The sequence below is a fragment of the Helicoverpa armigera genome, chromosome 4, assembly GCF_030705265.1.
Source record: "Helicoverpa armigera isolate CAAS_96S chromosome 4, ASM3070526v1, whole genome shotgun sequence".
Lineage (NCBI taxonomy): Eukaryota > Metazoa > Arthropoda > Insecta > Lepidoptera > Noctuidae > Helicoverpa > Helicoverpa armigera.
In genome coordinates this window covers 9,332,417-9,461,844 of record NC_087123.1, presented here as the reverse complement: position 1 = coordinate 9,461,844, position 129,428 = coordinate 9,332,417, and the positions used below count along the sequence as shown (strand labels likewise).

The window sequence follows — 129,428 nt, the reverse complement described above, 5'->3', positions numbered from 1 at the left end:
AGAAATCGCAACGTTCTGTGACATTCACACGGCGCTTTCACGGTTTATGTACCTGGAGTGTTCCAGTGTCGGCTGAATGCGCCCGTAATTATAAAACCCTTTCATATAAGAGATAGGGGAGCTTCCATGTGTACTTATGTACATTTATTTATACGTAGTCAAACGTTTTTCTATGTATCTATGTAGTAGAGAAAATGTGTATATTTCTCCAGGTAAATGTTGATTCCGGATTGTAAATAAATTGCTGATCAAGCTTTGAGATAGTTCTAGAATGTTTGCAGTGCTTACTTGAGATTAGAGAGAGATTATTTATTCAGATTTATTGAAGTATTGAATTGTGATAATGTTTAAGCATTTTCAAAGCTACTGACATATTTTTGTAAATTATATAAGTCATAATACAAAATCCATAGAAAGTAAGGAACAACAAAAAAGTTGCTAACAGCCAGTTTCTTCATCAAAAGTTAAAGCCAAAGTAAAAGTCAAAGTAATGTCTAAAGTAAAAGTAACGGTCAAATTCAATTTTTCTATTAGTTTTGCTGTCACTTTAGCCTTGAAAAAACGAATTTGACCGTTACTTTTACTTTAGACATTACTTTAACTTTTGCTTTTGATGAAGAAACTGGCCGTAAAACAGCTATATATACCTAACAGCTAAAATGTCAGCGCAGTAACAAGAACTAGAATGTTACCTCCAGGTTTCATAACAGACAATGTTTACGAACTCCTTAAGAAACGGAATGAGAGCTCTCCTCGGATTTCCTGTCGCTAAGCTTTCGACAAAAAGGTTATACGCCATGAAAAATACACATAATATTTTTTGATTACCCTACCTATTCGTATGATGGTTCCCTCCTCGTGTAGATGCACCATTAGTCTTGATTTTCTGGGATTTTGTCCGCATTTTGGTGTGTCTCTTTGCATTGAAGACCAGGATGAATGTGACCACGAGAGTTTGCTACAATTTCTATTTGTTTTGTGTAATAGTTTGGTTGCCGTTTTCCGTAACGAATTGAGGAAACGTATTCTGCAATACACAATACTTAAACGGTTTGTGCTGAAATGTTACATACTATAAATTCAGATCTATTTTTTTTTCTCTAATGTTATTCTATTCATAGTCTGATGGAAATTGGTATTGCAGTAGGTCAACTTGTTATGAATAAATAATGCAATTCCAAATATTTTTCTAATATAAATATGTACTTACATTTTTCCGAACACACTAAACGCATTTTCAAAATTGTCCTAAGAGCTGCACCTGGCGACCCTATAAGAAGTAAGTACACTAGATAGGCGTACGAATCGCTCCCTGCCATCGTATCTGGCGCTCGCGATTTTTCCCCGTCGTGTGCGTAATAAGCGACGACTTTTCCGCGTCTCTCATTAGGCCGGAGATCGATCTCGCTGAATGTAATCTTACTGGAAAGGTTTATAAGAACTTTTCTGTAGAAATTTTAGAGTCTTAATAAGAGTTTTCTGAACTATTTTATTTTACGTTAATTTTTTAAGCGTTGCAAGTATTTATTTCAGTATCAGTTAAAATTAAATCACATGATTTTTATTTATGGATAGGTACAATAAATATACAAAAATACTCAGACAAAATGTTTCTGAAATATCCATAAATATAATAAAATGAAATAGCAAAATCTAAACACTTGTAAAGTGACATCACCCCATTAGACGCTTTTAGCATTCAGTCACTTCATTTTATAATTATCTTATCTCTCACTGAACACTATCAAAAGTTACTCAAGCCACCAATTTGCTCAAACATCTGTCCGTGAGATGCAAGTGCATCGAAGTTCACCACAAACCCTTTCAGGGCACAGCCAGTAATTACAAGTTAACTTTGTTATAGTTTTGATGCAACATTAACTAGTTTAAATGCCTGTCTGCTTGAGACTTGAGCTTGAAATACCCAGCTGATGTAAGTTGTTCAGATTTCAGTCTATTACGGTTCGCATTGATGCTAATGGTATTAAAGTCTGGAGAAACATTCGGAATTTACTGTGAAAGCTTATTGCGGTTGCTTTCAGGTAGTTTTCGTATTGAAGGATTTAGACACATTCGTAGTAATACATTTTCAATTTCAAATATTTGAGGCGTTACATGGAAAACACATTTAATAAAACATCATCTGCCTAGCCTTTTCCGAACTATGTTGGGGTCGGCTTCCAGTGTAACCAGATGCAGCTGAGTTCCAGTGTTTTACATAGATCGAACCCAGTTACCTGGGCAACCCATACATAATACGATTACGTTGCATGAATCGTTCACCTCATTTCTCTAAACAAAAAAAGTGATAAACAGACAAAACGCTTATCATGAAAGGAGCATAAAAAAGTATATAACAACAGTATGTATGTCATGCGGGTTGGTAACGGCACTGTCACGTGGCGTGACACCAAACCCGGCTAGCCAAACCTGTCAGTTCCGTGCTTCGTCCTACCTATGCTATGTATACCGAAATGTGTGTGTGGTGTGAGTGAAGAGATGATGCGAGTATGTTGTAGTAAGAAAATTTGAGGTAGTGGTTAGTAATGAGGTATCGCATTGTCTTCTTTGAAATTATTCACCATTTTCATATTAGTTCGCTGTAGGACCTTAAATAAGTAAGTAGTGATGGCGTAACATCTGCCTTTTGGATTGGATCAAAGAGTTTCTAGTAGTTGTATAAAATATTATCGAATAGATGGAATGAATGGTCGTTCTTGAAATCAAAGAAGTAACTCCTGACAATTTTTTTTTTACATAAATAAAAACCTTTAAGTAAATTGTTTTTTAATTATGGATGATTGAATTTCCCTCACAATGGCAGCCATTATTGCTCCTATTTTAGGTAAAAATAAATAAAGTATGTATCCTACAACTTGTACCACACAAGTGTCGCTATTTCACCTGAGAGGTTTTCATACAATATAGATGGGTCAAATATCGCTAGCCACTCGGCACGTATACCTACGTTTCCTGGATACCTGGTTCTTATTTTAGTTTTGGATTCTTGTATTTGTGGTTTGTGTTTTCTTCCACTCGTGGATATGGATCGTGAGTTTGTAAATATTGAAGCTATGAAAATTTAAAGATTTTTAACCTTATATTTCTTTTATTCTATCTGTGTTGAGTTTCGGCTACAGTCCTGAACGGATTCACATCCAGTTTTTTGGATGGTAAGATAAATTATTTTGATTAATTTGACTCTACATAGGCCTAAATTTTGTGGTTTGGTGCAGGCCAAACAGTAATTTAAATAGAAACCATAACGCCATAAAGCAGTGCCAGCTTTTTATATTTTTCATTGCCCGTCTCCCGTCAGCCGCCCGAGAAAAATAAACATAAAGTTTTCTTTTCAGAGGTCCCTTGCCTCTATCCCTTTGCCCAGGAAGGGATACGCCACAATTCTGATATAAAAAGCAATTTATCATAGTACAGTTAATGTTTTTCGTTTCTAGCTTTTCGTTTTTCGCAAAATGAACGAATAAACGAAAAGCTTGAGACACTGCAGCAACTTCCATAGCTTACAAATTATTAGGTACTGATTACTCTTATTCAAGATTGGCTTCTCTGATGACTCATAGAGATCTAATTAAAGGTTTTCCTCCTAAGCAGTTAATATTTCCACATAGCCACGTAATCAAGAGCTCCGGTCAATTCCCCAGTGTAGATAAGATACCTAATACAATATCCGATAACGCGCTCCTAAGCATTTGGTAGGCAATATTACTGGCTGTGGCCGACTGCCACCATCCCCTTAATCTTTGATCATACAACCTGTCGACCCTTCAGTCTCGTTCTTTGAAGCTGATCTTCTAAATATAGCAACACTTAGAAGAACTTCAAGTAAGACAGCAAGACCCAAGTATTTTGCTTTGTAATTATTTTTCGAGCCAGTGGGTAGGAAGGTTCTCTTTTGTTATAAAAATAGTTGTAAAGTATGCGCCATTGATCTAAGATCTCCCTTCACTGACGTTAAGTTTTGTTTTACAGAATTTAAACGAAAACTAGAAGTTTAATAAAATGTAGGTATTTATTAATAGAGGATACCTTTATAAATAAACACGTTTCATGTATGATTTCTATAGTTGAAAACTGACAACCCGAACTAGCTGTTTCAATTAAGGTAATCTTTCAGTGTGCTAAATACACAGTATTCAAATTCCAGTTTCACTAATCCGCTCGTTTCATATACATAAATATATTTCATGAAATCCGCGTACATTTTATAAGTACACTTCTCGTGTCAGCGTCCTAGCATCCAATCAGCGTTGGCTCAAGAGTCGAGTCGCAACATCCAAACTTAATCACTGATTAAACGTAAACAACCGAATGTTTTTCTGGAATTATTGCGACGCAACAAAGCCTATCTCATGATTAAAACAAAAGTTCCATAACAAAAATATTCAATGAAATTCGTCGTACATTTTTGGAGAGTACTCAGCCGTCAGGGCTGGCACGCAATCAGTGTTGGTTGGAGTGGCCGCTCGATCCGGCCGCACTTAATCTCTGATCAAACGTAAACAACCCCACACCCCTACATGTTGGGCTCGACACACGCGACAGGATTCAATTAAGCCTCAAATATTTTTTTCGGGAAAGATACAACAGTTATCGGTTAACGGTTTGTGATTGGAATTTGATGGAAATAACAGAGTAAAAGTTTTAGCGGGTAATGTTTTATTAAAAGCACTAGGTTGAATAGCCTAAAAACCTTAGTAGGTATAGGTCATAAGCAATAACACCTTTTGTAGAATGACAATACAATTGATATAACAATATAATATGTATGTGTAGTATGAACAATGAACGTACCTATAACATTCTCAAGAAAATAAGAACGTTTGAAGTAAGCTTGAAAGCAGAAAGCCACCCTCCATTCACTTGGTTTATCAAAAGATGTCCTTAGCACAGTCCACTGTCCACATCCACGTCATAAAATCTAAGAAGAAATCTGTATCGCGCATTTATAGTCTCTTAGAATTTATGAACCATCATTATTTTATGAGCCATAATCCTCCCTGAAGTTTCATTAAGAAAACTTTTGCACATAAAAATATGATATCACTAAATCGACGATTGATTTGAACTTTATCACCTCGTAATAAGGATTTGGTTGCTACTGAAAAATAATCACTTTTCTGTACGAGGAAAATGAGATATTAATATAATCTGAAAAACGTTTACCGTTAAACTCCATAGATGCCTATCATTATATTCCATTATGAAATGTGAATCGAATATTTTTCGCTTCATTTTCCTTCGCCATTTTCGTTCATGCTGTTAATCAGAAAAGGTTCTATACATAACTTCAAACTTCATGTAGGTTCGAAAAAATGCTCTCTTATTTTCCGTCAAAAAATACTTACGGCAAGAACACTTGTTCTTTCAGAATTATATCACTTACGTTACTTTCAGAGGTACAAGAGTGTTCGAGGCGGGCTGGCTGCTCACTTAAACCTCGAGCCGGTTTCTGACAGTAATTTAGCACTAATTACGAACCAACTTGGGCCCGCGTTAAGCACATTTCCAGCTCAATTAGTAGAGGTTCGGTGTAGAGTTACCTGCTTCTGTTACATTCACTTACTTTTGAGATGCTGGAGCGCAAATCCACTTAATATTTGAAAGGTTTTAATCGACGTACCGTTTCTGAGCAATTTTTCATTTGACCTGTAGCTGTAATCGGTGTGTTTTTGAGTGTAAATGCTATATTTCAAGGAAGTAATGTTCCCATCTGGGCTGAGACTACCATGGGCAGAACGATTCATGGACAACTATAGGTCCTTTCTAACTTACATTTCATTACATAGAAGCTCCTGCACTTTTGTCTAAGGGCTCGAATAGATATTAAAGAAGCCTTTTCTATGTGTATGGAAATGTCTTTTTTCACTCTTCTACACGACATTACGACGCGTAGTTGAAACTAAAATGAAACGTAGGTCGTTGCGGTTATCCACTTCTGTGTATTGACCACCAATGCACCGGCATCAAGTAGCTGATTACGTTAGATAAAATATATTTACTATAAAAGTTGTTATTCCATCAGTTTTTCCTCCGTACATAAATGATAAGCATATAGCTAGATTATTACAGTACTACAGAAATATTTTATTATACTAAGTAATGGTATAGGCAATCGGCCCACAACAGCGAATAATACGTGAAATTAAGTGGTAATCCATTAGGGATAGGTAATCCTATGAAACGCGATTATGTACATGAATAAATTATTATGTATCTAAATACGATTTTCCTTATCTTGTGTTGGTAGCAGGTGTAGGTATTAAAACGCTGTGAAATGTCTTGGGCTTGAAATAAACGAATTTGATTCTAATAAATTGTCGGCTACTTATGAGCAATTAATAGAGGAATTATTTATGTCTAATTGATTAAATAAATACCGTCTATAACTTTCCCTATTTTTATGAATATTATCTTCTAATGATGATCGGCATTTTCTCCATAATCCATGTACTTCTGAGTAATACTTTTTTGATATATGGTCAATTATCAGGCAGGTATAACTGTCACCATAGTGAATTACGATAGCTTTTGATCATTATTATGATTCAACTGTTTTTTCAATTTTATCTGGATCTAATAATAATTGTATTATGATATAATATTAATCATTGGAAGATTATCATCGATTGTTGTAAATTCATGTCAGATAATAAAGATTACAATATTCTCATAAATTCCATCTGTATAGTCAACTGTTTTTGTTTGGTTTTTGTTCAGTGTTAAGTATTGTTCGGAAAATATGTTACTGATATACTCCCATGGTCTACGCGGAACAGAGAAAGCGAATCGTTGTAGTTGTACATAGTACATACTTAAGTGTAAACAATCTTAATAAACAATAGCAATTAGCTCAACTATCAGCTCATTTATTTATTGTCTGATTCAGGTGTCATTACAGATATTAGATTAATCTGTGAGAGGGTAATCGCTTCTATCACAAAATGAAGACTGTAATTTATGCGTATTTCAGTATCATGCTGAAATAACACTTTTGGTTACAAGCCCATCTCATAAAGTTATAAACGAGCTATATAACTAAGATAACAATTTTATTCTTACATTATAGATATTTAATAAAACGAGCAAAATATTTTTTAAGATCTATTTTAATGGCATATAAAATAATGACTATAAAGTGCTTCAAAAATTCACAATATTGATAGATAAATATTACCTATTTCTGACATGATGATGCACTTATTCTAACACTAAGTTGTATTTTGTCACGCAATTCTTTGCCTCGAAACCTCCACAACTTTCTAGTATTTGCGTTTCCCAGTACCCAAAATACCACGGAAATTGCGCAATGATACATAGAGATTATATTACTAAATGTTAATGCATGACTTATCACAGTCTGTTTATGTGTAATTTTGAAAAAAGCTATCTTACACATATCGAAAACCATCTGTTGAAAACAAAATGTGAAAATTAACGTAAGCATGACTACAACTATTTTAGTATTATTTTCAGGATTCATATTATTTTTAAGAACAGATCTAAGTGCTTTGATTAATAATACTGCATTTGAAATCAGTATCGGCCACTTGACTAAAAAAATATAAATTAAGAGATACGTAATGCTTGTGTCGTAGCCTGCGTAAAATAGTATATTTAGTAAGGAGGCAACGACAGCAGGTCCCAGCCACGCACACAGAGAAACTTTCCAAATGTTGTCATTTTCCGTGGTGAACACTTTGACTAAGCCGAAGTATATCTGTCGACTGAACACAAACATCCAGGCGATGAGCACCAACTCCGAATAAATTATGACCAGAATTTCCACGAAGAGTAAGCGTTCAGAAATTAGACACGTATGGAACGCATTAATGTCGCGGAAGAATCTCACGGACGTGTACAAAAATCTGGCCAGCATGAATTGTATGAGCTGTTGATTTTTGTAATTTCGTCTCCATTCTCCAAACAGTACTGCCGTTAATACGAGCAGGGTCAAAGCAGCTGCAGACAATGCTATGCCGATCGTGCTCCATGTCAAAGTGAAAATAGTCCAGAACGACGTCTCATTCTTCGCCGAGTGAATTATGCTTCCTTGTTCTAACTCTAAGAAACTCAACTTAAATTGAAAGTTTGTACTGTTCAATTCATTAATTTCTTTTATTGGGCATAAGCTGTAATCGTCCATATTTAGGATTATTTAGTCACTTCAGCACATCACACTCCAATTTATCTGGCGATAAAACACTATCGCCTGTTTGCGGTTTTTGATAATTATGTTCATATTGCACGATTCACAAGTATTTTTAACTGCATTTTGTTACACTTTTTGTTTTGTTAATTGCAAATTAACAAGTACTTATCAAGGTTTTCACCGAACAACTAAAATATTGTTTTTATAAACACTTAGCGATCAAACGCGTCCACTGTTTGACAATCATTTATGGATTATGTACAAGCTCTTACATGATAACACTTTTTTATCTACCATGGATTAGATTGGATATTTTTGTATCAAACAGAGTACTTATAGATACGTAATTAACATATCAATATGTGAACCTGAGGGATCATAATATTTACAAGTCAATTATCACGTGTCATTCACAGTTGTTTCATAGAATTGCTGATTAATGGGGTCCATCGACTGAACTTTTCAAGTACATTTAAGGGTTGACATGGACTAAAAAGGTCAGTTGAAATAAAAGGTTTTATTTTTGGGTAAATAAAAACACATTATAAGAAACACAGAGGATATATTTTCAGATATAATGCCACGACAGGTCAAAAATAAAACTCACGTACGTGAGGAATAAGAAACGATAAATATATAAAACTCTATACAAATAGTTAACAAGGTGACAGTGTCTAACGATCAGTTTTTCAACTTATTGCAATCAAACTGAACTTTACACTTGAGGACAAAATTATACGACTTTGATGACTATACACACTCCAGCTTTAGACTTATAACCGCATTGTTTACGAATACGGATTCCACAAATATCGTGAATCACTGCCTCTTTTATTTTGTCCTCAAGTGTAAACAGCTATCGAATTTCCCTTCAAAACACTTTTAGCTTGTTTGTGACAGATTGATTTAAGAAGCGAAGTGCCGAGCTTTGTTTGTTCGGATATATTCATTGAATTGTATTCAGAAGAGGATTCAGTTGCCTATTCGACTACAAGTAAGTGCATCTACTTATGAAATATTATTGCATTGTCTAATTTATACATACAAGTAACGTCTATTACCAACATTTAAAATTTTAGAAATTCTACACAATAAAATTTACCCTACTTATAGCATTACTCGCTGCATCAATCAAATTTTAATTAAATAGCTATGATCGATATTTGTTTAAAGTAATTTACTACTACTAAAACTGACTGAAATTACAAAATTCATTATGTACTTATAATTACGAATTGAAACGTCGAAGAAAACAATAGTTGAGAAAATTCGAACAAGTTAAAACAGTCGTTTGGATAAAAGTTTACGGTAGGTGCAAAAGCTTACTTGGTACAAACGTTTTTTTTACTTTTTGGAATTTGATATTTATTGTATACAAAGTTGTCAATGAAAAACCTTACTCTCCTCGTTAGCTCTTACTTGTAATATGGATAACGTGTCATAAATATTTCATTAGTTTAATTTCACGATGTTGCAAATAAAATATTTAAAAAGTTATTCATAAAACACTTCAATAGATAGATTGTATCTAACAGACGATAATATTACACTAATTATTCATAAGGATAACTCTTTGTAGTTTGAAAACTATGTGTACTTATATAGAAGTCTTTATTAGGGATCACAGTTGGAAAACACTAGTTCGATACACAAATCGGGGAAATTACAGTCTAGATCTAACTAAACTACTAATCTATTATTTCATTAACAACTATTTTCACTTATCGTTATTACTTATTCATATTAACAACAAAATAATTGATTAAAATATCAGTTTGAAACATTATCAGTTTAAACACTGAGATATTTAACAGAATAGGTATTCAACAATTATAATTTAAATAACTAGAATATGCGAAAGATTTAGGAAAAAGGAAAAATAAAGCTTAAAAAAAACATGAAGGACTACACTTTAACATTTATTAAAATTAAAATATTGTACTGATTAAGGTAACTCAACTTTGGTAAAACAATAAAACTAAACAATAAATATTTTTGCATTTTAGAATATCTTAAATAACAGCGAATTCGTACTTAACACCAAAAGAGGTGTTTACTAATAGACGCTAAATATTTTAAAGCTCATAAAAATCAGTGATACGTAAAAATCTTCTAATAGCATTAAACTGAAGCTCCGAAGGTAATATAGTTACTACTTATTTATTACTCTTAAGTTGTACCTAAGTAAGTACTTAACACGTGCTGAAATATTAGCGTGAATCAAAGTACAGTCGAACTACCGAGGACCAGTTTCCAATAATATCGATCAATATTGTTATTATTTATTCAGATTTTTTAGATATTGATAAGTGTATATTTTAAAAGAGGACGCGTATTGTGTTTGTTCTGCAATATAAAGTGTTTACTAAAATATTATTTTTGTTAAGAAACTGGCCCCAAAAGGAAGCTAATAGTAATAAGTCTAGAAGATCACAATGCGTACACGTAAATTATTTCATAGCTTCCTACAACAGTATTATCAGCAATTTTTTAAATATTGACTTATTTCGTAATTTTTGTTATAAACCTAAAGTCTAATTTTCATTAAACTTAGTTCGTATTTTCATTAATTTTGTTAACACTTAAAAATGACCTAAAGTGTCCTTGATAATAAATTAATTGCTCTATTTGAGACTGCTGAATTATGTAACAAAGTAATAGAAAAGGAAGATCTTGTGATGAACGGCGAATTAAGAAAGGAATTAGGGACAGAACAGGAAACAATATTATTTCCACTAAAACTAATTATATTATATTATGAATAAACAATCTACAAATTAAGAAGAAACGAGACCAGCTCATAATGCAGAATTTTTAATAAATAAGTTAAAATTAATTAATTGATATTGTTTAAAACTAAGCATCCTTACTCGACCATGTGTTCTGTGAAAGAAAAAATAATTTATTTATATGAGTACGTATGTAAGCACGTCTAAAATTCTATCATTGATTGTAATATAACTTCTAACACGAAAACCTTCAAACAAATGGAAAGATCGATCAATATCGTATTTTAGATAAGGCATTAATGGAAATTACAAAGTTTATTCGAACTTTCTCTGTCTCATTATATCTTTGATGTTACGGAATGGAAGATACGCATTGTTGTTAGAATTGGTTCTGCAAGAAGAATCGATAAAAAGGAATATATTGATAAAGCCTTATTTAAAACCCATAATATGAAATTGCAGAATTTGTTTTAATTAGACATATAAAACCTCCATTTTTATATGTCTAATAAAAACAAATTTTAGGAAGATTGTTTTATACAATTTTATTTAGTTCAGAATATTTTGACAAAGTAAACGAAAAGGATTTATACCCTATATAGAAACAAAAATAAAGTCGTAAGATAATAAAGTAACAAGTTACCTTGTTCCTCAACGGGCGTATGCTCTTCGTCCGAAGAATCGAATCGACTCTCGATTAATGAACTCTGTTTCTGCAGTGACTGGAACCAAAGATGCAATTATCGATACTAATAATTGACGTAGGTACAATGTTTTATAAATTCGCATTTTTTTTTTGCTTTGTGAATGAAGCAAGATTTTTATATAAAAATAATGATTGTGTATATGAAACATGATATTCCTGTTGCAGAATCGTATTTTTGCGCAAGTAAATTGTTGATATCAAATATCTGAAACGTTCTTTAAATTGCAATTATTACGGTAAAGATGGAGAAAAAACATCAATAGCTAGTCTATATGTAACTTCGATTGCCTACATATGTAACTTATACTTTGTGATAACAATGTTAGCCGTACCTTATTGGAGCGTCGTCTCGGCGGCGATATCTTGTTCCATAAAGCTTCAAGCTGATCGAAGTGCTGAGATTGCGCTATTGCCGCCTCTTCGGGTCCTAAGCTCACCTGCAGTTGACGTTTTATGTCAATTTTAAAATTTATCCAAGTTATGAAAATGTTACTGACAGTAGAAATAGTTTAGGTTTAGATTTTACCTGTGAACCTAAGTCTTTGTTCTTTGCTTCTTGTATTTTTGAGATCTCTTCCATTGATGCGGATACAGAAAACCTTAAAGAAAACATATCAGTAAATTTTTTTGTCCTTGAAGTTTAATTTTTTCGGTATGTTAGTTTTCTTACCTTCTCTTCAAACGTTCATCTACTTGAGCCATCATAGCTGCCGAAGTAAGATGTCCATATTTCTTCTGCCAGGTATACGTATCCAAAGAAACTTCTTTCTTGAGTAATCTTCTCATCGGCCGCTTCGGAGCCAACGGCCGCAACTCTGGACAAATAAATATCGCTTGTTGTTGTTTTTCTTATATTCGCGTCTGATATTGAATTACTGTTTCCTTTTTCCATTAAGTAATGAATGTAGCTTGTATAGTGTAGGTAAGTTATTGAAAGGTCAAAAGGTTCCATTACAGTTATTAAACGTAAATCTTGTTGAAATTTGTATGATGATGTCGTCTAAATAGAAAAGTACATTAACTTTCTGTAACTTAATGAGTTGAGTGAATGTATTGGACTTACTTGACTTACCATCAACATCTTTAGTAGGTGCAGCGTACGTTGGTATTTTAACATACGTGGCTGGTGTATTATGCAGACAAATCATCGGAAGGCAACCTGGTGGAAACCATACAGTGAATCGATATTTTTCATAATAATGATAATATTATCATATTGAAATAATATTTGTTTTTTGTTTAAACAAACCAATAACTGGAGAAATTATTTAATCAAAATTGTCAAAAACTTCATCATAGAGGAAAATATTTAATGTAGCTACAATTCAATTCATATCTTCAAGCATCACACACGAATCATCATATCTCTCATTATCAGCCATTAACATACCTCCTCTCTTATCATAATAATTTATTAGTCTCGAATTCATTGATAAGTATTAATATAACATTGCTAGGACAAAGGGTGTCACCTCGATCCAACAGATGAACAGCGATTCGTGCGCAATCGCTAGTGATCTGGAACCCGAGTAGTGGCACGTGCAACGCTAAGGATGTCAACGCTAGACCCCTCTTAGTTTCCCAGATAATAAGTGTTTTATCTTCCGCACCTGGTTAAGCAAAACAGATTTTGTAAGTGTACTTGGCAATCAATTGAGTACAGGTACCTAGATTTGGAAATGCTAAATATATAATCAGATGGAATTTAGACTGGAATTAATTTGGACGAAGAGATAATGCTGGCGCTTAATGCGATAAGTAGTCTGCGTAAATGAAATGTAATTATGTTATGTTGATAAGCGTTTCTAGAAATTGGGGTCTGAATTCAATAAATTTAAGAAAATAATATAATCTATTCAAGGAAAGCATTCTTGTGAAATGTATCCGAAATTGGAAAAAATAGGTATCTACTTCTTCAAAACTATAGTTTTTAGCTTCAGATATTTATACTTACTAGACACAGCGATAGTTCCGTCTCCAGTGACTTTGACGCAGGTAACTTTTCCCAGATGTCCAGATAGCAAATGAAGGTCGGATCCAGTATTGATGTCCCACACTATGAGATTACAGTCCCAAGACCCTGATACTATCTGAGTCTTATTTGTTATAGACACTGCTACGCAGGTGACTATGTCTGAGTGACCGACCAGTACCTGTAGGATATATTTTCCTTTTAAAATGGTTTTACATTTTTCTAGTTCGCTCTTCAAAAGGTCATGTCAATATCGAGATTGTTGTTGTAAGACCATAATGCGATTATGCTAAAACTTTAAGTCTTAACCCTTAAGTTTTTTTTGTTGATTCTTCTGAAGGGTTGACTGATGGCTTATTTTTAATAGAAAAAAGGTTTTGTATGAAATTACACACATCCTTTATATTATTTAAAAGAGCCACCACTTTAGCAGGGTTCTGTATATCAGTGAAGTCCTGACAAATGACAAAAAACTACTACTCACCTGAGACAATTTCCCTCCATCCAACTTCCAGACCTTGAGCGACATATCCATGGAACCAGTGACAACATGTTGCGAGTCGGCTGTCAAAGCGAAACATGTGATCCTTTCTGCGTGAGATACGTTCCGTTTTTCTTCTCCACTGTCACCGCCGGCTAGTGTCCAAATACGAACTGAGTTATCACCGTCGGATAGTACCTGTAGGGTATAAATTAAGTTAATGAGAATTTTAAACCGCTCAAATATCAAACAAATTGATGGGCCAGTTTTAATATAAAAAAAAAACATTAAATTACAAGACTGATACTAGGTATGGGTTTAATACATCCTGTGACTATATCAATGACTTCTACTTTGGCCCAAATTCCAACAAGTCACGAGCACTCTCCAAGTTTGTAAATCCTGAAATCTATTAGACTTTAGGCTAACATAGTGCACGTCTAAGTTGATAAAGTTGTAGGAAACTTGGCTACTATCGTAACGGTTTGTCATTGCATGACTTATCGATTTTTTGTTTCTGTTACATCGTGTCTGTAGACTGTATTGATGATCTAGAGGGAGGTGGTGTTAAAGATTTGCCTTATCGACATGTCTAGTAATAATGTTACGGCAGACAGAAAAAGAAGAAAGAGAAAAATGCTAAAGAGACCTAAAATAACAATGAGGGGATGATGATTCATGATTTCTGTAGTAAGTACTTACAGCGAACTTCATATTAAGCGTGACATCAAGGCTGGCAGTAGGCGCGGCAGTGGAGTGCAGCACGATGCCCGAGTCTACCAGCCACACGTGCACTGTGCGAGCGCGGTCGCCTGACATTGCGCGACGACCATCCGACATCATGAGAAGTGTTTGTAGGGCGGCTGAGTGACCCTGTTTTTTCAAATGTGTTTTATGAGAACTTGTTTGTTTGATACAATTTGATAGTAACTTAAGAAATGAGAGACAGAACTGAGACTTTATGTATCGTATGGCACAAGGCAATGGGTGCCTAAATAAAATTGTGAGATAAATTAAAGTAAAATGAATACGTAAAGGTTAAAGATAAAATGTTTGTTGATAAGACAAGTTTCTTAATTACATGTTTAAAACAGAAGTTAAAACTTTCACGCGAACGACCTTCATACATACTCAAGGAACTGAAGTCTTGAATATATCGTCAAGACATAATAAGTGGGAATACTACCTACATTTGTACATAAAAAATAAGCCACTATATAAACATACCTTATACGTCAACGAAGGAGAATTATCAGCCAGCTGCCAGACCACAATAGTTCTGTCCTCAGACCCACTGAGTACCAACAAATTGTTAGGAGAGAAGGTAACACAAGTGACATGTCCTAGGTGGCCGTTCAGCGTTGTTTGAAGACGATGGGTGGAGAGATGCCATACTCGAACTAAGCCGCGGGCACAACCGCTAGCGGCCAGTTGGCCGTCACGGGAGATTTCTAGGCAACTGATTGGGATCAGCTCGCTTTGTTCCGCCTGTTGGAAAAGTTTAAGTTTTATTAATAAGTTTTGTATTAAGTGATAGTGAGTGAAGCAAATCGGAATAAAAAATGTGTGCTTATTATTAATGTCAAGAATAATCAACAAAATGTAGGGTAGCCGCATGTAACTAAAATATCAAGACAACCTACACCTTAGTGTGTCCAGGACCATGGATGCTGTAAAGGATCCGAAACGTCGGGATTAAATAATATTAATATAACCGCGGTGAAATCCGTAAAAGTAGTTTTATTTAAATGTCTACCTAATATTCGCGTAAGTGTCAGAAATCAAAATGTTTGCTTCTTCTTTTCGGTTTAAAAATGAAAATAGATAAAAATAAATCAGGGTATGGATATTCCAAAGTTACCTGTAACATTGTGACATTCGTCATAGATTTTGTTTGGCGTCGCTTCGTCTGCTTAGTTGGTCGGAAATTGGTCAAGTTATCTTCTGTGTGGAATGAATAAATCGTTACTCTGTTGCCGCCTGAAAATAATGCAAGGTTAGCAAAGATATCTCGTAAAAAGAAACTGTGTTTGACGGGCTGTTCTTCATGTTGCATGAGAGAAAATTCTTCTTACTTACCTGCAGCTAACAAGAAATGATCTTTATCCGCAACAGCAAGGGCAGCCAGATCATGAGCTACTGCTAATGTTCTTAAAAGCGTTGCGCTGTGTAGACTATATAGGTAAATGCGTTGGTCTGCACACCCTACTGCCGCACGAGATGAGTCGTGAGCCACGCAGAAGCATTTCACCTAAACGTGAACAAGAATATATTATAAACAAATTATATTTCAATCATTTTTCAATGAAACTGAGCATGTATATATGTGTTGGTCCGTAGTAGGCCTAATGGTTGACTGATCGTTTATTTTGAAGGTAATTGTGAATTCAATCAAATGTTTTGCAAAACTTTGGTCCACGAAACTATTCTTAACTTGAAATAGTCTGCACTTTAAGAAACTTTTTCAAGACAGCAGAACCTTCTTTCCTGGAGAATTAATTAAAGAATCAATTAGTACCTGTCCGAGTCTAAGTTTTCGATTCAATTTCCTATTAATTGATAGTTCGTTGATATCGAGAAGTGAACATCGAAAATAATTTAACTTTGTCCTTTGTTCATCTTAATGTTCAGACTAATATAAGACTGGTTCATAAATTATAGCAATTATTATGTAAATTACTGAACTAAATCATATTTACTAATATCTTAGTAGGTTCATGTACGAAATTTTTTTTAGAATAATTCTTATGCTTATATTTCACAGATTATATTTCTATTATTCATATACTGCAGTAATTATGGTTTTCTGATTAATGAAAGCTGTAACTATCTTGTCAGGAACATTAATTACAACAGTATTGTGTGGTTAGAGAATCAATGTTGTCATCACAGATATTGATAATCAATCACTTTGATAGTCTGCACGATACTATTCAGTGAGCAAATAATTAAAAGAATATTTGTCTCGTATTAAACACTAGCTTTCTCGTAAAAAGGCCTTCCTCAATAGATCAGCTATCAAACACTGTTTTTTTTTCTAAATCGGACCACTAATTCCTGCGAAAGCTCTTTTTAGTAAATAAACAAATTCTTCAATGTTATTACATTACAATGAAAATATAACAAAAGTTTATATAGGAACAAAAATAAAATGTTCCCGAACCCACAATATCGATGGTACCATAATAGCATCGCTTAGCGTGCCGTATCTACCAAATGTAATAAGAAACGGGTCCAAGAGCACTTAAAAGAAATCGGTGGTAATCTATTTTCTCTAACGAATAAAGAGCTTAACCAATTTAGTGATCCCCAATTACGTAGGTTGAATGTGCTATATGTCAAGCCTGTATTGGTCTGAATATTTTGGGGACAACAATTTGGTCACGGGTTTCGCAAGTTTGAATTTATCGGGAATTAGTTGTAGGAATCTCAAGTTGGTCGGGGTGGCCGTTGACAAGCAAAGGAATGTTTTGTTCTTTGAAAGGGTTTATTTTATAAAGTTGTTGGAGAAATTTTTATTTCAGTGTCAATTTCATAATGGCACCTAGAAGTAATATAACTCCATATATGCTCTATGTACTGTACATTTCCGTTTTTATGGACACTACATACAAATTCCGAAATAAGTTATACGTATAAGTATCTAGGTATCGTTAAGAAAAAAAATACGTTTTAGTATATAAGTATATTTTATACGTATAAGTATATACGTATAGGTATATAACTATCGTCCTAAGTTTTTAAACGATATAGTAGAAGGCAATGCCCTTAAACATAAATCTCGACAAAAATAGCGGCTTAAGATGATAAATTTAAATTGAGGCCGCAGAAAAAATACCTTTACTTTTATAATAACTACAAGTTAATTCCCTTAACAAAATGTTTTCTCATCGAGGCAACTTTTAAACTTTGTCTATTTAATTTTAACAAAATCCTCGTACCGTGGCGTGAGATTAACGTTGTTCCCAGATAATAGGAAGGTATTGCTGAACAAAGTTTTAAGATAAAGTTATGTTGGGACGCAACAGGGGTCCTCTTTGAATAAAGTTTTTCTTTCTCTCCGGCCGTATAAAATGAAGTAGATAAAAGAAAAGTGATAGTGATTCTACTAAGAGGAAATTGAATTTATGGTATAAATCGGATTAATTTGCAGGGATTGCGCGAAGCAGAGAGCCAGGACTGACCTAGTCGCGAGGTTGTAATAATTGCTTCATCTTTTATGCTTCACTCCGCCATATTAGATTATGAACTGTACAAACGCCAGTCCTGTTGGCTGGGATGCTATTCTCTATTATAATACCTACGGGATCTACAGCGGATTGTACAACAAAAGCTTCCTTGTCTTTAACTTAAACAATGAGTCCGTTGTTTCCATTCAAAGTTAATTAGACTGGCATTTGTTTTATTTTTGTAAAATAGCTACAACCTTTTGTCGTGATTAGTTTAATTAGAATTTATGAAATGTTGAACTTCTGAAAAATAATGAAATCGTTCCTACTCTACGCAAAGAATGCCTATTGCTTAAAAATAGAATTACGGACATTATGAAATATATTTTTAGTCGAGGACAAATCGAAAATAACACGAAGATATAAAGTTTTCAACACATTTCATACTATCCTTGCAACGTGACACTGTAACAAAATTGTTACCTGTCACTTCCACCCTACTATACACTAAAACATTCTCTCAAAGCTTACCTTAGCCTTGTGTCTCTTCAGTACATGCAGATGTGTCCCCGTAATGAACGTTCGGACATGCAGTTCATTTTCTCCTTGCAACGTGACAAGAAACACATTGTCGTCTGTCACTTCCATAGTGTTTATTGGCACGCCAGCGTTCACGGTACTGAGCAGTGTGAAGTTGTCTACGTTCCACGTGCAAACTGTCCCGTCTTGGGAACATGTGACAAGGATCTCGCCATCTTGGATTACTTTGACAGCTGTCACTGGGCCGCGGTGGTGGTCTAGTTTTGTTACCTGGAGTGAAATATACTTTCTTAGTTTTGATTGATAAATGCAAAACATGTAAAGAAATAGCAAGAAGAAAGCAAGTAAGAAGAAATTTTATGTCTTTAAGAAAGTTATAAGGTCCTCAAAAAGCAGTTTGAAGACAAAATTAATATAGTTTTATTTTTTATTAATATACTTTTATGAAAAACAAAATTGTAGCCTTCAAAAATAGTTTCCAGTCTAGTGAGTTTCTAGTAATAAAATAAAGTGAAATTAAAATATATAATAAAATAATATTGAACTTACTAATGCCCCATCTACGAGTGACGTGACAATAACCGCCGAGTCCTCCCCCCCGCTGATCACTAACGACCGGTTCACGATGGCTGCCACGCACAGCACCGGCGCTATGTGTTCTCTGACAAACAATATGTTATTGTAACAGGATTGATATTGGTAGCTAGATGTTGTTGCTATAGGAACGGGTAGTAACAAGAAGATAGGCATAATCTTAGGAGAGCTGAGCAAAGGAAAATGTTTTATTGCATAAAAGGACAACGAGGCGTAAGAATGTTCTAATATATACTGTCAAATATAAGTTTATCAGTGGTTGAAAATATTGAAAAGTAATGAAATAAGAATTATTATGATTATTATGATTTTATTCATCTATCATACCAAATTAGACATTACGGTTGCTAGGTGCTATGGCTAAAAAGATATTGAGGAAGTGCTGACAAACTTTAGATATGAAATTAAAATTGTGATCTTAAAATCTTTTCTTTACATTCTATTTTCTTTGGAAAAATCTGAACTTTTATACAAGTTCAAATGACGCATGTAACTTTATAGTTCAATATAATGACTTCAACACCTTCAAATTGAACTTCTTATATCATTCTTTGTTGTAAGAGATAATGGACTGGAATTAATGTCGTTAGTACAATAGAACACGACATTAATTAGGTAATTGATTACAATGAACAGAATTGATATTGTATTTTGTCAACCAATGTACCTCCTATCTAGAAATTACTTGGATCACTAGTTCCAGCTGTGTTGCTTCATTGAAATATTTTCTTCACAAACCTAACCAACTAATAAGAAGAAATAATGATGTCATTTGTAATATGAACACAAAAAAGAAAGGTTAATGTTCTAACGTTTCCAAGATGATGTCTCCGAAATCCTTCAGTAGTTTTTGTCTAAGGGTAAGTATGTTCCTACTTATATTACAAACAACAAAAACGTCCTATCTTTAATAGGTAAATAAAATAATTAAGCTACTACTTACAGTATTTTAGTCTTGACTGCTAATGTGTGGAGATCCCAAACAATGACGCTGGTGTCTTCTGACCCAGTCAGAAGGTATTGTGATTCTCTTGTCACGCACATGCATAGGATTCTTCCTGAATGACCTGGTGACAAAATAAATGCCTTTTATGATAAAACGAATAAAAATACAACATGCTAATGATTAAAACGTAGATTCAAATAATTTCGTTTATCCTACATAAATAGGTATAATAGGTAGGATAATCGGGCAGGTTTCCTTACGTAATATACCTATTGCAAAGTTCTTCGTTCGCTTTCAACTCGTACCCATAACATAAAAACAGTTTCGAAACTTTTCACACATTTGCTCTTGTTACTCCAATAGTTAGAACAGTCTTTATGTACATGAGTGCGGTTTGTAAAGTAATGTACACACTAATGTTTGTACATCCAAAAGCGCAAAGTAAGGGTTGTTTTCGGGTTCAATCTGCAAATAAATTATGACGGCAACTCTCGGGTTGGATGTGTGGATATTTCCCAATATAGATTAGATCTATAGTGCACGGTAACCATTTCCAATGTATTACCCGAAAGCTAGAGCCAGCAGGAAATATTGACATGGACATCCGCAAACTTCGGCCGTAGTTGCTTGTATTAAGTGCTTGTTTATACTGCACAGAACTTGATGATTTTGCATTTCGGTGAGTATGATATGAGCAATCGGTAGGGCTGGATTTTGTTTTGATCACTTAATAGAACGGTGAAACCAGGGAGGAGGCTCCGGATTTTTTGAATACCTACCTATCGTTTTCTTTAAAAGACGGTTTATTATTGATATTAAAGTATAAATAATCGAAATGATCCACGCGTATCCACACGTATCCAAACCTCATTGTTATTATGTGTAAACCACCAATTTCCATACGAACAATGATTTTATTTACCTACTTTGGCTTTAAGTTTAAACCATTCATGTTAACCGCATTAGCCATTTCAATTCACAACTTTTGCTAAACAAAACACAAAACCATTCATTAGAATCATTCGATTATAAATTCGGAAGTTCCGATTAATGCACAACAATTTCGTCGATATGCAGGGATACACTCGGTTGGTAAAACAATGATATTATGTAAATAACTAGCAATCTCGATGATTGCAAGTGTAACATGATGTTGATTTTGTTAGTCATGCGTGAAAGGTTGGATTGCGGATGACTGGGTAATTGAATGTTCACACTGATATAATAATTAAAAGCCTATTCGCACAATAGTGTCCTTTCGTATCTCGAGCAGCACATTAAACAGTCGGTCTTATCGGGAACCGACAGTGTTGGTACATTCGCAATTCATTTAGAGTAGCCGAAAAATATTTATAATTCAGCCTTCTCCGTATATTTGATAAAAATATCCAGAGTCTTTACTGAGGTCACGTTCGGCAGAAATAGCTCTAAAAGTAGGCACATTCAGGTAGATAACAATCACCCGCATCTATTAGGACTCCAAGCAGACCTTAGCCTAGTTTGTGTACCTATAAATATATCCTTCACAGTGTGAACGAACTTTCGCAAAATTTTCCGCGAAGAAAATGATTCTTATATCCATCATATATGAGGTAGAAATTGGTTTTGCAAGAAGGAAATCTAATCTTTTAGATTGATCTTGGACATCGTCTGAGCGTGGAAATAGATGGAAGTAGATTATTGCAATAAAATTGGTGCGCTCGCGTGTTACTAGTGGGGCGGGTTCTTGCAATTTTTAACACGAAGACTCTTTAAATGTATGGGATTTGAGTTCGATTATTTCAAGGTTTTTGTTTTTTAGATTATTTTAAATTAGGTCAGTTTGATTACCTACTTTAGATTACGTAGCTTACTTGACGTACAGTCTTGTTCCGATTTTAATTTTTGACCTCCGATTTTTTTTCTAATTCATGATCAAAAATCATTCCAGTATGTTTCTCTTCTTTAGACCAAATTCCAGCAAAGTATAAAAATACTATGTTTACCTACAACATAACAAACGAATTGTTAGTGTTCGAGTTAGCTCACGATGCCCAGGAGTAAGCGAAGCGTATTGTGAAACATTACATTGTGCAAGTCCTCAATAGAGTTTGTTCCTTGTTTGTGAACAACAATCCTGAATTTTAATGTCGTCCACCAAGTTTTCTACGCTAGCCCTGAAGTAACTTTTTTCGACTCACAAAACATTTAGAACAGGTAGGCACTGAGATTTAAATTACTTTCGCAAATAACTAATTAAAAGAGAACAATTTTGTTAACCTGTCAAAAGAGCAAGAAAGAATTTCTGGCAGTGATGGTACTGATGTTAGAACAGGGTAGGTTTTAGCGTTGTATAGACAAACTCAGCATTTTCAAAAAGAAAAACAAAACAAATTAAAACGAGGCACACTTGATTTATTATTTGAGTTAATTTCAAGTTGAGCGCTGACCGGTTTAATTGCTGCAAAGTTTTTAATTAAACGCTATCACAAGTGGAACTGTGGAGTAAAGTATTGCTGTTTATCTTTAAGAGTGATGTGGTGTTTACTGCTCGTTTTGTTTTAAAGACTAAAAATTGTCTTTCTCCGAATTTGGGCGTTTTTACTCGACTGTGAATAAGGTTAAAAGAAAGACTATTACAGTCAAACTTTATGCAGGTTTTTCTTTGTCATTTTTATGAGTATAAAAATTGTTTCTCTTTTTTTCAATACAATTTTATAATTAAAAAAAAAAAAAAACTGCAGCACTAATATGTAGGTATTAATCAAGTTTTTTATGTACCGTATAGCTGAAAAGCAAATATGCCGTTTGAAATATATTACACTATTATATCTCACCTTTAAATGTATGAACTCTGGAGTTAGACATGACATGCCACAGTTGAGGGTCTCCCGCTGAGGGTGCGAGCACTAGATGTTGTCCCGAAGGTGCCAGTTGCAGGAGTCGCGCACCAGCGCCAGGAGTTGATCCTCCCACTGAGAGGACGCGAACTGTTGATGCTATTGGTGGTTGTAACCTAGGACAAAACATAGTGAGGTGAATTTTTTGACTGCAGTAGTAAATGGCGCTGAATACGAAATATTCAAAGTTCAAAAATTTTCTTGAAATCGATCACTCAAACAGATAACATTTTTTCAACAAGACTTGATTGTCAAGTTAGCTGGTTTAACGGAAAGCTCTCTTAAATTATTGTTTTTTTTTGTCACACAAAAACCCGAAGCTCCAGAAAAGTTTTTTCCTAAAAACATCGGCATCAAACAAGCAAGTTTTCCGACCATGACGTGACATGTCATTCTATTTACATAAGCTACTCCAAAAGGGCATTTGATAACAGTAAAGTGCGAAATAGTGTTCCTTTTCAATAACGAGACATGAAATAAAGATAAACATACTGAAGTAACAATGCAAAGGGAAGAAAAACATACAATATTATACGAAAAGAAAGAAAACAAAGGCAATGTTTTTCCCTTATCTATCCCAATTATTTTCCCTGGATTTCTCATTAAGAATAATCGTCTACTCTTGTCCCCGGGAACATAAATTACGAAAAACTTAATGGGGAAGATAGGGAGTGCGATTATCAAGTTAATGAACAATAAAATGTTACTTCTGGGACATTAATGAGAATTTTACAACATTTTTTAAAGGTAAAAAACAATTTGTATTAAAAGAGGCACGTGATGGAGAACTTAACAAATGTATTTTGACATGTTTTCCTTCTAATAGATGCCACTTCAGCTAAGCTCTTAAATGTTGAACTTGTTACTGCTTACTACAATGAGGAACTGAAGAACATAGTATTTCAACTATAAATTGCTAAGAATAAATTTACCAAAATAAGATAGTTCGCTAGTTTATTATTCTAGTACCTGTCCAAAGATCCGTAAAAACCCTTTTGGAAGGTTGACATTTACAGATTGAGCAGAAAGGTTTCTATGTGTGTTTAACTTTTCTCGGACATTTTGATGAAGGAATAACCATTTTTTTAACCGATAGTCAGATTAATGTACCTCCCTACGTTTGTACCTAAGTATTGTACGAAGTACCTACCTACTCGTAATCATTTTTATATTTTAGATTAGATTTATATTAGTTTCTGCAAAAATATGACAGCTTTTACATAAATGAAAAGTCGCATAGTGTTTTATCTTCCTACTAAAACATGTCTACAAAGTGAACCCAATGCTAACTGCGATAAAGCCAATTGTTTAGTTGTACGTTTTCGTGCGCTCAGGTGTTTCCTAGACTCCAATTCCAGTGAGTGGTTACTATGTAATTGCAGTACACTAGTATCACCCGTAACGACCAGTTTTCGAACACTATAAGCCAAATTGATCACTTCTAACGTTCGCTTCGTCTAATTAATGACTATTCTCGAATGTTCTGGAACACTGGATTTCCTCCAAGCACTGTTTGTAAATGATCGGAATTTATATCAGTTCTCGTATCTGTAATGTCTAAAGATCTGACATCGTGTGTACGAATGGAGCAATTAATATGGAAGTTTGGTTTACTTGAGCCGTAATGTAAGGAAACTTTGGCTTTATAGAGTTATCTGTATCGTAAATACTATTGCTTTAGTGCTGTAGATATTGATTGGTTCTGTTCGAGGTTTGTTTATTGGGAACTTTGTGTAAGTGGGACATTGTTAGTATTAGTCATACATACGTTGAAATAATTTAAAAAGAGGTAATGATTTCAGTACCCGAGAATTTATGTAAAAATTGAGGTTTTTGGGTTTACCAATTTACATTTTAGTGTACCTACTCTATGTTTAGATTTTTTTCTAACAATTTCGTAAACGTGATAGTTTACACCCCAAAACTTGTTTGTTGTTTGTAACAAATATTGTAACAAACCATTTACAACAGTTTTAGTATTTAACGACCAATAAAGGTTATTTATGATATTAGTTGGCGTTTTGATTGGATGATAAGTAAGCGTTTACATTTGTTCGACGGGGCACGCGATGTTCAAGGAATTGAACTTGTCTGATATTGTTCGGCAAGTTTCATGACAAAGTTTGTAATAGAACAAGTCAAGCGATGCACTAACTTAACTTGGAAACTAGTAATTTTACTTTGTACACTTATTCGATAAAAAATAAAATGAGAAGAAAATATACAAAATGTAAAGTAATTGGAAGCGCTTATCATCGTTGTGATGCAATAAAGGTACAATATACATAATTGATGCAATTTAAGTACACGTAATTTTGCGTAAATAAATCTTCAGTCATTAAAATGAAAGAGAAATCTCGGCTCGACGAAAACCGGTCACAACTTACGAATAAATGTTGCCAAAATAAATATAAAAGTGCGTCATTTCGGATGGTATATTTTGTGTTCCAGAGGCATTTATAATGGAGATTCCGAATCAAATGGGGTTTCCTCAATCTCCGGATTCAGAGATAGCTGACCCAAATCCAATTGCTTATCTTATCGGAGATCAATCCAATATACAATTTGTTTGGTTTACTTTAAATTATTCATGATCCATTCGATTGGTACAATTGAACAATGATTTGATGGCTATGAGTTTTGAATAATATATGTGTAGTTGGAAAGGATGTTAAGAATTTCGGAATAAGCATGAAGATATTGAATAAACAGTTAATTCCGAGTATGATTTGAAGGTCATAAGAGTTTTACATTATAATCAAACTCCTTTGCATATTATTCCTTTGCATTTATATCCTACTTAGAAACTAGCAGACATGTTACCAAAAACTTTCCATTCGTATCACCATATTCATATAAAGTGTCACACCTACTGCATACATCTAAATAATACTGCAAAGACGGAGAGAGCATCTTCAATATACAAACTAAAAATGAACAATATCTTACCATCCATTGAGAGGCACAAGTAGTGGCTTGTCGTAGCCGTCACACCACGCCATGGCGGCGGTCACTAGAGTAGCCAGCACCCCACGACGCGCCACCGCCGGTCGGAGCCATGCTATTATCTAGGAGAGAAAAACAATAAATTGTAAAGGCGTATTTGGGCTATAAAGAAAATATGGGAATGGGACATATGAAGCAAGGACATTATAAAAATCTGTGGAAGTAGGTAATACCTAGGTGCCACTCTTTTACTAAACTGTTCCTTGCTGAAGTTAATTTTAAACTATAGACGGTAAAATTGATTGGTAGTACCCCCTTCTTTAAGTATTGCAAATTCTTCAGGAAGTAGGTAGTACCTAGGTGCCACTCTTTTACTAAACTGTTCCTTGCTGAAGTTAATTTCAAACTATAGACAGTTAAATTGATTGGTGTAGTCACCCCTTCTATGAGTTTTCAGTACCATACAAATTCTTCATTTTACAAAATTAATTCCAGAATCAAATTCTAACTATCAATACTTTCAACATTTGCTTCAAAGTTAGAGTCAATTACTTGACTAGTAAATCCAGGCACTATACTCGATTGTAAGTCAATGAAGGCTTCACTTAGGAAAGTTTAGCTCACTAGTTCAGCGGCGAATAAACCGCATCAACCAACTGCCTTCCGCACTTTACTATCTGCAGTTCACGTCAGATAACTTTACATACTACGAGTTTGTATAAAGTGTAAATTAACTAGGATTGAGCATTTATTTACATACTTTTCGCAAAGGTTCGTTCTTGCCCATATAACAAAGTAGGAGTTATTTTTGCCATATTGACAAAAATATGGTTAAGCAGGGTCTAATGACGAGTTTTGGCGTGTCAATAATTATTATGCTTCACCTAAAAGCAGGTGTTGTGTTCTGGACCATGATAAGATTGATCAGTTAGTCTAGTTTGAAATAGTAAAAAAAAACTGTTGTGTCGTGAAAACAAAAATACCGGCCGAATTGAAACCCTCCTCGTTTTTGGGAAGTTGGTTAAAACAATATTCATTTGATAAAAAAAGCAACGCAACAACCCCATAACTATCTTAAAAAAACAAATGCTCCATTACGACCGGACCCCTAACCCTTAACTTAGAACATTTTTTATACTCACCCGCAATAAAGTGGGCACACTCGAAGCCTCATGTCTTTATAGCTATCTATTGAATTTGTGACTGTACGTAAACCAATTTCCAAAGTTACTGGGGAACAAAGGCTTATGGAAACTCGTTAAAGGGCTTTGTGGCCCTGCTGACATCGAGGGCACTTTATTGATTGATACTTGATCCGCGATCAGATTCTATCTAACGTCCCTCCATATATTTCGGCGAGATGTTTTTTTACAGCTTTTTTGAACGATTTGTATTACGTGATGAGGTTAAAATATTAGGTACTTTAGGTGTAATGTATGTATTTTCAATAAAGGTGAGTGTAAAATAATGTGTCTGATCAAAATTCTTCATCCATTTTTAATGCAAATGTTTTTTTCGTGATTTCATAAAATCATGAGGCTAAAGGTTAAGAATTTTACCGCCAATCCACATAACAGAATATTTTTAACCCCTGGGGTATACTTAAAATCTCACACAAACTATACCATCATTCAACGTTCGACCAAACAATTGACACTACGTTCTTTCTAAAATAAGTATGAATCTAATTACCTGAGCTCCCAACTGCATAGGATCCCTGGTGAGGATATCGCTGGACTTCCTGACCGCTCCGTAGACCAGCTCCACGTCGCGATCCAGGATGTAACATCGCACGTGCTCCAAGATGCAGCGGAGGTACGATATCGTTACTGTTTGAACCTGTACCACAAATATTATGTACCAGTTAGGAGATAACACCAAAAATGGAACACAGTTTGTAAAACAACTAATCGAATCTTGCTATTCAAAAATCTCGTCTCAGTAGTATTACTGTACTGCGATTCTATAAAACTCGATCAACAACTCGCATTTCACTTCGATTCGTAATGTCAGTTCATACTTTAGGGGAGGTAGGGGAGGGATGGGCACTTTTTCACATTTATTGCATAAAAAATCAGATTTTACAGATAATCAACTTTTATTGCCATTTCTTATGTTTGGCTAGATAAAATCAAAGAGCTATCCTAAAAATTACAATCAGTTTCAACATTACGAGATATTTAAACGGTTTAAATAAAACCGTCGACACGTCAAAATTTTGTTTAGTCTGACATGCTTTAGTTGGTACTTACGTAGTGTTTAAAGTTATTTTTTGCTTTTTATAGGGTTTATCGTTTATAACATTTTGTCATAATAATTGCGTACTTTTTTGGGTCGGGGTTTTTAAATTTATAATTTTATTTTATTTCATGGTTTTTAAAGGAGCTCCTTAATTTTTCCTTCTTTTATGATGGGTTCGCTATATGCGATCTCAGCCAAAGGAAGCTGTTTAACAATCCTCATGACAAACTGGCTCTGGGAGAATTGCACAGATTGAGAAACAATAAAGATGGACCTTTGTTGATCCAGGGTTATATATCATTCTAGGGTTTCATCCGCCACATCCCATTTCCAGCATTAGGTTCTCGTCAATTAGAAACATGAAGAAAACTAGTCAAGACAAATTAAACGAGCCCAAACTCGATGGGTTTACTAAAAGGCAGTTCAGGGTTACGTCTCCTATCTTCGTGTCCTAACAGCAGACCAGCTCAGTGGTTCCAGAAGACATTAGTATTTCAAATTTTAGATCCCACATATGCTTGCAAGTAAACTGAGCGTGTAACATTCCTATCACACCTAACAAACGAGCTGATGACCTTGAAGACCTGAACCGATTTCCACCAAACATAGCTAAGAACACTCCCGAATGACATTCCTTTTAAACAAAAACCGCATTACAATCGGATCATCCGTTTGGGAGCTACGATGCCACATACACACACACACACACAGACACGTCAACTTATAACACCCCGTCGTTTTGCGTCGGGGTTAAAAAGAATGGTTTGCGACGGGAAATTCTTAAAGATTTAATATAACGAGCAATACAAGAGGTATCAAAAGGTTAAAAATAAAATTAACAGCTGATAAATATGGAGTCCCTAGATCAAGTTGGCAACGGTACCTGAAACAAGATTCTATAAAGGATTTTTAGCGCAGATTTATAACCTCACAAATTTTCACTGAAGAAGAAGAACAAAAATTTACAAATTATACATTACATGGTATGTCCAAGCCTCCCTACCATAGGGAGCATTGGACACTTTGACTTAGTTTAAAAAAAATCGGTAAAAAAACTTAACTAAAACGGTTTTATCTTATGTGCACTGAAAACTAGAAAATAAAAAATAGTTACTTACCTGTCAACCTACGGTGGTCCCGGTCATATTAGACTAAAATAAAAACGTGGGGCCCATAAACTATTGCTGTAGTACCTCTTCTAGAGGTATAATAGGTGTGGATTGCATCGACTTACTATAATCGTAACTGGAGATTTTGACAATCAATCATTAATAATAGAAAATACACATACCTTTCATTAGTTTTCTCTTTATAACGATCCGAAACCGCAACAAAATATTTAAGTACTTTTACGAGTGTTTGTTCTTGACAACTCACAGAAATGACAGAAAGTCTATGGATGAACACCGTTACCAGTCGGTAACGTAAACTACCCAATAAAAACTATGATCAAATCAGAATAAAAGGACCCCCTTTATTCTGATTTCATCATGTCTCCCAACTGCCCATCTCTCCCCTACCCTATAGATAGACAGATTTTGGCAGATCTGTCAAAATCTCGACTTTAATTTAGTTCAACTTGTCAACACGCTCGATAGTGAAGCGCTAGTGTAGTTTGACAATGTCAATCACGAAACTTTAAGGTAGAATTCCGTGGGTCGCGATTGTCGCAGCCGCGCGCGACAAAAGTCAACCTATGAAAATGTATGGCACCGCTGCCGAGGGCCGCGACAGTCGCGCGCGGACGACGAATTTCGTGAGCCGCTCGCGGCCGTACGCTTCTCAACATGGTCTAGCGCTTAATAACATCTATAGAATTTTAGTAAAACCAGAATTAAATTGTTGACAATGCCGCGAGCAGCTTACGAAATTCGTCGGCCGCGCGCGACTGTCACGGGCCTCGGCAACGGTGCCATACATTTTCATAGGTTGACTATTGTCGCGTCCACGGAATTCCACCTTTAGATCGAAGTCGAAGTGAGAGTGATGTCGAAGTGAGTTGTGATATTTTATAGAATCGACATGCTGAGCGGAGAAATACTGTTGGTTGTTTAATTATTTCTCCGCTACGGTACGCTTTGATGTAGTTTAGGCTTTTGTGTGTAAATATAAGGGTTTATTGCAAGTAGTTTTGAAGTTCTTTATATACGAAATTTTTCAGACACTAACTCCAATTGCAAGGTCAAAATATCCATATGCGCTATTTATGTGTCAACAATTGTGTCTGACCCACTCGGAGGTGGTTACGACTACAATAAGCTACTCGTCCTTGAATGTGGTTTGATACTCCCAGGGGAATTATGAATTCACGGATAAATAATCCTTTAAAAAATCTCATTAAATGACAAAAAAACACATAAACCCAGCAGAACAAACACAAACAAGAAACACCGTCGTTGTTTCCCGATCGTTAAAACTTGGTCATTTAATAGGGGAATTAACATTTATTAGGTGTACAGTGTTACGTAAACTTCGAAGTTCACTCGCTTCCATTAAGTTGGAACTTTGAAAACTATCAGTTGCCTACCTTTAGTGGTAAGTAGTTTGTACTTTTGAAATATATTAGAGGTATGTTGGACCAAGCGGTTTGTAATTCTTAGCGACCTGGTTCAATCAGTGGGATTGTAATGATATAAATCGTTTTTGTAATGATTAGAATAAAGTATTTGAAGAGCCTTCATTGTTTTGGTCAAGTTATGTAAATACAATTTCCCGGCTCCTTTATACAAAATTAATTATAATTACTAGAAAGGACTCTTGCGATAACAGATTTTGGCATAATTCTGTCTGATTTTAACCAAAGAAACCGACGGCTCCTAAGTATACTGAGTCAACTATACTTTTAGTAACTTTACAGGAGGGCGATAAGAAGATCAAATGGTTATATTTAAATTGTTAATACAACCATGAAAAAAAAAACTAATCGTAGTGAATTAAATATAATAAAGCCTCTCATCTGTACACAATAAATTTCATATTATTTTATTAATTTATGAGATATTGTAGATATACTAGTATACGGCGATTATTTGTCTCTTAAAAATGGATCAAGTACCACTTATATTTTTATACGTCGCATTATTGAATCTACATTATAAACAAAAATTACTTTACAAGTGTGGCAAAAAATATTTTTATTTACTTATTGGATTTTTTATATATTATATTGTCTGTCGTGAATTTATTTTTTGTTAAAATATAATAAGTTGACTCACTGTACATGGGCATAATTTCAAAAGTGAACCATACTTAAATTGAGTCAAGTGTGGTACAAAATAGTTAATTTATCAAAAACGCCTTTCATGTTTAATATTTTAATCAAAGAAAAATTCAAAACGGTATTGGCAACATAAGCACAACTTTAGGATATCTATAAAATTAAGAAAAAATTACAAAAATCAACAATAATCCTTAATCAATAATCCTTATCCTTAGTATTTATTGCTGAGAATAAAATCAGTCTCAAAAATTAACTTATGAGCTAAGTACTTAATAATTGATTATTTTATTATTCTTAATTATTTGCGTTTTTTCTTTGCCTAGATTGTTTTTTTTTTCCTAGATAATTATTAAGAACTTATCTCATAAGTTATTTTTTTAAACTGATTTTATTCTCAGCAATAAATACTAAGAATAAGGATAATTATGTGCAGTCATGCATGTAAAGCGAGGGGAAATTGTGGAATCTGAGGGACAGTACAACTCTCAGATTCATATAAATACGTGGGTATGGCGGAGGGTTTAGGCATCAATGTGGCTGTCATGAAACAGTCATTACAGGAGCGTTTCTTTGGCCGCCTGAATAAGGTTCTAAAAAGTTCCTTATCGGGCGGCAACAAGCTTTGCGCCTTTAATGGTTGGGTCATGCCAGTCCTGATGTACTCCTTCGGAATACTCAAATGGACCCAAACTGAATTGGATGCACGATCGTCGGTGATGAGACTGTACATCCCACGGAAATGTGGAGGACGAGGCTTTTTAAATGCAAAGACTCCACAACCGTGAGGTGTGCAGTCTTAGAGAATATTTTCTCAAAAACGACGTGGGTATGCACCGTGATATGGTAGCAGTGGACAGAGAACTCACCCCACTATCGTTGGCAAAAGAGAACTGGCGCAAACCTGTCGTACTAACTAACTACCCATGATCGCAAGGAGGTATGGCAGAGCAAACAGCTACACGGACGCTTCTTCGGGGCTCTTCATGGCCCCGATGTAGACTTCAAAGCATCCGTATCTTGGCTACGCTTCGGTGACCTTTTTGGAGAAACTAAAGGGTTTGTATGTGCAATTATGGACGAAGTTATCCTGACGAATAACTACCGGAGATATATCATGAAAGACGGGACGGTTGACATATTTCGGGCATGTCACCATCCGGGTGAGTCTATCAGACATATTATATCTGGTTGTTCTCGTTTGGCTAACGGTGAATATTTGCACAGACATAACCAAGTGGCCAAGATTATCCACCAGCAGCTTGCTCTGCAATACAACCTTGTAGGTACCGTACTACAAGTATGCGCCCGACCTAGTTCTCGAAAAGGACCATATCACGTTGTACTGGGATCGATCTATCATCACTGACAGGACTGTTGTAGCCAATAAGCCTGATATAGTGGTGATAGATCGCTTAGCGCGCCGCGCGATGATAATTGATGTCGCCGCATGACGAGAACCTCGTGAAAGCTGAGAAAGAGAAACAAATAAAGTACTGGAGGTTGTCGCCATGTGGAATGTCGACACGGCTGTTATCGTGCCGATTGTCGTTACGGCCAATGGTCTACTAGCCAAGAGCCTCGACCAACACCTCATGAGGCTCTCGTTAGGCGGCTGGATCAAGGGACTGATTCAGAAGGCAGTACTCCTTGATACGGCGCGTATTGTGAGGAGGTTTCTGTCTCTGGGACCCTAACCACCGGTACCTTGGACCCTGTGCTCGGGCACATCGGTGGCAACCTATTTTTAAATGTTTTTTATTTTTTAATTAATATTTATAAAATGTAACTTATATGTTTAAAAATAAATAAATGAAGGATAGTTAGTATTAATAATTATGATTTTCTTTAAAAAAGATTAATGAACATTATCACAAGCTTCAGAAATATTTTCTTTATTAACGTCAGAATTAGGTATCATATTGTTCATTCACTAAATTAATGATTTTTCGAGACCTAGTACTCATGACCCCTTTCTATAAAATTATGAACCTAAATTTAAATAAGAATAACACAGAAAAGCAACTATTTCTTGATAACAAAAAGCACTTAATAACGTCCGCACACCCCGCTGTTTCGCCGTATACTGAGTCAGCTTGAACTTGCACCAAAGCGAGCGCATTCGCGTCCCGCGTATATTGGTAGCAAACACTTGACTCAGTTTACTAAGTGCAAAATAAATAAATTACTATACTTGATCGAGTATACGCTATTTTTTCTTAGTTATTTATAAAGATAGAATTTTTTTTATTTTACAGGTACATAGAAAATGATTTAATTATTGTTAATACACAAAAAAGTGCAATTCGCAAAATTTGTTAGTTGACTCAGTATACTTAGGAGCCGTCGATTAACAATATTTTTACCCAAATTAAGTAAAATTTTGACTTAATAAAAAAACAAAGCAAAAACGCCAAATCTAAAAGAGTTACGAAAGGAGAGGAAATTAAATATATAAAAAAATAATTGCGTAGAAGAATTTTAGGGGCGTCGACAATTTTTCGTCTAAGAATAGAATGATTTACGGCTGGGAATGGTAATAGAATTACGGTATAATGTTAAGGTACTTTGTCCATTAAAGGCGTGCCTAGCTTTAGGCGACATCAAAGGAGATACGAACCCTGGGCGATGTGAAAGAAAATGAAAAATATGTTTTCATAATTGTTGCTTTTTTTCTTTTCAAAAGATTATTTTCGGCCATCTTTGGTCTGTGTTTTTTGCTGACCTGATAGTGGTTTATTGAAAACAGAGTTCGGTTTTGATTTTCCTGTTTACTTCTATGGAATATAACCCATTTACTCCTTTTGTTTATTACGCGGCCAAAAATTTGTATTAACTTGTCTGTAACCCATTCAGTGTTCGCATTATAGCCACAATCCTTGTTGAACAATCGACATATACCACGAAGTACTAATTAGAATCAGTGGTTTATAAAACCACATAGTTTATAGTTTCATTTTAAATACGTACCTACCACGAAGTAGTAACTAGAATCAGTAGTTTACTTAGGTAGTTTTAATTAACTATAGGAAAGTTTTGTTACATAATTAAAAAGAGATAATTAGTAAAATATTTCTAAATAACAGAGAAGTTATAATAAAACCGAAAATAATGTTTTTTTGCTTTTTGTTAAATTACCAACATGGCGAACAATTACGTGTGATATTTAACAAATAACAAAATATTAAGTGACTTACCGACGCAAGCAAAAAGTCGAAGTTACAGACAGTAAGGTCCTTCAGTTTTGAGAAGTCTCCAGCTAACAGTAGATGGAGCCAGGACTCTTCAACGTGCCGCTGCGTGAACGCTGCAGCCGTCCTACTGGCGGAGTGGAAGGGAGTCGAGTCCAGGAGAGCATCGTCGTCATTGTCCACGCAACCTATGAGCACACGAACTGTCATGTGGTTTAGATGGGAACTTTTTTTCTCTAAATATATAGTTTGGTATATAATCTAGGTATTATAATTTAAACCAATTCGCAACTTAAACGTACATAGGGATTATATTGGATTCAAAAAAATACTCATCTCATTCTATATTTAGGTTCAAGAACAAATTATGAAATTAGGTATGCATTGTTGACCTATAAGTAAGTACAATGTTGCGGGTACTAATAGGATAACAATGCAGGTATTTTTAGTATCTGTGTAGGTACTGGAATGGAGTGTTATCGAGGTCAACGACCGTCACGCTACAGGTACATAAAAATGCCTGACGTAAAGTAATCCATCAACATAATCCCCAGCGGCTTTGTGTTCAAAATCCATTACATTACCTACCTATGTTAAAGTTGGACATTTTCAAAGAAAACGTAAACAATATAGCGTTATACCGTCCTGGAAACAATTCACCGGGCTCGAATACACTTCGGATGGAAAGGTTTGGTTTCATCATCTCGGATATCTAAAGGAGTTTTCTTTGTGTGAAGGCGCAATACTAGATGTGCGGAATTCAATCAAAACGAATTGAAAGGGGTCCTACATCTGGTGTGTTTGCGACAAGTTTGCTTTCAAAATGATATGGTGTTGCACCTCATTTTTGTTGAAATTCCGATAGATTCTCAAACCTTGTTTATATTCACAATTTATGGGAGAGAAATATGAAATATTCGACGATCAAGAATTGGAATTTAATATGAAATTATTGGCGTATTAGCGCGCGTCGTTGACGGTGTCAACAAGATTATTAAAACGAGCTTACGTGGTTCATTTGCTTAGGCGCTGATCCCAAGGAATTTTGTACGCATTATTGGGGACGACACGCGATGGATATCCATGTCAGCAGGATTGATGAGACTTTGAGTATGGAATAAATTATTGTTTGCCATGGCTGTTATGAATTTTTATGAAACGATTAATGTAAAGCCAAGTGGTTGAATTATAATGAAGATAAATACTGTTTTGCTAGATATTTAGGTTCACGCACCTGTTCACCTACTGATTAAGTTCACTTAGAACTTTCAAATGCAAAGTTTCACATTGCACTGCAGTGTGCTCGTCATCTTGAGACAAGTCACTTCTCAGTGAACTCCAAACTTTAGCTTTGGAAGTTCAGAAGTTTCAAGCTCAAAAACCAATTCCAATTCGTTAGAAAATTCCTTAATTTTCTTATTACATGGAGTATTAGCAAGTTTAATTTCTTAACAAGACGTAATGTACCAGATTTCTCAAATCGAATAGTCTCCGCGTGGAATAATAACAACAATTAACTCTAAGGTAGTAATCGGATCAAATAAGTCTCATTCATAAGAATCGGGCGTCAAAGTACTTCCTAACTAGGTTTGACACCATACCACCAAGGTCCCACTCTTCGAGCTACTATTATTGGTAGGTACTATCTCTGTATCATCTAGCAACTCACCAGGTTCTTGAGCCTTAGAAGTGTCAGTATCATCAGCATCGTGTAGGAAGTTGGCGAAGTGTAACGCGGCGAGGTCTGAGTGAGCGTCTCTGAGCGCTGCTTGAGAGCGCACTACTCGCTCGGGGCTACTATTACTGGTACTATCTCCTTACTATCTATCAACTCACCAGGTTCCTGAGCTTCACAAGTGTCAGTATCATCAGCATCGTGTAGGAAGTTGGCGAAGTGTAATGCAGCAAGGTCTGAGTGAGCATCTCTGAGCGCCGCCTGAGAGCGCACTACTCGCTTGAGCTATTGTTGGTACTATCTCCTTTTTATCTAGCAACTCACCAGGTTCCTGAGCTTCAGAAGTATCAGTATCATCGGCGTCGTGTAGGAAGTTAGCGAATAGTAGCGCGGCTAGGTCTGAGTGAGCGTCTCTGAGTGCCGCCTGAGAGCGCATGTAGCGGCACCTCGGCATCTCTTGCTACTATCAGTGGTACTAACTCCTTTCTATCTATCAACTCACCAGGTTCCTGAGCTTCAGAAGTGTCAGTATCATCAGCATCATGTAAGAAGTTTGCGAAGTGTAGCGCGGCGAGGTCTGAATGAGCATCTCTGAGCGCCGCTTGGGAGCGCACGTAGCGGCGTCGAGCGCGCGAGCTGGCCGCCGCGGCCCGCCACCGCCACGTACAACGCCCTGATACTACGTTCTCCGATATTAGGTTTTCTGGTAGGAAGAAAAATATAGGCTTAGAAATATATTTTTACACAGTAAAGGGCTTACAAAAATGTAAAATCTCATTAGAATATTATGACCTTACTACAAAAACGTTCAACAGAAGTTTCACAGTGCTTAGAGAAAATTAATATTTTTCAATCATGACAAACGTCTATTTAAATTATTTTTCGTAACACAATAAGTGATTTATAATATAGAAAATGACGTCATACGTGGATACGTTTATGTCCCAGTGCATTGACTATGAAACATAATCTGGGATATGCCATCAGATGAGAACATTCACAACTGTCCAAAATTCGTTAGCACTATCTACGCCAAGACTCCCACCCAGAACAGTTTGCGGGCAACACAGTTGATTAATGTTCATAACCGACATAGTAATAAACAAGCGGTTAAGCTAGCAATGAGCAAACATAAAAACCGTATCGTCTAAGATAATAAGCTGGCTTTATAACATTATCATATGGACATGAAAACGCAACAAACTCCAATGAAGACAATAAAGAGTAACAACCAATTTATATTTATGTTTATCGAATCGACATTGTTCAGTAAGCCGACAGCTTTGTAGATAAAATATAACAATGAAACATTATTATTAAAGCGAGCGATATAGAACGCTCTGTTAAATAATATGAAGCAAAAAGTACGTGGATTGTAATTGAATTACATGACAATAAAATTGGATCAGGTGCCACAGAGATATTGTTTTCTATCGAAACTCCATTTCTATATTCGTTTCTGGACACAAAAATGTGAATGTCCGAGGGAATGGCGTACAAGTCGATTGAAACCGTTTGATCAAATGCAGATTGCATCTGAATAGCAGAATTTTGCGGGATTTTCTATTGTGTCATGCTTTCTTCTTATTCTTTTAGAAAGTGATGGCAATTATTATCAAAACAAAAAATATGTTGGATTTATAGTGTTTTAGAATACGCAATAAGTATTTGTGTGTACAAATATTTATTCATGAAAAGTGCCGCTACGAAAATTAAGCTCTTTAGATACTTTCACACTAAAATTTCAATATAAATTGTTATTTATTATGGGTATGAAAACAAAATTGGTTCAATCAGAAGATTAAATTTCACCAGGCTCGTGATATTGGAGCGATTTAATATTAATATTTTTGGCAAAACAATGAGGGCATTATCGATATAGCCCCAACACTACTAGTCCGATTATTAAAGTTGTGGTTAGTGAAATTTATGAAGCTGTAATACGAAATAGTTGTGAATAATTTAGAGATTAATTTGATATTATTTCGCTCGAATGCTAAAATGATCTGTTTAATTTTTAAATTATTTGAGCCTGTTTGTGCTACATAGAATTAAAAAATGAGAGCTTGATATTATATTAATGAGCTTGAATAAGTATGTTGAATTCAAATGTAGCGGAGATTTGCATTTTTTTTTGTGAATTCGATTGTTAGTTTGTTGTTGTTTTCTCCGAATAAACCTAGGAATAAGTTATAGTTTCGATGTGGAATTATAAAGACAGACTCATTAAGTCTTAATCTATTTACTTACATAAACAAATAAGCAATAAATAATAACACTTACTCATCATATTCTTAGCGACACATATGGTAGAGAAGTTGAAGTTGGCTTCCTTCAGCGTGATGACCGCGTCACTGTTGCTGGTCGGCATCAGCAGTTCCAAGAGTTCTAGCTCCGTTAGACCGAACTCTGAACATGTTATGTAACCTGGTGATAATGGGGTATAGTTAGTAAATGTAAGGGATTTGGGTTTAAAAAGTTACAAAAATATATCTTGAGGAGATAAAGTTATTTAAATTATATATTTTTTTAATGTACCACAATTGTATTGTACATACCTATTCAACGCTTAGGCAACTTTGGCTTTTATTGGTACCAAAAGTTAGTAGGTAAACTGATTCAATTAAAATTCTTACAAAATGAATGTAGGTACTTGGTACTCACTTGCTAATTTACTAAACGCTTTAGAACCGAAGACGACTTCTAAGTTATCGAAGGCACCATCAATATAGTCTCCGTAGCTATTATTCTCGGGAGTCTCGTCGATCGCGTCCAACAAATAGTAACAGTTCTGAACTTTGAACTTTTCTTTCTGCGCTGGCGTCAGCTGCAGTTGCTCCAAAGATACGGCACTAGTACACACAAGAAACACATTTCTTGGCAACGACATCGGCAGCCAAGATAATCCCGTCACTATATCACATTCCAACGGATTCACTCTATGAACATTATCGATAAATATTAACAAAATCTCATTTTCCATCTCCTCGCATTTCCTAAGCAGACTTTGGAACCAATTGTTAATATAAAGAGGATCGAAACTCGCGTCTTTCGGCAAGTAACCTTCGGGAATGTTTAAAATTATCGATATCTGTTGACACATCACTCGCAGCAGCTCCAAGTTATAGGCCGATCGCGGTGTCGAAGCGGAAAATCTTACTATCCTCAACACTGGCTTTGGAAAAATTTCTTCGCACTTGAAGTAAAGATGTGTCAATAAGGTGCTTTTTCCTGAAGCATCGGGCCCATATATTAAGGCCGGTGGATGCCGTGTGCGATTTTCGTAATTTTCCTTAGCGTTATTTAAAATACTTTTGGCTGCTTCTTCAACTTGCTTAACGTTAACTTTATACAAACGATTATGTTCTATGCATATCCTAAGATGAGTGATGTGTTCCAGAAAAACTTCCTGAAAGTTGAAATGGGAATCAATAAATTATTCGTGCGCGAAAAGTTGTCACTTTAGACATTTCACTTGGTTCAATATTTCAGACTTTAAAGTTTGAAGTCTATTATTTCTAGGATTTATACGAACATTTGCTCTAGGACAAATTTCAATTTTTGACATACAGGGGCTTTGTTATTTGAAATGTATACCTGTACAGTCTTTTTTCTTCCCTTCCCCTGATCGGGCTCGGTGCTAAGGCTCTCGTCGACGAGTGAACTGACTACTACTTGTACCTTCTCCCTGAAGGGAGCTAGTTTCTCTTCGTTGTCAGACGCTCCGTCTGTTCTCGATGAATCTGCTGATAATGACCTGTTTGGAAACAAACAATTTTATATCTAGATCCTCTAATTTCTATATTATCTATTTAACTCAATTATCGGTAGCCGTTAACTCGTGGACTGTTTATGAATTATTGTTTGAAAACATTAACAGGTGTGTTGCATGCTCATAAAAGTACTTAGGTAAATTGGGTATTTTAATTAGATTCAAGGACTAGGTCATCTCTATCACCTTTACATCATAAAAGCTTTTGCTCAGACTAAAATTGATGGTAATAAATTTATAATTTGAAAGCTCCGAACTTCATTATTTCATTAACTTTTGCATTCATGAGAAAGGTTGAAAGTTCGGAGACTCCAAGTATTTAATATTAGGCAATATTTTATACTTAGCGACGATGCCGATGTATGAAAATTGCTCGAGTTTGATTAAAATGTTCGGCGCTATCTACGCCTAATGAATTTTAAATTCATTTCATGATTGATTGCCAAACTTTGAGAATAGCTTCTTAATCGTTCATTGATAATTCCTCAAATATTATTATTGGAACCAGTATTGAATATCAATATAAAAGTAATAAAACACCTACAATATTTTCCTTTTTTAGTGGCTTATAAAAGACGTATAAAAACTATTAATCTAGCGGGTATTTCTTAAGGAGATTGTTATTTTCCTTCCTCATAACATCTTTGACATAACTTGACTCGTAATATGAAGGTAGAAAATAGGATCGTATACCGACAATAGAAAAGTCAGATTAATATTTTTTTCATGACATACTGTCACAACGTCGAAGCGACTTTTCATATGTCAATAAAACTAAATCGTCTCTCCTCTACTTTAGGTATATTTGATATTTTTAACACACTATAAGGAAAATATCTTTCTTTTAGAACGTGCATTTTCCATTCTTTAATTTGTGTATTAAGTTCATACAAAATTTCCCGCGCCGGTTTATGACTGACCTACTTAGTTCATTATTTTGCCTTGGTTGTCACAAGCTTACATTTTTATATGATTATAAGAAACCCTACATAATACATATGTACTTACTCCAATGTAATAATATGTGTATCAGGTAAGGCGTCTTCCATTTTTCTTCTCAATTCTTTTAACCTGCTATGCGCCAACACGGTTATTTTGGAATCATCCGGCTCCAAGTCTGGCGTATCCCTTATAACGGCTATCATCCCTTTAGGATGATTGCCACTTGATAGGAGATCTGAAAAGAGATACTTTTTAGCTTCTGAAACGTGGTTTCGATTACCGTAAAGTTACTCTACTATAAACTGTCTCCTTCATACAAGTCGGAAGCATAAATTACAAACTATAGTGGTATAACTATAGGTACACTTGTATGGGTCACATATTCCAAAATTTTATTCCATGGAAAAATAAATAACAGATTTGAGGATACCAAAACTAAAAACAATAGAATCATAAAAACAAGATTAAACTTTATCGCCATCCACAGCAACATTTACATTCCGTGCAAAAAAATACCAGCATTGTTTCAGAAAAAACTAATGCTGAACTAAAAGTTATACCTATATAAAACCTGCACGGAGTGAGGTACAATTCTTTACGGCCGTAATACCTAGTATTGGTAGCAAATAAAACACGACGGTATTTTGAACCGGGCCGCTGTTTCCGAGTAATTGGATCGGAGGATCGTACAATGGTTATGCTTTCGGTTTTTTCTCTTCAGATTTGATATGCTTCTAGTGTGCAAGGACGGGTTTTTTTGTTTTAATTTTGCATGTTCCTTGATGAAGTGTGTTTTTGTGGGAAGCTGCGGTTTTTCAATCAATGTGTTTTCTTTGGGCTCTGCAATTCCACTAACGGGAAAATGTTCATAGTCAAGATTTACAACACGAAATAATGAATATCATGTTTGATCTCATTAATTAGCAAAATCAAACAAACCACTTGAAATAAACAGAAGCGTGGATCATGTTCAATAAAATATCCAATATCACTGATTCTAAACTTGCTTAGAACTCCATAGCAGACGTAATTAATTATTTTCTAATATTCAGCCATGGCAATTAATTTGTCCGAGCATTAATTGTTCGTCTCCATTGTTGACAAAGCTGTCTTGTTTTGTGTTGTTCACTTTTAATTAGTGTAATTGAAGTCTGTTTGATATAAGAGATCTTTTATTAATTAAAAATGTAATGAAAACTTACCTAAGGCTAATTCACATTGTAATTCGACGGGGCTACGGAGCAAGTCGGATACTTCTAGACCGTTGGCCGAAGCTTCAAGGGCTGTCGCATTAAATGCTTTTTGCACCTCGAAAAGACGACTCCTCTGTTCTTCGCGATCCATTAAATCACTGAACCTGTGAAACAGAAAAAGGTTTTATTTATCATACTTGTGAATAATATCTAACCCTTTTATTCTACCTAGTTTTTCAAAATCCTTTCTTCACGTACATGTACCAACATAAACGTAAAATATTGCGAAAAGTTTTGGTTAAAAGAAATTATTTTCTAAGTTTGTGACAAGCCTCTAGGGAGTCCTTATAGAGCTCGATACTTTTACAAAAACTTAGGTTCGCAGATGTAATATAAACTTGTCTTTGTGCCAAATACATGTTGAGAGTTGAGAAACAATAGCGTCTGATATTATTATTGTTATGTAAATGTCACTCGCTTATTGTAACTTAGGAATATTTATGAAATATTTCATAGTTATGCTTCAATGATTCAGCATATTTGTGCCTAATCAATATTCCTACTAAACTCTAACGAGTCAGAGACATCACGAACAATTATTTCGATTATAATATTATTATTTAATAACAACCTAGGTATATACCGACAATAAGCCGGCTTCTTAATGCATACTTATTTTATTTTCATTTTTTCGCCGTGTATGTAATTGTGTAGATAACAAACCATTGTGGCTACGTATAATAGGTACGCTTAATCTCGACTCAATATAAAAACAAAGAAAAATAAATGGCGGTCTCATTGTGGCCAAAATAGCTCTTTTTACCACATTTATCCTCTATTCTTCTATTAAAGTAGCGGTTGTTCATAATGGTCCATTTCCTCGGCGTATATTGCTTCTTTATATCCTTATATTTTGGGTTCCCTCGTCGCCATAATAAAACATAACCTGTGGGACCTACTTGAAGGTGTAGCAATATTTATGTGGACAATACCCACTGAGTCTGGCAATAAATTATATATTTTTACGATTCCACAGAGTAATGAGACCTCGTGCTAAGGAACCGCTCGTAAATTCTAACGACTTGAAAGATGAAATGCGATAAGGATGATTCAAACTTCCCTTAATAATTGAATGGGAGTCACCGAACAATTATACAGAACCATCCAAAGTTTTTGATTAAGGACTACTTATAATAGAAGTTAGTTAAGGAGGTATAAATGCAATCTTACGAAATATCTCTTAACAATGCTTGGCTTATTTCAAGTCTTCAAATATAATTGTAATTTTTTTGCCGATACTCAAACTTATAGAATAGTATTGAGTCGCAAATAACATAGTTATAATAAGAAAGTAGTCGAGATGTTGCGATAAAATTAAAGAATACAAAATGTCCTGATTTCAGTAATGAGCAGTCAGTGGTTAAAAGGTTTTTTGATGAGATTCACTTGAACAATTAACCGAATTAAAATTGAGTTTACATCTGATGTAATTGTATCGTTACATAAAAGCCAATGCCAGTGTGTTAATTGGATAGCTTAATTTATTTAACTTTCACATTATACAGTAGTAAATAACCAGTCACTTATTACCTCTTCTCTTTCCTAGAACAACATATTTTTATACCTAGCCTTATTCTTTCTAATAGTCTGATTGGGCAAATGAATTTGTTTGTTAAGCCTGAATAACAAAGAATCCAAACTTACGAATGCCCCTTTTTGCCAGTAAGGGCCTATGCACACCACGTTTTTTAAACGCGCCGTCGACGCGCGTTTGTAGCGATACAGACGCGCCGGTGCCGCGCGTTTGTACATACAAACGACACCAAACTGCTCTGCAGGATAAAAACGCGGTTTAAAAAACCTTTCGTTTCATTGCACACATTGGCGCAGCTTGGCAGATGGCACAATAGAAACGTTTACCTATATTATTACCTATTTGAAAAAATGCTCAAACCGCGGGGAACAGTTAGTCCAACTAAAAATAACTTACCACTTATCTTCTCCCTCCAAGTGGTAGCTACCATCTCCATTCAGCCGGTAGCAAGCCCGAACAAGAGCCGCCTGTGCCGAATCTGACTTGACCAGCTCCTCGAAGGTAGCTTCTGGGATCTTGAAGGGGAGTACCGGCTGGTATGATGATGCATCGCCACCGATGAGGCACTAGGTAAAAGAAAAAAAAAACATACATAAGGAGATACGAGTCATTTTATGAAAATGGAAATGTTTAGGTAGGTATTGAAAATTTTTATGTATTTAAGCACACACCACGAATTTAATTTTAATATTGGCAATACTTAAATAAATTACATTGGCCGCTCCATTTCTAATAGGTACAAAAATTTCACGTTTAACAGGATTCGTTCGAGGGATATTAAAAATTTAAACTCTTTTAACCATTTTATCAAGAAAAGTTAATAATAGCTTGAAGAACTTTTCTTTTTAAAACGATTTTTCACTTTTTATTTTAAGTTTTTAATTGTTCGCACGCTTAGTAATTTAAAAAGCATTCTGTGAAAGTTCTAAGTAAATGGAGCACTAAGTTCAAATTACCTATTCCAATTAAAAATAATTACTGGGGAGAACCATCAACTTTGTGTGGGTGGGTTTAATGATTGGTAGAGATTTTTAAAACGTCTATAAAAGAAAAGGCTTTGAATAATTATTGTCTGTACCTACGTTTGTGCGTGTGTTGCATAAAAATCGACTTTTACTTTTTTATGTTAGACTATAAAACTTAAATACTAGGTACATATTTTTTTCACATAAAATACCACTATTTTGCCTTTACCTTACAAATTAACGAACAAACTGTTATTAATTCTTTTTCACAAAACCAAATACGAATTTACTTTCGAGATTAAAATTCCCTCCAATAAAACAAATGAAAAAGAAAAACAAAATTCATAATTTGCTGACGTAATCGACCACAGGTAATAAAATATTGCAACAGGAATAATATTTTTTTGTACGCAAAGGAATTACGGCTTTCTGCCTGTTGACAATATTTAATTTTCTCAAAACACTATCCAAATTGTCATCTATTAAAAAAAATATATATGGAACTAGTTTAAATTCAAATATTGTGTTCTAAATTCAAAAAATAATAGTAATATGAATGGTACAGCAACCTTTATAAAAAAAAAAAATAGTTCTTTGTCTATCTAATAATGGTCATATTTAAGTTTGACGACGCTTAAAAGATAAGAAAATATTGTAAGCTTACCAGAAAATAACCGGCTTTCGATGTTTGGTTGCAGCATCGTATTTCTTCGAGATAATGTTGAAGTAATGCTGGATTAGCTTCGTCTCCACCGTCGGTTCCATAGTGCATGTCCACGAACTCGATCTATGGAAATATCAAAAAGGTTTTACATGTAAAACAAACCTAAAGTTACAATATTTTATCAACTGCAACTGCCTTTTTTTATTTGTTCAACGTTCTCGGGTGAGTGCTATGAATTTGTTTGAAATGGTACGGGCAAATCGTCGTTTATTTATATCCGATTCGTTTTCCATTTTCATACGTATGCAATTTCAGAGTAAAAATATTTTATAAAAAAGTTTGAAATGCTTTGCAACTGGCCGTAATTGCGCCAGTTAAATAAAAATAAATTTAAAAAGTATCGGTTTGACTGCCAAAGATCAAATTAGTGTCAATCTGATTTGAAAATGAAATGATAATTTTTGAATGTGCATGAATTTGTGTGACTGTTATTTTTATTGAACCTATTATAGCAATAGAAGCATCAAGCTTTTAATTTGAATGTGAGTGAGATTTTATTATTCGATTCATTTCTACAATTAATATTAAAGCTTTTACTAAATAAACCACCTAAACACTACCTCTTACACTAAGCCACAATTTTCCGTCACTTAATACCACAAAGCCAAAATGGCAGTTAACAAACCTCTTTTGATGAAACAACTTAACACCCAACTACATTTAATCCACTCTTAAGTCTAGAATGTTCGCTGCACATTTCTAGAAAGCCTTTAAACCGAGGCGATGCGAAGTTTCTTTGGTACGAGTATTAACCGCATCCTACATAAGTTTGTACTTAACTTACTTTATTGAGCCGTTACGTGGCGTTTAAGTTTTATTGATTTAGTTTGATTGCGTTTTAGATACTTTTGCGGAGAATACTTTATTTTTAATGCGGTTGTTATGTTTTCATGTGGTTCAATCAACAGGACTATTTTCTTGAACTGGGTTTGGATTTGAAATTGATCTCTCTCTTTGTGCAATATGCAGAAGTGCGAAGGTTTGGTCAGTCAGACCTTGATAACTACTAAATGGCCAAGCTACCTGTAGCGTATAAGCGAACAATACCATATTTTAGCAAATCTCAACACGAAAAGAGCATTTATTGTAATTGAAATGTCACATGGTGCATATTTACATAACATTATGATGAATCTAAAATATGACTAGTTAGTAATAGTACCTAACACTAGTTAATAATACTAGTATTGCCGCGCATCCGGCCGTGCTCTCGCTGTGGCGGCATATTGGGCTGACATAGTGTAGTCTCAATATATGACATGTCATCGACTCGAAAGAAGAAGAATTGCCGTCATACTCTATCTCAATTTCTATATTCAAACCCGAACCATTAACGACACCATGAAACTCCACATCCGTAAATCGGTAAACTAAATTATACGTCTGACTGCGATCTACACTGTTTCAATAATGCGAGCTACATTCTCTTCCACCAAAGTTTCAGATGCAGTCGAATACACATTAATGGAGACCAGAGCTTAGTACTAAGTATACTCTATTTGAGTTGGATGTAATTAACGTACATTAAGGGAATGTTATCTACATTTTAAGGGAATTTGGTACTTATCTATTAAAATTATTATGTGATCGTGGGGCTTTCGGGTTGTTAGGCTGGCTGCTGAATATAATTTCATCTGATGATGTATTGGTATTACATATACATTATGACAGTAGATATTTTACGGTAATAAACAAAATTGTAACTACGAACCCGATATCGGGGATCAGCTTGTATTATAGAGGTTCCTAATTTTGATAATTGGGTTTAAATTACTCCATGATTATATTGTTCTCAAATATTTGGGACAGAATAATTCAATAAGGTGAAGCATCGCGCACATTATTATCTAATATTCGAATATCTATAACATGATTAAACATTAATCGATGGTCGGTAAACCTGACCAGAATGCGGGGCCGAGAAGGTTAATATGGGACCGCTAATTCTACCTGGTTAATTAATTCAGATCGCATAATCGAATAAAACCGCAATTAAGATGGTCGTGAAACGCACCTGGGCGGCCATTTTGGATTTTCTTTTTGCTTTTAAATAATGGCTGTGGCTTTATGCTAGGTGCTGTACCTTCTTGATATTCTACTATACCCTTCAGGTTTATAAAATTAATACTTAATAGATTTTAAAATGAACTTTCCATGACCTCGCTTTGACTCTTTTGTGACATTGACATTCAGGACTCGGCAAAATATGTAAAGATAATTATATTATATAATTATAAGAATATTTCTTATTCATTTTGGAAGATTGTATGAACAGATGGTTAGCGTCTACCTTTAATATTGCCCCCGAAATATTGTACCGTGTGAAAGTACGAGTGATATTGAATATTTTATGATAACAACCTTTGGGTCTTGGTTTACTTTTTATCTACTGTTTATCCACGTGTGAAAGGTTTTCACGGTGTTTTGTATTTTTAACTGAAGGGAGGTGCACTTAGGGGTTTTGTCGCCTGAGTGGAAAAAAGGTAAATCAAGAGAGGACAAGCATGAGGAAAACTCAGGAAGGTGTTAACACATTTTGCTGGTTTAAGAATGAATATTTAATGCTTTGTTTATCAGAAATAGATCAAGCTCGTGTCGTTTGATGAAATCTGTTTAAGTTGGAACAACTTTAACATATTGATTTGAATGTAGAAAAAAATACAGGTGTTTCATTCTGTAAGAATAGGTAATTTATGGCGAGCACAGCCGATAAAGAATAGGTTTAAATGTCCCCAGGGATAGGGTGATTCACAGTTCTGTAGTTTCAAAGCCAATCAATGCAAACAAAAAATCTCATCTTCCCTCTTTAATATTAAATTAGATCTTATTTCAGGGCGGCTACCAACCACCGATCATTATTTATTTATTTGTACCTTTCATAGCTTTTATCTAATAAAGGTCTATGATGTAAATAATAGGTATACAAAGCAACAAAGACCGCGATCTTGTGAGAAGGTCTTACCGGTAATCCCAAATGAAATTATTATTTCTTTCATCTTTTCCCTTTATTTGACATTCATATTTTACGGGCTTCAGTTTACATTGTGAGTCGGATTACAAGAACTGTTTTATCTATCTTGACAAAATGTCTTGCTATATTAAAGTCTGTAAAATAGTGATATAACTTAGCTACTATTTCATCTACTTTTATATTAATTATGTTTATGACCAACTACAAGTCCATTTATGATCAACTACAAAGAAAGATGTTAGTCAGGTAATAAAAGAAATCAAAAATCGTTACGAATTAAATTTTAATTTAAGGTCGAAGGAGACAAAACTTTATGTTCAGTAAAACAGTTTGACAGTCAAAATGTTCTAAGCTAAAAGTTCCCAAATAACGACTTATTTTTGGGTACGCCTAGTTTGTGATTCATAATAAGCTTACCAAATGTTACATCTAAAATTATCCGACATTACACGAAGCTACCACATGGGCCGAGAGTTGCTAACTATAAGTTAATTTTCATTTTGGTCACTAATATGCTTCACATTTCAGGTAGCTGGTCCAAAAGTTTGTTTGGACCGTGTTCGCACATTTTGTGGCGATGTAGTTTAATGGAAACTTTGTGTAGGAAACTTTGTCAGTCGTAATGTGATATGTAGGAACGTTCGAGTAGCTGTGACCTGTCTGTGTGGGTTTGGAAAACTTTATTGAACAGGTGCTAGGGTTCACACAAATGAGTGAGAAGTTTATGTCTCTTTATAGGTGCTCTATAAAAAGTAGGTGTGGTTTCTTTGATTTATAACGAAGCATCAGGTATCTACTTCTTGTAACAACTTTTATGTTCGAACATAATGATATTCCGGAGATAATGATTTGTAACACGTAGGACAGACAATTTTTCTTAAATAGTGTGTATTATTAGCTACATATTTACCTCAATGTATCGATCGTCGTACGTGGACTGCAACTCTGGTCCGACCATCTCCAGGATTTGTCGCCTCTCCTCGCGGAATTCTGGGAAAGAGGTTTCTGTTAGTAATGTTATCATCAAAGTCAAACATCAAGTGAAACATCAAAGTCAAAGTCAAATCATTTATTTCATTTAAGCCTTTAAAAGCACTTATGAACGTCAAAAATATAACTAAGTTTGCTAATTGCCCATTCCAAAATTAGCTTCCTGTGGAGAAGAATGGGCAAGAAACTCCATGGTTACTCTTTTTGAAAATTGAGTGGTATTACAGGTATTACATTGCCATCATATTGAATTGTCATTTCGTCAAGTTAGAAATACTGTTGTAAAATATTTTTAGAATAATTTCAAGCATCCCATCTCTCAAATAAACCCAGAAATAAAATATGAACATAATATGAATGACATTTCACAGTAACGAGGCAGAGATGGGAGCCTCTTGTCTGCTCTGCGGATACTGGGTACTTCAGCCGAGCACCTACGGTACACTGATACAATTTGGAGTATTCTCTAAAGAAGGATTTTCGCTTTACAAGGAAATACAAAAGATGAAAATATTCATGACTTGAACAGTTCTTGTGAATGTGTTGTGAGCCTCTTCAATGACTGAGATACTGGGGTGCTTCATTTATTTTGTGAGTAGAAAATATACAACATGTAACTTAATTAACGCACATCCTGAAATTAGTTTGTTCAGAATCGTTTACTGAATCGATTTATATCATTTTTAATATAGGTAATTTTTTATCCCAAAAATAGTTAAAACTACGGAAATTATTGTCATATTAACCCTGTACAGTCAAAACAAATTCAAATAGACCGTAACTCAAAGTAGTTCCGTAGTTTCGTTATGTTGTGTCGAGTCGAACGGCGCGCGGCGCGCGGCGCGATATTTGCGTGCGTAGTAGTATGACCAAAAAGTTCTCCAAGAATTGGTATAACTAATTTATTGAATAACAATGCATATACATGTTAAATTAAAAAATCAGTGTATGTATTATGATTATAACATAATATTCTAATTAGGGTGTTTGAGGGTGTGCGTTAATTACGTTACATGTTGTATAATTGCTAAAATATATTTTGAGGGAAACATAGGAAACTTTACTTGGGAACTCTTGTATTTTACAGTCGTCATGTACCTAATGCTGATCGAAAAGACCCGTCAATACTTTATTTATCTAGTTTTACAATCTAACTTTTTTAATTTTTCAAATCTGATTATTCCTTTACAACAATGAAACTTTATGTAAACCGAACTTGTCGCAATGTTGCGCATTGTCCTTGTTTCAAATAGAAGCACAATAACTCCAAAAGTTTTCTTGTTTAAGAGTCCATAATGCGGGCGAAACCAAAGGCAAACGTAGAAATGATGGCGGCTATGTAGCAGTTTAATGACTTTCAGTTGTTTGTTAAGTAATATCTGATCCTTAGGTAGGTGCTTGATCCTAGGTGCTTTATAAAATGGTAATTCACGTTACATCACACAAAAGACAGTAAATAAATTGACTTTAAATCACTTATCTGTCTGTCTTGAGCTGAAATGAGGCGTCCCATCGATTCATTTACCCATTGTTTATGTGCATAAATACTAAATAGGTAGTATGGCGCGTTATAGAAAAGTATACTGTATTAGGTACACCAATTTTTACATTTTTGATCTTAACACTAATTATGTAGGTGATATAGGTAACGGGTGGTCTTATCGCTAATTTATTTCGGCATAGTATAGTGCTATAGGTATAGGTACTCCAGATATAAAATCTCAAGATTTATCACAGAACATTTTGAACTTACCATTGTAAACGGAGGCGACGTAGATCTTAACAGCACGTGGTCCGGGCCACTTGTCGCTGGTTTCCGTGAAGCCCTTCAGTGCGCTGAGCACCGACGGCTCGGGAGCGCTCATGGCGCCCCGCCCTTCACCTCACCCCGCGCCACTCGTCTCACACCACCACATTCTGGAGACAAAGAAAGTTGAGCATTTAGAGGAGTTTTATTTTGGAAATTCTGTGCGTTTTTGTTTAAATAGTAAAAAAACATGTGTAATCGTGCTATTTTTAGCTTAAGTATATTTAGGACCATATTATGTACTCGGGCTGCAGAATTGTTTAAAAGTGGTACTGCGGCCATGGCACATAAAGGGCTTAAGAAGGAACAGTAAGAGTCTGACACTCTCTTACGCTCCTAACCGTTTATTTAATGATTTTCCATAAAAAAGTCCATATTATGTACTTATAATGCACATATTGAACGTTTACCGAAAGCATTCTATACACGTACAAAAGAAAAGTTTTTTCATTTCCAAAAAATAAGAATCCTTCTGCTCGAGTTTCAGTAACGCGTCCCTTCAGATCGTAAATCATGAATGTCAAAAACAAGCCTTGCCTACGAAAACTTATTTTTATCAAACAAATAACAAATGATGGCTATTTGTAGATGTTTGTCTCGATACGAATGTTTGAGATGTTTCAGATCAAAAGCAGCCCCTGTACTTAACTGCCCAATAACTGACAATTACTGTTTGACTTTCGATAGCGACTTTGTTATTTTGTAATGGCCATTCCAAATACTATCTACTACAATCTATCAGTGGTTTTGTTTTTCTAGAGATAAGAATTTATCAAAATCAAAATAAAAATCCATTTATTCAAACTTGGCTGCAAGACCACTTTTTGAATGTCAGGAATTTACAAAAGACAGCCCCCCAAAACGCCCACAACTTTTTGCTGGGAAGAAGTTGCAGAACAAATTCTCCAGCAACGCATGTCTGTCTGTAGGTTAGAAGAACCTTAAACATTGTTTGATATATAAATTTGTATACAATGTAATTTGTATATATTACAGTTTCATTGCTTGTATGTGTCTAATGTCAAAATTCTATCTCTAATAAGCAAATCAATCGATAGACCGAATGTTGGGACGGCCGTTATTAATATGTTTACCTTATCTCCACCTACATTCTGACTTTTGTTTTCAAGTATTTACAGTAAATTCTCAAAGTCAAAACTGGAATTTGCAATTACAACTTGCAGTAAAATGTATTGCATGCTGTGTAACGAGCCTGAATTCACGAACCATCATTACTTTATTTTACGTGAGAAGCCTTTACGCTTGACTTGGTCCATATAATGCGATTTAATCCAAAGACCCAGCTGCTTCGACAGCAAAATTGGTAAAGGAGAAATTCGAAGTCGCCTGAATAATAGTGAATAATCTTAGGTCATGTGATTTGGAGTGGAAAATAAAAAATCTTAGCTTATGTTACCACCATTGCTTTGTTTACTGCAAGACATACTTGCATTGTTTCTAGATAAAACGGAGTTTGTGAATTACAATTCAGGTACAGCTAAGCGAATAAAACAGGTACTTTTAACTGTGCTCCTAATTCTTTTTAAAAGCATTTCCAAAGAGCTCTATTTTGTAGCTACCACTTAAAAGTAATTTAATTTGGCGCAGAAAATGCGACTGAAACAATACCAGTTGTTTTAGTTTGAAAAACTAAACTTGAAAAAACTGTATAAATGTTCCCAAACACAAAGCATCCCGAAGTTTATTATTTTTCTACACTTATTTTTAAGCTACCCTTTTATAATATATAGCAGTTATTTTAGATTCCTTAGCACCTCTAGCATGAGGGTCCATTATTAAAGTTCATATAATAGAGGGACGGGTCTCGACTCAGATTGAGCGGAACACAAAAGGGCTCTAATCAAAAGCTGCTCGCTTGAAAACCTTTTTATAGCCTTCCTATAATAAAGGTAGGACGGAGAAATTGAAAGTATGTGTAGCTCAATATCAATTGGTAGGTAAAATAGTTTTACAATAAGCCCATGTTTTGTACCTAGAAATTTTATGATATAATGGTAATTTCATTTTCAGAAAAGTGGTGTTAATTTTTGATATAGCCAACCGGTCATTGGTAGTTAAAGTGATTTATTTTGGTGGAATATATAACTGTTTTAGCCAGTCAAACTATAATTTGTACTTTATTGAACTCACCTCAATATCTCAAGCGAGTCTCATCCTTCAAACATACTACCAAATTAACTTCACGACATTCAAAATTGCATTTATGAGCTCATCCAGATCAAACACAGATACGAAACATCGTAGTCGTATCCAGTAAATAGATTACGTGTCATCAATGGCAGCTCATTCAGTGATACGCGAGCCCAATTAGCAGAATGTGTCGAACTCAAGAGTGCAAATGTCATTAGCTTGAATTCCAGATCCAAGTGGGAATGTCGTTAGGGAGAATTACTGATGTTTCATTTCTGTATTCAATCTACCTATAGTCTATATGTATGTTTGTTTTTGATTGAAACATGTTCCTGTTGGGTATGTATCGTTTCGTTTATTTGGTGATAAAAGTTAAAAGCCTTACTACAAAACCTTTTATACGTTCTGTTGAACACTTGTCTAAAAAAATGACAAATTATAACGTTGAAATAAGGTCCGTTTTGACAAGTGTTTTTCACACATTTTTTTGACAAGCGTTCAACAGATGTTTAAGTTTGTGTAGTAAAGGGGGTAAAAGTCTATACTATATAACATACTTACAACTTACAGTACTAAACTGTCCGAACAGTTTTCCACTGAAAATATAGCTACTGTTATAAGTATCTAGTTTTACCCTAAGCCTTTTTATTTCCATATATGTTTAGATTTAAAATAAAATTATTATTACCTATCGCGTAATAATTCCAATACCCTTACAATACAATTAAGTGCATACCTACCACAAAACTATCTAACGCAGACCCAATTCACTTTGGACAATACGGCTACATTAATTCAGTGCTCCAATATTACACACACATTGTATTTCCCCAACACAAACTGATTTGCATTTTGTTAAATAATGAATGTAGATACCCCGTCAGCCGCTGTACGCCGAGATTATGCTGAATTTAGCGCTGTAATTGCTATTTGCACAATGTATTTTGTTGACATCGAGAACTGACGTAGTATTGAATTTGTGGAAGTTATTGGTACCAATGTGTTTAAGATTTCTATGGTTATATCTGTTTGAAAGGATGAAATCTGCTTCTCTTGACTGAACATAGGATTTGTTAAATTGAGCTTAATAGCTTATTTGGAAGAATAAAAATAAACTAATCACGATACCTTAAGTGAAGTGTCTGATAGAACTTACGACTATATGTATATTATTGAGACGGTCTGTCCGTTAAATCAATGAAAAGATACAAATACTTTAATTTGTAATAAACCTTTACAATTTATTTCAACTTTTATGAAACTAAAAGCTTAAAAGCGGCTTAATGAAGTACCAACTCCATCAGAATTAAATTGTTTGGAATCCAATTTAAATTTGTTCTTTTGCGACTGTAGTAAATTGGATGTGTAAATTATCATTTTTGTAATAACTATTTAATGCACTAATTATTGCTTGTTAACCATTGAACTGTATCTCGATTAATCATAGCCACTATTTATGCTATTACAAAAGTTGTGTAACTGAAATTTTGCCTCGAAGGCTCATGGCGCACACGAAGTTTTTTTATGTGATACAAGTTTCAATACTTCTTAGCAAATGTCTTTAAAATTGTTTGAAATATCTTGTGATATATTTCCACGCTTGAAAACCCAGATAGAAGATATACACGCTCTATTTGATTTAAAGTACGTAACGTTCGAATCATATTTCTAGCAGTAATACAATATTCTTGTTCGCATACTTTGACTTCGTTCAAGACACAAAGATGGAAAGTTAAATAATATTGTGTTCCAGATCGTACGGAGAGTTTTATTTCTTTGTACTGAACAAAGAGACACATAAGATCATTAAAACAGATTTGCTTCGTAGAATTCCTTTACAGGATTTAATATGTACAAAAACAATTATTTTGGAAACATTTAAATTGAAATCAGCCCCAAAAGATTTTACCGTGAAATAAATCTTTCTGAAGTATCTGACTCTATATCCGAGAAAAAAAACTATCTGTCTGTTGCGTCAAATGGTCAAATCTTGAGTCTGAAAACAGATAGAGGCTTTTTTATCCAGGTGCAGGAAGAAAATTCCACGCCTAGCTATAAGGTTTGAAAGAATTTCTGGAATAGGTCCAGTAGCAACATAGATTATCACCTACCTTGAACATTTGCACACTTAAAATATTAGCGTAGATAGCAAATACTTTTCCGCATTTTTGTTCATCTGGCACAGGAAAAATGCAAGTTGCATTTTATGGAACTTACGTGTAACCACAAATATTTTTCCTACAATTTTTACTTCTGTTAAACTTCTCTGGATCCTATCTTCTAAAGTTAAAAAAAACGTGAAGTTCATAGGTTTGTTGTTTGTATTGTGTTCGTTACTCTTTCAAGCAAAAACTTCTGGAAGGATTTTGATGAATCCAAACAGTTAAATGAAAATAACATACAAGCTACTTTTTTATGAAATGCGCTGAAGATAGTCTCGGGATGCCGGTGAAATCTCTAGCAGATGGTAGTTATAAATGAACCTACGAGTATAAATAGACTTCTTTATTTTCCATAAAAAAATGCGTCTGCTTCGTTCTGTTTATTAATTCACTGAAGTCCATGATGAAAATAATGCCTCATTTCAATTGAATTAATATTCAATGAGAATAAACTCTCAAGTTAAAAGTGTCAGACGTTTCTTATCATAGTAATAATTGATACTTACCTAGTTTATTTTGTATTCGGTTATTTATAATAGTATTTTACAATGCCATTTAATAAGTAAAGAGCTTTCAAAGTAATAAATATACTCACTCTCTTAACATAAGAAATAGTGCCGAATAAATGAAAGAATTGAACGCCAAAAGTTCGAAGAAAGCAATATTTTACTTGACGTACAATGCATCATCAAGAGAAATAAATAGTTTATTTATTATCATATTAAGAATGCGCCAAAGGCAAAATAAGCGAAACAAAATCTACATCATCATCAGCCTATAGCAGTCCACTGCTGGACATAGGCCTCTCCAAGTGCACGCCACTGAGATCGATTTTCGGCTTCTCGCATCCAGCTCCTAAATCTACATCTCCAGACACTTTACCTTGGAAAACAAGTGAGGTACTTATACTAGGCATTCTAATACATAGTAACTCTAGCATAATTACCTTACTCACAGTTAATTTTCTCAGCACGACTAATGTATGTACTTACGCATTCTTAGGCCGTATTACCGCTAAGTGTGTCTTTACTTAATGCTAAGCACACAGAAACCTGTTGGGCTCAAATATCACGGTATACTCATTAAACAAAGTTATTACGCTTAAGTACATGCTTCATAATTATTTACTGTATAATATATGAGGAGTTGACTGAGTATTTGCTGCCGGAAACTTCTTGTATGTAGGTACTGTATTTATAAGAAAACGAATATTACCTATATTGACTAGAAAGTCAAGTCATTTAAACGAAGTAGTGTATTTTTTTGTGCACTATCTTCATCGTCATCAAATTTATTGCATGGATTGTTTCTCCAACGAACGGTCACTTTTCTGTGATTAAATCCTGAAGCCTCAAAAATTTGTTTTTTCTTTATATAATACTGTATTTATGACTACATTTTGTCACAAAAGCATCGATCATCATACGCGTGTGACGACACCCAATTTCCTCCTTTATATTAATAATCCCGCAATGTTTTTCTTTCATTGGGAAGATCAAGATCTTAGTACCCATAAAATATGGCGATTCGGTATAATCCAGAGTGGATACTGTGAATAGAATTGAATATAATGCGTATCATCCGGAGTGAATTATTCATTGGAAGAATAAACTCTTGTATTCGTATTCATAGCCTTTTATGTAACTCTGAAATGGGAGTGGAATGATATTTAGTCACGGAGAATGAAGGAATGGAGTACTGGTATAAACTTGAGAATTAAAGCTTCTTCGTGACGTTGTTATTTTATAAATCTTTGTTTATGAGATACGTATTAAGCATAACTGCGTTATGCGACTGCGTCTTATAAATCATATACCTACTAAAAGTTTTTTTATTTTTTATTATGTATCTAATCCACCAGGAATGCTCTATTTTACAGGTGTATAAGTTGGTCATAGTATTTTTTCCTCATAATTAAAATACTATGACCATCTTAGTATCGGTGCGTTTTTGATTGCAGATAAGCCTTCCATTTATTCCCGCTCCTTGCCATTCATAAAATGAGATGGAACATAACAACGTGTCGGTATTTATGTCGTCATTATATTCCTTTATCCAAGTGCGGTGGAGACGAATGGAGTTATCTTTTATTTCCTTTCATATTGTACTGGTGCTTGCTTCTAGTAAACATGGCCATTATTCTCTGGGAATGCTTATTTCCTGGCTATAGAATACCCTTTCCTTGATATATGGGTACCTGACTGGAGGGTGCTAATAACAGTATGGATATAATGCGGATCACACACTGCCGCGATTTGACGCATCCGTAACCACGCGTGTTGAAGGCCGTCAGTGGGTTTCATTCTGTGTTTAGAAGAGAATAACTAACGTAAAATAAATAGGATCAATAGTGATCTTTTTCCGTTTTTCCTAGCTGTTTGTACCTAATTTGTAATTTAAGTTCTTGCAAGCCTTGTGGTAGGATAAAATCTATATAAATAAAAATGAATTGTTGTTCGTTAGTCTGATTAAAACTCGAGAACGGCTGGGCCGATTGAGCTGATTTTGGTTTTGAAATGTTTGTTGTAGTCCAGGGTAGGTCTAAACGGTGAGCTAATAAGGAAAAATTGCGAGTAAGATTTTATTAGGCGGTACATTCGCAAAAATAAATTAGTTTGAATTTGAAAAAAAAAACAATCACAGCGTTATGTTGTATTTAGTGTGCACGCAAAAGGCAGATCTTAAAAATTTGTTTTTCATAAGATTTAGAAGTTCTATATATATTCGAAACAGGCATGAACAGCCACATACGTACATCTACCTATATCTTACCAGCATAAGTTTAGCTAAATATCTCAAAAGGGTATTCCAAAGCCGAACAAGACATATTTTATCAACGTTTCCATTCGCCACGGGCCGACACAGAGGAAATTGTATTTGAAAGTCTGTTTCATAATAACTGGTACACTATTGTGGGACAGAAGATCGCCGCAGGCTAACTATTACTCTGTTAATACAGCTTTACGAGTGTATTATTTTGTTTTCTACTTTCATTGTTGGCTTTGTCTTTGAATAAGACTATTCTGTATGCAAAATAAGGTTTTTTAGAATAGTAATCATAAATAGTACAATAGTTATTATAATCGGTATGTACCTAACACATAGCTCATCGTTATGAGATAGTCTGATCTGTTAAATTAAGACTCGGGAAAATATGTCCCAAGAAAACTTTCATAGAGAAGCTTTGACACAAGGTTTTTTTCCTAAACTAATATTATCTATACCTACAGAATACAGCGATAGTCGTTTTCCACGTAAAAGGAGAGGATGGTGAATTCTATTTTCGCAGACCTCTACTACCTCACCATAATATTATAACTTATAGCTGCTATCAAAATATTTCTCTTCGACCCCACGCTACACGCCTTCCCAACCCTTTTTCTGTTTACCGAAGAAGCTTTATTTTATTCAGCCAGCGTTATTTCTATGATTGCTTAGCTGGCTATGAAATATTCACGTATCTTTTATAGTATTAATATTTTCAGTTTGCAACGAAAACAGCATTTTATATTGTGGCACGTGTCGGTACTGAATGTTTAAAATATCAGCGAGCAATTTCATATGGAGTGCGATGTTGACTGCTCAATTTTATCTATTGCAATGAGTCTCAATTAATATTTTTTACACATAGGTACTACCAGTTGGGGACCACTAATCTATTAAAATGGATTTATCCTAGTCTTCAGGCCGAATACATGTATATCACTATAGGTCAAATATTGCTCTTAAGACTCATTTTTCTAATCCACAATCATAAAATGATAGGATAAAAGGTCACATTAATTTTTAATAATAAATTGAATGCCTCTTTACCTATGTTACGCATACAAACTGTTTCACATTCTAGTAGTCCACGAAATAGTTCTACAAACTATATTATTTATCGAAAGCCTCTTGTTAATTAAAGGTTGACCATAGGTGTCTGTATAGTTAGAGGCTCCAGTTGGAATGTAATTAGAAACCTATAGTGGGGTGGTTGAATTGTTTCACGATTCCCACTTACTAAGGACTTGAGATTAAGTACAATTCGTTCATCAATTGTTACTAACTGGGATGATTTTACAGAATTACTAGAAATTATTGTAAAAATATGTAAATCTCGTACATAAGGTGCATTTCAGATAGAAGGCAATTTGCGTACCTACTTATTTACATTTATTTGAAGCCTTATCGATCTAATAATATAAATATCCAACATAAAGTTTCGTATCTCATTCAGTAATGTAAAATGTCCTTAAAAACATCAGCGAGCAATAAGAAATACCAAGAATATTCCAGAACTTTCCACGTAATCGTTAGACGAAGGCGAAGACTTGAAACCATCTTCATACGATCCAAAATCAATTACAGTTCCCTTTTTGAGGCCAAACCCAAAACAAGGAGCGACTTGCGAACGCACCTGTGGCTTTGCACATATCGATCTCAATATTGTGTTAGAGAACAGTTCTCACGCTATTTACGAACTAACTTTGTTTAGCTACATTTTGGGAGCAATCTTGTTAGAGATCCTTGTTAGAGAAATGGAAAAGTGATGTAAAAGTGAAATAGGTTTTCAAGGTTGGGGTGTTGATCGGTGGACCTTATTTAGGGAAGTAAGATGCTGTGTCAAAAATATCGACAAAGATTTTAGGGACCTCGAAATCTGTCCGTCGAATTTAATAATAGCATTTTTTTAAGGCAATTTAAGAATCTTGTTTACTATAATTATTTACGGAGTGAAAATTAGGTGACTTCTATCTATTAGCAATGTAAGTGTGTCTTTAAAATTTCATTTAAGGGAATTGTGTAAAGCTTACTCAGTTTTCAAATGGCTGTAAATGTCTTGTAATTTATTTTAATGGGTAATGTTTTAAGGCCACCAGTGTGTCGGTTCACGATATTTGGGCTGTTAGCACCTTGTCAACTCCTCGGAATGGGCCATTAACAGTTGTTTATGAAGCAATTGATGTACTGTATTGCTCCTTTTCTTTGTAAGTCCTACTGTAGCTGGATTTGTGACATTAGGTATTCTAGTCAATGAAAATATCAGTTTTAAAATGACTCTAGTTATGTTATATACTGGTGCATATCAACACAGCATATTATAGTCAATTGATATGCAACTATTTGTTTCATACCATTGACCGAACCCGCATGTCTGTATTGCTATGTGGATACAATGTTATATCTATCGAAATATAGTGTTGAGGATAAATCTGTTTCTTTTTTTCATACACTACTAAAAAATTTTGCACCTACACAAAAAAAGCCTTTGCAGGTCAGGATTTAGTGTCCCACGTAATTTTCTTCTTAATAATTAAAACCTGAGCTACCAACAGCTACAATTTACCCCTTTAAAGACAAACCTACGTAAGTACATACCTCACGTCCGTTTAGATTCGAGCTAACAAAGCTAATTCGTGGCTCCGTCGTTAAACCCTCCCCCGGGTACGCCTGCACTTACAACGAGACCGCAATGTGCCTAATTACTGCGGTAATATACGTTTTAGTAGAAATTTCTGCGGATTAGTAGCACTACTACATTGTGTCTTATCTATCTTTTCTGTTATCTGTTTGGATGGCTGCGTTTTGTTTGTAAAGTGGGGTTATGAAGTGGTTCTAATGGGGTTTTAATTTTTTGGGTTTATATTTTCCTGTACCTAAACTGTTACGGTATGTTCTACATGAGGGATCTGGAAGTAAGCGCAAAGCGGCTCAGTGTGATACGAAAACAACAAATAGTTTTGAATCCGTAGCAGTTCGCTTCACATTCGCTTCACGTTGATTCGACACTCAGGACTCTTACGGATAAATAACATAAAGATGGAGGTACAGTATAGGTGATTTCATTTGTATTGAGAGATGGAAAAGCAAGGTAAACACCCCATTACAAAAATAACCAATTACCAAACTATTTATAAAAGTGTTCATGTTTCATAAGTTACGCGTAATGGTTAGATTCATTCCTGTAACAGAACAACAATATTCCAATACAATGCGCCATTGCTCCACAAACAAGCCGGTTCCATAGACAAGCGGAGCCTGTTGCACATCTGGCGACATGGCAATTTATGGTCGCAATTACGCAGATTGAAATAGCCACAGTCGTGCCTACTCTGTGGTCGTATCATCCCCAAACCTCAATGTGTGAATGCATTTATTTCTACGTTTGAAGGGGATGTTGACAAAAAAAGATATAAAAGCAATTATTCCATTTTACAATTAAAAATGGTTTCTTTTTTTTCAATAAATTAATGCTACCGCAGATATAACGCATTTTCCTTATAACGATATTAATAATGATTGACTAAAATGTGTAGGTATCCTTACGAAAAATTGCTCCTGCTGAAGGTTTTGGTGTTTACCTGAAACAAATAAAATGTCCATTTAAATAAACTGCACTTAGTATTAAAAAAATGCTACGATTTTTATTTGTTAATAGCTGTATCAATTGTCGCAATGATCCCTAAATTAAAATGATGATGGAAAACTTAAAAATTAGAACCATATAATAATAATACATATCTATGCTGGAATATGGAGGGAGCCATATAATAACATCTATAACTCGGTGTAAAACACAGACAATACAGATTCCCAGTACGTGACAAAAGATAAAATGTACCAGGCTATCAGAAACAGTCAGGATGAGTTAGCCGTTCCTATGAATTGTAACGCAGAAGTGTCGCGCTCGTGGCTGTTGCTTTCAAATGGCTTAACAAGCGACGTGCAACCTGCCAATTCTAGAGGCAGAAGTTGAACATTTTATTGGTTCTTATTTTCTACGTAGTTTTTATATTTATTCAACAACATATTTGTAACAAAATAATGCATAACTGATTCATTTATAGACACGATATTATACATATACGTGTTACCTGAAATTAAATACCTGGTTAGTAAGATAGAGCTTGAAGTTGTCATGAGATCATGGTTTGAAAACTCAAAAAAACAGTCAACTTACTGACAGTGTTAACTTGATTGGATTTATTTAGCAGTTTTAATATTTGTTATTTAGCTAAGTTACACAATTGAAACAATACCTAACTTAACATAAAATAAGATTAACCACTAGCTTACTAAAAAACCGTACATACAACATATACAACAAATTACGGTAGACGGTGTCAAAAACCTTAATCTGCGGCTTCTCTCGCATTTCAGCGATCATGGTGACTAGATTTAATTAAATTTTGTACACATTCATGACGTCAGCATGCGATATGACGTCATTTAAGCAACAAAACCTTTTTCAGTATCGCGGCTAATCCCGTTTAATTCTGTTCTGTAATATGTAGGTATATGAACTTTGAAGGATTACAATTATTATTTGATGTGGTTTGTCTGTACCTACAGTGGTAGATGAAGATAAAAAAAAACCAAGATTGTTAAAGATATCGCGTCTTATTCTCTTTTATTTATTTATTACTAGCTTTCCGCCCGCGGCTTCGCCCGCGTGGAATTCGGTTCACCCCTCCCGCTGTGGGTTAGCAGCGGTGAGGGAGTGTCAGACTCTTACTGACTAAAATCGTCGTGTTCCGTCCTAGGCCTTTTATATACCAGGGCCGCGGTACCTCTTTCGAACAACCCGCAGCCGCGGCTGGCCCTGGCGCTTCTGGGCCCCACTGATTTCAAAACACCTTAAGACTAATTCGCGGCGAACCTTAACACCGCGATACAGAAAAGCACAACGCCATTTATCGAGCTATCGGGAAGCTCGCGATTGAACAATGAGCTACAGGGTTAAAGCGCGAGATATCATTGCACTTCTTAAGTATCTTAAAAAAAAAACAACGTCACCACGTTTTAAAAAGCTATCATTCCACTTCTTACGTATTTTAAAAACACCCAGCGCCATCTATCGCATACCTCAAGAACTAAATAACTTAACTAATACTTATAACAATTAGTAATTCGTTGAATTATAGTTATTTCAGGATAAGTAGATGTAAAAAAAAACAGTTAAGACGATAAAACAAATTGTAAGTCATCCCTCGGGAATTCCTCATTTTCGAGGATTCATTATCGTATCATTTAGCTTCTAAATTTATATGTTCATATTCGTTTGCAATATATAAGTAAATGTAAAAAAAAAACAGTTTAGACGATTAAACAAATTGTACATCATCCCTCGGGAATTCCTCATTTTCGGGGATTCATTATCGTATCATTTAGCTTCTAAAACATGTTTACATTCGTTTGCAATATATTACCTTGTTTTAAACGACACACAGCGCCATCTACAATCCATCCATAAAGCAAACAATATTTTTGTTTTCCCTCGGGAATATCTATTTTTTTCGGGATAAAAAGTACCCTATTATTTAATCCAGACTTCTAACTTTACGTCTGCAAAATTTCAAAGCAATCGGTTCAGTAGTTCCGGCGTGAAAGCGGAACAAACAAACAAACAAACAAACAAACTCACTTTCCGATTTATAATATTATAGTAAGGATTTTTATTTTTTTTTTTATTTATCCTACTTAGGACTTGCAGCTTCATTTCATTAAAGGTTCTTTTAACTTTTTTATACCTACCTATGATTATTTCTAGAAAAATATAGCGTTTAATTCTATTAGATGTTCTTTATAAAACAAGTTCCAATTTCCTAAACCTTTCTACCATAATTGAAACTTCCATGAACTACCACTCCCGAAATTGGAAGTCCTATATCAAACATTGTTACTAAAAGCCTTCTATTTGCTTTGTATCTATTTCACCCTTCGGATGTCATTCACCCCGATTAACTCAATTGATTCGACTTATTAACTTCATTCAACATGGTAGGTATCAAATTCAATGTAAATATATGTAACAAGACATAATTTTGGAGTGCTTAAAAAATAAATGATATATTTATAGAACGTTCAAAGTTAAATCTAACACGATACCTGTGAAACAAAAGCCTTTTACAACTCTCTAGGGAAGAGACTTTGTTCCATTCAGCCTGAAACCTCAACCTCTTGGGTGCATTTGTACTAAAAACAAACTATTCGAATTGCCTCCAAAAGTTTCCCATTTAGCCAGGACCCTAGTCCCTAGAGCGAAATAAATTTACGTCACCCATAAACTATCAAGGAGTTGGCTAAAACATTTCCCGAGCATAAAGTACTAGCGAACCAACCTAAAATCGCGATAAAAGCCTGGCTTTTATTTATCTTTTTTTGCAAACACGAAAAATAATTCTTTCTGCACGTTATTGCCGGATCGCGTGCTCAAAGGTACTGAGTCATGGTCGTAATAACCGTGGCGTAGGAGCCGTGACGGTTGCGAACCGGCGTTGTACCGGCGGAGTTTAATCACAGTCCTGCCCTAAATACGGGGTATTAAAATGCTAGCTATGAATGTATCGCGGGCTTTATAATAACACCAAACAATAGACTCATGCTCATATTAATCCTTGTGTTATTTTAAAATGTTTGTAAGGCGCGGTTTACACGGAATGGAACGTAGAATAGCGTAGCGTTGACATGACGTGAACTTTAAGTGACGTGATCTATTTTATTTTATTCAATTGAATTGTGGACGTTTACGAGAATAGAATCTTGATGGAATTCTTAAAGAATCACGCTACTATGAACCACTTTAATGGAAACCCGATGGGTTGTTTAGACCCATACCTACGTCACAATGAATTTAACTATCTTACTGAAGGGCTGTAACGTCTTCCGACGGCAACTACATCTTGGATAGCAATGCTTAATGAAGGTCCTTCACTATTCACATTTCAGCTGATATAATTATGATCAAAACTCCATAGAAGCCATCCTCCTTCAATTATGCCTAAGTTGGGACGCGTCCGGATCAAATTATGTCTGGCAGTATCAATGTCTTATCTACACGTCCATATCTTGTCCGACCCATGTGACTTATGCCTTAGACTAGTTACGTCCTTAATATTAATGGAGTTAGTTAGGTATGTTAAATGGTTGAAATGTAACACCCTTTGGTGTAGAAATACCCATCCAGTAACACTATGAAGTCTTCGAGTTCAATACTAGGTACCTAAGCTTAAGCTCTATGACACATAAATCGATTATTTTTGCGACCTGTGTTTTAAAGAAATGTGTTTATCTAAGAATTATGTAGGATAAAATTGTCTATATTATCGTCTGGTTTTTTTAAGGTTTTGTGTTTATCTTCAGCGGATTAATCGGGACGTTTCTAAGCCGGGTCGAATATATCGGTGCAAAATAAGTTTTGTGGCAAACTAACAAGCCAAGGTTTTCTATTAAGTAATAACATTCTGTATGTGTGGCTCATACAATAATAAGACTGCCTCGTGGTAAGTGGCGAGTGGGCCGGTGATGCTGGACCCACAGGGAGCGCGTGATCTGCGTTTAAAGTCCGCCGAGGTATCCTCACTCTTCTCAGCCGCTCATGTCCCTGTTGCCCTCTTGTTGCTTTTCAGTGACTGATTCCCGGGGGCCCAGTAAGTGAGTTGGCGAGTCTCCACCTGCCATTTTAACATGTATTTAATACATTGTCATCGGCAGGTGCCATAGTTCCCGTAGTTTCCCCATTCCTAGTCCATTAGCATCCCATCACAATAGCCCAAGTAGTTTTCATCCATAGTTAGCAATAGTTAAGCACAGAACCGGGGATTGTCCTTGGGTACATTTCTATAGTGTATAAAGGGGTAATCGTCGGTTTTGTGTCACCATTTCATTAAAGTTGTCTCAAAAGGGCTTCAGCGTGTTGGCTTCGGCCCCACGTTCGCCTTCCAAAAATCCGGGACTCTGTAGTCCCGAGGTCTGGAAGAGACTGTTTTTCTTTAATTAATGAAACCACCGACTATTTGCTGGCCACCTAAGTCCTGTCACAATGTTATTATTATTTAAGAAATCGTATTGCGTGGCTGGCTTCATTAAATATCGTCACGTTTGTTGTTTTTTCAGCTTATTAATGTCTGTCTACATTCTGTGTACCTATATTGGCTTCGGGTAGGTCAAAATAATAAACAAAAAAGGATTAGGTAGGTATGTAATAAAAAAATACGTCTTAATAAAATGGAAGACGTACTTAATCTGCATCTCAAAGAAGGTACGTGGTGCTAGAAAAAAAATGATCACAGAACTCTTAACGGCGCCTTCTCACTATTGGATTTTCCACACCATTTTCTTACGCGCAACACATTCCGCGCGGAAAAATACTAATCCAAGATACGATACTTGTAATGTGTTGAAATCAGCTAGTGTGAAAGCGCTGTAAACGTGACAATATTTTTGAGCAAATTCGTGAAAATATATACCTACCTAAAAACGAAAAAGGTGAACAGCGCAAATACTTGAGTATGATGAAATGGTTGATTGAGCAAACGCGTTAAGATTTTGACGGCCAATGAGCTGAGATGATTGATTTGAAGCCAAGGAGGATGTGACATAAATACCTATGAATATGTAACTCTCCACATTTACATGATTATGGAAATTCAAATCGACGTATCATATTTTTATTTCTTCGTTTCTGGGCAGGAATGTGTACCTGTAGAATCCATCGATAGAAGATTACTTTGTAAACTCATTGTTGCTATCTCTCAGAGTAGAACTTCTAAAGACAGGTATCAGTATTGATGGTATCATTGTCAATTCAAAAGCAAAAAGTAACTTATGAAAATACTGGCCGGTCCACGCGGTTTCACTCGTGTCCTAAGAGACTTAACGCAACCAGACAAAAGTAACGTTTGTCCTTTCTCAAACTATCTAGTGAGTAAGTATGTATTTTATCTCTGGAACACCTGTGTACAAAATTTCATTTCACGTGGTTTAGATAGACAATTTCTTTTGCATTTATAAATTAGTAATGATAAGACAATGAATGACAATTATTAATGATGATGAATGATAAGACTGTGAACTAAAATGATTCCAAATCTGCACGTATGCCTTGCGAAACAAAAGTTATTTTGGGCTCCTTAAAATACCTCTTCCTTTATTATCAATTTCAAAGAAGTATTTAAAGCGGAAGATCTCATAATCCGCCATGTAATACCTACGATGGAATCCGGAACGCCAAGCTAAAGCCTAGAGAGATAATGAGATAGAAACTTTTTGACGCGTAACCTTCTTTTATGAATTAATATTAAACTCTGTGCAATGGATGAGAATACTGTTTTAATATTGCTGTTGTTTACAAATTGTGGGGAAAAATCGTATGGGAAAAGATCAACCAAAACTCGTTTGTTTTATCATGCCCTTTAACCTTTTCTACAAATCTTATGTAAGATATAATATCTAAGGGTTTTTTGTAAAGTTGTCGAAGCTAACATAAAATGCGAAAAAATCCATAAGTAAAGTAAAATGGTATACAAATAGATTCTACCCTTGCGGTAATTAATAGCTTCTTATTTAGATGGTAAGTCCGTACTTCTTGCAAAGCTACTAGCTACGCTTATCGGTGATATAACATTGTCACATAGTTCCTAAAAATTGTGCTGACAGCTAACTCGCCAACACATAAAACACCTACCAAAGAAACAAAAGCTCACGCAAAAAACTTACTCAACTTAAGCAAAGAAGACATCTAACAAGCAATCAAGCCTTTATCAGCTACACGTCGCGGTAAAAGGGAAATTAGGAATTATTAATGCGACCCCCTAATTCGTGGGCGGGGCGAGATCGCGTGACGCCATGGACGATTTACCGTGAAATATAACTGTTAATGGACCGGATTTACTGTTTTGTTACTTAATGGACCCTTACAGATGGATTTATGGAGCGTTAGTTACCTAGAACATGTTAGGATTCGTAACTGAATAGGCTGTTTTTCTTTGGGTGTAAATTATTGCTTAATTATAAAAACGTTCCAACACCAAATTACATAAAAGAAAATGTCGAATGTCGATGGTTGTTACCAAAGCCAGGGTATGGATAAAAAAAACGAATAGTTTAAAACACTAAAAACACGCTAGTCATGTATTGTCATCGGTACCTACCTACTCAGAGCGTGATCAAAATTTCATCCTAATCGAAGACCGGGAAGTAGGTCAAATTAAGATGCCAAGATTTTCTTACATAGGTACATAGTTACGAGTAAATCTAATATATGCGTGTTAAAAATAGGATAGCTGTCAATGTATTATACTGACTTAAGATTAATCAATTCATTGAAATCCATATTCAAGACTGAGCACAACATTATACAGTCTAAACGTTAGTGGGAACCTAAATAAACATTAGACTATCGGATACAACACACCACTATTAGCTTTACCACCTTCACGCATACGCAATTTGCCCAAACGACCTACCAAAGTCATTGTACTCGTATTCGTTACAATACGTTACAATACGCCTTTTTATCGTCCCACTGCTGGGCACAGGCCTCCTCTCACATGGAGAAGGATTGAGCGTTAATCAACACGCTTGCTCAATGCGGGTTGGTGATTTCAGACTTAATAGTCCAGATTCCCTCAAGATGTTTTCTTTCACCTTTTTATCGGCCATTAGTGTCCAAGATATACATAGTATTAAATATATATACCTACATACACGTATTTGCAATATAAAAATACTTTCATTATAAGAGTGCGCATACACGAGGCCATTAAAGCCATCCCCTGGTACCTGTTGCCGCATAAATATCGATCCGCCGTCTAGCCGCAAACCGACGTTTTTAATAACGTGACCAAATATTGCAATATTTGTCAAAGGATTTTTTGGAAAGGAAAATATCCTACAGGTATGATATCACGAGCTTTCCACGAAGGCCTAGGCCGATATTTTCATTATCTTTGACACATCCTCCTGTATATTTTTTCCTCTACCTGAATCATGTAACAATAGGTACGCAAGCGTGCGCAGGTAAGCCACACACACACAACTTCTGTAGGTAAAAATTTTACTGTGTTCAGATATTGTGAAGCTCCCGTCCCAATTACACTAACGAATCTAATCTAAACATCATGAACTTTCAACAGCCATATAGCTATAGGTTTGCAATCATTTGACCAATGAGGAAGTCAAACAGAGCAGAGTAATTGAATAAATATTAATTGATGTTCGCGAGAGCCTCGCCCCGCACTTAACGCATCGAAGAATTATTATTGAAAATAGAACAATAATATCGATTCAGAGATAGGTATAAAAAAATTTACGTTAAGAAAATGGAGAGTTTTTAAAGTTATGTCTGGCGCTACTGGTATCTTAATCTATGCGTGTCGCAGTAGGATAAAGCTTAGCTGAGCTGCTATTCTATTTAACCATTCGTGAAACATAATTATATTACCTATATGTATCAATTATTTAACTATGAATACACAGTAAACACAAGACTCGTGACACCACATCAAACATAACAAAGCTATCTCAAAAATCCCAAACACCAATCTATTTGAGACAAACAACAACGAACAGAATTGGGACTTTCACACAGGAATTTAATTAGGCCAATGTGGCAACTTCTTACCTGTACAAGGAAACATAAACACCCCGATAACATGATATTACAGGGTTCTTACGTAATTCGGGGGGTTGTTTACAAAAGTGCGTGTGTTGCGTACGACGGTCCCTAGGCACACCTGTTGCTACCATTAATATCGATCCGTTCCGATCCTTGCCACTGCCATCTCAACGCGTCCCTTTTTGCAAAACTTTTCGACGACTAAGTTTTGATTTTTTTGCTCTTTTATGATTCTTTGTACTTTGTAGTGGTTAATGAATTGGGAAATATTGGTTTTAATACTTGGGGTTTTGTTTTGATGTTGTAAGTTTTTGAGCAATTTCTTTAATCATTGACTTGACCATCGAACGAAACACACATTTACAAGGTTTTTAAATTAATTTTATTTTGAATAAGCATAACAAAAGTATGAAGAACATGAAATAAAAACATTAGTAGACATCATTAAAATAGTCTGTCTACGTCTGATATGTACGTTTTGTCTGATATTAAAATTCACGTGATTTGAAAAGCTTTTAGTCATATTAAAATCGAAGCATTAACCTGAAAACAAAGTTTACATAATTGATGCAGAGTATTGATGTTTTTTAATGTAAGTACATAGTTATATTTCTTGTTCTGTTATAATATTTTTCACCGTAGAACTTCGAATTGCTAGGGAATTTGTTGCGCCAGTTCTTCTTCAGCAAAAATACACAGGAAGTGGTGAAAGGTGGGCGTTTTGGGCACTGTCTTTTGTTTTTGACGTTTTCGAAAAGTGCCGATTTATCATTATAACATGTTTGAGTTTAATATATATAAATATACTATATATTTATATAATAATAATTAGGTAGTAGAACACCTGAGCTATCCAAATACACGATTTATCCTTGCCTCATAAATCTAAAGGTTGTCTGTAAAAGCTAGATAAAACCACCCAATGCCTAAACCAACTTCAGTGGCTTAATTTTCCAATGACATTTTATTTGAAATAGATCGGTATTATCGTATTCGAATCCAATTAGAATAGGTATTTACTACATTTTCCAAAAAGTGGTGACTATTTTAATAATAATTTACAATATATTAATATACGATATAAGTATAAAATTTAATAATACATTTAATTTAATACATTAAGACGACATTTACATACTGAATAGTGTATTTTTGGCTTCGTGAATCAATAATGTTACCCAAAATTAGTTCCAAGAACCATACTACCTACGTAGATAACAAAATATCATTCGTTTTCCTCAAAGGTGAAACAAGAATAAGAAATATAAACTTACACTGACCTATATTTTGCCATTTATGATTCAAGTCCCATGAGGTAGGGTCAACGACATTTATTTTTTGCAAGGCAAGCCAAAAATCAAAATAATTGTATTGATTGTATTGTTTCGCTCGCGTGCCGAGGGAACTGCCTCCTATGATAACAAATACATAATGAAATACAAGATTCCGGCGAAAGAGTAGGTACTTCTTCTTTTTGGCAAGTCAAGTCGGTAAAACAGAGTCAAGATTTTTCTATAACTTCTACATTTTTGACTAACAGTTAGTGTACGAAAAACTTTTGAATTTTAGTAGTTTCTGATTTTATCATATTTTCAATTCTCATCATAAAAATGGATTACTAATACGTAATTATTGTCTCATTTACCCTTTAAACCGTATTTCAAACAATTCCTGGTCTACCGTAATAATAGCTTCAACTTGTTCTAATTAACGTAATTTAATGCAATGATTAGTTACCATTATGTAATAACTATCCAAGTTCTGCTTTTACAAATTAAAGTATGGAACTCGATTTATCTAAGCGCGGTTTTCACTAAATTACGTAGAATTTCGCTTTTGGTTCAGTAAATTGGAACAGTTTTAGTGAAATTATTGTAACGATACATTCAGCTGTAATTACGTCTTTGCTTTGTAGTGGATATTTATGTGTGTGTATGGTGTGCATGTGTATGATGTGTGTGTATGATGTGTGCATGTTAGGGGGAAGTAATTTGGTCCCTTTAGTTTTCTATTAGGAATAACGCGGTTTTATCATATACAGCCTGTTACTGGGAATAGTGTAGCTATGTAACATTGAAAGAATTTTCAAACGGTTCAGTCGTTTCGGCGCTTTTAGGGTACAAAAATGTTTCATCTTTATTGTATTAGTACCTATACATTTTACAAAAATGAAACAACGGGTTATATTTTTTAATTCATTTTATTCAATTAGCAGACAGACGAGTTTTATACTAATGTGGCCCAAAGGACGAACTTATTCACGCTACAGGTTGCCCTTTGGGAAACCTTTTGCGAAATGCTTTATGGGACTTTCACTGAATGGGTTGTTGTTTTCAGGAATTCTGAATAACTACTAATGTTGGGTGTATTTTGTTGCCTCATAAAATGACTCAAAATTACATATTGCGACTTCAAAATTTAGGTATGTTTTACAACTAAAATGACATATACTTAACTATGTAAAAAATCTGTTGACAATATCTTCAATTGAAATGGTATTTTTTCATTACTTTTTAAAATGTGAAAATTCAGTCAGACAGCCATCTATCTGTCACCATGTTAATATGTAAAACTAATACGAAAAAAATATAGAATAAAGGTACCTACTTTCCGAAACTCAACCAGTCAAAAAAGAAGGCGGATTAAAGATACCTCATGAATTTCACGAACTTTACGGGGACATAAAATAAACACGAAGCCATAAAAGTTTCCCCTGCCGTGAACATAAATTACTTCGCTTAAAACCTGTGAAAACATCGAGAGAACCATGGGAACACCATAATGTGGGGCTAGTAAAATTTTATTCGGAAACTTTCCGAAACTAAACTTATGGTCCTATTGGTCTTTTTGGTGTTTTGTTGATCATCAACAACAATCAAATACTGCTCCACTTTCAGCCCTTATTTAATCCATACTAGAAAGCTTAAAGTTAAGAAGTTATCCACTTTTTGAAAAATATGTTTTTTTTTGTTTGTTAGTACAAAGGCCCCGAAACTACTGAACCGATCTGAAAAATTCTTTCACGGTTGGGAAGCTCAACCGGTGACGTTGGCTGTATTTTATCCGAGTACCTACGGAAAGAAGTCCCCTCGGGACGTCGGTAAAACGGTACATAAAAATAAAATGATACTTGGTAGACCATTAAGCGCTTATCAATTATGTAACAAACCATTATAATGATACGTACAGAATAATATTCTATTTCTGTTCTCCTAATACGTACTGAAATATCATATTCATTGAAGGATCAGCGTGTCTATTTGTAACATAAGTCTGTATCTAAACATGGCTACCACATATTGTTTAGTGTATGATTACGTCGGCAGATGCGGTATTAATGTTTATCTTCTCTAAGTATAATAAATTGTTTGTTTATAACAAAGACGCTGTGTGGATAAATTATGGAGTTATCCATAATGTAAATGTGATAAGTAAGACGTTTACCTAATCTGCTAAGTCATGATTAGACAAGTGTACCTACCGTTTTAATTTCGATAGATTGATAATATAATAGGTACCTACACTAAACTCAGACCAATCACATCATCAACTTTCGAAGATAGGTAGCGAAACTGTGAGTTTAAATTATATAGGTACCAGCATAATATCTTGCATACTTACTTAATTGTACACTTTATATCATATTAAAGCTTAAAATATATTGAATACAAATGATTCAACCAACCCCCAACCTATTTAAAACAAAACCATTTTCAACATCAAAATAATACAATAGAAATAATTCTATCATTCCAAATACCATTCCCATTTCTTTCGCAGTTACGAAGCCATTAATCAAGCACAATCGTTAGAACATTATCACGTAGGGGCCCATAAATTAATCAGTATTCATACATTTTCTAGTGCGTCGTTATTCCACTTCATTTCGTTCAGAGGGCACTATAAATTACCGGCGACGAGTCATCGTGTCCACTGAAAATCCCATTACAATACCGAATATCGCATAAGTTATTCTGATATTCATGAACTAAAAGTTGTATACAAAATGGCCAACAATATGCGAATGTTCAGAATTGCAGATTGTATTGAATAAATGATTGTTTGATCTGAAACAGTTATGGACGTAATACATGTGAAAAGTCAAATGAAAAATTGTTGGATTGACGATATATTGAAGTACATAATATATTACGAGTTTCGGGATTACTAAATTAAGTATGATAATTTATTTTTCAAAAGCAAAATAGAATCATGCCATTTCAGTTTTGCATTTTAAATAACTAAGAAATTGCCTTTTATCTATTCGCTCGAAGCTATCAAACAACTTATTGGATTTCGTGTGATTTGCAGCGTTATTTGAAAAATCTTGAAAGTCGGTGCGCACGTTAAGCTTTTTCAATTCTTCTAGTCTTTAATTCTGAAGAGTTTAAATTCTGAAGGTTATACTAATACTAAGAAAAATACTTTTTTTCTTAGAGAAAATGTATACATTTAATTTAATGTACGTACGTATAAAAAAAAACAATACCACATTTAAAAATAGAATCATTACGATTTGAATAGTTCGAAACAAAATAAAGAAAATTACCGTCTACGTCACAAATACTTGGTGTATTTTTCCTCGTATTTCAAAAAACTCATTTAGAACCGAATTAAATCGAAATATAAATCTGTGTCAATATTGACAGCTACGCTACTTGTATTGCCGTCATTAATCTTACTGTGCAATTTATTTAAAGCTTGTCTTTTTAATTTTCTCTTAGTGTAATAAATGAGAAAGTCCACGTTTTTCTGCCAACCAAACGATTTATCATGAAGTTTGCCGCGAGATAAGGAGAGTAGAATTATTTTATTTTGGCATAATTATGCTCGTTGGAAATTGTTTTTATTTCGGAGATACCAAAATATGTTTTTAATTGGCACAGTTAAATGCACCATAGTTTCTTAAGCAAAGACAAGATTCATAAATGCTTGTCTCTTGATTGACTTCAGACTTTGAAGGATCAGAAATGCTTGTTCTGCTAACTGTTTAAGCTCCCAATTAAAGAATGAATCTGAAGGGCATAATCCAAGTAGGTGAGTCAAGCAGCTTGCAACAGTAAAATACACTTTCTTGAAAAAAATGCGGTGCCCCAATTGAAGAACGAATCTGCAAGCCATACATAACCTACGTAAGTTAACCAGCTTGCAACAAAGTAATGTACACTATCTGGAAAAAAATGCGGGCCAAGTCACAAACTAATCTAGTATCACAGGATTTTTACAATGATTTATTTAAGAGGGAACATCAGCTGATATTTATTGCGTAGGGGCGAAGACAGCTGACGCCCCATAAATATAAGGGACGCTCACCGGCTTTAAGGAGAACGTTAATTATTTCATTATTAAATAACTGTAGTTTTTTGTTGGTATTTTGTAGTGTGAGAGATAAGGGCTTCTGAACAGGTTGAAACATTTCAATTGTCTAAGCCTATATAGGCAGAGAATATAGGCTTAGACACTACACAATATTTAGTTAGTTAGTTACAGCCTATTTATCGTCCCACTGCTGGGCACAGGCCTCCTCTCACACGGAGAAGGATTGAGCATTAATCACAATATTTATTCATTTAAAATTATATTAGATCCTTTATAAAGAAACAAATGCCATCAATCATGAAGTTATACTGGAAGTAGGAGTTACTTGCAAAATAATAAATGCTGTGTATTAACGCAATCACTGTTGTTAAGTAGCTACCTGTTTGGATTTTATGGTATTTCTATGATTACATATCTTATTAATACTTGCATGAATTCAAATCAAATCAATCGTTTGTATTTTGTACATAATTTTACAATATTTTGCTTAATTCTAAAATAATAGTTTAAAAAAACTAAAAAACACGCTTTTTATAGAAAAACGAACTAAAAAATAGGAAATAAATTTTAATGAATTTAAATTAAGAAATCAGTGTTAAAAATTTCAATGAATATAAATTAATAATAGTGTGAATACAAAAAAAAAAATATTTAAAAAAGCGTAGTGCATGGTGTCAATAGTTATAAATATTTTATTGACAGATATGAGTACAGTGATTTTCATTTCGATAATATCTTAAAAAGCACCCCACGCTTTTTTAAATATTTTTTTTTTGTATTCACACTATTATTAATTTATATTCATTGAAATTTTTAACACTGATTTCTTAATTTAAATTAATTAAAATTTATTTCCTATTTTTTAGTTCGTTTTTCTATAAAAAGCGTGTTTTTTAGTTTTTTTAAACTATTATTTATTTTCTACTTTTTAGTTTGTTTTCAAACTATTATTTGTTTTGTAGAATTAAAATTCTCTTTAGTATACAAAAATTTGTCAATATTAGAGAAAACGGCTAAAGATAATTATTGGAAATAAAAATTAACATCGAGTCCTGCCTTATCGACTGTAGAGAAAAATTCTAGAAAATTTTAATTAATTTTCTTACCTTATCGACTATAGATGAAAATTATATAAATTAACAAAGATCGTATTTTGCAAATTGAAAAGCCTAGAAGTCGGTGTCTAATGGATGTTACTAAGTTAATTTTGCCACCGACTTCAAGGCCGATGCACCTAAAATTAGTTTTTTTTTGCTTTTTAGTGTTTTGGGAACTCGGTTTAATTTTTTGTAAAAGGTTATTTATTTAAAGCTTTTCAGTGATACGAATAGTTGTCACTATCCATACAAGTGGGAAGTTCTCATCAATACAAAGAATATAAGTCCAAACGAGGTATTTTACATATTCAGTTGTCGAGTTCCCTTGACTTTCTCTGGTCTCCATCATCAGGTCAGCTCCAAACCTTCACTGTTGCATAGGTCTTGTCAATATGAATAATTTAAGCCCAAACACGAGGTAGTTTACATATTCAGTTGTCGAGTTCCCTCCATTTTCTCTGGTCTCCATCATCAGGTCAGCTCCAAACCTTCACTGTTGCAAAGGTCTTGTCAATACAAATAATTTAAGCCCAAACACGAGGTAGTTTACATATTCAGTTGTCGAGTTCTCTCGACCCTCTCTGGTCTCCATCATCAGGTCAGCTCCAAATCTTCACAGTTGAATAGTGCTTTTAGGCGTACACCTAAGTGTCAAGTTTTTACCCTATGTATGCCTACAAGTTTTGAAGGTTGCCCTCGATTTCTCAGGGTTCCCATCATCAGATCCTGACCTGATGAATATGGGACCAACTGGCAGCTATTCCAAGTCGAACAAAAAAAGAATCACGTAAATCGGTCTATAAACCTCGGAGTAATCGATGTGTATGTGTAACCTCCTCCTTTTTGGGAAGTCGGTTAAAATGGAATAATTTTATCAAATTAGTGTATTGTCATCGGTCCTCAATAAATCTACAAAGTTTGAACGAAATCTGGCCGTTTAAAGTGGGTCAAAATCGCGCCCAAAGAAGTCGGTTACAAACAAACATACAAACATACAGGTGAAGCTAATAAAAAGCGTGTAAAAAGTGCTGATGTAAGAATTGCATGTTGATGAAAATATAACTAAATTCTTTATAATTATAAATAATAATAATTAATTATTAATAAGTAAAATGAGATATTTATTCTACCTACCTACCAAATAATGTTAAGCTAATCTTCATTATATATAATTACCATACTTAGGGCTCGTCACAGTAAAAATATAATTAAAATATTTATAAGATTAATATGTATAGACAAAATAAATAAGCATAGACATAGATTAATTTAATGACTTAAAAATGATCTCATTACACAATAAAAAATATTAAGCAAATTTTAAGATAACGTTTTTATAAAAATGTAATTATTGTATGTATTTTGGTTCTAAATGTCTCCTATATAAATCCTAAGTGTATCTTTTATTGTAAAATTCAGTTCTTCAAATGTATTTCTTTTCACTACTGTACTAGGTATGTTATTTTTAAACTATGTTGCTGTGCCCTAACAGGGTCCATAATTGTTCTGTAGCTTTAAGCCTTGTATACCACCTATAACAAACATTATGGAATGCAAATAAATGAATATGAATATGAATAATATAATTGGTTGTAATTGAAGATAAAACCTTGCATATATTATTTTTGTCAGTCGTGACGGTGAAGGCTGTGCCGCTATAACACAGGGGTTGTGATATGGGTATTTATGATCATATAATATGAAAATACTTTAGATTGTTTGGAAAAATAAGAGAGGTTTAATTTTCAGTCGATTCAATATTGAAATAGGTAAGTATCAAAACTCTATGAACAATTTGTGAAAGGTATACGTATTTGAACAATTTGAAACTAAACACTAGCGCCCGCCTATTCGGTTAAATAACTATTGGTAAACTATAAAAATATTCACCGTACAGAATTCAATGCTCTGTCGCAAACGATTATATAATTGGTTGATTCCATTTTTTACAATTCAATGCAAAACAACGCACAATTTGAGCTTAAAAATCGGCAAACGTGTTGGTTTGAATAAAATAGACATGATATGGTGACGATGGAAGAAAATCTTTATTTCAATACGAGTCGTTTTCACGCGGTTTCACCTTCGTCCAGTGGAAATTTCATTTACATTCCGAACCAGGATAACATTTTTCTTTGTTATTCTGAATGCGTGTAGCTTTCCAACACTCAAATAATTTTTCAAATCGGTTCGGTTATTTCAGAGCCTTTGCAAACAAACAAAAAACATGTTTCCTCTGTATTACAAAAGATTAATTTATATTGTACGTAGGTATTTATTCATTATTTAAAATAATATCAAGTTACGTAATTGACCAATGAAATATTTCTCTACAACTTGAAACAGATATCCTCTTAAGTATCCCGAAATATAAGAACCACAAACAAATTCGATTTATTTTCCGACGTTAAAATAAATTAATATAATATCTCTTGCAGCATTAACAGATACGGCACGAACGGAAATTAATTTCGTTGATAAGTCTCATTGTGTGCACTCGAGTGTAACTCTTTAGCCAAATTGCTTGATAATGCAATGTATGTATGTGTCATGATATTTTCAGTTTTAAGCTTGAAAATTAATAATTAAATTGCAAGCAACTTTATTAAATGAGCAATTCACAGAATCTGTCAATTTGTTTGTATTTAATAAGCTTGGATTTTTTAATTGACCTTTGACATTATTATTGAAGGTATGATAATTTATTAAAACTAGCCGTTTTTCCATGGTTTCATCCACGTTTCGTGGAAACTACTGCCCTTGTCGTGATAAAATATAGCCTATGTTGCTTGGGAAGAGTGTAGCTCTCTAACACTTTCAGTTACAGTTTTTTAAGGTTTAGTGATTTCGGAGCCCATAGGGTACAAACAAAAAAAATATGAATTCTTTATTATATTAGTATCGATAGTATAGATTTAATAAAACTTATTTAACGTCCATTAGCCAAAGCCAAAATAGACTGAACTAACTTAAATTCTAAATAAACTAGATATTGTTTTACACTCAAAGAAGCTAAGTATTTAACAATAAAAGAATACAAACTCGGTAAACTAAATTATAAAGAAACATTTCGGCGTTGCCAGACGCACAGCAGAATTTCGTAAGTGGATTACTGAAGGCCCTATTTAAGTACAAACTTCTTAGATTCTGTTCGTTCATCGAATTCATTATAAATCTGCTGCGTACATTGTTGAGAACAAAAGAAAGAGTATCCCTAAGTATAATAAAATTTAGAAACTATGCCGAATTAAATTGAAGGCTCTTTTGAAAAAAAACTGATCAATACTAGCTCCAATACAGATTTTTAGAATTCTGTACCCAAAATGTAAAAAGGTCGCTAATTATACTAGGTATACTAACTGCAGTGGCGAGGCGTCCTTATAAGCCGGTTCCCATTGGCTTCCCTTTCGAATTTCAAGAAAGAAGCATAGGTATAAGTTATAATATAGGTATAGGTATAATTAATATAATCATTTAAACCACACAATTTAAATATGTAGGTATAACAAAACGCCTACCACCGTAAAAAAAATTGTCTATAAATTACTTGAAACATTTTGCTCCTACTAAACAAGCCGCGGCTTCCTCCTCCATACAAAACTACGCTTGCGTGACGTCATCCACGCCGCGCCGCGCGATGTTCGCAAAATAAGGGCGAGCGGTAAGCCGGCTCACGGAGCGGGTTCCACCAATCAAAACTCGCGAGTGAACGAGAAAGAACGCGTCAAGAGTAGAGTAGCTATATCTGTCTACGCGCGAGTGACAGCGCTTAGAACTCTCAAATATGTAAACAAACAAATCAGACAAATTCACTCTCATTGTTCTTATTTTGTTTTAGATACCCATTAACAATTTGTTCTTTGTATTACTTAATTGAATTTATTAGTGTGTGTATCATTTGGAAATAACATAGTTCGTGTGTGTACAACCCACCCAAAACAAAAATGTGAAAGACTGCCAAGTTCGATGATATGGGAATGCTTCGCCTATAAAAAAAGTGAGATCTGGATAAGTACCAAGTTCCATACACATACCTCAGTTAAAAATAGTTACTTTTTAATAATGTTACTTGGCAAGTTTTGACACACCTTGTTAAAAAAACTACTAAACGCAAGGAATCAAGTATTTAATTTTCTATTAAAACTTGCCAAGTAACATCATTAAAAAGTAACTATTTTTAACTGAGGTATGTGTATGGAACTTGGTACTTATCCAGATCTCACTTTTTTTATAGGCGAAGCATTCCCATATCATCGAACTTGGCAGTCTTTCACATTTTTGTTTTGGGTGGGATTTCATTTATTTTTGTAAGGTTGTTTATTTTTTTTCTTTATGATTAAGTTAGTTAAGGAAATGTCTCATTTATACTATCTTTCAGATTTTTGAATATGCACTATGCTTCTTACAAAGAAGTGATCTAGAATAACTAAATGGACTAGATTTACCAACTGACTGACCTGACATGTTATCATATATTATGTTCGTGGATCGTAGTTACACATTCGTTATTATCGAAAGTGACTCACACTTGGCCGTTTTCAGATTTTTACTTTACTTTGACTCAAACCTTTGTAACGAATTTCAGATCGGTACGACCATTCGAAGATATATAAATATAGATAAATTTAGTTCGTTTTAGTTCCTTAGGGATATAAATTTACACCTTCATTATTTTGAAACCGACTCACACTTGGCCATTTTCCGATTTTTTCCTTTACCTTGACATAAAGACCTACCTCCATGCCAAATTTCAAGTCAATACGACCATTGGAAGTGGTCTAGGTTTTTGATGAGTGAGTGAGTCAGTCAGTGAGTGTATAGTAAAAATAGCGATTTTCTGACGTCAATATCTCAAGACCTACAATAGGTATATTAATGAAATTTTGTATTTTAGATAAGTGAGGGGGTCTCAACAGATACTAGAAATTTGATATGCGTAAACAAAATAGATTTTGAGTTATAGGGGGGTCGAATTTGGCCCGAAATGGTTCGTGTAATATAACCCACGGCCGGTGTGTCGCTTTTTTGCTCGAACTTGGCGGACACACTGCCGTGTGTCTAGATTTATGTTAAAGTGTTTTAGTTACATTATGTCAACATAGATGGCGTTGTGCATTTTTATGCAAATCCTGAATCGCGGTGTTAAGATTCTCCGCGATTTAATAACCCTAGTTGGGAATTTATATTTTTTGTGAACTCACCAAGAATACAATGAATAAATTAAATAGTTGGCAGTATCATTACTCCCTACTAATCCCCGCGATCGCGCTGTGTGACATGGTACTCAGTACAAGTACAGTACTACAGTGTGTGTACCTAGTGAAAATAGAGATATCTACGTTGAGTTATTTTGATACGTAGACAGTTGGCATCAGGTTTCTTTTTAATGTACCTATAGCATTTATCGCATTAGACTGTTTTCCGATCCGACAGATTATTTACTTTAGGAAGGAACTTATTTTTCAAGGTTAAGTTTTGAGAATAAAAACGTGTTATAAAACTCGGGCACGCCGCTCGGATGAATTACCTACCAATATTACGTCTATATTAAAATTACTAACGTCCTGACGGATAAATACCTACGATAAATATCAATGGCTAACAGGCCGTTGTAAATTAAATACTTAAAATGTATTGTTTCTAGTTGCAAGTTTTCTCAGATTCTAGTAGTTAATATACCTAACTAAAGATAATAAAGTTTTATAGATATTAATAATCTGCCGAATTCCTCGAGAAAACATGTTCAAACTATCAGTCTCTCAGTCAGTGCTAAAAGGTGGACTGAGAAATTACCTCCATTACCTCCCCATCCCTGAGTACTCCCCCCCCAGGTTTTTTTTTTGCTGCGGCTTCCCTATTTCATTAAACCACCCTTCGCCACTGATACTAAGCTAACCTCACTGTTTGACTTTCCGTCCCTCTGTCTCCAGCCTGTATCTAAAGAACCGTGACAGAAAGGCACTTGAAATGTTCACAGATATGTATTATAATTGCTACTATACCTAACCTACAGAAAACTAGAATAAACTAAATATTTAATATAGGGCTCCCATACACCAAAAGTGATTTTAGGCCGTTTTATAAAAAAAATACCGACAGTCATTTTGTATTTCATTTAAGTGTCTCAAAATTTCCCTTTCCATCCCTTCTACAACCAAGATATTTGACTGATATACCTACCATTGATATGAATTCCCTTATCAAAGGTTTCGTGCGTTAATTCACGCATTAGGAGATAATCCACATGACCTAATTCTGAAATAATTACACCGCAAGCGATCGTGACGGGGAACACATGTGGTAGATATCAGTAGCTACTGGTAGTAGGCTGTTTGCACATCAACAGTAGATCGACAGTCGATTATGTTGACACTAATATGCGATGCATAACTAGCTTGTTCGTGGCTTTGCAATTTTAGTGACGTTTCATCAGCTTTGAGTTAAACATTCGATGGCTACAGTGGTTATGTTTTCTTTCAGTCTTTTATGAGATTACCGTGGAGTCATTGCAGAAGATACATATTTGCCTTTAAGCAATGTATAGGGACTATTGAACACTGTCTACGAAAGACAGTAGGTTCATGAAAACAACGCCGCGTAATATTGTTTCAGTGCGTAGAAAAAAAAACAATGTTTTGAAAAGGTACACTCCTTATAAACTTTACCTAGCATAAAGCATAATGTGTTCATGTTAAAAAAAATCATGCGTCACCTTAGTATGACAGTACAACAGACTGCGCCCATAAAAATGACTGATGTTCCAATTTCCAAAATAACGACTACCAGTGTAGAACTACATAAAGCTGGTATATTTCGCTGGCTTTCTGCAGTTGCATACAAACGGATATTCGCTAGTAAACGGAGATTAGCTGATCACTGCGAACGTTTCGGTGTAACGGAACGTAGTCTGCTTTTGTTAGCTCTCGGTGGAATAACGTTCCATTTTAAGGTACGCTGATATTTTTGGTGCAGTGTGGTTGATAGTTCGTGTGGGTTTGTAATTTATGGGAGCTAGTGTTATTGACTTATTTTTTGAATTTGTATTAATTATATCGTGTGAAATTGAAAAAAAAATAATAATATCGGACTTGACATAAGCATGTTCAAACAAATAGACACTCTTGTAGCTTTACGATATGTATGTGGGTATTTATGTTAATATATGACGCTAAATTGGTGATACCTACTTACTTATGAATTTCCATGATACTTAGTAGTAATAAAACTTATATCAGTATAACACTTGGGGCTTTTTATCCTAATACGGAATGTAGCCTTTTTTGGGATACCTGCGAGTCGTAGCTAGTAGACATAATGGAACTATTACTATCGTAAAAGATCCACTGTAGAAAATAGATAGCACACAGTTACTATCTAGATCGGCCGTATGTACACCGCCTAAGACGTTCACAACATGTGTTGTTTATATAAGAACATGTTCTATTGTAATGCTGAGATAATAACAAGACTATTGTATACTATCTGATGATTAGTTACATATTAATACTGTGAAGGCCGGGTTCAGGTACCTATCTTTGTACATATGTATTTTCTTTAGGTACCTTTGATAGAATAAAACGGAATTGAATGGATATTCTTTAATGAAATATCATGTTATACAAAATTGAGTAGGCTGTAAATTCTATGTCAAAAATATGTAAGACAGCCGTAAAAAGTTTTGCCTTTCATCTTTACTAAAAACACAACTGTGTTCCCAGTTGGCTACGACTTACGACTTTTTTATGAAAACATTCACTACATAATGAATTGATCAATACTTCAAACCTTTCTACTTCCTTTTGCAACATACTTACAATGCTATTGTAATTAGGTACGTATTTCATTTACTGTTAATAAATAACAAACATTTAATTATAACTCACTTGATTTCATTATTGAAGTAGAAAACCTACTTTAACGTCTTCAAAATAAGAATCAATTTTACTCAGATCAACATTCTGGTTATGCGTTTAAAATGTAACACATTGTATTAGTGGTCCGCTGAACGCATTTAACAATAACAATTATAGAATTTGCTTTAGCCTAAGGGAATATACTGTGGAATCCTCTATTATTGTTAATTAAAACACTGTATCAATTCTCAAACATAACTGGAATTGCATTAAATTGTTTGAAACATTCGGATACGCCAACAACAGCTGATTCAATTTAGTCTGGTATGCTATGTCTATTAAGATCTTTTATTAATATTTGTGGTGTGGTTAGCCGCAGACTCTCGATTAATTGCTTTGTTGTATATCGATATATTTTAGTCGATATATGCTCGCTACTCGATTCAATGGTGTGATGTTTTTGTTTATGTTGAATTTGATAACTTTGGCGTCTTTATGCTCTGGCGCTATTTGATTCCGTTTGGTTTACGTCAACGTCTTTTTCATATCGATTATAAAGCAAGAAAATTGTTCACTTAATCGATACCTATTTTATGCGATATTTTTACTGTAAACTTTTATCAGTTGTGTACGGATATTATCAAGGAGGTGCGATTAATAGATGCATATAGAAACAAAAGGTGCACACAGTTCTAGGCTGGCGTCTGAGGAGATAAGATAAATTGAGCAAACTTTGCTGTGTACCAAGTTAAATACTTAAGCAAAGATCTCACTGTTGATATTGCTTGTTTGTAGTATTAGTACTAGGTATTGGGTAGATGGTAGATACCTATGTGTGTTTTGTATGAAATGTATTGTTTAGCAATTGTATTATGGCACCGCAATAGTGCTTCCCTGGTAGTATATGTATGGATAGTGTATTTGGGAAACAAATCTCTATATTAACAAGGAACAAGGAATTAACAAGGAAACAAGTCTTTATATTTAGTACCCCCCTGCTGTTTTACTTTATTTCTTTTATTTTAAAATTCTTGTTCCTTCATTTGCCACAACCGATGGTCATATACGAGAAACCTCTAAAAGGTGCCGTATCTATGTCAGAATATGTGAATGCCATCTCCAAGAAGGTACCTATCATTCTATCGTCCTAAATTCATCAAGTTTCCCATTCAGATAAGATCCTGTCGAACATTTCCTATCAAAGACTTTCTAAACTTGAAGAGTATTGACAATGTTCAGTACATTATAATACCTTCTATGCCATTGAGGAGTTGACACCATGTCATTTACGTCAGCAGGCACCCTCGTCAACGGTATCAGGTCATGTTCAGTGTGTAAGCGGCCGTGACGGCGCGTCATCATAATTTATATATAGATGGGTCCTCGTACGTTAAGTGGGCAATGATTAGATTGTCAGCCATGTATTTTAGCTGCATAATTGCTTTACAAGGTACATTATTAGAATTAATGTTTATGTCTTTATTCGTAGAATCTAAGAACAAACCGCGAGTGTCTAGGATTTTTGCATTTGTTGAATTGTTTACCTAAGAGCCTAAAGTCCTTCTACACTCAGAATGTCCAGACTAACAAACCAGAGGGAACATATAGGCTCTTTATTACCTGTATTGTTTACCTACAATTCATAACACCTGCCACAGAAAAACATAAATCAGTAGCAAGTCCATAACACACAGATTAAAGGAAAAAAAAAACAATTTTAATGCCGCTCAGCCAGCAATGAATCATAACCAGACGAAATCAACTCACAGTCTATAAAAAATAGAAATAGAACGCATACGTTTACGTTACATCTGGCTTATGATGATCATTGTTTTGCGTTTAAAACATTAACACATTTAAATTTGTAAATAGAGACTTGGAATTCTTGGTATATGATGTAATCGTTTTTATGCCGTATGGGATTAGTGGGCAGAGTGTTGTATGAATGACTATGTTCATAGATTAGGCAATGTTAGATTCGGAAAATTGACAAAAGTGGCGCAAAGCCCGCACATAAAATGTTCAAAAAACAAAACTTGTGCTAATTTCTGCACCGCATTTCCGTAATTAATTATACAAAAAATATAAGCTTCATGGCCCGTTGATCTTCATTCGAATTCGATTCGTTGATCAAAAGAAGATGATGTTGCGAGTCTGTTAATGGCAATTATGAATTATCCTTTCGTTATAAGTAGATCGATGCAATTAGGTTTACCTACTGATTCATAACTAAGTACCTACAGAGTTTTGAGTGGAGCTAACAATATATGCCTGAAATTAAACAGGAAATTGCACACAACAAAGGAATCAAACTAACAACTTTACAAACTAAATACTATAACAGTTGTTCCTGACGTTGTAGCCACAAGACGATAATTGCTGTGTATTAACAAGTCGAAAGTGTCATATCTCGCATTTCCAAGTTGGCGAAACTGACTTTGGAAATGGGACATAAAGTTGGCATCGCTTAAAAGTTTTCTCCGAGCGGTTTTATAAAATGACGTATCTCCGGTTTGTGAAGTGAAATTAGTTTTTAAATTGCTTCCATGTTGTTTTTAACCAGTTTTAAATAGTTATCAGTTCAACTGAATAATTTGTATTTGGTTTTTCAACTATATTTTTTTGAGATAGTTTATTATGAAATGAATCTTCCTGTGTGGGTGCAGTGAGAAGGAATACCATACTTTTACTGACTAAAACTATACATATAAATATATTTTATTATCATGTTTTGTATAAAACTATAGGTACTTTGGCATAACTTATTGAATCATAGTATCGAACAGAAGTTCATTTCCATAAAGACTATACAAGATCAAAATCTGGCCTTCGATCACCGTTCAAAGAACATTGACTGAGCGTGATTCACATTTTTTGTTGGGTAGTATAAAAAATGCTATCAATCATTTGTCGCTCAGCTGACGTGAGTGTACATTATCATCGATTAGCACACGACGCCCCCAAACCTGGTATTTATTTAACTAGTTAACCGTGACTGATCGGTGTATGTAAAAAATGTTTTGAGAACATTATTTTTTGTGGCAACTTTACTCTTGCATATAGGAAGGAATATAGAAATCTAGAAAGGACTATTATTATATACCATATCGGCTTCCAATCTACTCAGCCACATCCGGTTAGATTGGAATCCGACCCCAACATAGTTTTGAAAAGGCTCCGTAGATGAGACAGGACCATATTATACTCTAAACTTGATTTCAAACACTTACACGTTTCTGTATAAATACCGTATTGTTACATATTAGATTATTTTTTAGATTTCATCCAGACAACATATTGTTTGTACGATTATATTTTTTCAACTTATCCAACTTTCAAAATATTGCAAAATAAAAACATAAGCTATGAAATTATCGTACATTACTCTCATGTAAAAGGTTACTACTTATCTACTCTTTATATCTAATTGAATCCCCAAAGGGCGTAGTGTAAATTGTATAAGCTTGTCAGAACCAGGAGTTATGGCAAAATGGTGGGAGTAACGAGGTGTACCAATAAAACATCGATGTTTAGCCATCTATTATTTATTACATCATTGTGCAATATTGTGCTGGGCTTAAATGAATTATTTATTTATTTGCTTGAAACGCATGTTTTATATAAGTAGGTATCTACTTAATTGTAATTTTTCGTTGAAAAGTGCTTTTTCGAAGTTAACCATTTCATACCCCACAAATATGCACATATTGTCCATAATTTAAGACACTAGCGTCAACATCGGAAATGCTAAGTTCAGTATTTCACGACATGACATTACAATTTCACAGTTTTTACCTATTAATTTACCTGATAAAACATCTATTTATACCTAACCAAAACCGCAATATTGAAATTTAAAAAAATGTTTCGGTAGGTACTTTCAATAAACACACATGACAACACTGTCAGTGCAGGCAAAAAAATGGGGTCTCCAAAACAAAAACGCTACACTTTTATATTCTAAAGCCGAAACTGGCGAATACGTATTTTATTTTCGGCTGTCGGTTTGTTTATCAACCTCGGCCTTTGTAATTCAAAGCCGGTAGTTAGCCGCAAGAGACGGGATCTTGTTTATATTATACACAAATAGATGTATGCTTTTAAATATACCCGTAGAAACAGATTTTTGGGCGATGCGGCCTTGATCTGCTGAAAAATGAGCTTTCAATTACTGCGGTATCGTGAGTGGTTTCATTGAGATTGTTAAGAAGCACCTACCTATAGCTACTTATATATACGTATGTAGTTTCCATGAATAAAATTACATATACATTACATGTGTGCGTGATCTACCTCTATACCGGCCTTTTTATAGAGCAGATCTAGATATTATTACGTCCGTGCAAAAACAAAGCCGGCTCAGTGATTAATATTAAATGATAAATTATGTGCAGAGCATGAACCAGGCGGCTCTTCCGTATTTAAAAAAATAATACGATCAAAAAATTGCTTTGAATTAAATCATGATATTAATATTGTTTTTAAGTCCGGTTATGCATTTACACATCAAAGAAAATTTGTGAGTTATGTCTTTAATATGTTGGTTTTCCACTCTTCCTGTTTCATTTTTAGGTGAAATATAAACTTATTAATTGTCTAGACGAGGTCACTGGTCGTTGGTATTGCAGAGTAAAATAAATCTTTGCGAACATTCATGAACTGGCTGAGAAAATAAACGTAATTGCAGGAAGTAAGTATTCACTGTTCTGAACTCCGCCATTGATGCTCCGCAAACTATTTAGTGTTATCTCATTTTGCAATAATCTCAAGGATATTCTAGTTACATCTAACTAGATGTTAATGATCGGTTTTTCAGACTTGGAAAGTAGAATTTTTACTATTACTATTTATTTAACTGTCCGACAGTTTGATCCATTACCAGACGTGTTTGTTAAATTAAAGGTCTGTCAACATTGTGGGTCCTAAGATTTTTCGCATATTTTCAAAGAAGTTAACATAAATCCAGCATAACTCAACTTTTTAGTAAAACTATGTAATATTTCCAGATATTTTATATTTCAATGGCTGTAGGTGCTAATCTAGCGCAGTAAGATTTCCCACCAAAGGTATTTAGATTACCTAAAATGTTACTCAAATATCCATCAATTTCAAATATCCACAGTACTAAACACAATATAGGACACTAGAAACGCAAATATTTGTTGTGACAATAATAACGTTTGTGTCACAAACAGGATTCATTTCAAATGCGGCTTTCATTAGTTTCTATTGTATTTGTGGGTAAGTAAAATTGTGTTAAAATTTTAGATTCATTGTTATACCTAATGTTTAGTTTAATGGGGCAAATTAAAATGACATTACACTGCAGTATTATTTCATCTGCTTAGCTTTTTCTTAACTATGTGGTTTGACTGGAAGCCGACTGGAAGCCGACTGGAACCCAATAGAGTTGAGTGCCAGTGTTTTACAAAGTGTGACCTGATATCCTATGGCAAGATTGGTTGTCAGATTTTCTGGTTTCTGTATGCCAGTATTTGCAGCCAAGGTTATTCAATTGATAGCCGGGATACACAAGTTTAATGATCAACCATCCACGGCAAAATCCTACCAAGCGTTGATCCATGCGGCAGTTAGTTCGCCACGAGCTTTAGGAAGGCAAGAAAAACACTCAAATATTTGAAGTATAAAAAGGAAAAAGAATAACACAATTCTACAGCCACTTTTCCCACCAAAACCCCTTTCACAAAGACTCAGACAGGTGATGTCTAACAAAGATAAATTACAAGTAAATATTGTTTCATCCTTATGTAGGTGACGTGTTGTGACGGTATAGGAGGACTGCACACGAAGGTTTTCTAGTGATAAGGATGTAGTAAGTGTAAAGTAGCAAGTAAATAAAAGTTTTTTTTTATATGAATAATGCCGAAAAGATTTGAGTCTAAATATAGGATTTCAGTATAGGTATTCAATATATTATGGCGTCCGAGTAGTCCGAGAGTAATAGAAGAGTCGATTATCGTAGATTCGAAATTATGATTATGAAATTAACCTACTTATCTCATTTAAATGAATGTTGGTAGGATGCTCACTAATTAATGCAGTGCGTAAATTAAGCTATGTTCATGAAGCAGTATGTATATTTAGGTACATCTATACCTACATATAATAAATCTGTAAAAAAACTGTGTCTGTACATTGAATATATTAAAAAAATAATAATTGGGTGGTGTTTAGAAACAGTAATGGAGCACAAATCCAAAAAAAAAAATTCTGTCTGTATGTCTGTATGTCTGTATGTCTGTTTGTTTGTACACGCTAATCTTCGGAACTACTAGACGGATTTCAATGATTTTTTCTTTGTTGTATCAGCATTAAGCCTGGTCAACATATAGGCTATAATTTATCTTCGAAACTTGAAGACCTGATGCAGAACACCAACAGACCAACAAAACTATAAGAGATACAAAAATGGTGCCATAGCAAAAATTGTTTCATGTGATGAGCATTTTCAGCTGAGATAATAAATTTTAAGATCTGGAACACCTGATGTGGAACCCCAAGAGCCCAGCTTCTCTGTACCATATACAGGTATGAAGTTTTAGCAAAAGTTGTTCAACTTGATAAGCACTTTCTATTGACTTATACAAATTGAAGATCTAAAACACCTGATGTGGAACTCCAGGGGCCCAGCTAGACTATAGCATATAGAGGTGTGACGTTTTTGCAAAAGTGGTTCAATCTGACAAGCACTCTCTATTGACGTATATACATCGAAGATCTGGAACACCTGATGTGGAACTTCAAGAGCAATACTACACTTGAAATGTGTTTGAGCTTGCATGCAATCCTTGTTCCTTTCATTTCCCTCTCCTAGTTCCAAAAACTGCCACTCACCAAGCGAGACGTGGCGCCACCGTCAATGCAAAAAACTTTCGCGCGAGTGCCAAAAATACGACGCCGGCCGCCATAACGCGCCGCAAATTAAAATCAAAAACTGTGTCTAAACTTCTCTAAACTTCTAAAACTAGTCAACAACCCCTGCAGGGAGTTACTGGGCGCCCATCATACTATAAATTACATGTGTACAAGTGATCTGTGCAGTAGCGTGAGTGGATCAAGTTGCAGCAACCGGCGGAACTTTGTAAGTACCTACTGATTCCTATTTCCCATCGGTCCTGTGTGCAGCTTTCCATAAACCTCTCACAGAAAATCTCGTCCAGCCTTACAACCTGGATAGATCTATAAAAACCTAATGGTCTAGGGCTTACGGTCAACAAAGCGCCGTTCAAGTCACACCATTTTTAGTGATCCTTCCGAGCCGTATAATATACCTAATTGTTGAGTGTGCTTGGTTCAAATCGTGTAACCTACGACTCAATTATTACGTAAAAGTACTTAGTTGTCCATTTTTAGTCATTGAATTCTAAACAATACAAAATGGATAGCAAAGAAACTAAACTCAAACTTCTCGTCACTCAACGTGAGTACGTATTTCGTGAGATTCAAATTTTATTCGATTTATCTCGTCAAATAACATCCGATAAGTCCAAGTTAGGCCCTTTTAAGAGTAGGTATAGACGTATTGACGACTTGCGTCATGAATACATAAATTTCACGAACGAAATAAACTCGTTAAAACTAGCTTTGAATCCTCAAGACAGTATAAACATGAAAACGGTTGATGCCTTTGACGACATGTACTACGCAGTCAACGAAGTCGCAGAAATCTACCTACAGTGTGATAAAAGTGAAGCCGCATTGCCGTTCCGCGACGCCATCTCATCGGAGGCAACCGGAAACCGGAAACCATTTGCGCAACCACGTTTACCTAAAATCGAACTTATTAAATTTGACGGAAATATAGAATATTGGCAAACATTCTATGACACATTTGCATCTCTCGTGCACAATAACGAAAACATTTCTAATATCGAAAAGTTTCATTATTTACTTTCTTGCCTCACGGGTTCCGCTTTATCAATCGCCAAGGGCGTTCCGGTCACATCAGACAATTATCCAATTGTTTTCGATGCGCTTATAGATCGGTATCAAAATAAGCGAATCTTAGCAGTAAATTATTTGGAAAAAATTTGTAGTCATCCTACATTAAAATCTAGTAATCTTAACGATTTACGTAAAATCACTAGTTTATTACAGGAATCCGTAAACGCTTTAAAATCCATTAAAATCGAAAACCTTGGTGAATTTATTTTGTTTTATTTATCTTCTCGCATATTAGACTCTGATACACGAAAACGATTCGAAAGTCAAAACAAAAGTCAGATACCTACTTTTAACGAATTATTAACATTCTTACAAAGTTACTTAAAAATATTAGAAGCTAGTGAGCCTTTTAAATGTAATTCGAGCAATAGTTTGCCACCGATGGCACGTAGAAATAACAATAATTTTACGAAGTCAAAATTAGGATCATTTCCCGCGCATCGTTATGATAACGCGGCATCGATGTCTTTCGATGAGTGCACAGGGCCGTACTTAGATGCAGGGCCGCACTCAGGCGCGAGTTCTAACTTTAATAATACATCGAATGTTAATCTTGAGTCAATTTTAAATCAATGTAATTTGAATACAGGGTCGAACTCTAATACAGGGTCGCATTCTATTGACAACAATTTCATGCAAAATAATAATTTAAATAATCCTGATGTTCATGCATACTCAGTGTCAGATAAAAAATTTGGGTGTGCATGCTGTGGGTATTTTCACCACACTATTTATAAGTGTCCGGTGTTTAATTCAAAAAATGTAAATGAACGTGAATCTTTAGCCAAATCAAAGCGCTTATGTTTCAATTGCTTAAAGCCCAATCATGCGGCTGATATGTGTCTGTCTAAAGCTTGCTGTACCAAATGCAACGCGCGTCATCACACGCTACTTCATCGCGACCAGGGCCCCACGTCAGCGTGTCCTGTGACTTCTTGTGCTACTCCAGCGGTTCCAGCTTCTTCTGCTGACCCAGTAGTTACTCTTAATTCTATGAATACTAGTTGCAACTTGCAGCAACATCGCTCATTAGTTTTATTAGGAACATGTGTGGTTAGGGCGTATGGTCCTTGTGGTGTTACACATCTTCGAGCTCTTATTGATAGCGGTGCACAGAGTTGTTTCTTAACAACTGCCTGCGCACTTCGATTAGGTTTACCCTTACGTAGTTGTGATTATTCTGTTGTTGGAATAGGACAGAATCCAGTGCTTGAAGTCAAAGGTGAAACATCATTTACGATTCAACCATTACACTCAGATCAACCAACTTTTACGGTACGAGCTATTGTCATGGAAGCTCTCACACATAAAATGCCTTCAGTAGAAATACCTTCTTTTGTCAAAGCTAACCTCAAGCACTTGGTTCTAGCTGACAGTGACTTTGATAAACCCGGTGACATTGATCTTTTGTTAGGCGCAGATATTTTCCACAGCATTTATAATGGTCAACGACTTGAAGTAGGCCCGGGTCTACCGGTAGCCCTACATAGTGTATTCGGCTGGGTTATCACGGGCAGGCTCGACGCTGAGTGTTCGCCTCCAGCTGAAACGTCAACACTTTTGGCTTCCACAGCTGCCTTAGACAATGTGGTCAAGCGATTCTGGGAAGTAGAAGAGCCGCCTAAGCAAACGATTGTCAACCCGGAAAATGAAAAATGTGAACAGATGTACACAGACCTCGTTCGACGCAACGAAGATGGAAGATATGTAGTACCTATGCTACTAAAGGAAGAACATGAGCAGTTAGGAGACTCTCATCGCACGGCCTTATCCAGACTTCATAATTTGGAGAAACGGTTCCTTCATCACGAAGACCTGAAACACGATTATGGAGAATTCATGCAAGAGTATCAAGACTTACATCACATGCATCAAGTTGAACCTTCTGACACAGATTTTAGATATTTGATTCCGCATCACTGCGTCATCAGACCTGACAGCACGTCAACGAGACTGCGTGTAGTTTTTGACGCCAGCGCGAAGACATCTAGCGGCATGTCTCTTAACGACATTGTCTACACAGGTCCAAAACTTCAAAACGATATCGTTGATATTATTACAAAATTTCGTTTACACAAAGTAGTCTTCACAGCCGACGTTTCCAAAATGTATAGAAATATTGAACTTCGTCCTGAGGACCGCAAGTATCAACATATCCTGTGGCGTAGCTCAAATTGTGATGAAGTCCGTGAATATGAACTTAAGACTGTGACCTACGGCGTGAGCAGTTCACCATTTTTAGCCATCCGTACGCTACACCAGCTAGCAAACGATCACGGTGCATCATGGCTTGAAGCTGCTTCCATTCTGCGTCATGACACGTTCATGGATGACGTCACCGCTGGCGCTCCGTCAGTTGAAGCTGCCTTAAATCTGAAGGACGGAATTATTAATTTGCTGAATTGTGGTAAATTCGAACTACGTAAATGGAGTAGTAACTCACCTGAGTTCCTTGCACAACTTCCTTCTGAACATTGTCAAGTTCCAAAATCATTTTGTGACGATCAAAACATACAAACGTTAAAAATATTAGGTCTGCAATGGGACCCGAATCTAGATCTTTTTACTTATTCTCAATCTGAATTCACTCCAAAGTTTACAAAGCGTTCCATTCTTTCTAATGTTGCTCGCATTTATGACCCATTGGGTTGGTTAACTCCCATGGTGCTTAAAGCTAAATTGATTCTTCAAGCCTTGTGGAAACTTCAATTAAATTGGGACGATCCTGTGCCAGACAGTATTGCTCATCAGTGGACTGAGTTTGTCTCTGAGCTCAGTTACCTCAAACAAGTACAAATTCCTCGTCATATTCTGCCCTCAGACGTAGTAGAATGCCAGCTCGTTGGTTTTTGTGATGGTTCATCCAAAGGTTACGGTTGTTGTATTTATTTAAGATCTGTCTGTAGAGGTAAAATTTCAGTTAAATTATTAATCGCGAAGTCGAGAGTAGCTCCCATAAAACCAGTTACGATTAATCGCCTCGAACTTCTTGGTGCAGTACTTCTAGCTCGGGTCTTGAAACACATGGCTGACTTGTTAAATCCACACCTGAAGCTCTCTCGTGTGATTGCTTTCACTGACAGTAGTACAGTTTTATCTTGGCTTAATACTGAACCTTATAAATTAAAAACCTTTGTTTCGCATCGTGTAGTTAAAATTACCGACCTCGTACACATTCGAAATTGGTATCACGTATCGACCTCCGATAATCCAGCTGATCATAGCAGTCGTGGGTTGTCATGTTCACAGCTGATCGCTTCTGATACCTGGTGGTCAGGTCCATCTTGGCTTTCTCTAGAGACGTCAGAATGGCCAGTTTCACAGGACGTATACGTGCCACCTGGAGGTGTGCCTGAGGTGAAGAGCTTGCCTGTGATAACTCATGCCGCGGACTTAGTGCCTTTATATGAGGATCCGATTAAAAAAGTATTAAGTCATTATTCTTCATTTTCACGTGTCCAAAGAGCATTAGCTTGGTTGTTGCGATTTAGTAAAGTCTTAAGAAAACTTACTTTCAATTGTAAAACTTTGACTGTGGACGAATTAGAAGATTCATTATCCCTGCTTGTTCAACACGAGCAGAAGGAATACTTTGCTAATGAGATAGAGTCAGTAAAATGTGAAAGGACTTGTTCACGTCCTATTCAAAAACTTAATCCCTTTCTCGATCACCGAGGACTCTTGCGAGTGGGGGGGCGTTTAGTAAATTCAAAACTTCCACTCTCTGAAATTTACCCTTTGTTGTTACCAAAAAATTCGCGACTGTCTGCACTTATAGTTGACTATTTTCATAAACTTCATCTTCATTGTGGACCTAGAATGTTGCAGTCTATTATAAGTCGTAGATTCTGGATTTTGGGTATTCGCAATTTAATACGATCGCGACTTTCCAAGTGTGTAACGTGCTTCAAAGTAAATCCCAAATCAGTTTCACCTATAATGGGAAATCTACCGGCACCCCGAGTACAACCTTCACGATGTTTTTCAAAAATAGGGATAGATTTCGCAGGACCCTTCAGCGTGAAAGAGAGTAAAAGGCGTAAGGCGCCTGTTTACAAGGTGTACGTCTGTGTGATGGTATGTCTCGCAGTAAAAGCGATCCATCTTGAGCTAGTTACGGACTTGTCGACAAGTGCGTTTATCGCAGCTTTGGACAGATTCGTATCACGCCGTGGTCTTTGTCAACTTATTATCTCTGATTGTGGTACAAATTTTGTCGGGGCCAAGCGCTACTTAAGCGAGGTCTACCAGTTTCTTTCCACTCAGGAGTCAGAACTTAATACTGAGTGTACAAAGCGTAATATCGTGTGGCAACATAATCCACCAACTGCTAGCCACTTTGGCGGTATTTTTGAAAGTGGTGTTAAGTCGATGAAGTACCACCTTAAACGAGTTGTTGGCTTACAAGTGCTAACGTTCGAAGAGATGTTGACTGTGCTGAATAAAGTAGAAGCCGTCCTTAACTCTCGGCCGTTATGCGCGTTGTCTAGCGATCCCACTGAGGTAGATGTCTTGACACCGGGTCATTTCATCACTGGTGGTCCTTTGGTATCATTACCGGAGATCCCGCTTACGGATACGTATTTACCGCCTAAAGAGCGATGGCAATTATTGCAGAAAATGACACAGAGTTTTTGGAAAATTTGGCAAAGAGATTACCTTCATACACTGCAGCAGAGATGCAAATGGTTCAAAGACCAAGTCAATGTGCAAGTGGGTGATATAGTTACAATTGTGGAACAAAATCTTCCACCGTTGGAGTGGCGTTTCGGTCGTGTTGTCGAGCTTCATCCAGGCTCTGATGGTGTAGTGCGTGTCGTCACGCTACGTACGGCCAAAGGACTACTTCGACGGCCTGTAGTCAAGATTTGCCCTTTGCCTACTTCTAACTAAACTTTAACCTTTCCATTGTATTTTTTTTTAACCATAATTATTGTTAATGTAGCTTAAAATCAACATACTTTTAACTTAAAATTATCAACTTAGAATCGTAATCACGTAACTTACTAGTTAATTCAGCACGATTTGAACTCAAGCACACATAACACACATCTTTTAGTCTTTTCGACTCTTATTTTGTGAAATCCCTGGACTGATTTCAAGTGGGGGGGAATGTTTGAGCTTGCATGCAATCCTTGTTCCTTTAATTTCCCTCTCCTAGTTCCAAAAACTGCCACTCACCAAGCGAGACGTGGCGCCACCGTCAATGCAAAAAACTTTCGCGCGAGTGCCAAAAATACGACGCCGGCCGCCATAACGCGCCGCAAATTAAAATCAAAAACTGTGTCTAAACTTCTCTAAACTTCTAAAACTAGTCAACAACCCCTGCAGGGAGTTACTGGGCGCCCATCATACTATAAATTACATGTGTACAAGTGATCTGTGCAGTAGCGTGAGTGGATCAAGTTGCAGCAACCGGCGGAACTTTGTAAGTACCTACTGATTCCTATTTCCCATCGGTCCTGTGTGCAGCTTTCCATAAACCTCTCACAGAAAATCTCGTCCAGCCTTACAACCTGGATAGATCTATAAAAACCTAATGGTCTAGGGCTTACGGTCAACAAAGCGCCGTTCAAGTCACACCAAAATGCATAGAAACGAATGTTATGAAATAGGTATGGTGACACAAAACCGACGATTATCCCTTTATACACTATAGAAATGGACCCAAGGACAATCCCCGGTGGACGTCGTTAAAAAAAAGACAATCCCCGGTTTTGCTAACTATGGATGAAAACTACTTGGGCTATTGTGATGGGATGCTAATGGACTAGGAATGGGGAAACTACGGGAACTATGGCACCTGCCGATGACAATGTATTAGATACATGTAAAAATTGTAGGTGGAGACTTCGCCAGCTCACTTACTGGGCCCCCGGGAATCAGTCACTGAATAGCAACAAGAGGGCAACAGGGACATGAGCGGCTGAAGTGTGAGAATACCTCGGCGGATTTTAAACGCAGATTACGCGCTCCCTGTGGGTCACTTACCACGAGGCACCTATCCTCCGAGCAGGGCTACTAACCCTGCTCTAGCGACTCCACTCTGGACGGCCAAGCCAAGCCAGAGGCGAGAGACCTACCCCCGTCATGGTTCACTCCGACCGGCCGGAGATGGGGGAGAGTATACTCTCCCTGGAGAACTCAGTATATATAGCCCCGCGGGGTAGTTACTCCCCGTCATCAGCCTCAGATGTCCTGCGGTGCTTATATCTCATTATTATTGTCGTTATTATCTCAAGAGCCTTTGTCCCAATTATGTTAGAGTCGACTTCCAGTCACGATGCAATTGAGTACCAGTGTTTTACAAGGAGCGACTGCCTATCTGACCTCCACAACCCGGTTACCCGCTCAACCCAACACCCCTTGGTAAAACTGGTCAGACTTACTGGTCTGACTACCCATAACGACTGCCGAGAATGTTCAATGACAGCCGGAACCTACAGTTTAACATGCCTTCCAAATAACGGTCATTGGTATCCAAAATATACGTAGAAAGTACCTACATACGAACTTAGAAAAGTTGCATTGGCAGGTACTTGCCAGACCTGGAATCAAAGACGCACGCTCATACTTGAGAGATTGGTTCTCTGCCCACTAAACCACCACGACTTCCACTAAGTCACTACGACTTTGTCATCTATTTAATGTTTTTTTATGTAATAATACGTGTAATATTTTTGCCACACACAACTTAAATGCGGACTAATGAGAATCACTACTTTTATCCCTATGGTCGCGTCTATTGCGGTTCAGTTCTCAGCGTTTTGTTTAGTCTGCTGTGCTTTTGCCGTTGAAGTACAAAAATTAAATACATGGAACGATTCTAATGCGTATTCCGTTGTTTTCAAGTCAACGGGCCATTAAAATTCAATATCAGACGATTCAGATCTTTGATTTTGCTGACCCCGTAGTCGCTGACATAAGGGACAGGATCCGCGTACGAAGTCGCGGGCAGAAGCTAGTTAATGAATAAACATTTTGGGTGACAAAACAATTGTTACGAAATGTTTTTAGGTCCAGTTAATCCCTGTTTCCATTTTGTTAAAAAAAAATAACATCTACCATCCTACCCATGAAAACAGCGGCTATTATTCTGATGTTACGCAAAAGCCTGAAATATATAACCTCGAAGATTTAATTGAAATTACTCGTACCCCTGATAATACATCACAGAGCTGTCGATTTTACACTGCATGCTTCATTTGTGCAGCATTGGACAGCAACCTTCTCACAGAGTCATATCTTGACACCGCAAGTTTTTTTAATAAAGAAAAAAAAGTAAAAGTATGGCTGAACTTTAAAGCACTAAAGGCACGGATTTAACTCAGCAAGCCAGCTCCCTCCGTGTGTTCTCCCCCTAAGATACTCATGCTCAGCTGAGTGGAGCGACAAAGGCGTCTGCCGACTAAACAAGCGTTAGTAACTCGATTGAACACAACCAAAAAGGCGTAAGGCGTTTACTGTATTAACTTTGCTATGCTTTAGAATGTTCTATTTCGAAAATAGCAAACGATTTTCGAAAGATCGGTGTAAGGCCAGTGCCACACCATACAATACGTCTTCATGCTATATGAAGAGGTATACTCGTAGCACTATTTTGGCTGAAATTGAGTGGGTCAATCGCACGCACCAAAGAAAAACTTAAAATCCGAGGATACCACATGACTTTCGGTTGTGATATGACAGCGACTGCACACAACTTTTAATCCACTGTATGTTACTGCAAAGACTGACTTATCCTGCCAAGGATCTGTTGGCACAACTAATCTGAGGGACTCCCGTGAGATGACGGAGGTACCGTATTAAAGTACTCAGTGCGTTAAAATTAACCCGTTCCGCGTTGTAACATCGCAACGATCCGCCAATGCCCGTGTGGTAATGCTCTTAGGTATATTGGGGCTCAAAGCTTGAAATTGAAAACACGCATTCGTTCAACTAAAAGAGGTTGAGATCGGTAAAGGTTTTGCTGATAGACGGCCTGTCTAGCCAGTGCTTTTACGAATTGATAGAGGTTTATATTTCAGTATTCATGTTAATGTAAATAATGCAGATATTCAAATAAAAATATTTCTTTCGGTGGCCCTGGGTTAACAGTTGCATGGTTCGACCAACCATCCGTTAAGCAGCTTGTTGTTAACTACCCATTTTATGGGCGTAAGTGTTAACGATGGCACATCATTTACTAAGCCCATATACCTACCTACAAGATTTATTCGGAATGTAATCCATAGTAGAAGATTCTGTTACACTTATGTATAAAACAGTACCTACTTCATAAAATGTATTTATATTTATTAACCCATTAGCATAATTCGCTGTTCAAAATATGTTGAGCACGCCTTTCTGGTGTCTCTAATAATTAGCAGAAATCTGATCCTGTTTGGCGCAGGCGATGAACTTACGTCGGAGTGATTATTTATGGTCTGGCCAATATACCTACCTACTCGCGAAATTGATTTGTATGGTCAAAAAGAGAAACATTCCTTATTCTGACAGAACTCTTATTATATTTGATAAAATGCGTTAGAAAAATTAATTATTTCATTTTGTGATGTTTAGTTGACTTTCTGTAGCGTTAGTGATTACTATCACTTTAGTTCTTTGCAAAAAGGCATCCGAAGGAGTGCGTTGTTTGCTGACTGTACTATTATTGCCAGCACTGAATCTCGAAATATGGTTCAAGTTTATGCATATTAATGTTATATAGGTATCAGATATGTAGTGATTGCCGCGAAAATCGGTGTTATGTACCTAGGTCCTAATGCGTTCTTGCAATAATTTGCATTCCACAATACCTTCATCAAATCATAAATTTGTGCTGCAACTGACCTGAGAACAAAAGAAACAAGAATATTAATATCCATTTCATTTTCCATCAGCTGTAGTAGGTAGGTACATATTTCTAAAAATATAAAGATGTCAATATAAGCACGTACACATAAATAAAAAAAATCTATAGCAATGACTTTCTGTTTATTTAGAAAAAAGTCGCAAATCTTCTGAAATATGTCTCGATAAATAAAATAAAGTGACTCGTCTGCTAGCGGGGAGTACTCGTAAACTAGTAGACGTTATTCACGGACGAGTTAACTTTCAATGTAGTGATAACTAACACAACATTAAACACGATTTATTTTTACAAAACACATATTTAGCAGTAAAATAATAACATAAATAGATGACGATTCAATGATTTCAAACAATAATTTGGAAGAAAGCGAAAAGATCCATAAGACTTATTAGAGGTACAATGTATTTTTACTAAGAACTGGTTTTTATGTAAAAAAGGTTGTATTATAGAAGGAGTTTTTTAACCGGAGATTGCACTTGCCTTGACATAAGTCCGGATATTACTACGAAGGAAAATGATAAAACCCTACTTTAGAAAGGAGGATGTCCGTCTCACGTAGTTTTTATATGACCAAGTTCGTTTTTCTATGTGACCAAGTTCGTCTTAATTTTATAGAAGTTTCTATAAGAACCACTAAACTATAAAACATAAAAAATACAAGGTATAAGTAAACCATTTTTATAAACTAAAGAATGTAGAAATTAAATCATCCGTAATAGAACTCAGAAGTGTTTATTGGGGTGTGAATTAATTACCTTGGAAAAATATTTTTGTTTTACACAAAATAAAGTTATATTTTGACTTTGATAAATTCTAATTGTAAAGCTCTTCTATCAATAAATTTATCTATGTGAAAAAATTATAAACTGCCTGTTGAGTAGTGCTTACATTTTCATCCATTAAATTTTCCTTCAAATACCTTTTCGGACATTATCAGAGATATGCACATGATACCAGCAAATTTCATACACGGGGTATTTTTTAGAAATTTGAAGAGAATAGCTTAGAGGAAGAATTTCATTGCCACATCGCACCCTAAAATGTTGATGAATAACTACAGCACACACTTACCTACATTTAGTAGGTATGTGGTGATTAGGTACTACTCAAAGTAAAACTAGCTATTTATTTACTTTTCCAGGATCCGTTAATCTACTTACGTTGTATTTATGTATGTTTAGATATTTTCTGCCTCCACTGAGAGGATTCCTCGAACAATTAAAGACTATTACGTTGAATTACGAGAATTACAGAGTGGAATGTTCTCATATAACGAGAACATTTTCCCAAAACAAGACCTAGTGGTTACTGGGTAGTTTTTCGCCTAAAATTTTGAATTTTGGCATGAATATTGCGATTCTCGCATTCTACTGAATAGAGATATTTTCACTATTTCCACTAGATCATTAATTACTATTGCCTTAAAAGGCATAGGTCTTAAGTAGGTACAATAGTTTTAACAGATTCTTACGTTTTTTTGAATTGTGCTACTGTATCCCTGTGTTTTGTGGTGCCACTTTCCTAAAGAATTCATTTACTAAAGTTGAACCGATACAAAAAAGGGGATACCGTATACCCAAACGTTAATTTTGTCTAAAACCTTTTTAAAAGATAGGACTTTGTCAAAGCAATCTCAGTAGTCCAGTTCACGGTTTTCAATATAATCAATCAAGCGAAAAAAACGGCCCGTGAAGGTTTGTTGAAGAACTCGCCGATGGAAAACCACTCACAAATTAATTGGAGCCGCTAATTACTTGAAGTTTTCGGTTCAAACCGGTTTGACCTAGTAAGGAATTTTCTGCGGGGACTGGGAAATTAATTTCTTTGTTTACTAGGAGAGAAATAGACTTGATGTTATATATTTGGCTATAAATAATAGACTAGAATATAAGGAAACCTACCCTAATAAATATTACCAAGTAATGCACTATTTTTGGTTATTTTTGTTAACAGTACCCACTTACTAGGAATACGTGTGACGTTGACGTTTTCGTTTTAACGTTAATCACTAATGGGTAAATATATAATGGAAATCAAATAGAATAAATAAATCTATCGAGATCCACTAGATAGTATCTTTGTTATAAATTTTTTAGGGTTAACAGTTTATTAATAAACATTTTTATAATAAAACTTAACTAGGTCGCACACGTCGACGGGTTAATTTGCTCGTGAAATTTTTACCTTTAGATACATTTATAATATCTGACGTTAATTTCCGTAGTAATTTTTCAACGGCGCCTTTATTATTTTCAACACCTCGTTTTATAGATACCTATTAAAGTTTTAAAACAGATTTTATTTAGAACTAGTTTTTGCTCGCGACTTGGTCTTAGAATTCCTACTAGATGGACTTAACAAAGATGTGATAAATAGCAAAGAATTATAGCAAACATAAAATATAAGACAGTCTTATTAGCTAAGAAATCAAATTAAACTTAGTCAAAATGAACAGTACAATTCTTAGGCAGAACTTTATGAATGTTGCCTATCTCAAATGCATATAATTTTCCAAAAACCTATAATCCTACTTAACATAAAATCCATCTCGAACAATGGTTTACCTAAAATACCTCAAGGAACGTAATTAAAGCAGGAACGATTAGATTATATCAAAGGGGCGGCTTCTTAAGACTATTACACAGAAACAATTTTAGCGGATTCCTTCCAAAACAACGACTCTTGAGCCGCTTTGAGGAGTACAACAATTTTGATAAGCGTTATTCCGGCGTTTATTTACTCTTTAGATAGATTGGCTTTTGTTTTAGTGAGAATAAAATGGAGTAGAACTGGCTCATTTGCTATTCCTATAAGTTACTCGTCTCGTCATTATAATCGTATTCCTAAACAACCACATTCTAACTATAGATGCTAAAGAAATAGTCTCTGTCTGTCTGTATGTATGATAATTTTGGTAAGATAACGACCATCAACAACAACGATCATCAACAGCCTTTTTATCGTCCCACTGTCGGGCCTCTTCTTATACAGAGAAAGATTGATCGTTAATGCGCTTTCTCAATGTGGTTTGGTTGGAATGAAATGAAAAAGGACACGAGCTACTGTTTATTCCGGGTGCTAGAAAAGACACAAGGAGTAACAATCGGCAAATGCAATGTATCAAGAAAAGGATACCTTTACTTACCGCCTATAAAATGGAAGAATTCTTTCAGATAAAATGTAATAGAGAACAGGATGAAATGCTCCTGAGGGTCATATTTTAAAGCGGAATTAACGGTAATGTGCCGAGTAGGGAACGGGTCTTTAAAACTAAGTGGCTCTTTGTTTCCAAAAAGAAAACGTTTTCTTGAAACGAAAACGGTTAATGACTTTGATTAATTGTTTAAATACAATGCGAGATAAAGGACTAGTTTTTAGTAAATTATGAGTGAGAGACTGGGAAATAGGGAGTAACTGTTACAGCTTTTTTATCGTTCCACTGCTGGGCACAGGCCTCCTCTCACACGGAGAAGGATTGAGCATTAATCATCACGCTTACTATACGGGTTGGTAATTTCAGACTTTATAGTCCAGAATACTAATAATAATAGTGTATAGGCAGTAAATACAACAAAAATAAATAAAAGCTTGAATACATGTACGTTTTGGGCATAAAATTTTCTTGAGTAAATTCGTACCCATTTTTTTTTTATCAAACAGGAACATCATTGAATACTAAATTAAACCCATTTTTTTCATCCGAACCAAAAAATCCTCTTTTACAATTCTGTTCAAAATCAAAACCATACAAAAATAGGAGCTTATTTATATTTCGAATAGGAATTATTTCTCTTTCATTCATGGAACAGTATTGTTTGATGAGTATCTTTTTAAAAATCTGTGTAGGTACGTGAAATCTCTATTGTACTCAACGCGAGGCTAGGACACTTTCAGCTTTTTTTTTCATTTAAATTTTCATTAGGTATTATTGTCGTTTGTTCTGGCATGAAACTTTTGTGTTTAAAACTAGGATAAAATATGCACAATGTTTATTTAGTTGAAAACTATCTCACTACTTGACTAAGGATATTGTGATATTAGTATCGGACATACATCGTGCTGATAAGAGCATTTGTGTGATTTTAAGTATTACCTAATTATTCGTTAGTCTCAAAATGCAGGCTTAATTTTATATTTATATGTATAATATTCTGTCTTGTTGGCTTTTTAAAATGTGGTTAGCAGCACAAGTAACATCAAGTTATAAAAATATTTTCACCTGCGAGAGAAACTTTAATTTAATCCTCTCTGCTTTTAGCTGCATAGTTTATGTTACATACATATTTTTATAGCAAGATATTAAAAATTTACTAAAAGAATTTGAAGAATATTTTTATAGGGTACACTAGCTTTTGTCCGCGACTTCGTGCGCGTGTAATAGTGACTTCCGGGAGATTTTTGGTTTGACCAATAGATGGCGTATGACCGGAAAAAAATATTTTTTGTTATAAAAAACTGCCATGTCCTTTCTCAAGTTACAACCTTTGTCTGTACCAAATTTCACACAAATCGGTTCAGTAGTTTAGGCGTGAAGAAAAGACAGACAAACAGACAGAATTACTTTCGCATTTATAATATTACTTAGTAGGGATTATTTACTTTGCAATGTATAAATATTATACCTGTTGCCACAGAATATGAATGAGGTCAATGTTTGTTCCCACAATCGAAGTGAGCGGCTATTTAATTAACTTTATTTACTTAGGTTTCACAGTGAACATTAAATAATTAATTTTAATTCCGAATTTCATTATGTTTCGTGCGATAGCCAGATTACACTCCCGATAGTGACTGTTAACGTTGTGGTGTATTACGATAAGCATAAAAATATTGTAATATAGAGGTATTTTGTACAAACGTACAGTCCAGATAATCAAGGTTTTATACTTTACAAAATCATAGTTTTAGGACTAGATTCAATTATAAATTAACCATTTATTTATTGAAGCATTTTCGGACACAGAAATACAAATAAAATAGTACAAAGGTACTGCTTATTTCTACTGAAATGGCTTCCAGCAGACCCGCAGTATGAGAGTCAGAGTACAGAGATGTAAACAAACTGTGTAGGAAAACTTAAAATGGAAGTATTGGTATCATTTTTTATTTAAGGCCTCAAAAATAAATTAAACCGTGGTAATAAGCTATGCATATGTACATTAAATAGATAGGTTATACTTCTAATCAACATCATCAGCCTTTTTTATTATCCCACTTCTGGGCACAGGCCTCTTCTCACATACTGCTCCAAAATTCACCTAAACAAACGAAAGTCTAGATCTGACGAGGCAAAAATAGTGGACAGCACTACCGGCATGCCAGTGTTGCCATTAATAATGTATCTAGCATTCGACTGTGCCTGCCTCTTATATATTTATACGCGACCTTATTTCCCGAATTTTCTGAAGATTCACGCTAAAATTCTATTAACAAATAACAGTGAGTTACTGTCGCTGTATTTAATTTATTAGTTAGCCGAACTGTGTTCACGATATCGGACTTTATTTATTTCTTAATTTAATCTTTTGGATCTAGTAATTACTTATGGTAGTATCTTATACTACTGACACATATTATGGTGTGTCTAATACAGAACACGGTCTATCTCTTATTTTGCCCTCATATCCCAAAAAATACCCCAATAAAAATATGACATACAAAGGCATCATTAAAGCAAAGTCATCATTAAAGCAAAGTCAAAGTCATTTATTATTTGTAAAACCTAACCATATAAATATGAATATCTTAAAAATAAGTACCTACAGTGCGGTGTTTTGTCTATGGTGAGACGTACAATGCAATTAAAGCAATTGTTTATTCCACAGAAAACTAACCAGACATGACATAAATCCGAAAAAAAAAACTCAGCTCCATTCAAAAGTAAGTTAGAATGTTAGAAAATAATTGGATGTAGGTAACTGAGGTCGGACTAGTTGAAGTTGCCACTTATATCTCCACTATGGCTGACCGAATAACTTAACTTGCAACTGGGTTACGGGAGAAAATATGTCTATACCGCTGTGTAAGTTCTGCGAATAGAGTAAATAAATCTGTTTAGATGCACTGTTTTGGTTACAAAATTATATAAGTAGGTAATGTCGTGGATTGTGTAAAACTGCGATTTTCTTACAGGTAGGAAACCGCGTATCTGCTTTAAAATAAGTTTAAAAGAGAAGGTTACTTTATTATAACTTTCAGAGTCCTTTCGTGAAAGAAACTTTCAACATATTTTTACATCTATAACATACCGTAGAAAGTAGTGTACAATAGGATGTGCGTTACGTTTAGTCCGTGATGTAAATATGTAACTTTAACCGTTAAAATTTTCCTTATCCTCATTTTAATATACTAAAAGATTTCATATAATGTATTTAATAAGCTCTTTAGCACCGCAAATTAAGATTAAGATGATAATTTGAAAATCACGCTTCTTCAATTTGATACACATAAAATCTCAATTCCGAGTAGGTAACACGATCAATAGATACGTTTGCTATGAGGAAAAAATGATTTTTTTTAAGTAGAATTTTGTCTTGATAAATTATATTATTTGTAATGATAAATTAAACTATGGTACTTGCCAATGTCAATAACCTCATCATTATTTGATTCTACATACACAAAAGTTAGTATATTACTTTCAATGTTCAATGTTTTTATTCAATTTCGTATCAGCAAACCAACCAAACTTTATTTCATTACCTCCAAATACCTATTTCAGTTTGCCAATTCGGCTCGACAATTTTAACCGCAGTTCCAGCACCCCTGCTAAACTCAATTATCTAACTCCAGGTATCTCGAAGTAGTACTAAAACATTCACATGCAAATTCCTGACTTTAGTTTTGTGATCTACACCCATTGAAAGCAAGAACTCTGTGAAGTTCACCTGATAAACTCCGCACCTTTGATAAGACTGAATAGGTTTTAGTTTTGTGTGTGTGTGAGTGTGTGTGTAGTTTGGTGGAATGGAATAAATTATGTTCGTATTTTGAATATAAAGCCATTATCCATCCAGCCAACCAGCATCTGCTGCGTAATTATATTTCATTATGCTATAAACAAGTTCCGATATCAACATTAATTATTTAAATCCAATTAGTATTTTTACCCATTAGGTACTATGTATTAATTAATAACTATTTTTCAGTGTGACCTTCACACTAGCAGATTTTTGACATTGATTTAAACGTCATCGTTGGTACCTAGGTACCTGTTGTCAATTCATTGCTCGCTCGGAAAATAGGCTTGTATGATAGTGCTATAAAAGGGTAGAATTAATATTGTCATAATAAGTTCTTCATATTGAAGGAACCATAAAGGAGCTTCAGTATTTGATGACGTACCACAAGATCCATATAAAACGGTTTGGTGTGTAAAAATGTCAACAAAATGTGGCGTTTCCGTGCGTCATCGACTCATTGTTCCCTTCCAGCTCGTTGAGCAAATAAGCTGTTTATACGCTATCCACGTAAGTGATGACGAACACGGAATTCCTACATCAGAAGCTTGTTCATATGTAGGTCTGTGTGAAAGTAGCTTTAGGTCACAATTATTAAGAAGAAATAAGATATGAAGCGAAGGAAGAATGTAGTTCTTTCAGAATGTGGGAGAAATAACAAAGTAGCACTTGTAAGCAAAAAGCCTAACCACTTAATTATCATATTTTTAGATTTTCCACAAAAATAATAATGAATAGGGTTAGTAACAGATCTGTTTCATATATAAAAGGATAAGCGGATTTGATTATCACAGACTGCGAATTATTAAAATTAAAACTATATTCTACAAAAACAGTTGTAGCTTTTCACGAAAAATTTAACATATTTCATAAGAGATTTATTGGAAATCGTAAAACGACACCCACTATGTTCCGAATACTATGCACCTATATCTATAGAGAGCGTATATTTGTTATTGCTAAGAGTATTAATAAATACCTCGTTGGTTCACGGCGATGCACTAAATCGTGCATGTTGGTTCGGAAATAGAAACTGATAAAAATGTGATGGAACACAGAGCTTTTAATGTACGGCTGAAAAACATTTTAGTATTGTGATCGGAATAAAATATGTAGTTAACGATTTACAAATAACACTTTTAAAAACGCTGTTGAGATTTCAATACTTAAGTGGCTTATTTACTCCTAGTTACAAATAAACACTATTTTCATAAGTTTAATATATTTATTACATAACTTACTTTACAATAACAACAATATTATTTCAGTTTTGATTAAATATTGCATATTTCTAACAAAAACTTGTATAACAAAAGCAAAATAAAGTGAATTGTTACAAATATTCTAATCGTATTGAGCGATGTTCATTTGTTTGCCCGTCAAGCAAGTTTCGTTCAATTGTTTGCTTTTAATTAAATAAATGTATAACTACATTTTCAATTTTACTCTATATTTCACTTAGTGTCATAAAAGTATCTGAAAAAACAGATATTATTATCTATTAAAATAATTTATTTCAATGTATTCAACTGCGTCAGAAATAGTGCTATGTGTTCGTTGTGTATGTATGGGATACCGAATCGTTATCGGGTCGTAAATGAATTCGGGAAAACCTTAATTTTAAACGTAAGATATTTATTGGTACTCTCGATTTAACTCAATCTTCCTGAAACGCAATAAATCATTGATGCACTCTCAAAACAATTGCACCTAATTTATTCGTTACGAAGTATTTACAGCCATGTTCATTAAACACGACATGGAAGGAAATCGTCACTCTCTAATTTTAGAAGAAGTATTCATAAAAGTATATGGTCTCGACAGCAGAAGCAAGTGTAATCACCTACAGTGTAATCACGTAATCTAAAACTCTACCCATATTAGCTTAAAATCTAAGCTCATTATGTAACTTTAAGTATTTCAATTACAGCCTTTTAATTCTATTTTATAGCAGCAGCTTTGTAAAAATTCTTTCTTTAAATAAAATCACGCAATTTAAAAGTAACAGCTCAGATTTATAGCGGGTATACTTTGGGTCACGTTCACGCCGTGTTTCAACTCGCAGATTTGTTACAAAAACATTTTACAAGAAAATGCTACATCTTCGCTTTGTATTTGCGATCTACCAACATTTGTTTAGGATCAACCAATCTTGACTCCCGGCCTCGATACGACGGGTCAATGAAAAAATGTTGGAACGATAGAAATGTAATCCAGACTCACTCGAAGATATTTTTTTTATTATTTGTATAGAGGAATCTGATATGGATATTTCGGAGCAATATTGAAGGTAATCTCGGCGGTGTTATAAAAATATGAGAGTTTTTGTGATAAGGTAGGTACCTAGCAGCTATTCAATGGATGAATAGTTTTACAAATAATATTTTGTTAATACTTTTTCCTCATAGGTTTAATGAAGAGTATAGGTACTTCATTTATAGATCCACCTCATAACATTTGAGGTAGACCCCGAAGTATAAATGTAGTCATCGAGTAAGATTATCTCAAAATAGTACATAGACTAGTCTATAAAATTATGTATCTAACTAAAGCTAAATAATAAAGCGCTATGATGCTCCAATTTAAGCCGGCGTTCCTCATTACCTAATCAGATTGTTGTTGTTTGAATTTCCGATTGAACGAATTCAAAATATTTGCGCACCCTTGTAATTTGTAGAATTTTTCGAATTTTAACCGGAATTGTTCCGTACGAACAAATGCGCAACTCGAAATGTTTCCGAACGTTGTTTTCATCAAAACGAATAACTTTTGCGAAACAAAAATGTCTATTTGATGGTAGGTTCAGTATTTGCGTACTTTTGAGTTTCATGAAAGTATTTTTTGGGTGAAAGCAACAAATCGCTTTGTATGTGCGTCATCATAGTTGAAAGTCCGGTGAATAAAAGTAAACTTTGAAATTGGAGAATACATGACAATGTATTCTAGTACCGTTATATATTTCCTTTCAATAACTACTGATTGTTACTGAAAGTAGAATGAAACAATACAATCAAAACCGTTGCATAGTACTTCTATAAGTACCTATTACATAATACATACCTACTTCATAATGGCAACTTTGACTATTGAAGTACTACTTACTAAGTACTTTAAAGTGCTCGCGCAAATTTCCATTCGAGGTATTCCTAGAACTGCTGTAATTGGTAAAATGTATACATTTTCTGTGTGTTTAATTATATTTTTTGCACGTGAATACAAAGTGTGTCATTTTCCATATTATTATAATTATTATGAAGTGACTTATGTAATATCTAGGTACTCAATATAGAGAGTAATTATTTATAGAAAAATTTCTCGTTTTGTTGGTTCGCTTGGCTGCGGTTGAAGATTCGGAACAATATGCAAAAATGATCTCTTTCGTTCCCAAGAAAAATGGACTTTATTCCGTGGCAGTTAGCTATAATTTCCTTTTACAGGTGAAATTAAATAATAGATGGTCAGAAATCAGTGAACCGCGGAATTACTAATATTCTAAAAGCCTTCGAAACTGAAAAGGGCCTTCCGTAACGAGTATTAGAAATGAGAAATTTTCCTTACCTACGCTAAAATATTAGAACAAAAAGCGTTTCAGAGTTTAATTAGGAAATGGAGTTTCGTAGAAGCGTAATAGTGAAGTTTACATCATTATAAAATAAGTTCAGGTAGCTTCATAATTAAAATTAATTATAATTATTGCGATAAAAGTTAAATTAAAAATGCTTATAATTTATTTTGAAATATATTTTCAGGTTTCACATATTTTTCAAAGTGATAATTACACTGTCTATTGTTAAAAACAATAAAAACAAAATATAATGTTCTTTGTTCTTTTGACTTTTGCTCTACTAAATTAATATCGAAGCGGCAACAGTAAAGTGATTGTTACTCGTTCCATTTCACGCATTGGTTAGACATTAGTTTTCAGTATAATTGTTTTGACAGATATTAACATTAGTGTTAGCACTTCGCACTTCGTTAACATAAAAGCATTAATGTCGTTATGAACTATTATTTCAGCGTGCCAAATAATATTAGTACATAGAGATATAAATAGCTTACATATTGTTATGTGTATGTTTCGGATGGCACGTTAAACTGTAGGTCCCGGCTGTCATTGAACATCCATGGCAGTCGCTATGGGTAGTCAGAAGCCAGTAAGTCTGACACCAGTCTAACCAAGGGGTATCGGGTTACCCGGGCTACTGGGTTGAGGAGGTCAGATAGGCAGTCGCTTCTTGTAAAGCACTGGTACTCAGCTGAATCCGGTTAGACTGGAAGCCGACCCCAACACGATTGGGAAAAAGGCTCGGAGGATGATGAGATATTGTTATGTTATTACTGACGATTAAGGTGGCGGCCAGTGGATAGATGTGGGCTGCCCATGACCGAGATGGTTGGCGTTTTTTTTCTAGGTTCAGTAGTGGATGGTAATTGGCTGATTATGATTGTGATGATGACGATGTTACATGTCAGAAATTAATGTTTTATATGGTATCTGGATTGTTCTTGAGTACAAATACAAGAGGTGACTACAAACAAAGTCTCTACTGAACTACCAATTCGAAGAACATTATAAATTTTTGAATGTATTCTCTGTATTTGTGTATAAGACATCGTCTTTACTATTTCCTACACAACATATTATTCAGATAGCCAGTCGCTTCTTGTAGCACCCCTACTCAGCTGCATTCGGTTAAACTGGAAGCCGACCCCAAAACTTTAAACAGATGATGATGAACCAAACATATCCGAAATCGCAATCTTTCTTATCACTGCTACAAACAAAAAAGTTTCTATTCAATCTTTTCAATTCTACAGGATATTATTCAGTTGTTATACAAAACCAGATCTTTTCACAATATTTTCGTGGAAGCATTGTTAGATCGATCTCACGCTGATTCATCGCTCCTCACAAAAGAATTCGAGTGTTTGCAAAGGGCCGGCTTTGAGTGATGGCTGAAACTACGTAAATGAATTACGCAGCCCGATGAGATGGATCCAAAATATTTTGTGAGTGTGTTCCACTCGATCTAGGGTAATGTTTTATTCCTCGATTGGTAAGAAGAGTTATGTTTTTCGCACGTGTGTTGTATTTTTTGGATGTGGTTCTATGTTTGGGGTCTTGTTGAAGCAAAGTTGCTTTTTAAGCGATTGCGAAAATGTTTCTTTGATATGCATAATTTATGCAACTTGGAAGTTAAGAAAAAAATAATACTTAGGTATATAATAAATAACATATTTTTAAATTGGAGGAAATGGAAAATTATTTGATAATGGATAATTATTAAAATTATTTAATTATAAAGTATAAGAAACAAAGAAATGAATAGCAACATTTACTAACTGAAATAATGCAATGCAATGTCCTTTGAATACAAATATTGTAAACATTCTACGTTACACAACCCGTTAGAATGCATCGGAAACGAACATACTCGTAGTTACTGATAAACGCGAAGCCCGAGTTATCCGTGATAATAATAAATAACGCGTTTTGGCGCTCTACCAGTCGCCATGCCGAATACATACAGACTCGTTAGGTATATCCCTGTAATAAATTTGTTATTTCCTACATCTTGAGAGAGTTGTATTGTCTTTCCATAGATTCAATTGAATATGTTTCAAAAATAATTACCTACAAGGTATGAAATTGTAGTGGCTTACAGTGGTGGCTAAAGCTAATGCTGTACTAGTACGTGTGGAAAATCACTAATGTCGCTTTTTAAGCTTTATCTTCTTCTTCCTCCGAGCCTTTTTTCACAAACTATGTTGGGGTCGGCTTCCAGTCTAACCGGATTCAGCTGAGTACCAGTGCTTTACAAGAAGCGACTGCCTATCTGACCTCCTCAACCCAGTTACCCGGGCAACCCGATACCCCTAGGTTAGACTGGTGTCAGACTTACTGGCTTTTTAAGCTTTATGATTTTTCTAAAAATGTGTCTTGGGCGTCAAAGGCTAAAGGAGCATCGTCATAAACCTTGGACTTAAAAGAAATTACCAATCAGCTTTGAGCATACGTGGTAAATACGCTTATTCCTTTCTCTGTATAAGACCTGAGGCCTGCGTCTTACAGTACAACAAAATGCTGATGATGATGATCAAACCTACGCACAATTTTCGACCAGCCTTAAACCAATCTCTAGTTTTTACTATCATTGAAAGTGTTACAATAATAAACTGACCTAGTTCGTACTATGTGAATCATCTTCCATTTATATAAGTATAAAACACATGAAGTTTTACTATTCCATTGAGTACAAGTGTATGGCAATATAAACCAGTACCCATCTATTGGTAGTGGATTGAATTAGAGTATGTCGTTAATAAAATTGTTACTGAGTATGTCTTACTTGGCTATTTGTTGAGGTTATGTATACCAATATGTAGTGTATTGAAATTGAACCAAGTAAATTGATAACTTCAATGAAAAAACATTTTAACAAAATACAGAACACCAAAGTAAGACCACGTTTTTATTCAATATTTTGATAGAATAATATTTTGTATTTACACGGTATATTTCAAATATTAAAATATCGAATACGAAATCTAGTTTGATTAATGAGTTCTAAATTGTTTAGAAAAGAAATACGAAAAGAGAAATATAAAAATACAGTTCAGGGACTTGGTAATAAATTTCGGCCTCTTAAATTCTATCATAAGCTTACTTTCATAACTAAATCCGGGTTTCATTTTCAAATAACCTATAAATATAATATTCGATGTTATTGATACTTCCCATACAACAGATAATTTACAAAAGTCCAAAGACCAATTAACAAGAGTGAGTTATAAAAATTGATAGATTTAAATTACATGCGATATAGGCAGCCCTTTAATCTAGCGATGTCACTGCTAATATATCTAGAAACATCTTCAATTTTCGAATGTGGTTTATTTCAAAAGTGTTCTTAAATATTAAAGCTGTTAAATATTTATGATTGAATACAACAATAGGTACTTTAACTTACAAAAAATGCTCCTTCTGATCCAATCTGTCTAACGATGCGCACTGTGCGGCGTACGCGTGAGCAACTGGTCTTAATGACGTCAGCAACGCAGTTTACTTTTCCTCGTTCAGATTAAGATGATGATAACGTTGGGAATATTTCCAATTATGTCATCTGTCATAACATTCAGTAAAAATTATACGAACTCACTTATTGATAACCAATTGCTGACTCTAGGTTTAAACGATTTTCGCATAAGTCAAAGTTAAATAACTACCAACTGTAATTATTATATCCCACTGGGATACGAGGAAGGCAATGTTTTCTTCATTTATCCGAGGCTACTATTCTTAGAATTAAATCAAACCTATCTCACTCACTATCAATCGTTAGTAGAGTTGCTTATCAAATTCACAGAAAAACGTTACGCGTTTAACATAAGGCAGGAAAAAGCGTACCTATCTAAAATTTCTGAAAATATCCAGGTACACTTTTTCCTGAAAATACAAGCTCAAAATTTCTCGGATTTCCCAGAGTTTCCAATTACGATTTACTATCATAGTGACGTAATTCATAGTTTCTAACTATGCAAATAATATATACGAGCACGTGTCAACATTATCAGTGTGTACAAATACCCACACTTTCCAAATAACAGACTAATAAAATTTATCTATTCACGCGACGGATATTACCGTTGCCAAATGTATCATACTGTATAACACACATATCAGAAAGGTCATTAAACTATTTGCGTTCGTAATGTTTGCATTGCGGGATTTTTTAGTGTATCAGTCGGTCAGGGAGTTTTCTTAAAACTGTATGACGGGCTTTGATAGGAAAATGAAATACCTAATACCTAGTAGAAGCAGTGAAGAATGACGACTTGTCAAATGCATAAATATTATCCCTACTTACATTATAAATACGAAAGTAACTCTGTCTGTATGTTACGCTTTCACGTCTAAACACTGAACTGATTTTAATTTTTGGTACAGAGATAGAGTTAACTTTGAAAGAATAGGATAGTTTTTATCCCGGATTTTTGAAGAGTTCTCTTGGAAACGCGATATAATCGAACTCGACGCAGGCGGAAGCCAGTATTTAATAAATGAATATTAATTAAGAATAAAGAACAATAGATAATAAGATAAAATCAATATTTCTAAAAACAATCTTGCTCAAGGTAGATTGGCGAGTTCAGACTTTTACTCGTCTTTATAACAACTAGGCCATCACACATCACACATACATAGTAAATATGGTTATACCTATACAAAACATACATCGTACGTTTTTGCTGAATAACAACCGTACACAAGCCCACACGCTCGCATCCCTTTTTTCCTTCACTCAACCCATTTTCGCACCCTTCTTAATTAAATTTAACCTGGTTATTGTATTCGTTTATTTTTATGGCGTTCCGTTGCTGGCTTGTACGCGTAATTGCACGGGAATTCTATTATACAGCACAGGTTGGGTTTTGTCAAACAGTTAGCATGTATGGTGTACAAAAAATGTATGGTCAATGACAAAATTCTTTTATCACAATAAAATATTCAAAATTCGTGAACACATAAATCACAAATTATTCGCCAGCTTTTTGCCTTAGACTTTTGTGGCTGACAGCAAATGCTGTTAAAGCTATAATTCGTAAATTAAGATGTACATCAGCTATATGTAGGTCATACTTAGGGCCTACCAGTTCGTGGCTCGTGGCAGGAGTCATACTGTGGAAAACAAGCCAGTTGATTCTGATATGCAATATAGTTTGGTATTTCTATAATTAAATTTAATTATGTCATGTCAATGGAATATGAACCACTGGTTTATTAAGTCTGTCATAAATGAATCTAATTGAATGATATTAAACTACGATTCCAATAAGAGCTATATTAGGCTGCTTCTCCAAAATTAATAAACCCCAGATCCATGACGTTGTATGTAGATTAAAATCGATTTTAGGAATTTTATTAGCATATATAATTTTATTAGAATGTAAGTACTAAGTATAAGTAATTAAAACTTTATATAATCTTCTATAAACTGCAACAATCTGTAGGTTTGTGTTCTGTTTAAACCTGTTGTGAACAAAAATGGATAAAGGATCAAAATGCAGGCATAAATTGACCCATAAATAAAGATTTTTTCACTGAAAAATTAAACGAATTTGTTGAATATTTCAATAAACCAATCAACAAAGGTTCTAGTGAATACGATAAACAATTTTAATTTTCATAAACTACGAGCATTTAATCAATTTCTATATTAGTTCATAATATAAGGGTGCGAGCGATCCTATCGGTCTTATTGAGAGCAATACCCATCCCGGGGTATGATTGAATTTTTTTCTATCGGAGAAACCCAATTACCCTTCTACCCGATTTAGGTACCCGATTGAAATCCAAGACCGCCAATGTGTGAAGCTCAGCTCCTAATATTACGTAACTCAGGTAATGGTTATTTTTCAGTCCATTTATTTTTTTGGTGGGGTTATAATGGAAAGTAATTTTTCGGATTAAACCGCTGCGATTGCTAAAAAAAGAAGTATTTTTTGTTCTTAAACGGTAATCATCTTCTTAAAGAATTACTCGTATGGATTTCGATCGAAGTTAATTCGTAATGTACCATGATACAACCGTATCCGTATGCGTATCTATGACAATTGAGGATATTATATTTTTGTCAGGTTTCATATCTTTTTTAAAATGTGGTCTTTTATTAAGTTTTTTAACGATCAAGGATCATATGTATACCTACGGTTCTACTATGTACACTCAAAGGCTTTTGCGTATTTTCAAATAACCGCAGTAGTTTCAGTTACACAGAGAGTCCGTCGGAAATCCTAAAATCGTGGTACACCTGTAATTTGACCAGCACTTTTACCCTTTGAATCGGAACACAGGAATGTTGCTTGCTTGTTTGAAATTGTATAGCGTTCCTGTGAAAGCTTTGACGAATAAAATTTTGCGAATATTTTGTAGAAACATGGTTTTTATATCTACATGCGGACTGATGTTGTGAAGGGGTATTGGGTTGCCCGGGTAACTGGGTTGAGGAGGTCAGATAAGCAGTCGCTCCTTGTAAAGCACTGGTAGTCAGCTGAATCCGGTTAGACTGGACGCCGACCCCAACATAGTTGGTAAAAGGTTCGGGAGATGACGATGCGGACTGATGTTTTTCAAGCCAGTGCTATGCAAAATTTCTGACTATCGATTTTTTCATACTACGCGGCGCAGCGTAACATCCGTAGCACCCACCTGTAGAAAAATGGTGCTACGCATTGACCTTATAAAATATGCCGATATATATAAATAGCAGATGTGCCTACTTCGTAGAATGTAAAATCCATTTTTACTGTACTAAGTATTTATTTACTACACTGGAAGTTGGGATGCGTAATGGATTCAGTATATAAAGGTACTTAGTTGTGACGGTGTATAATCATTACAATGGCAAAAGCTCTTGCTTGGTTTCTGAATGAAAGAGCCTTGATCAGAAGACAGATTTTCATAACATCAATTGTTATTAATTAATGTAGTTTTTAATTATTAAAAAAAATATATGAATAAAGACCATTTACGAAACAATTCCATGATTCATAATAAATCAATATTACAAGAAGTAGTTGAACACGGCTCTCAGACAGACACAATGACGTTACATTATCAATATTGGCACAATTACATTGGATGATTGATGACAAACATATTACCTAGGTATGTATTGAGAGTAGCCGAATGTTATGTAACCGGAACTATTGTTAATATAATATACAATGTATAGGTATATACATATGGGTATAGTATTTTCCTCTGCGGATCCATGCGGGCTTATTTCAGGATAGTACAAATCATGTGTCCTTGTAAATTTCACTTCAACAATACTCCTTCGAAGTTTTGAAGTTCTGAGCACGGACAACTACTAGGTTGGAACTGAACATGATTAAGTATTATAGCAAACGTATCTGACTAAAATAAAATCATCATATACATAAGTACTGTATTTCCAAATAGATTACCATATTCAATGTTTAGTTCGGTAATCCTCCTTGAACGAGTAGTAATTAAGTCTCATTCCTTCTCTATGTGAAGAGACCAGTGTCAGCAGTGGTACGTTGGTGATGTATGTATAGCTGCCACAATTAATTAAATTATTTACATAAAATAACTCCAACTTAGTCATATGTTTAAAAGTACAAAGTTCTCTAACAAAACAAATAATTACGTACTAGAATGTTGTAGTGGTATTATCTTATCTCACCTTATCTTCTAAACATAATAATACATTACATTTCATTTTACAATGACTAACAATAAAGTTATATTTACCTATTTATTTATAGATACTTATTGCTATGTCTCTATGTGGCAGTAAATTACTATGTTGTAGGCTACAATTAATTAGCATTAACATGTTATTCAGGCAAAATGTAAATATATAGGTAGGTATATTAGTAAGGAAGAGCCCACCTAAGAAAAAAACAAAGTAATGTAAGGTACATAATTACTGCCATACTAAAACACTAAAAATAAAAGTTTGTAAGAAAAACTATTTTGCCTGAATTAACATACTTATACGTTTACTATCATATCAAGTAGAGACGTTTATCATAGTCGTCGAAAAAAAATCAAACGTAACTCTCATTCAAATTAAGCCTACATTAAAACACAACATAAAAAATGTCTTCCATTATTCTGTAAAAAAGCGCTTACCTTAATTCAACAAAGCTCAATTATAAAACCGCCGCTTAGTCCGACAGCGATCACAGAAAAATTAAAATTCACTACGTGATGGAACTGAATCACAGACACTTGGAACACACGGAGGGGAAACGAAAGAGTTTTAATTCATGCACAGACGTTTGAATTTTAATTCACGAATTGCGGATTATCGTTTGCGCGCTAGTGCGGGATTTTTTGTCGCGGGAGTGCGGGCGGCGCTCGCGACGGCTGCGTGCAGACTGCGGTGCGGGCGGAAGGCGCGGCTCGGCCAGACTCCCGGCTCCCAAGTCCCGAGTCCCGGGTCTGCCCGCCCTCCGGACTCCGCCGCGGATACGATACCTCTTACTCCGCTAATTTCCTGCCTTCGTACATTCAGATTTTATGGCGCCTTGTAAAATTTAAATATGAATTGGAATAGATTGCGCTGATTGTTCCGCCGATTGTATTGTTGATTGAGATACTGAATTACAATGTTGGCTTGCTGATTGTGGGGGAACAATCTTTATGATTTTGTGAAGAATACTTAGGTGCTGCTTTACTACCGCGTAAGTATGTATTATGCTCATTGCAGATTCTCTTTTGCCGGATTTTAACATACCTACGTATGAAAAGAGAGCGTGCCACATCTGTGCCGTAATAAACAAACGACTGCGCTACCAGTACTAAAACATTACGAGGCACTGAAAACACACAGGAACACCCAGTAGGGAGAAAAACGATAGCCAGCGGGAGCACACAACTATAAAGTTAGGCCTAGTTTCAGTAATGGACTGTGGTAGCCTACGCTCTGTTGTTGAATAAAATATTTCATCGACTTTGACCGCACATACAAAAACGTTACTATTGAAAAGCGAGGCTTTTGAGTAAATAAAACGTGTTAATGGAAGGCCTATTGAAGCTGAGTTGGGCAGGGCTTAGGTTATGAAAAGGCTACTTCGCTGCGCATTGTTGACCTTAGTCTCAGAGGACCACATACTTCTAATGGGTGGTCCTTAGGGCTAGACCATTATTCTCTCTTCTCTTGACTATTGTCACAGAAAAGCAGAATTGAGTACCTATCTGCTTAAAATTGCCTTTCAGCTTGAAATAACGGTCCTAGGCATCATATTCTAAAACTGACTTTTTAGATAAAACTTAAAAATTGAGATTATAACATCATTTATAACGACTTTATAAGACTTGATAATAACCTCACCTTCGACCTAAGATCTTTCATTAAAATAACATTACCGAATACTTTAAAACGACTGAAACATTAACGAGACCCATCCATCTTAACTTATTACACCTTTAAACGCTTTATGTTGCCGTAATTATTTCTATGAAAACTTTTTCTATTATAAAACTCATTTGTAAGACGCCGTCTTTTATGTACAGTTTAACTTTTTTTCTAAAGACTTGTGACGTCATTGGCGACGAAGATTTTTTGCGGAAAAGCTTGTCACTTCACTGGTCTGGTTAAGCCCTTGCCTGAAACTGTTAAATCAGGAAGATTGATTAGGTTATACTCCGTGATTGGTTGGAGTCATTCATTTAAGAAGGATTATGAAATCATGCTATCGAATACGTATCATATTTTTCTACGAATTTTATTTTTCGTATTTTTAGAAAGAAATGAAAATCTCATATTTTTAGAATGAATGTTCTGAGAGGAACAAAAATACATGAGTGCTTTCCAAGAAAGGTTACAAGATCTGCTGCGCTACAAGATTGCAACTCTCACCATTCTTTGAAAGCCACAATTATCTCCTTAAAACCCAGCATACTTTGAGGAGGCTTCAACACAACACCCATCGAAAAGAGTCAAAACGGCTCCACGTTCGAATAAAAACGTCAAGGGTTGAGCCCCAATCGGAAGTCCTTAGATTTCAAAAGCAATCACTTTGTCACGATTCTTAAAAAGGCATTTTGACCCACAAAACGACGTTGGTCTGAAAACACAATGTCACAAGAGAAATTTTCGCAACGAAAATGGTTCTTCGACTATACATAGTTGACCAATATAAGTTGACACATAAGAAGTATCAATTTTATTAATAATTACTTTGAAATGTAAGCCGATGAAGGTCAGGATCAGCTGGATGTTAATCCCTACTCCCTTTAGGATAATAAAAGTGCTATTGAGGATAAAAAGTTTGACTTTCTCTCCAACGCCTCCTGAATTATTTATTCAGTAAAACTCTTAAGTTTATTGGTTAAGGAAAGAATAAATACTTGAATATTTAAATTCGTGCGGTTTGGAATATTTTGCTTATGAAAATATAACGAGGCTTGCGCGTCAGTCAGCATTTTTCATTACAAGAACTGTCAACATGAATAGGTGCTCTGTATTTCTGCCGTTGTACGAAGTAAACCAGTTAACTAACGCAGACCGAATCAGTAAATACCTTGGTGTGTAATAATAACCAGTTTAACCGAAGCTGTCGGAGAGCTAGTTGTTGAATAATTACTCTGCCCAAAATGCAATTGACTGTACCTACCTATCCATGCAATCTCAGACCAACAGAAACAGCCTGTATCTTGAACTAGCTATCCAGTTATCTACGCCACGCTATACATTTAATTTAGATTCTCGAGAAGAAAACAATTTATTCAAATTATTCAAGTTCTTTATGCGGCTTTCCTGATGACAAAGCTGAAAAAACTGAATTAAGATGTCTGGTCTGTTCTCGACAGAAAAGAATAGATAGCTCCTTATTTGTATTCAACGACAAGAAAAATAATTCAATTTTTATAAAGGAAAAGCTTTTAATATGCAGTCTTGTTGGGTCACTCAGAATAATACACGTATAGCCCTAAATATATATACCTACTTATAAGATTAAAATCTTATAATTAAAGCTAGCATATACCATGTACCAACAGCTACTGTTAAACTCTCCAACTTCTTTAACCTGTGTCCTGTAAGGTCCATATTCTTTCTAGACTGTTAAACGTATCACCTGTATAACATACGGAATGCTAATAAAGTAAATATTAAGTATTGATTCGTACAAAAGCTAATCATTATTAAGAACTCGTTTCCACGCCTCCAACCAGAATTGGCTTGCTTTGCATTCATTCGGTTCGATCTAAAAAGCATTTAGTATTCCGATAATTAGCATCCCAAAAGACTTGATGAAAAAACTTCTCCCAAAGAGATACCTACACACGTATAACGCGACGACTACAAATGTGACAGTAGAAGATGTATGTGTTCACTGCAAATGGCGTCGTCAATTTAATATGCATATTCAGTTGTAAAAGTTGGGAAATGCTTTTAGGAAATAAAAAAAACATATATCGTAAAATATAGTTTGCAAATAGTTGCCGATTATGTAGGTGACCTAGTAGTACCTGAAAATGAGGCACATATTTTCTACGATCGTTTTTGTGCCTCTATGATCATAAAACTCGGTAGAGAAAGGTATATTTTTGTTAATCATTTTAAATAAAATCAAATACCAAAACATCGCATCACATTAAAAGTGCCCGACCCTAATCCCTAAACTATCATTAGCACCAAGCTTAGATGCAAATGTGCAAACTTGTGATCCTACCACACGATCTTCCCAAAAGGATCACGTGAGGGTTCTATTTAAAGTCGTCTCGCTACACATAGCAGAGTGTGACTAAACAAAGTTATCGAGCACTTTCCCAGTGCGACGTTCGTTAAGATTAACAAGGGCTCCTGTTTCGTAACGAATCAACTCCAATCAGTGTTTTGCCTCCACAGAGCCTCTATTTCGAGATGTGTCAATTCATAAATATGCGGGTAAATAGGTGACAGGAATTCGAGGGCAATTCGTGGAAATGTTGCGCGGAATTGAGCTTTGATTACACACAGTTACAGTCGCTTTATTTTGTTAATATCAATTCTGAGAATAGGTTCGAGAGATCTTATTATGTAGTATGTAGATTGATTAAGTCTACAGATTGTTTTATCTAGCATTTATTTAACTTTACATCTATTTGTGTTGTATTGAGAAAGACAAAATATCAAAGGCATTTGTAACTAACAAGTAGGTACAACAGTCAGGTGTATTTGCTTACATGTAAAACCTTTAACCAAGTAAAAAAAGTAAACAAACAAAAGCATAAACCAGCAATTAATTTAGCAGAACACGACCTACATAAAGGAAACAATCACAGCAAGAGGAAATCCTTTTGTCCCTACTAAATCTTTTACGGGCAAGATACATGAGAATGTATTTTTGTAAATTCCTTCATACTGAGAAACAAGTGAAGTCGGGTACACGATGTAATTTGCATGTTATTATGAAACAAGTAGGGAGCATTTCAATTTTGTCGGCTCATAAGGCTCAGAAATCGACTGAACTGGTACCCTCATTAAAGTTTGGGCTGACTTTCTGGGTGACAGGGCCGTATCTTGTTAGGTTATTAGAAGATATTTTTCGCGCTTTTTTGGTTGGTTTCTTTCTAGTGTGTAATGTAATGTTAATGATTTGTTGCAGATGCTGTTGGTACGGATGGAGACAACTTCTTGGCTGAGTGTGCTTGGCTTGAATGTATTATGTAACCTGAGACTTCATAATGACTTCGTGTAAAATGGTCCTGTAGGTAAACTACTCCGATCCTAATAAGGTAGGTTACAGATAACATGCTATTATGTGTTAACATTTTGACACTCTTTACTTTTTACCGTTATGTATGTAGATGTCACCTAGATTTCCAAAACAGACTCCATATTATAGGAGCTTCGGAAGTTATAATCTAATATTGTGTTACTATGATGCAAGCGGCTGCACTGTACTTAACAAGTTAGCTATAGTGCATGTTACGTTTGCACAACTAAGTGAGTTGTGACATTACACCAGAGAGCATTGGCAGGTGAACGATCTAATAAGGACTGATAAAGCTGAAAGTTTCTAAAGCTAAAACCATCGAAGCGGTAGCAAAAATAATAAATGTATTACCGGAAATTTTCATTTATTCAATAACAGCGACTAAAATAATACATCAAAGTTAGTTTATATAAGTACCTATAGGTATCCAAAAACATAATTCTTGTTAAATTGAACCCGTCCAAACGACGCCAATTAGCGACCACCCGTCCGAAACTTTCGCCCTTAACGTTCACGTTAATGATATTGACATTTATCGTCACCTAAATTCGTCTCTGGCGGCGAGAGGTCTCGTTAATTCTCTTTCTTGTCGGGAACTTCGCACTTTTACAAGCATTGTTATTCTTGTCTTGCAAGTGCCGAGGCTCGGCGAAATTGACTTGCGGCTTCTGTATTACTCCGTGTGAATTTTTAGACCCGAAATCACGAGTCTGTTGTGGGTAGGGACCGTCATCTGGCCTTTTAGATGTCTTATTTTAGAAAAAAACTTGTGTTTGGAAAATGTTGATCGAGCACTTTGTGGCTTAGAAATTCTTTTGCATAAAAGGTCTAGACTTTTTTAGTAAAGAGATTTCAATAGATTCCTTTAAAAGTAAGCAAAGATTCCTTTTTTGGTGCCTTTGATAGCCTTCGTCAACAAGTTTAATTTTTCAGAGTGAAATAATTTCGTATCAAACCTATGTTTACCTTTCTTGTAAAATTTTTCCAGCTCCAAATATTTTTTACAGCACTTACACGATACGAATCCACGAAATCACTAGAGCGTGACTTGTTCTTACATTTTAAGTCTCCGTAGCATGAAATTTAAAGCCATTGTTCGAGCTATTACTAGGGTGGCCACACTTATCTTGACATCTGGGAGACTCGTGTAACAGACGCCCAGATGAAGTAGATACTTACGTGTAACGTAGAAAATCTCGTAAAAAGAAGTTTTATTTGGAAGAAGAAACGAGATGAAAGTCCAAGACGTGTTTCATTATCATACTTTGTACAAGTTTTGAATTAATTTTACGTTACATAAGTTTGAGAGCGTTTTTGTGAATATGCATGGTAATTTTTGTTTGAACTGTTAATAAGGTTGGGTTTGCATCTTACAAACTTGAAATCATGTCGAGAACAAATTATTCACGAAAAAAGAGGATTTTAGACTGCAAAAAGATGAATATTTTTTATATGAATAAATTTAATACAATATACCTACGTTACTCTTTCACTCATTTTTTTTTACTTTACTATACATAGATCACAAAAAAACAGAGTGGATTTCAAACAGATATATTGGCTTTGCTTTCCTGTTTCGTATCCTTTCCCTCCATCTTATCATACATCTACATAAATCCTTTGTTTAAGTAAATCGCAGTCAGCATACCGTCAAGCTAACCACTGTTCCTTTGTTACTGAAATGGCCTGAAAGCCTTTGTAACGGTTTCCGTGAACTGGCCGACCCGGCGACAAGCTCAACTCACGCGTTATACTTACTCCGGGCCCTTTGAAAAAATATACGCAACATTTAATGATAGGCTCAGCAGTATGAATAAGAGGAGCTTGGGGGACTTTCAAAATAATTGAAGGAAACATATGTATCGAAATTCATGTCAAAAACGCAAATAATTAAATGAAAGTACTGGTTTTTGTGTAGTTCTAAATTCCCAGGTTTGATATATAGAGAAAATTTTAACTAGTTTAAGTGGCTCTACACTAATTATTTATTCACAAAATATTTACATTAATTGAAAATAAAATAAACTTATATATATATACAACTTAAAACTAATACAGGGCATCAAAAATTTGCTCCTCACTAGTTTAATGTTTTCGATCTCAAATTCCAGCCGTTGGGAAATTCATAAATATATTTTTGTATACCTTCTGCCAAAAAAATTAAAGCTCAACTTATATTACCTGATAAAAATACTACTAACTCATTTACTTAAAATCTATTTCTTTTCTCATTTTTCCCGAGTCAAATTATATTATGAAATTACCTTCTAAATTAGGTTTATAAAACAAATCTAGACAAATTGAAGTAACATCTATTTAAAGCTAACAAAAGTTCTATTAACAATCAGTGTCAGTAAATGACCATTTCTTTTTGCCTCTGTAAATAAATTGCGCTACGTCGTCGCTTAATATTAGATTAAGCTTCAGCTTATGTTCATATTTTCTGAAAATCTACAAGAACATTTATGAAAAACTTGTTTCAGAAAAAATATGGTTGATTTATTACTTTATGTCAAGCGTTATATTATTTTAATCATATAAAAGATTTATTTACTCAGTTTCTGTACTAATTGAAAAGTTTTTGATGCAATTTTCTTATAATTGTTTTAAGTTGTTTAAATAAATAAGTTTATTTTTATGTCTTGTAAATATGTATACATATAATTAATTATTAAATTAATTATTATTGTGACAGCGATGAGGAGCAATTTTTTGATGCAATGTATTAGTTTTAAGTTGTACATATAAGTTTATTTTTAATTTTTAATATTAATGTAAATATTATGTAAATATTATAAAATAAAAGTTACAGAGTATGCCATTATTAAATAAAAAATAAAAACGTATATCCTTAATTTTGCCTACATATTTTTAAATACAGCTCTATTTAAAGACATAGAAAAACTACTTAGTAAATTAATACTAATAACGCCTGTAACTACATACATGATCTTAGTGCTCAATAATCACTTCAACTTCACATAATCTCCATATAATACACATAGAAACCATACATTGTCGGTTACCTACTATGTATGCAAAACGTCGCATAAAGCATTTGGTCACCCGTCAATGGATATTGAATTGTGGTCAATGGCAATGTTCTGAAGGCACGTAGCTTACATCTACACATATGTATGTATATACAAGTATATACGTGCTGTATATAAAGCAGGACTGTTGTAATCTGATTTGCGTTAGGTTTATTAACATAATGCAACAAGCCATCAACTGGATAGCTAGTTAGTATTCATAGCAATTGCATAATCAAATATTCTATAGTATCCTGTGGTTTGTTTACTACATACCCATAGAGGTAATTACTATTTCATCTGCCTAGCCTTTTCCGTTTTCAGCTGAGTACCCATGTTTTACAAGGAGTGACTGCCTATCTGACCTCCTCAACCCAGATACCCGGGCAACCCAATGGCCCTTGTTAAGACTGGTTGCCAGACTTGGCTTTGCTTGATTGTATGATATCTGAACTCTTTGGCTTCTATGTAGGTAATAAGTATGATTACTAAGTATTTAAAAAAAAATAGGTCGCTACATATCGATATTGCCATAACGATAATGTATCGGTGTAGCAATTAAAATTGAAATGATCGGTCCACGCCATGAAACGTTACACGTGTAGACAAAAAGCTTTGATATTACCTAATAGCCGATCAATTACATAGTTCGAAGCACACTCTAACTATGTTTTATAAAATAGTATACATGGTTTATACAAACACAAACTTATGTTCGGTATCGTATGCTGCCCATCCAGTGTGCCGAATGGTCACCAATCAATCTATGTTCGTAGTGTCTCTCTGATATTTGTGTTTAATAATAGCCGTGAAACTTGCTCGTGGCAAGACCTCATGAGCGCCTCCGGCTGTGCTCTCGCTGTGGGCTGACAAACTGTCGTCTCACTGTAAGACATGTCATCGATACGAAAGAAGAAGAAGAATAGGTATCCATCCGATCTCTGTTATGATCGTCCTTTAGTTCGCTCTATGCGATTCAAGAATACATAGTTCTCCACTTATCGAGAGAGCTGTAGGTCTTCTTCTTCTTAATCTTTAAACAAGCCCTAGTATCAGAGGTTTCTCAAATATGCTTGACGATATCTGACGTGGTACTTGTATATTTATTGCAATAGTGACAACAATTGCTACTGAGTAGCATTCAGGAAAAGCCGGGTTTAAGTGCCCTCCTAAGCGCGGAGGTGCAATACCTCCAACTTTCGGACTCTGGGCTGCTTTGTGAAAGTTCCTAAATCCCACAAAGCAATTTTGACCCGACCCAGGGATCGAACTTGTGACACCGGCACGGTAGTCGCACTTGCGAAAATTATGCTGTGGGATTGTAATAAGTTTTCCTTTGTCAGTCTCTAAATTAGTTAGATACCATCGCTGTTAAAGTGATAAAATATTTTTTACATTAATTTCACAGTAGCAGATTAATGCTTCTACAATTCTGCGATTTCCATTTCAAATAGATACCTTTAAAGGAGTCAAAAACAAGAACTGTATAATAACTACAAAATAAATAAACAGAGTTCAAATGTTCATCACTAGATTCTCAGAAAAGTGTACGAATGCGGATAACATTAAATATTCAAGCTGTAAAAACGAGAAAATCCGGAACGTATGCGGTTAATTCCACTACAGCTGTAAAAATGAAAATGTGGAAACCGGATTACTAGCGATCCGCTCCGACTATTCCGATATTTCAACGTAATCAAATATTTATACAGATATTCTAGAAAGATCTATGTATCTCCAAGCACTGGATATCGCTGAGGTTTTATTAACACGATTTGTGTGTTCTACTTTTGAATTGTCGTAACTTGATTTGTAGTTAGATTTTTATTTTCTTTTTGAAGAAAAAAACAATTACGATTAATTAAATATGGTCAACTACTTTTTGGAACAGTTGACAGTTCTGTCCGACAGCAGAAAAAATGATTTCGTTTAAAAATTTACAGCTGTCAACTACTTAAAAAATCCGGTACCTACCACATTACAAGCTTAGAATACAATCAAAA

General features: G+C 34.9%; 1 protein-coding gene across 4 annotated transcripts; it reads right to left on the bottom strand.

Moving 5' to 3' along the window:
• Positions 1–8,712: 8,712 nt before the first annotated feature.
• Positions 8,713–120,200, bottom strand: LOC110374817 (protein qui-1). 4 transcript variants are annotated; one of them, XM_064034204.1, is made up of 31 exons: positions 119,820–120,200; positions 51,361–51,524; positions 49,528–49,607; positions 45,587–45,709; positions 44,354–44,523; positions 42,373–42,527; positions 41,237–41,405; positions 40,054–40,213; positions 39,121–39,865; positions 38,740–38,883; positions 36,959–37,159; positions 34,788–34,984; positions 27,825–27,971; positions 26,136–26,254; positions 23,124–23,302; positions 20,305–20,428; positions 19,317–19,428; positions 18,759–19,037; positions 16,138–16,309; positions 15,920–16,038; positions 15,286–15,546; positions 14,761–14,931; positions 14,062–14,256; positions 13,560–13,758; positions 13,078–13,215; positions 12,669–12,764; positions 12,276–12,420; positions 12,132–12,204; positions 11,938–12,042; positions 11,543–11,621; positions 8,713–11,053 (listed from the first exon to the last, which is right to left on the bottom strand). In XM_064034204.1, exons 2-31 carry the CDS (start codon positions 51,470–51,472, stop codon positions 11,037–11,039), a joined length of 4,986 nt encoding a protein of 1,661 aa, XP_063890274.1. In that variant the 5' UTR covers positions 51,473–51,524; positions 119,820–120,200; the 3' UTR covers positions 8,713–11,036. The 4 variants fall into 4 exon arrangements, with proteins under 4 accessions (XP_063890274.1, XP_063890276.1, XP_063890277.1 ...); XM_064034206.1 differs by having other exon boundaries at positions 34,788–34,969; XM_064034207.1 differs by having other exon boundaries at positions 12,678–12,764; positions 34,788–34,969; positions 119,820–120,199.
• Positions 120,201–129,428: the final 9,228 nt, after the last annotated feature.

Coding starts and splice junctions, on each gene's coding strand:
- LOC110374817 (XM_064034204.1), bottom strand. CDS start 51,472: ATGAGCGCTCCCGAGCCGTCGGTGCTCAGCGCACTGAAGGGCTTCACG. Junction 41,406..42,372: donor ACAATGTGAATTAGCCTTAG/GTAAGTTTTCAT, acceptor ATCTCTTTTCAG/ATCTCCTATCAAGTGGCAAT. Junction 34,985..36,958: donor TTCTGAAGCTCAGGAACCTG/GTGAGTTGATAG, acceptor ACCACATGACAG/TTCGTGTGCTCATAGGTTGC.